The sequence below is a fragment of the Giraffa tippelskirchi genome, chromosome 1, assembly GCF_054371585.1.
Source record: "Giraffa tippelskirchi isolate mGirTip1 chromosome 1, T2T-mGirTip1v1.2.pri, whole genome shotgun sequence".
Lineage (NCBI taxonomy): Eukaryota > Metazoa > Chordata > Mammalia > Artiodactyla > Giraffidae > Giraffa > Giraffa tippelskirchi.
Window position 1 is genome coordinate 103,434,788 of NC_137275.1, and position 105,672 is coordinate 103,540,459.

The following is a 105,672-nucleotide window of genomic DNA, read 5'->3' on the forward strand; positions in this document are numbered from 1 at the left end:
GGCTCCTCCGTCCATGAGATTTTCCAGGCAAGAGTACTGGAGTGGGGTGCCATTGCCTTCTCCGCCCTGGTGGCTTAGCGGTAAAGAAACTGCCTGCCAAGGAAGACACGCTGGCTTGATCCCTGGGCGGGGAGGATCCCTTGGAGAAGAAAATAGCAACCCATTCCAGTATTCTTGCCTGGGAAATCACATGGGCAGAGGAGCTTGGAGGCTACAGTCCATGGGGTCACAAAGAATCGGACATGAGTTAGCGACTAAAACAAACCACAGTGCTGATTTGTGAATACGATGGCCATGAGCCAGGTTCCCTAATTGTCTTCCTTTCCCTTTTCGTGTTGTTTCCAGATGGGGGAAATCAGGTCATTGGCAGGCATCCCCCTGGAGTGATTGCAGCGTCTCTGCTGGTGTTTCATTCAGCATTTGGAAAGATCTGGAAAGTCATCTGTCCCCCTTCCCTAGCCAACAAACCTCTGACAAATCTGTAGTCAGTTTCTTTCATGACTTGCCTGTAAGAAAGAATTGTTCTGATCCTTTAGAAGCAAGATTTTGCTACATTTGAGCAGTAGTTTTGGTAAAGGACTAATTTAGGGTTGCAAAAATATAGATGTCATCTATGTTTTGTCTCTGCCTCAGCATTACTGACTCATTCCTTTATGAGCCCAATTGATACAATAGTTTACAGAGATTCACAAGAATGCTAACATTTCCACTTAACAGAGGAAGACAAAGGGGCTGATGCTGCTGTTTAGTCACCGAGTTGTGTCCTACTTTTTGTGACCCCAGGTACTGTAGCCCGCCAGGCTCCTCTGTCTATGGGATTCTCCAGGCAAGAATACTGGAGTGGATTGCCATGCCCTCCTCCAGGAGTTCTTCCTGATCCAGAAATCGAACATGCGCCTGCCTCATTGGCAGGTGAATTCTTTACCACTGAGCCATCAGGGAAGCCGAAAGCCATACTGGGACAGAGACAAATGCAAACAGCCCCCAAAGCAGCTCATTTCCTCTTTCGTCTTGGCAGCTCTGCACAGGGCCGGGTCGTGGATCTGAGTTTGCTCAAAAGAAGAGTCAAGTGACCCTGCCGCTGGGCTACGGAGGCCCCCCTTTCATGACAACCCCCTCACCCCAAGCATTTCTCTCATTTCTTCTTTGCTGACATGTCCCCCTCCGCCGCCGATCACACGTGGCAGTATATCACTGGGTGACCCGCTCTACCTTCATGGCGTGCCACAGCTCGTGGGCATCATATGAGGGTGGGGGGTACATGAGGCCGACCATGACGTCCTTGAAGTGATTGGAAAGCTTCTCCTTCAAGTCCCCAGCCAGGTCCTGTGCAGGGAAAGCAAGTACTTGCATTACACCACTTCCCAAGTTTGCGGGGAAAATGGGATAATTGCAGAAAGTCTTCTAGCAGGATTCCCTTCTCCTTGCCCCTTCACATAATAGCTAGTTTGGTTTGGATTCACACGTGTGTACATGGGTTACATGAAAGGATGGACTTGAGGGTTTGAAAATGAGTGATGTGGTCATACCTCCACGCCAGACGTCATCTGTATGGATATTCTAGTTACACAATCACAGAACCATGATCCTTCTTTAATCCCAACACAACCCCTCTTCTGAGCCTATAAATGAAAGTTAAAATCTGAAAAGCTTACAATAAATAAAAGTTGAAACTGAAAGCATTTCAGTAGGGAGTATAATAGTTTTGTGTGGAATTAATGAAATATTAGTCCTTAAAGAAAATATGCATTTTATCATTATAGCAGTGTCTTTTAGTAAAGAGTTCCGGTTATACTGTTGCCAAAAAGCTTGTGTAAATGAGTTAAGTAAGCAGTCTTGGAACTTTCTTCAAATAGTCACCTGAAAAAGAAAAACAAGCATGCTAGATTTTAGCCCTTGAAATACAGGTATAAAGGCGTGAAACTGATGGTTTTCCTTTAGTTTTCATTTCACTCATATAGAGTAGATGTTTAAAAACAAAAAATATGCACAATTTATGTTTTCTAGGGTTATAAAGACATCTGAAAGATTTTTTAAATGTACCATTTCTTGTTAAAATGTACAGTATATATTCAGTTATATGTTAAAATATGCAACAGTTTAGTTATGAGATGATTCACTAAGATAATTCAATAAGGCACAATAAGCTTTGTTACAGTACAAAACAAAATTGTCATAATTTTCATTTTATTTGCTATAATCTGGCAGTATATTTCCTGTGTTTCTTTTTTAGCAAAAAAGGCATCAGCCACAAGGTGTTAATTGGCAACACAGAGAATGTTTGCTCAGGTCAAGGCAGTTTGTCTAATGTCTGGAGTTGTGGCTGGTCTTGGAGTATATATAAGACTTATAAGATCGCCTCCTCATGGAGCTGGTATTCCAGTCAATTCCCTCATCTTTTGCCATCAACTGTTTCTAATTTCTGTAACAGACTGTCCTGGTGTGCTGTCAGGAGGCAGGCAAAAGCAATGATAAAGCCGTTGTGAACACATGAGCTTGTGAAGACTTTGTTCTCCTGCCCACATGAGCTCAGCACATCGTTTTGAAGGAAAGGCAGCAGTGGAGTCAGTGGGTTTTTATTTCTACTTTTTCTCAGACAAGATGGTAGGAGCTGGAGAAAAACAACACACAATCTCTGTTTTCAAGAGGATCCACATCCATAAACATCCCAGACATAATGCGAGTGAAAATGCGAGCTAATGCTTTGGAAGGCTCTGGTCATCATTTTTCACATCATAAGATCCTAAACAGTAGTTCAAGAGGGTTCTAAAAATTCAGGTAAGAGATGAGAATGGCCTTACAGGCCTAGGGACACAAGACAGTCAGACAAGAGAGAAGTTGCTTTGGGATGGGTGTTCAGAAGTCACTTCTGATAGTTAACTTTATTCACTTTTGCTGGGCCATTAACATTGTTCTAGATGTTTCTGTGAAGGTGTTTTTAGATGATTTATGTTTTTAGATGATTTACGTTTAAATCAGTGGACTTCAAGTCAAGCGAATTGCCCTTCACAGTGTGGGTGAGGCTCCTTCAGTCAGCTGAAGACTTTCCCTCAAGAGTTCTGCCAGCAGCTGGTCCTTGACACTGGGCTCCTACCCCCTCTGAGCCTCCAGTTGGCCTGCGTCTCGGCTGGCCTGCCCTGTGGATTGTGGCCTGTCCACCTCACAGTCATGTAGCTAATCCCTCACATCGCCCTCCTTCTCGGTGGCAGTGGGCATCCTTCTGACAGCGAGGACTTTGCATAGTCAGAACAGCATGAGGGTGACACGTTTCCTGCGGCACGGTTCATGACTTGTCTCTCGGGTGAGTTTACTCTCCCACTGCAGCAAAATCAACTGCGAACTAATAATAAAGATGGATCTGGGCAATCCCAGATACTTTATTTAGTGAACCTGAAAATGTAACACGTCACAATATGTGACATGCAGCTGAGACAGTGATTGAACATCCATTTTAGCTTTAAATATTTATATTAGAAGAGAAACAGGCAGTCAATGACCTAATCTTCCACCTCAAAACTAGAAAGAGAAGAATACATTAAATCCAGTATAAGAAGGGAGGAAATGACAGGGTGGAGTGCAGACTGTGATGGATTAATGTAACTGTATTACACATGTATGAAACATATATTCATATATTTTAAATTTTAAAAAAGGGAGGAAATGAGAATAAGATCATATTTCAATGAAATAGAAAATAAATACTTAAACTGTCAATGAAATCAAAACCTAATTTCTGAATGTTAATAAAATTCTAATTAGACTGAAAAGAAAAAAGAAAATGCAAAAATATTGGCAATGTAAGAGTAGCATATACATATAAAACAGAAAAAAAAAGTCGCATACACAAATACTACAGATATTGAAGGAAAAAAGAATATTATGAACACATTTATACCACTATATATATTTTTAGTTGAAATATAATTTATTTACAATGTTGTGTTAGTTTCAGGTGATTCAGATATATATATATATATATATATATATATATATGTTTATATGTTCTTTCTCATAATCTATCTCTTAGGTTATTACAAAATATTGACTAAATTTCCCTGTGCTATACAGTAGGTCCTTGTTGTTTACCTATTTTATATATAGTGATGTGTTTATGTTAATCCCATCCTGCTAATTTATCCCCCCCTGTTCTCTGTGCGTGTGAGTCTGTTCTCCATGCGTGTGAGTCTGTTCTCCGTGTGTGAGTCTATTTCTGGTTTGTAGATAAGTTCATTTGTGTCATATTTCAGATTGTACATATAAGTGATATCATACAGTGTCTGTCTTTCTCTATCTGACTGGTTTCACTAAGCGTAATGTTCTCTGGGTCTCTCTATGTTGCTGCAAGTGGCATGATGTCATTGCTGTTTATGGCTGAGCAATGTTCCATACGCATACCACAGACACATTCCACATCTTTATCCACTCCTCTGTCTATGGACACCTAGGTTGCTTCCACATCCTGGCTATTGTGAACACTGGGGTGCGCGTGTCTTTTTGAATTATGCCATCATCATAAAGCCTGAAATACTCAGCACCTGTAGGTCATTCCTGTCACCTGGCTGCTGCATCCCTAGGGACCGCCTGTGGCTGTGTCACAGACAGGAGAGCAGAGCTGAGGCTCAGTTCCCTTCTGCACTCCTGATGGGAATAGGAATGGTGCAGCGTCTACGGAGAACAGCATGGAAGCTCCTCAGAAAACTAAACATACAACTACCATATGACCCTGCGATCCCACTCCTGGGCATATATCTGGAGAAAAAGATAAAGATACACCACTATAGTTGAAAATTTAGTTGAAAAGTATAAATTTGTTGACAGCCACATATTACAAAAATAGGACAAGGAGAATTTCCAACTCAATCTAAATTTCCTTATATTAACGAAAAACAAAACCAAACCAGATTCGCAAGTAATCCACCCTCTTTAATCTCTAGACCCAAGTGGAGTCACTTCATAACATCTATGACACATTTTAATGTAGAAGTAAAATCATCTCTACACAGTATTGTGTAGAAAGCAGAGGGTGAAAGAAGACTTCTCAATTTATGCAACTATTATTGTCCTAATACCCCAATAAAAAAAAAAAAATTAAATCCAGTGCTGTGCCTCGGTTTAAAGGGCGGCAGATGGAAACGGTAGAATCAGCAACTCTTTGCGAGCCTTCCTCCGGCCCTCAGGGCAGCTGATTGTTTCTTTGACACTGCAGCTCCACCCCTGAGTTTATTGCACTGGATGAATGACCATATTACAGGAATGTTTGCCCCCCTCCCCAAGTCTGTCTCAGGCTTCTCAGGTGGCTCAGCGGTACAGAATCTTCCTGGCAATGCAGGAGAGGTGGGGTTGATGCCTGGGTCGAGAAAATGCCCCCGGAGAAGGAAGTGGCAACCCACTCCAGTCTTCTTGCCTGGGAAAGCCTAAGGACAGAGGAGCCTGGCGGGCTACAGTCCATGGGGTAGCAAAGAGTTGGACATGACTGAGCGACTAAACAACAAGAAACGGCTTTATCACAAATGTTGCCAAATTTGGCCGAGTGCTGAGTGGTCAGAGGTGCAGAGTTTATGGTGTATACCCGGTATAAATGAACCTGTAACAAGTTGAAGAATGAAGGAATGAACGTGGGAGGAGAAAGCCCTGAAGTTACTGATTAAACGTAAAACATACAGGCAATGGCTTGGGCATGGCAAAATCCTCCATTTGATCTTCAGTCACTTCTGGGGTCCCTATCCCTCCCGAATATTCGTAACAGCATCTTCCCCTTACTTCACCTGTGATCGCTGTGGGCTCTGACCCGGAACACCTGCGCCGGTTCCACTGCCCGGTGAGGTTCGGTGCGGCCGCTAGATGGCGCTGGGGAGCTGCGCGCCGGAGCGCGGGGGTGCGCGGGTGCGTGTGTGCGCGTGGCTATAGCACACGGATTTGATAAGGGACCTAGAGGAAGCTGGAGCACTGCGGTGAAAAAGACTGCCGGTGGCGCCCGGGCAGGAGGTGGCCTGCGTTCAGCCCGGGCCGAGCGTCAGCTGCGAAGTGGGCGACTCACCTGTGTGCCCCGTCTGGTCTGTACAGTGAGGACGGCTCCCACCTCAGCGTTGAGCTTTCTAGACAATGTTTGCTCAGGTGAAGTCCTTAACATGTTTTCTGGCTGCTATGAGGCACTGAAAATGTCTTTTTTCCCAAAATATATTAGGTAATTTGCTGTAGGTTTAAAATGGTGGGTACTAGCTGTGTCCTCTCTCCCCTCTTTTTTCTCTCTCTCCACCTCATTAGTTGTCTGTTCCCTTATATATCTCACAGCCTTTCCAGTATCCAGTTGTCAGTGATTCCATGGTCTCTAACTTACGAATGCATCCCCAAATTGACGATTTCATGCCCAGTTACCGCTGCAGCCTCGGCCTTTCGTGGTCATCGCTCCTGCGGTCAGTGCCCAGGCCTCCAGAGCGCCCCGTTCTGCCCTCCCAGCGCACCTGGCAGGTGACCCTGGAACATGCACATCAGCTAGTCACTTCTCTGCAGAAAGGCCCTTCCCCACTCCAAACGCCAGGACGAATTACAGCTACGTTTGTGCAGCTCAGCTCAGAATACAGCAAAGATGCAGGTGTTCTGTGTGACGGTCTCCAGGGCGCTGGATGGGCCCGCGGTGGACACATCCCTGCCCTCACCTCCGGCCGCTGCCATCCCTGCTCCCTATCCGCTCCACCCCGCCGCTGGCTTCCTGCAGCTCCTGGGTCTGCAGGCCCCTCCCTCAGGGCCCCAGCTTCCCATTCCTGTCACCTGCATGTTCTTTTGTTGTCTGTGCTGGCTGCCTACTTCATAGAGAGCTGCCTGCTCTCATCACCGTTGACAGTATGCCCCAGCCGCAGCACTGTTTCTCGCCCGGCTTGATCTTTTCTCCAGAGCACTAGTTCATTCTAACATGATACGCGTGCGTGTGTGTGTGTTGCTTCAGTCCTGTCTGACTCTTTGTGACCTACGGACTGTAGCCCGCCAGGCTTCCCTGTCCTTGGCATTTCCCAGGCAAGAATACTGGAGGGGGTTGCCCTTTCCTTCTCCAGGGGATCTTCCTGACCCAGGGATTGAACCCGCATCTCTGAAGTCTCCTGCATTGGCAGGCGGGTTCTTTGCCACTAGCACCACCTGGGAAGCTCGCTGTAGTGGTGGCTTGTTTTTCAGGACATCAGAAGACAGTACTTTCATTAGGGAAAACAGATATTGAGTAACATGTTGAAGTAGCCAAACTTCTCAAGTTCAGAGCGGAGCCTTCACCTGCGTTGTCTAGTCAGTGTTTTAAATGCTCTCCGGAGGGACAGACACAGCGTTGCAGATGCAGTCTTCGCAGGGTGCCTTTCCGCAGCCTGCCTGCTGCTCTTTCCTGTTTGCCAAAGACTCGCCCCAAAGGGACTCCTTGGGCCTCACAGCCTGGGCCTAAACTAGGCTGATGAGTGGATGCCCTTCAAGTGGATCTATTGGAGCTGCAGGTGGGCCGTGTCGCAGCAGCTCCGACAGCTCCACTTCAGCTAAGAGTGACATGGTGGTTCCCTTTTCTTTCTTCCTTTCACCTTTACCTAACTGTGTGCGCTCAGGGCAAGACACAGGATGGCCAGCACTCTGCTTGTTGGAATATGTTTATAACTTCTATCACTTTTCCTGCTGTTGTAAAAAAATACTTGCTCTTGAAGCCATGTTGTAGACCTGTACCAAGTGTGACTTAGAAGTTGTCTTAATTCTGCCCACCCCAATAGTCATCGTGTAAACCCTCGGGAAATTTTATGTTACATTAGAAAAACACTTGTGCAAACTGCTTTGTCACTGTGCAGTGGTAAGTAAATGTTTAAAAAACGTATTTACTTATATTGACATGTAGTTGATTTACAATGTTGTATTAGTTTCAAGTATAAAGCAGGGTGATCCGTTATAGGTTGCTGCAAGATATTCAATAGAGTTCCCTGTGCTATACAGTAAAAGTGATATCATACAGTGTCTGTCTTTCTCTATCTGACTGGTTTCACTAAGCGTAATGTTCTCTGGGTCTCTCTATGTTGCTGCAAGTGGCATGATGTCATTGCTGTTGTTGTTTATTTGTTGCCGGTGTTGTTTATCGGTTTTATTTACAGTGGGATCTATCTGTTAATCCCAGACTCCTAATTTATCCCCCGCACCTTTCCCCTTTGATACCATATGTTTGTTTTCTATGTCTGTGAGTCTGTTTCTGTTTTCTATGTAGATTCATCTGTATTACTTTTAAGGATTCTATGTTTAAGTGATATCATATGGTATTTCTCTTTCTCTATTACTTCTTTTGGTATGATAATATCTCTGAGTCCATCCATGTTGCTCCAAATGGCATTATTTCATTTTTTTTATGGCTGAGCAATATTCCATTGTACATATGTACATATCACATCTTCTTTATCCATCCTTCTGCCATTGGACATTTAGGTTGTCTTAGATGTAAAACTCACGTCTATTGTATGCTGCTATGGACACTGGGATGCATGTAGCTTTTCAAATTAGAGTTTTCTCCAGATGTATGCCCAGGAGGGGGATTACTGGATCATATGATAACTGTTTTTTTAAGGAATCTCCATACTGCTCTGCATAGTGGCTGTGCCAGTTTGTATTCCAGAATATTACTTCAGGTGAATTTGCCTCCTCTAGGAACCACTGTCAGATTGCCCAGCCCTTCAGCTGGGACAGACCTCCTCAGCCCAGGGGCATCTTGGGTCCCAGGTTCCACTGTACTGGGGAGAACTGCTCTGGGTCAAGGTCTGGAGTGACCGCATCCCTTACGCTGACCAGTGTGTCAGCGGTGTTCCAAGGCTCCTCTCGTGTGTCTCGGGACTAGTGTCAGCAGCTCGTCTAACGTAAAGTATCAAATAGTAAGAAGTATTTGTGAAATGTGCCCAGAACTGTACCTTATTCAGCAGCTAAGAGAGTAATTTCCTCTCATCTTTCTTACTCATGTTCATAAAAATCAATGGTTGGCATACAGGAAATCTATCAGCTCTCCCACAGGAAGGGAAAGCTGGCCTTGTCCAGGTAGAAGAAGTCATTCTGAACGTGAGCAGTGGGGGTCAGGAAGCCATCCCCAAGGTCCAGCAAGCTGACTGGGGGGCAGCCAGAGGAAGAAATGAAGGAAAAGGGAAATTTAGGCAGTTTGTCGGTGGTTTTTTTTTCCCTGTTAAGTGTACCCTAATGGGATTTTTTTCCCTCCTTTTTATTTACAGGCAGAGTGGACTTCTGTGAATGCAGTTCCTGTTCTGTATCAGACCCTGGCTGGACCCGGTCCCTGACTCCAGGAGGTGAAGGCTGAGGGGCGGGAGGTAAGGTCAGTCCGCACACCTGGCGTGGAGGGAGGGGCAGAGAGCCAGGCCTGTGCGCCGGCAGCAGAGGATGTGGTGTAGCAGTCTCGGGGGTGTGTGTCTGGGGTGGCCTGAGTGTGTAGGTCCCGGGGAGAGTGCACGGAGCCCTGGCCGCTCAGTTTGCAGGCCTGCAGGGCCTCCTCTTGATGCAGTGGGCAGAGCAGGAGGTGGCCAGCCCAGCTTGAGGGTCAGAGTGCAGATGCTGCGGATTTGGTGAGAGGGGTGGGAGGATGGATTGAATTCGGTGCACAGATGGGTATTTTGCGGGGGGATCGAGATTAATGCTCTGGTATTAAAGCGGGACAGTAGAGTTTTAGGTTTGGACTCCTCCTGCCTTCAGTTTAGGGATAGCCAGGGTAAGGTCCTGGGGCAGCAGCTTGGGGCGGGGCACCATTTCCACATCCATCTGGATACCACGTGGCGATGCCCAAATCAGAACCGTGTGAGCCAGGGACCCGTGGCAGTAAAAGTGACTAGGAGACTGACTAACTGACCTGATGGGATCTGAGAGCCGAGGGGCCCCACTAGGCTCCTCTGAGGGTCCTCAAGCTCTCTGGATGCCTGGGGCGCTAGCACAGGGGGTCTGACCACTCTGAGACCTTGGGCGTGTGGTAAGGCCTCTTCCCTGGAGGATCCGGTGTCTGAGAAGGTGCAAACACCTCGTTTCTTAGTTTTTTTCTCGGTCTGTTTTAGGGCCATTTTGTAGAAAGTGATAAAGTATTGCTTTTACCCAAGTTAACCTCATCTATGAAAGGCACAGATGTACGTAAACTTTTGGGATATGAACTTACTGAAAATGACCTCTCTTACGGCAGTATGCATATTGCAGCAATATTCGTGACTGATGCTGCAACTTGTATAGCTTTTTTTTTTTTAATAAATTTATTTATTTTAGTTGGGGGCTAATTACTTTACAATATTGTAGTGGTTTTTGCCATACATTGACATGAATCAGCCATGGGTTTACATGTGTTCCCCATCCTGAACCCCCCTCCCACCTCCCTCCCCATCCCATCCCTCTGGGTCATCCCATTGCCCCAGCCCTGAGCATTTGTCTCATGCATTGAACCTGGAATGGTGTTCTGTTTCACATATGATAATATACATGTTTCAATGCTATTCTCTCAGAACGTCCCACTCTCACCTTCTCCCTCAGAGTCCATAAGACTGTTCTATGCATCTGTGTCTCTTATTCTGTCTTGCATATAGGGTTATCGTTACCATCTTCCAAATTCCATATATATGCATTAGTATACTGTGTTGGTGTTTTTCTTCGTGGCTCACTTCACTCTGTATAATGGGCTCCAGTTTCATCCATCTCAATAGAACTGATTCAAAGGTATTCTTTTTAATGGCTAAGTAATATTCCATTGTGTATATGTAGCACAGCTTCCTTATCTATTCGTCTGCTGATGGACATCTAGGTTGCTTCCATGTCCTGGCTATTGTACACAGTGCTGCTTGTGTAGCTTTTACGTTCTCTTTCAAAGGAAAACTACTCCGGGTGTCACAGGAACATAAGAAAAGGAGCAGTTTTACCTGGAAGAAAAACAACAACTGGTTTCCTACTACGGTTTAATTCAGCTAATTTCATGAGCAGTGGTGGCCTTTTAGATGTCATTCATTCCAAAGCAGAGCACACCTTTGTTTTGTGTACTGTGGTTGTTCAGAGCCTGAGGTTTGGAGATGGAGTAAATCTTTAAGAACTAGTCTTACAGAGAAAGAGTTATGGTGGTATTTCATCGATAATGGTCAGGTGACAAAAAGTAATTGCTATTCCAGGTCCTTTTGGACTGAAGAGTTTTCATTCTTAATCTGTGGTTTAAGTGCACAAAAGAGGAGAGAAATCCTTAATGGCACCTGCTTTGAAACCAGTGCATGATTCCGTAAAGTACTCTGGACGGTTCTATTGCCTGAAATTATTTTTGAGCACCATTCTTTTCTAATGGTCTCTAACTGCAGCTTTGGGAGGAAAAGCTAGTGGGGAAGCCACTTGGATAGAGATGCGGGTGAGGACCTCAGGAGAACTGCAGGAAAAGATCTTATTTCTGGGCCTGGATCATTAGCTCTATGTGCCTTCCCTGGAGCTGAACACGGGGTGTTCCCAGGCAGTGCCTAATTGGACCAGCTGGTAGTGTTGGGCTGTGAGAGCTTGTACTTTATGAAGCTGAATGATTTCTAAGAAAGGGCTGGTGGGGTCACACATCACGTGCCGGCACTTCTGATGTGTCTCTTTCCCACATCCTGTGCAACACGTTTGAGGTAGAGGAACTGTCTCGAATGTTCAGTGAAGTCAGACACCTTTGTGATCAGAGACTGGAGAGCCCAGACCCTGTGCGGAGGTGTCTCAGAAGTTTGCCTGGAAACAGGAGGGGTTGGGGGGACTCACCCGGCCGAAGGCACCCAGGTAAGCCTCAGCGATGAGCTAGTGCTACAAGGGTAGTGTTGAGTCATTGTGACAGGGACTATTCAGCTTCAAAGTCATACAGCCCTTTCAGTTCAGTTGAGTTCAGTCGCTCTGTCATGTCAGACTCTTTGCGACCCCATGAATCGCAGCACGCCAGACCTCCCTGTCCATCACCAACCCCCGGAGTCCACTCAAACTCATATCCATCGAGTCAGTGATTCCATCCAGCCATCTCATCCTCTGTCGTCCACTTCTCCTCCTGCCCTCAATCCTTCCCAGCATCAGGGTCTCTTCCAATGAGTCAACTCTTCGCATCAGGTGGCCAAATTATTGGAGTTTCAGCTTCAACATCAGTCCTTCCAATGAACACCCAGGACTGATCTCCTTTAGGATGGACTAGTTGGATCTTCTTGCAGTCCAAGGGACTCTCAAGAGTCTCCTCCAACACCACAGTTCAAAAGCATCAATTCTTCGGCGCTCAGCTTTCTTCACAGTCCAACTCTCACATCCATACGTGACTACTGGAAAAACCATAGCCTTGACTAGACGGACCTTTGTTGGCAAAGTAATGTCTCTGCTTTTCAATATGCTATCTAGGTTGATCATAACTTTCCTTCCAAGGAGTAAGTGTCTTTTAATTTCACGGCTGCAGTCACCATCTGCAGTGATTTTGGAGCCCAGAAAAATAAAGTATGACCCTGTTTCCACCGTTTCCCCATCTATTTCCCATTAAGTGATGGGACCAGATGCTATGATCGTAGTTTTCTGAATGTTGAGCTTTAAGCCAACTTTTTCACTCTCCTCTCTCACTTTCCTCAAGAGGCTTTTTAGGTTCTCTTCACATTCTGCCATAAGGGTGGTGTCATCTAAATATCTGAGCTTATGGATATTTCTCCCAGCAATCTTGATTCCAGCTTGTGCTTCCTCCAGTGCAGCGTTTCTCATGATGTACTCTGCATATGAGTTAAATAAGCAGAGTGACAATATACAGCCTTGACGTCCTCCTTTTCCTATTTGGAACCAGTCTGTTGTTCCATGTCCAGTTCTAACTGTTGCATCCTGACCTGCATACAGGTTTCTCAAGAGGCAGGTTAGGTGGTCTGGTATTCCCATCTCTTTCAGAATTTTCCACAGTTGATTCTGATCCACACAGTCAAAGGCTTTGGCATAGTCAATAAAGCAGAAGTAGATGTTTTTCTGAAACTCTCTTGCTTTTTCAATGATCCAGCAGATGTTGGCAATTTGATCTCTGGTTCCTCTGCCTTTTCTAAAACCAGCTTGAACATCTGGAAGTTCATGGTTCACGAATTGCTGAAGCCTGCCTTGGAGAATTTTGAGCATTATTTTGCTAGCGTGTGAGATGAGTGCAATTGTGCAGTAGTTTGAGCACTCTTTGGCATTGCCTTTCTTTGGGATTGAAATGAAAACTGATCTTTTCCGTTCTTTTCCAGCCCTTTACTGTACTTACTGTAACCTTAATCTAGGGCATGTAAAGAAAAGGATTATTAAAAATAAAATTATAAAATAATGATTTTAAAATTAATCTGTGATATGTCAGTTGTTTTTAACATGTTCTAACATGCATAGAAAACCATGTAATGTTATGCTATTTTGTTAGCATCCTCGCATACTAAAACATTGAATGAAAAGCATAATGAAAAAAATAGATACGTTTCTCACATACAGGTGAAATATTGAAAGTAAATATTATTAAATCTAATTCAGCAGATGTTTAACTATTAATTACCTGCAGCCAAGTGAAAATTTATTCCAGGGTGTATAAATTATTTACTATACGGAAATATGTTAATATACCTAATCACATCACATAGCCCAAAGCCGAGAAATCATGCATTAATCTTAATAGAGACAGAGAAACAGTTGGTCTCTTTTTATGATAGAAAAATATTAATCTAGAAATGGAAAAGTATATTCTCAGTATGCCACAAACAGCATACATACTCTGATGTTTTTCACAGTTAAACATCAGAGATGGTCTTTTAAAGTCATAAATGGTACAAGAATATCTTCTATTTCATGAATATTTAAGGGAAAAAAGTTAATGAAAGTTCCAACTAGTGAATAAGACATGAAAGATTTGATAAGAGGAAAACATTATTATTTTCAGATTATATTATGACTATATTTCCTGAAAACAAAGTCTGGAAATTAGCAGATCGGATAGTTGTCCTCATTCAAGCTTCTTCAGTTGGCCAAGGGATTCCAGTGAGTTTGACATGTAACATTTATTAGTTGTGTCTTTGCATTTTCCTTCAATTCGGAACAGTTCCTCATTTTTTCTTTGTATTTCATACCTTGACAGTTACAGAACTATAAATCAGTTATTTCATAGAACATCTGTTAATTTGGGGTGTTCCTGTTAGTTTAAAGTTAATGCATCATTGGCTGAAGTATTTCAGAAATAGTGTTGTGTTCTCATTATATGCCCATCCTATCAGATGCACATGTTTTCCTTTGTTCTATTACTGATAGTGTTTACCTTTGATAAGTTGATTAAAATGCTACTGACCATTCTAAACTTACTATTTTTCCATTTTTGTAATAGGTGTTATATCAGGAGATAATTTGTAACCATAAGAGTACCTATCCTATTCTGCATTATTTTATCCATCTGTTTATTTATATTGGCATGTATTCATGGCTTTCTGTTTTATTCAATGATTATAATTTGTTTCTATATATATTTAACTGCTCAAATTGTCCAGGGTGGCCAAATACTGAAAATTATCATACGGCCAGGATCTGCACTGATTACATTCCAAAGCTAGGATTTTTAAGAAGAATTTTTAGATATACTTTAGGATGCATGAGTAACTTGAATGATGGAAGAGAAGAAAAAAAAAAAAAAAACGCAAGCAACTAATAAGGACAATTTCCATCTCAGGCTTCCTATTTATTCTTGATTCCCAAGGAAGGGCTTAAGTCATAAAAATCATTAAAGATGTAAAAGTTGAGATACTGATCTCTAGCAAACTGGGGGTTTATCTGAATTATGCAAAAGAAATGATGTGTAGAGTTTTTCACACATCTCTATTGACACCAATAAATATGGTTTCGTTTAATTAAAAGCCCTCATTATGGCTTGCATACTGCCTGGGGCTGAGTTGTGAAGCCATTAGAATGGGTTCTAATCCAATCTGTACACAGAGACTCACAGAAGGAAGATGTTGTGAAGAGACAGAGGGAGAAAACAGCCACCTACAAGCTGAAGAGAGAGGCCTGGAACAGATCTTTCTCTCCCAGTCCTCAGAAGTACCCAACCAGAGTGCACACCTTGATTTTGGACTTCCAGATTCCAGAAGTGTGAGACAATAAATACCTGTTGTTTAAGCCACCCAGTGTGTGATTTGTTACAGTAGTCCATGCAAACTAATACACCTTCTTTACATTATCTAGTTACTAGAAGGGTCTCCAGCTTGCGCCTCTAAGATTGATAAGGACTCAAAGAATACCATCCAACATGGTGAAATGATCAGAACCTAAGGAGGTGAAGTAAGCAGCTAACAAACCAAGTATCACTCAATATGTGTTCAACCCCATGTATGTAATCACTAGATGACATTTTTTAACTGAAAGAAAACACAGTTGGCAAGATAGACACATCCAACTTTGATTCCTCGAATTCTTCTTTGTTGCCCCAGAGTTGCTGGCTCTCTAATCTCTGATCATACCCACTTCATGTAACAGGCATCATAGTGGAATCAATACAGCAAAGTCAAAATTAACAACCTTCTCTATGTGTTGTTTACATTAGCTAAAAATTTTTGTAATAGGCATGTTACAAAATGCAATATATTTAAAACTTTACATTTTTTATTATTATATCTGAAATTTAGGGATTCTTTGCAAGAGGAGCAAGGGGAAAAGTGATTTTCAATGAAAAAATTTAAAGAGATGAAATTCTTCAAGTTTTTGATTTTTACACTTTTTAGTGTAAAATTAAGAAATTAAGAAAATTAAGAAATCATATACACATGGAATTCGATCTCCACATTTCATCCTAGTTGTTTTATAGGCAGTTTTTCACATTCCATAAAAATAAAAATGATAAAGTAGTTTTAAAGCCTAAGTTGCATATTTTGTAAAAATAATATATACAATATTTCTGAACCTAATTTTAGCCATTCATTTTATTAAATCATTGGATTTTCGATGCTTGAAGAGAAACTGAATGACAGAAGCCATTCTATTAATACCACCTCACTAAGTTCTTTTTGTTATAGCAATAATAACATACATGATTTATTTCTAAAATCTTAAAATGCTTGGGAAAACTAAACAGAGTATATAGTACCTTTCATTATATATCTCAAACTCTGATTACAACAGAGTTTTCTTTATTTCAATTTTCCTCTAAAACTGATTTAATACATTATTTTTAAGAAATAATATTTTTCCTAAAAGAACGATAAAATCTAGCATAAAAGTAAAAGTTGAACTTTATACCGTAAAATTGAGAGACAATGAAGGTGTGAAAGATATCTCTGTTAAGATTTAATACTCTGAACTTTAGAATTAATGCAGTATTGGTGGAGAGTAGTCTTAGGGCAATCAGGGCAAGTAAGTTTGAGATAGGATGTGGAAAATTCAGTAATTAATAAATTTATTTAAATTTTTAAAAAAGAATGCAGTATTAAAATAAGAAATCTACATATTTACCATCCTACAAATTTCCCCCAACTAACATAGGCATTAACTACACTTGTACTAAATCACCTTTACTGACCTAGAATATTGTTTTTGAGCATTCCATCTACCACACACCTAAAATTAGGAAGTGTCTACTGAACTACTACTAATTTTGAGAAAAGTTTCATTCACAATTAAAGTTAAGGTCAATGAGTTGCCTTCAAATAGTTGAATACTCTTAGTAGTCTAACAGCTCTTATCATAGCGCCAAAGAAGTGAAAAAACTCAATTGTTTTTAAACTGCACCATTACATGGTCTCTTTCCCTAAACTTCTCTTTTAATTATGCAGTCCTTTTTGATAAGTGGATAAGTAATGATCTCTTTGGATGAATAAATGGTAATCTGATTCTACTGCAAAAGAATAATTTGGCTCAGATATAATGTTCTTTGGACAAATAAGTAGTTAATATATTACCAAAATTAGTACCAAAGAATTCATAATAATAATCTCATATTTTATTAATAATTATCACCCTCAACTTTTAAATTTTTTAAAAATATATCTATCAATATAATCCTAGAAAATTAAAAATTTTTAGGAAATTGAAAGGATTAGTTTTCCTAACTGTATGTGTATATTTAACCACACAGGTCTTCAGAGAACTGAGATTGTGGTATTTGGTATGCTTCCCAGGTGGCACTAGTAATAAAGAACCCACCTGCCAATGCAGGAGAGAAAAGAGACAGGGCGGGGGGTTGGGGGGTGATCCATCCCTGGGTTGGGAAGATCCCCTGGAGGAGGACATGGCAACCCACTCCAGTATTCTTGCTTGGAGAGTCCCATGGACAGAGAAGCCTGTCGGGCTATAGTCCAAAGGGTTGCAAAAAGTCAGACACAACTTAAGTGGCTGAGAACACATGCATAGTATTTATAACACTTCATCACATGGAGTACTGATGGAATATGCCTGAATAGATCACTCCATGATCCAAATACCTGCTATCTGGGGCTAAGAGGTTCCATTTCTAGCAAACAGGCTCTATCTCTCCCAACCACATGCAATCATTCATCACATAATCCTAGGAGGATCATAAATCCTTTATAGGAAGAAAGTAGCAAGGAAGGAGACCAAACAGAAACAATTTAAACTATGACCTATGAGGGACAGGGTAAAATGCTGTATTTCTACCTGGTATCATCAGTGCTAGATTAGTGGAGTACGTCACTATGATCTCACAGGTCAGAGTACAATGAGGAATCAACATACACTTTGACAAATTAAAGTATGTGTGCTTAACTGCATGCTCAGTCATGTCCCACTTTTTGTGACCCCGTGGATTGTAGTCCACCAGGCTCCTCTATCTGTGGACTTTTCCAGGCAAGAATACTGGAGTGGGTTGCCATTTCCTTCTCCAGGGGATCTTCCCAACCCAGGGATCAAGCCCACGTCTCCTGCATTGGCAGGCAGATTCTTTAACCACTGTGCCACCAGAGAATAGTTAATACTGTGGGATTCAACACATCCCATTATTTTATAATATGAAGATTCCAGCTTCAGAGTCTCAAAACAGGAGGATATAAAAGGGGCTGACTCAAGCCTGAGGTGAGACTTAAGGACCACCAGTTGTTATTTCAACATTTATGTACCAAAAAATACATGTATAGATACAAACAGAGCTATGGTAGAGTCCTGGCAAGTCTTCTGAATATCTCCCTCTACACTTTTCATTCATATTTATTCTGGCCTCCTCATCAGATGTTAAGTCTGTCAAGGATATATAGTAGTTCCTCTCTGCTCACAAAAGGACCTTTATCTAACAATATTTAAGGTCTTCCTTGTAGCTCAAATGGTAAAGAATCTGCCTGCAATGCAGGAGACCCAGGTTGGACCACTGGGTCGGGAAGATCCCCTGGAAAAGGAAATGGAAACCCACTCCAGTATTCTTGCCTGGGAAATCCCAGAGACAGAGGAGCCTGGCAGGCTACAGTCCATGCCATCAAACAAGTTGGACACGACTGAGTGATTAAGACTACACACGAATATTTTAGACTGTTAGATGAGCTAAGTACCTTTTATCTGACTATAAGTCTGAAGAAATTTGGAATGAGGGGATAATAAGTGATGCTAATGGGTTTTTAGTAACAAGATATCTTAGAAAGATAAGTGGGCTGTTTACTCCAATGAATCCACCTTGGAATCCAGTGAGAAACTTGAAAGATCTAGGTTAGGACACAGCAATGGCTGGCTGGCAAGCAATGATTGACAAGGCCTCAGGACTAAAGACAAATGAATCATGGAGGGTGGGAAAGAGACCTATTGTTTTGTTCTGGTTTATTTTCAACCCTTTCTCAAATAGTTCATTAGAAGTCTAGGTAAATGAGAGGCAGAATAGGTGACAAAATCAGTTGGGGAATGGACACTGCAGTTTCTTTCTTCCATCTTTCAGATACATGAGAAACGTGGGCTCATAGGTAGAGAAAAACTAGGAGTAAAATTTTGTGACATTGGTGGAAAGACTCAAAAGACTATTTTTATATGAAATCAAATTATTAAAAATTAGAGCATTTGGGGAAATAGACTTTTTGAAAAGCCAGAGATTAGAAGCCTCTCACATTCCGGACCAGTGGCTAGATGTGCAGTGGCTACTGGATTATGAATACTCAAGAGCTGTGGCAGGACCTCACCCAGGGAGAATCTGAATCCATTCCCGCCAGGGTAGCAGGAGATGCCAACATCTTCCCAATGGCTGCAGTCATGACCTCCCCAGGGTCTCCGCGAACACTGAAGGAAACTGGCTTCCTTTCCTGAGCAACTGACACCTTCCAACCATATGGGTCCCGTGCTCTCTTCAAAGTGGTTTGCAGAGGCTTGTTTGCCATATCTGTGGCAATAAAATAAACATCATGCACAGAACTGCTGTCTCTTGTTTCAAGGAACCACAAAACATAAAACAAGCAACTTCATTAAGCATCATGACTTCAGAGGGTAAGTACTTGTTCTTTCTCCTATCCTGAGAACTCACTTCTAACAGTAGTGTTCACTACATCACATATTTTGATGATCTTAACAATGTTTGATTGACTGAATGGGTAACGAGTGGATAATTAATCCTATTCCCCCAACCATTCTTGTGTTTTGTCTACAATTTAAGCCACCATCCAGAGAGAATGCAGACAGATAAATGTCAAATTCCTGACCGTGGAAATAACACAGTGCACCAGGAAGTGAAAACACTTGCGTCAGCCTCTGAAAGCCTTCTGAGTGCATGTGATTTCATTAGTTCTCTAAGACCCTTTCCTATCCTGTCTTCCAAAATAAACCATGTGAGGAATTTCCTGGAGGTGCAGTGGTTAGGATTCCACACTCACTGCCAAGGGTTGCAGGTTCAATTCCTGGTAGTGGAACTAAGATATTGAAAGCTACATGGCACAGTCAAAGAAAACAAGTAAACAAAAAATAAAAACAAAATGTATGTATTGGTTCAATGATTTCTCAAGCATCATTCCCATCCATGATGAAACGTGGATTTTAACCCATCAAAATCAGAGTAATAACAGTGTTTCTACCTTTTTATAAGGTTACATAATCTGATTTTTTAAACTTTCATGAATTATATTTGTGTTTCAATTGACTTTATTTGTAACACTGCCTTACTGAAAAACCCGAAGTATATTATAATATATATATATATATATATATATACACACACTGTAGAAATAGGAAAGATCCACAAAGTCAAAAATTAGCAAATAAGTCAATCTCTACCTTCGTTCATCTTCTCCCCAGTTTAGTTCTTTTGTTCTGTAAAATCCAAACAAGCCTCCAGAAATCCCTGGGCTAAAAGATATCTGAAGTGTCTTTCAATTGGTCTATATAAATAATTAAACTCTAACTCATAAATTTTATGTTAGTCACTTCCATCCCAATTTATTATTTCTGTACTAAGAGTATGAAGAGATCTTTCTCTCTGAAAAATGAATTTTCCTAATCTTTTCCTATGCACTTACTTATTAAATTTATTTAACATGATAAACATTTCAATTAATTAAAACAATGCAACTTTCAATGTCATTCTAAGACTTCTATTTTGCTGACTTATCGATTCTTAGCTAAAAAAGTAATTATCCTAAATTCCATACTGCTATCACGCTCAACTTACACCAGGTTTCCACAAAATGCAGCAATCGGATTACATCCATTCATATCGATTATGTAAGAGACAGCAAGAGGTCATTTTACTTTGGGATTTCGTTTGTATGAAGAAACCCAGAGTTCACCGTCTTTTTCATTCCAAAAGTGCATTCTCTTTCAGAAATTCCTCTGTAAACTAAAATGTAAATGTAGCAGGTGCCTATTCTACCTTCTAACGTAATCATTTAGAATTTTAACAAATATTGAGAACACTTTCAGAACCATTAAGTTCTGATACTCTGTATATGCAAGAAAAACTGAATGTATCTGTGAAACAATAAAATAAAATAAAAAATGGAGAAAAAATCAGCATTTATTCAGTTGTTTTCACTAATAAGGAAAAATACGAGAACAGTAAACAATAATATTTTTGAATTTTTCTAAACTTGTGAAAATGGGATACAGTTCTCAGACTAACAGAGATTTACTTGGATGAAACGGCATTTTAAAGTAATTCTTATTAATTAAATATCAATATTTATTTGGCTAGCATGTCATAGCCCTTGACCTCATAATTATAATTAACTGCACTGCCCATGAAAATTCAAAATATTTGTCAATCGCATACATCTATACCTTTGTGATGTCATTATTTACAACAGGAAAATTTAAACTAATTGATATATTCAGTAAATTATAGTATGAACATCATCAGTTATGTTATTAAAATTATGACTACAGTAATATAAAGTAAAAAAGTGAATAGTAAAATTATATATCTACTACTAGAGCTGCTACAAAGTTATACACAAGTTTTAATAATGGAAAAATTAGGAGTAGTTTTTTATTTTCTCTTTTTTCCAAATCGCTAAAATTTTATATTACTTTTACAACTTTAAAAATATATGTTTAAACATAGCTTGAATGAAAGCATATTTTAAGTTTTAATAAATATTTGCAATTAATTCTATCTCAAGCTGAAATAATATAATTTTGCTTATTTCTTTTAAACAAGAGACAATTACTTCAAGTATGACATAGCAATATGGAAAATAAGAAAGAATGGGCATCCATGGGCTTCATTCAGATATTAGCTCAAAGGCATCATTTGCAATTACTTCAAGCAACTTAGGTCTTTACTCTGGAATGCATTATGTGTGTGACATGAAATATATTGCTCAAAGTGTGATACTCAGTTTTTAAGAGAATGAGGTCAAGGGTGAGTTCAAAAGGTCATCTCATGACAAGAAAGCTGTTTTTCTCAAATAAAAGTGGTAATTATCATCACATTATGAGAAAGGAAATAATGTAATACCAAAGAATTTGACATTGGACTTCTCTGAAATTTTAAATACAGTGATGTTATTACTAACAACATCCAATAGTAGCAATGCATCAGAATAAAACTGATCATTCACAGCATACAGTCTTACTTAAATAGACAAAACGGGACTTAGAAGTCATCCATGGCTCCAACCAGTTATTCAAGAAGAGGGGTCATGGCAGGAAAGGCAAATGAGATAAATAGCAAGATATGGTTATTTATCATCAAAGAAATGTTATTGTTTTTTAATTGCTGAACTTCCATATATAGATAGGTAGATAAGAGGGGTAGGAAGGTAGGTAGAATAGACAGGTAGATAATAATTGAGAATATATACTGTTAGTATTATAGACATTACAAGCAAGGGTGACAAAATAAGACTTTTAAAAATATAGCTTGGCATTTAGCTATCTCATATCAATAGATCTTACTTAAATCCCAGCTGTCAGCAAACCACATAGGTATTAAGATCAGTCCAGCCATCATTACAGACAGTCCCCCACTGTCCCCTGTAATACACTTCCAGGCGACGCTCATGGCTGCCTTTACCACCTGCAAGTCTGATGACGCCATCTGCGACAAGAAGAAGACACGGAGACTGAGCAAATAATGATCAGAAAAAGGCAGAGCAACATTGTAATTTCATGAGAAATATCATCCTACCCAGATCTCTCTCGAGGCCTTTTTTTAAACTCCTATTAGAATTGTCCTTGGTAGCTCGGACAGTAAAGAGCCTGTCTGCAATGCTGGAGACCTGAGTTCAATCCCTGGATCGGGAAGATACCCTGGAGAAGAAAATGGCACCCCACTCCAGGATTCTTCCCATGAACCGAAGAGCCTGGAGGACTACGGTCCATGGGGTGGCAAAGAGTCATTCACAGCTGAAGCAACTAAGCACACAAGCATAGAACTGTGCTCAGTGATCTGAGATCATTAACGGGATTGTTCTTGAACAAAGTCATAACACATATCGGTCCTAACAAACTACTTCCCTTTTATTTCTACTCTTGTGTCTAACTAGAAAAATATACTCTGATATAATTCCAAAGTAACTATTTAGATTTCTTCAGATTAAATAATACTTGGGAAATTTCTTATGGTTTTAATCTCCTTAAAAGTATGAGCAATATTTGTCACTTTAATTTAAAAAGTATAAAAACACAGTAACTTGGAAATAGCTGAAAAATTTAACTGTGAATGAAAAAATACTGAAATATGAAGACAGAAAAAGCTACTCTGGTTAAAGAGTGATCTATCATGTCAAAATATTTATTACTATTCCTTAGGCATTCATAAAGGATTTCCTGGTGGCTCAGATGGTAAAGAATCCACCTGCAATGCAGGAGACCCAGGTTCAATTCCTGAGTTGGGAAGATCCCCTGGAGAAGGGAATAAAAACTAGGGTGCATGTTTTGCCTGTGTTCTTTTATCGATAATACAAATCTAAATTTCAGTCTTCTGAAATTAAATGAATACTTAATTCCCAGAAAATCCTGTAAAAAGCTTCTAAGCAGATACACAATATAATAAATTCATTCCCCAAAAAGTATAAGAGGCCATTTCCATCCAAAATAATCCAAACACTGTCCCTCTTCCCAAATGAAATATATAAATAATCTTGGGAAAAAGTCATACTTTTCATGAATCTCTGGGATCATTCAAAGTAAATTAAGGTCTCCTAGCAACAGAATCATTATTAATGTAAAATTTCACTGTTTGCAAAGCATTGTTACACCTGTTACCTCATTTGACCATCCCAGCAACAGTACAAGACTATCCTCATTTGAAAGAGGAGGAAATGGAGGCTCAAGAAGATGAAGTGCTCTGGCTTACAATCTGGTATAAATTTTCTATTTGTTTTGTGTATAAATGGGTTATTCTAATAAAACAACAGTGTATACAGAGCTATGTAAATAAAAAAGTAGACCTTCAGCATTTCACAGTCTGTCAGAAGTATTTCATTTGACTTTTTTAAAGAAATATTAAAGCCTTAATTTTTTTCTTCAAGCTCTTTTTGCTATAGAAACAACAGATTTGTGTTGACCCAACTTCTCTTGCCCATCCATTTCTCTCTTCTTCCCCTCAAACATTTAAGTACATACACATACACTCATTTGCACTCAGACATGTCCTTCTTGCAACACAAGACATAGCTTGACAAGCATGCTGTGATTTGGAACAGTCTGAATATTCAGCACAGCAAAGGTTAACCTGGTTCTTTAATAGTGTGCTTTAATCAACAATCCCATCAAAATAGTTTTACCAGCTATAAACACATTCTGAGAGTCAAGACAGGCTAATAAATGAATGGACTAAATGTATAATTATAAAATCTAACATCCTAAATGTAGCATTGTACACTGATTCTGACTACTAGGTACTATATATTGCAACAAGATCATATATTCTTAATTACTTTATAGGATTGTGTAGCTTTCAACTGAAAAATTCAGAAATATCTATAAATAAAGAGATAGCATTATAATATACAGTGTATATTCTTTTTATGTCTTATTTGGGGGATTTATTTGTAAGTTCATTTAGTAATATCAGCTAAATTGAGAAGGGAAGTTAAGCCCAAATACGGGCGAAGGCAAGAGTGGCTAGGTTGACAGGGTGAAGTTCCTACCTGTTAGAGGGGTACAGGACACTCCAGCATCTTCTTCATGGTCACAGTTATGCTCTCCCCAGGAACTCTTTGGACACTGCTCAATAGAAAGCTCATTCCCAGTGCAGCGTACTTCATCCAACATTACTGGGCCAGACCCTTCCCCAAAATACGCCTGTTTCCACGCTTTGGCAATGCCACTGAACAAACATAAGAACATAAGTCAGATTGAAGGTTAGTCTGACCTGTTTCTTCTTTTGCCTCTGGCAAAGGTAAACTTATGATTAATTTATAATTTTCCGTATCAATTCACTCCACTGTATCTATCTTGGTCCATAAAGTACCAAACTAAGAATGAAAGAGCTACAAGCTAGAGTCTGGGGCCCTGATGACTGTGGAACCACCGTACCAACCTTGAATTAACTCTCTCCGGTCTCCAGAGAGAGAAATAGACTCTTGTCTTTGTTGTTGTTGTTCAGCCACGCGGTCACATCTGACCCTTTGCAACCCCATGGACTGCAGCACACCAGGCCTTCTTGTCCCTCACCATCTCCCAAAGTGTGCCCAAGTTCATGTCCATTGCATCAATGATTCTGGACAGCCATCTCATCCTCTGATGACCTCTTCTCCTTCTGCCCTCAATCTTTACCAGCATCAGGGATTTTTCCAGTGAGTCAGCTGTTCACATCAGATGACCAAAAGACTGGAGTTTCAGCTGCAGCATCAGTCCTGCCAACAAATATTCAGTGTCGATTTCCCTTAAGATTGACTGGTTTGATCTCCTTGCTGTCCAAGTGACTTTTAGGAGTCTTCTCCAGCACCACAGTTTGAAGGCATCGATTCTTCGGTGCTCCGCCTTCTTTACAGTCCAGTTCTCACAACCGGACATGACCACTGGCAAGACCATATCCTTGACGATACGGACCTTTGTCGGCAGAGTAATGTCTCTGCTTTTTAACACATGGTCTAGGTTTGTCACAGCTTCCCTGCCAAGAAGCAAATATCTACTGATTTCATGGCTGCAGTCACCGTCCACAGTGATTTTGGAGCCCATGAAGAAGAGATCTGCCACTGCTTCCACCTTTTCCCCCTCTCTTTGCCATGAAGGAATGGGGCTGGATGCCATCATCTTAGCTTTTTTAATATTTAGTTTTAAGCCAGCTCTTTCACTCTCCTCCTTTGCCCTCATCAAGAGGCTCTTTAATTCCTCTTTGCTTTCTGCCATTAGAGTGGTATTATCAGCATATCTGAGGTTGTTGATGTTTCTCCTGACTGTTTTGATTCCAGCTTGTAACTCATCCAGCCTGGCATTTCTCATGTCTTGTTTAAGCCATGGTTATTTTCAGTTCTCTGTTACTCATGGTCAAACATCTCTTCACTCAAATTTATTTGACTAAATTTACTTCTCTCACAATTCAAAGTGACACCATATTCTCTAGAACCCCAGATTTCAGTGAAGAAGATCATGATTGCCTGTCAAAATGATAAATGACTTCAGAAATTGTATCTTCAGCCTTTTTCAGCCATTTAATTCTTAGACTAGAGAATTTATATTTTTAGTTTGCTTTTCAACGATACTGCATCTATTCCCCATTATTTAAGTTGCCTTTTTCTCCTTACATTATAACTATCTTGAGAATTTAAAACCAAAACAGGAATGCAATTTTGATATATGTAATTCAAATTTTACTATCCAGAAATAAGGTTTTATCAGAACAAAGCCACACTCATTCCCAAATTATTGTCTGTGGCTGCTTTTGCACTACACAAAAGCTCAGTGGAGTAATTGGAAAGTCTAAAATATTCACTATCTGCCCCTTTACGGAAAATGTTTGCTGACCCTTGCTCTAGAGGAAAGAGATTAATGAAAGCAAATATGGAAACTGATTTAGAGAACACTGAAAGCTGGAGAGTAGAAGCAGAAGAGACAGGATGACTAATGCAGGCCATGGGGAAGCCAGATAGGAGCAGAGTTTTAGAGAAAGGCAGATTGACCGTCTCTTGGGTCTCTGCCCGGTGACAATTGCTAGAAAAGAAAAAGACCTGTCAAAGAAAATTTCAGTGAGTATAATTCCTTGAGGCAAGACTAGGTGCTAAAATAAAACCAGGGACCAATATGAGAGAAAATAAAATTTGATCCCAAACTCAGAAACAAAAAATAAACTCCAGATGGTTTCAAAATTTAAATAGAAAGAAGGAAAGAAAGGGAGGAAGGAGGGAAAGAGGAAGACAAGATGACTAAAAAGTTAATACAATGCAATGAAATAATAATAACATAGTTCTTATAACCTTGGTAATAAGGGAATTTCCTGAGCAAGATGAAAAACCAAGAAATCAGAAAACAAAGACTAAAAAAAGTTAAACTTATAAATTTGAACTATGTAATAAATAAACCAAACACATAAATTTGAACTATTGTATGGCAAAATACACCACAACCAGATCAAAAGGCAAAGAAGGTGAAAGATATATTTGTAAAATATAACAGCAATCAAATAAAAAAAAATTCCTAGAAGTAAATAATCATAATTTATTATTATCATAATAAAAGAAAAAACGACCAACATCAAAAATAGGGTAATGGAGACAAACAAGCTATTTACAGAAGAAGAAATACCCATGGCCACTGAGCATATTGTAAGATGCTCAACTTACAGTGATCAAATTAAAACAGTTAGAATGCATTTTTACATATCCTTAAAATCCTTTGCACTAAAAATCTAGGCTAAAAGATTAAAAACTAAAGGCTTTCTATTCCCAAGAAAAAAATAACAAACCTAAAATACTCATTACTTGGGAGTGACTTGAGACAGGCTGGACAGAGTAACTGAAATACATTGCATTTCAAATATGTCAAAGATGTGGTAGAGGTTCTAGGAAAAAGCAAAAGCCCTGATTAACAGCCTCTAAACTGTGTTCCTTCCTTAAGGGAGAACACTAGATGGGAGATCAGAAGCCCCGGATAGTGACTCTGGGGAAAATCACCTATGTTATAATGCAGCCTTAAAACATCATTTGGGTGTTTTATTTTCTTCCTTATGCATCTCCATATTTTCCATTGTTTACAACCATTATTTTAATGATCACAAAAATGTTTAATTAAAATAAACTAATCAGAAAAATTAATGCAATAAATTCAAGAACCAAACAAAACAAAAAAAACACGAAGAAATCATGATGTAAAACAAACTAGGTTTCCCAGCTAATTTTGGAGTTCATTAAAAATTAAGATGATATTTATAAATTCACACAGTCCTTCAGCCTATTTCCTGGTGTCCTGGACTGTATTAGCTTTCAGGGGAATACCAAAGAAATGGATGACTCTGCCGTTTAAGACATTGTCTAATACCAGGGAAAGCAACATGAGACTCATGGTTTGTTAAAGGCTAATAAGTACTATGTAAATTTGATAAAGTTGTGTGTTCTCTTCCCTTCCATTATGAAAAGTATGTCCACATCAGCCCTGGCAGTTCATTTGTAGTAACAGTCCCAGTTTTACTACTTTCTCACCATCTGACCACAGAATAAATTTGTGGAATAGGGGTTTTCTGATATAATGCATCGATTTATTAGGTTATTTTATGCAAAGCTGTTTGACCTACACAGCAGCAATCCCCAATAGACACCGAACTGATCCTATGTCTGATCCGTATCCAAAACATTCCTAAACCTATTTAGCTAATCTGATTGTATTCATATAAAATTTGTCTGTTTTTCATAGAAAAAGAGCAAATAAAAAATACCACCTGACTAACTCAATCCCTGGATTTAGCTACTACTTTGACTAGACACAGAATGGAGTTAGGCAATTCTATTGTGTAAAAAGAATTACTTGCTAGGTTATAAAAGATTGGTTCTTTGACAGCAAATATCATTTTGTGACACATAACATTTGGATGAAAAACTCATTTTTACTGGTCAATAGTCCATATTTCTTTCTGGAAAACAATCCCCTCTATCTCCAATAATGATATTTTGAAGTATACTGAATGATTACTGTATCCCAGACACTGGTCTAACAGCTTCAAATGTATTAACTTTTTCAATCCTCCCTACAACCCCATGATGTTATTACCCACTGTTTACAGATGAGGAAACTGAGTTGCAGAAGTTAAACAATTTGCCCAGCATTAGATAGTAAAATTTGTCTGGCTTTAGAGCAGACTCTGAAACACTTTACTTTCTTTCAGTCTCTTGGGGCATTTTCAGTGATGTGTCTGTGGCACATTAATATATAGTCTGTCTAAAACATGCTCATCATCAATTTCCTCCTACAATAAACTTTTCTCCCTTGACTTCCCTATTTCTTTCAGCTTGTATTCATATTTATTCTTATTAATACCTGCCTATTTTGCAAACAGTGTAACATGAAATGAAAAATCCTACCTTGGGAGCCACAAATCTCAAGATTCCAGTCTTCATTCACAGTATAATTTGGGGACTTTGAGTAATCTCAGAGAGCCTAACTTTCTCATCTGTTAAATAAGGCCTCCTTTCTGCTCAATAATTGGACATACTAATAATGTTTATAAAGTATTTTAAAAATTAATAAACAATAAAATAAGAGAACAAATAAATATTTAAAAAGAGCATGAGAAGAATTTTTATTTTGACCACGGAATAATATGGTTCTTTCTTTAAGATAATTTTATAGCCAAAAAAAAAACCTAAGAAGAAAACAGCGCTCAAAAATTTAAAATTCTTATGTAAATTATGGCATATCCACAAAATAAAATATGATGTCACAGTTCCATGAGCAGCTATGCTTTTAAGAGTTCTGAAAGACATAGGAAATGCTTTAATGTTAAGTGCACAAAAGGAACTCCAATTAAAATGTCTCTATCTGAAACTTCACTGCATATGTATGCATTCTCAAGTTCAATTTTCTAACACTTGGCTTCTTCCTTTCCTAATCCTCATGTTTCTCTGAGTTCTGGATTAATCAAATTTAAATATCTTAAGTACAGTTATTCCTTTTGTGTTTTAGGACGCTTGCCAGCTACCAAAATCTACAGCCACCATTAAAAGATGAGGGTCAACAAAGACAGCATCTCACAAAGAAATTGTAACCAGCACTCCAGGGAGGCATGATATAGTTTCCCTTTGGGAATTCAACAAAGCAAGTACCACTGAGATGAAACATGCAACATTAAAAATTATTGCATCTGAAAGTACTGTGCCTTTAAGTGAGCAAAACAAATTCTAGGGGAAGAGCACTTGCAGAATACTGCTGTACTGCAAGGTTATGAGAGAAGTAGAAAATCAAAGTAAAGAAAAACAAAGCAAAAGAACAGCATCAGCTCAGATCCTAGGGTACTTAATAATAAAAAAAAAATCTCCACCAAGCTAGATTGTTGGTTATTACACAGGCTTGTGGAAGATCTTTGCTGTCTTGAATATTTGAAGATATTTTTCCTTTTCATCACTTCTCCAAACACAAATCTCCTCATACAAAAGATGGCAGCGAGCAAATGCTTGAGAAAGATGTAAACACTTTACTCAACCCATACATATGTTCAACATTAATACAGTCTTCCTTGTGATTCTATCTCTACATTCTTTCCATGCAGTAGACTATTGTTTGTCAACACAGTCTTTGTTTGAGAACTGTTTATGTAAGTGAAAAAAAAAAATCTTGGCTCTCAAGAAAGAACTCTACATTACAACATGAATTTTTAGACTCACTTTTAAAACTATGAAAGTGAAAGTGTTAGTTGCTCAGTGGTATTCAACTCTTTGAGACCCCACAGACTATAGCCCGCCAGGCTCCACTGTCTATGGAATTCTCCAGGCAAGAATACTGGAGTGGGTTATCATTTCCTCCTCCAGGGGATCTTCCCAACCCAGGGATCGAACCCAGGTCTCTTGAGTATCCTGCATTAGCAAGTGGGTTCTTTACCAGTAGCGCCACCTGGGAAGCAAATACTTGAGTGATGTTTATCTAATCAAACTTTTGGATCTAGCCTCCCATTTCAGAAGTTACAAGAACCAGAATGAGACAAATTCAGAAGGGAGGATATTCTACAAACCAACTGGTGTGGTCTTTGGTCTCTGCAACAAGTCAGTGTTAGGAAAAACAAGAAACTGTTCTGGATTAAAAGACTTTGGGGGTATAACGTCCAGATGCACCACAAGGCCCTGGCCTAAATTCTGCTACAGAGAAACCATCCGTCAAGGACATGGTGGGAACACCTATGGAAATCTGAATATTACAGGATATTAAACAATGTAAGAATGATTACCACTGACATTAGTTGTGATGATAATTTGGCTATGTAGGACAATGTTCTTATTTTTAAAAGGTGAAGTATACACTGAAGTATTTAGAGGTAAAATGTTGAAACACCTTTATTTTGTTTTAAAATACTTTAATATTAACCTACAGTTTTGAAAAAGTGGGAGGGGAGGGGTCAGTTGCAAAAACAATTGCAAAAAAATTACGGTTCAAGGTTCAAAAATCATGCTCCAGTGTCAAAGACTATGCTTAACTGGACAAAGTGAAACAAGAACTGAGAAGACTTAATTTTGAGAGGTCTCCACATCAACCCACCCCTACCTGCCACAACATGCTAAATAATTTTTTTCCAATTTAAAGTAAAATATCAACTTCAGAAGATCTGCCAGTATAATTTCAGAGAAACTTTTAGGCCTGCTATACCAATGTTCAAAATCACTAAAGACAAGGATCAGAGGATACACAATTATACCATACTATTCCAAAGTAACCATAACTAAAGCAACATATAATATTGGTTTTCTGTCTTTATTCCACAAGCTTCATTGCCATATCCTGCATAGGAATTATTTCCTTTGAACATTAATAAACATTCTTTGTTCTAAGCACATACCTAACAAATAAGGAGCAAAGGGCAAAAGTTTAGACGATATTTGGGGGAAAGAAGTTGAACTTCAGTTAAAGCCTCACAACTAGTTTCATCATATGACTTTGGTAAGTTACTGCAGTTGACCGTGCTAGTTACTACCTGGGAGTCCTATAAAGGCTCCTGATAAAAAGTGGTAAAAGGCTTAAGGTTCTTAAGGATACAAAATCAGTTGAATTCAGATACAAACAGGTTAGATCTATAGGTACATAGACATTCTCTTCAAGGAGACTACCGCCAAATACAATGATCAAAAAGGTGGCTTTTTCTACTTGTTCAAAGAAATGTGCAATTTAAACACACCTATCTTTGGGTATGGAAGTAATAAACTTGAAATGTAAGCAAAACAAAAGAAGAAGAACCAACCTCAGACCCAGCTGCCTGCAGACCACTTCTGCATCTGCATCATCCCACTGGTCGTCACAGACTGTCCCCCACTGACCGGCATGGTAGACCTCCACTCGGCCCTCACGCACACTGCTCCCCCCAGCAAGGCGCAGGATGGGGAACGCAGGGCCTGCAATATGAAATTAACAACAAATTAAACCTACACATTCATACTGAGCTATAGAAGATCAGGTATATTCTATTTCTTTGCCATTCTCAATCATAAAGTTATATTTAATAAGCCACTTCAGCAATATGGACATACCCACGCATGTCTAATATATTTTATGATAATCTCAACTGATTAAAATCCTCCAACTTGAATTACATTCATACAAATAGCTGTCAAGAGGAAGCAGTCTAAATTCACTTTTTCCCGAGGACCTCAGAAACCAGAAAAGACACACTCAAAACTGCAGTTATTGGAAATCCATTTGATTTTTATGGTATTGTGGGGGATAGCATTGATTTTTTATTTACAGTAACTTGAGAATTACCAACATGTAATTATTAAGAATGGCACTTATATCTATGACATACTTGCTTTCAGCATAGAAATATTTTTACATTTGTAGAGATCAAGTCAAAGTTAACATTATCACATTATAAGAAGCTGGTGGACATCACAGCCAGTACCTTCAAAAAACAATATTGAAGATTCATTTGTGTATGAATCAGTTCATCATTTGTGTATGAATCAATTCATTCTCTGTGAAGAATACCAGAGGCTTCCCCATGCAAATTCCTTATTATAGTCTACAATGCCCTTATCTAGCTTCATCAGTTTTTTAATTTTTCTCTCTTTTTCTTAGTCTAGAATTGAGGACACAGGGAACGCCTTTCCCTTTCACTCAAGTACTTCAGATACCCAGCTATGTAGAAGGCATGTAATAAATATTTGTTGACTGACTGGATTGGCAAACGATGACTAAAAGCCTAGAAAGAATATCCCAAACAACGAAAAATAACTATTGATATCCACTCCTTCAATTCTGTTTCTTAAACAGCTGTTAGGCAGAGAGGCACTGCACAAATGCTACCCTTAAGAAGTATATTGCCTCGGGATATGGACAACATGAGTACAGATGGGAGACCATTGAGAAGGCCCTGCAGGGGTTCAGATGCAAAAGGTGCTCGCCCACCCCCGGAGGAAATTAGGGAATCTCTTCTAAAGGAGCTGTAGCTGAGAGGGCCAAGATGATGGATGGGACTTCATAAGTTCTACATGGGGGATGTGCACTTCAGACAAAATGAACCGAATGAACACAAGCATAGAAACACAAAGCTGTATGTGTTTGGGAAACAGAACGGCCCTCTAATTTTTCTGGAATAAAGAATGTGAGATGGTCAAAGGTTCAGAACAGGCTGGGTCCCTATTAGGAAATTTAGTGTTATCTTTTGCCAAATACTCATCATTTATCCACATGAAATATGCTTCTAATTCCTCCACAGTATAAGCAGCTATCAATAAATGGTACTTGGACATTCATATTTATATTCAAATATCACACCAGAGAAGGGATTTAGATTAGCAAACATGTACATATACTCATACTCTGATATTTGTAACACAGTTTTCTTACATAAGTCAACTAGCACTTGTAATTTGGAAAAGGATAAAGGTAGGTTTAATAAACATAACTGTTCTCAACAGTATATAGCAGCTTCTTATAATTAATGACTGCTGAATTATGACAAGAAACCTAAATTTACATGTTACTATGTTTTTCTTTTAAGAAGCTTGGAAAATATAGAAACAAACCAATAGAAACAGCATAAATTTCTTAAACTATTATATCCTTCTCTGCTTCTCCTCTCCCCACCTCCATAGTAAGCTTGGAGAAAACAGAAAAAAAAAAAAAAAATTAAAAGGAAATTTAAAATTATCTACAACCTAGAAACATTATGGCATAATTACCTTACATTTTTTTAAACGTTGTGCTTTATTTTTAAATGTAGTTTTTACACTGGTTGTGTAAGTATTTGTGAAAATATAGAGAAGCTCAAAGACAAAATTTAGTCACCATCTCACATCTTCCCAATAAATACATGCACAAAAAAAAAATCACTTGAAAGAAATTTCAGTGAAGTAGTTGACTGGTATTTAACTTATGGATAAATAAAACTCCCAGACATTTTCATTTATACTGATATTTCCTATGTCCAATACAAAGATACGATCTTCTACTTTGTAAGTGTTGGAAAAGTACTAAATGCCAAGATGCTAAATGTAAATTCCAAACTAAAAGAAAGTATTAATGTTAAAGGTCTGCTGCTGTGCCTTAAGATAGACTCAGTGTTTGCTGATTTGAGCTATTTGTTTTCATATTCTCATTTAATTTACCATAAAAGCATATTTTTTCATTCTCACTTCTAATTTATCTCAACCTTCGATATGTTATATATGCTTACATCAACCTTAAATTTATCTTTGCAGCCAGAGCATAAACAAGTGGATAGATTATAGAGAATGGAGAGCTTTTTTAAAAAAAGAGTAGACAGAGAGCCTGAAAAAAATATACTGACTTCCCATTGTTGTTAGAATTAAATGCAGGCTTTTAGAGTACTACAAACTGTATGTGTGTATAACTGAGTCATTTTGCTGTACACCAGAGACTGGCACAACACTGTAAATCAAATTAAAAATAAAATAAAGTACTATGAAACCCTGAAAAAAAAAAGGATTGTTTTCAAAAATTTACTTACTTCACTACTTGAAAAATGTTAACATACTTTATCAGTTCAGTTGAACACAGAATACAAGCAATGTCTACAAAAAGCAGTGCACTGTTGAGCCCGATGCACAGCATCCCTGATGTAGCAATGTGTAAACATGTGTTTGCCACAAGTAGGATTACCAAGAGGTGGAGAGGCAAAGGAAGAAAAGGAAAAACTTACAAGACATAAAGACTTAGAATGCACCTTGCATCCACAAAAGGACTGTAGCTCTCCAAGCACACACTTGTGTGATATCTTGCACCATTTCCATTGGTTCTTCCAGTCAGTTCACAGGAATGACCCTAGCTTGGATCTTCCTATGTTTTGCAGAGGGAGTGTGTCAATTCCTTCCCTGATACTTGTACTCAATCAGAAACCATTGCCCTCGGCTGTCTGCTGGCATTCTAAGACCTGGGACATCTGATCACGCTACTATCGCCAAGAAAATCCAAAAAGGTGTGATAGCCACAGGTTGTGGTCACACGTTAAAACAATCACAGACCCCAGAAAACCCACCCACAATTGTGAAACTAAAAGCCTAGAAAGAATATCCCAAACAAGGAAAAATAACTAGCAAAGGGAGCTTCTCCCGCTGCTTCCGTTCACATGATCATACACACATCTGTATACCAAAACCACATACTAATCACCAATGCTGCAGATGGTGACTGCAGTCATAAAATTAAAAGATGCTTCCTCCTTGGAAGGAAAGTTATGACCAACCCAGGCAGCATATTAAAAAATAGCGACATTACTTTGCCAACAAAGGTCCATCTCGTCAAGGCTAAGGTTTATCCAGTAGTCATGTATGGATATGAGAGTTGGACTATAAAGAAAGCTGAGCGCCGAAGAATTGATGCTTTTGAACTGTGGTGTTGGAGAAGACTCTTGAGAGTCCCTTGGGCTGCAAGGAGATCCAACCAGTCCTTCCTAAAGGAGATCAGTCCTGGGTGTTCATTGGAAGGACTGATGTTGAAGCTGAAGGTCCAATCCTTTGGCCACCTGATGAGAAGAGCTGACTCATTTGAAAAGACCCTGATGCTGGGAAAGACTGAAGGCAGGACGAGAAGGGGACAACAGAGGATGAGATGGTTGGATGGCATCACTGAGTCAGTGGAGATGAGTTTGAGTAAACTCCGGGAGTTGGTGATGGACAGGGAAACCTGGCATGCTGCGGTCCATTGGATCGCGAACAGTCAGACACGACTGAGCGACTGAACTGAACTGAATGCCTAGGACATCATGCATAGGAGCCCTTATCCAAGGTAGCGATTTGTTTTATGGAATGTGCTATCTTCAAAGAATAACGCTAATAACTATGATTCTATTCTATTTTATAAAGTGAAAACATTTTATTATAGTTTCTGTATTTTATATTTGGTTTCAAGATGACTTTTAACTTGATTCCATCACAATTTTTCATTACCCAAATAAGTGTTTCATATACAGTATATAATAATCCTATAAACAAATTATATTAAAACAGAAAATATGTGAAGTGAGGTCAGGGCTTCTCAGGCGGTCCAGTGGTTAAGAGTTTGCCTTGCAATGCAGGGGACACCAGTTCAAACCCTGGTCTAGGAAGATCCCACATGCTAGGGGGCAGTTAGGTGCAAGCATCACATCTACTAAAGCCTGCATGATCTAGAGCCTGTGCTCCACAGCAAGAAAAGCCACCTCAATCAATGAGAAGCCCGTGCACTGCAACTAGAGAGTAGCCCCCACTTACTGCAACTAGAGAGAGCCCGTGCACAGCAGTCAAGACTCGGTGCAATCAAAAAATTTTTTAATTAAAAAAAAAAAACAACTGAGTTCAAATGGAAATCCGACTGTTACATGAATTCCTTTGAAGACTAATTAGATTGTTGATAGACTATGATGATTCAGACTCAGGTCTGTATTTCAACGCTTAGGAAAACATTCAACTAAGACATGTTTTTCATCTGGAATGCTGAAAACAGAATAAAAGTAAAGCGAGGGAATAAAAATTTTTTTTTTTCACCATGGGAAAAGCTACACAGGTCAGCAGCTGCCATCTTCTCAGAACATGCCCTGCCCTGCCAGATGTCTTTTTCACAAAGCAGTATATTTTCTTCATCTCCTCTGCAACGGACATTGCTCCAATAAACGGGAATAAGGCCCAGTTCAGAAAACGGGGTTTGTTTTGCGACTCCTTTTCCTCTGGAAGTACAATGCTCAAGGTTAGGTTTATCAAATGTAGGCTAACTTTTATCAAAGCACAAGGGTTTTAAAAAAATTGAAAAAGTCAAAAAAGGTGGATGTGGAAGAAAAAGACAAACATAATGGATTATGTAAATTTCAAGGAAATCAAAATATTAGATCAGAACAGGGTGATTATCTATGGCAATCTTTCTAATTAACCTTGAATAATGCTAGGCATGTGCCTTTATCTACAGCTGATTTTAGAAGAAAATGGGCAAATACTACAGACATAAAACAGGAGTCTGGATGGTTATATGGAAGAAGTGTGTCTGTCATGTGATCTAGTGGGACTTGGATTCTAGTCTGCACTCAGCTGCAAATTACTCTAACACGTCTCTAAGTCCTTCCTTCTGATACATGAAAGAAGTCTGGATGCTTGAAGATTCTTTCCTATTCCAATATTTTAGGCTGTCATTTTCAAAACAATTATTATTGCCACATCTAAGCAAGGTAATATCAAGAGAGGCAATCCATTCCCATTTTTAAAAAATTTATATATATATAATAGTATTTGCTAATGAACTTTTGAAATCAATTGAGAAAACTCATCTAGTCTACATACTTTTAACCTCTAATATGTACAAAGCTTAAATTAAATTTTTAAAAGATTAAATGCTTATCTGAATAACATGATGATCTCTAGAACTGTCTCCATGCTACAGCTTCCATTAACCCAACAATAAATATTTGGGGTGTATCTAAAATATGAATCTGTCTTGACAGCAATAAAGCCAGGTTGCTCTGCTCTTATTTGAAATTCTTTTTTATTAATGGACTACTAAGAGATGACAGAAGGAATCAGATCAGCTTATCTGAAGTTTATGTTTGCATAAAGATAGTTTACATTCTTTTATCAATCAAGGGAGGGAAGTCGCTCAGTCGTGTCCGACTCTTTGCGACCCCGTGGACTCTAGCCTACCAGGCTCCTTCGTCCATGGGATTCTCCAGGCAAGAATACTGGAGTGGTTTGCCATTTCCTTCTCCAGGGGATCTTCCCGACCCAGGGATCGAACCCAGGTCTCCCGCATTGGAGGCAGACGCTTTAACCTCTGAGCCACCAGGGAAGTCCCTTATCAATCAAGAGGATCTCTGTAATTCACATCTCCGCTACAGAGCTTGTTTTGTTTTAAAATTTTTTAGAAAATTTTATTGGCATATAGTTGATTTACAGTGTTGTATCTGCTGTACAAAAAAGTGAATCAGTTATGCATATACACATATCCATTCTTTCTGCTGTACAAAAAAGTGAATCAGCTATGCATATACATATATCCATTCTTTTTTAGATTATTTTCCCATATAGGTCATCACAGAGCACTGAGTAGAGTTCCCTGTGCTATAAAATAGGTACTTATTAATTATTTATTTTATATATAGTAGTGTGTATATATCAATCCCAATCTCCCAATTTATCCCTCCCTACTGTCCCCCCTTAGTAATCATAAGATTGTTTTCTACATCTGTAATTCTATTTCTATTTTGTAAATAAGTTCATTTGTACCATTTTTGTTTTCTTATGTCAGTCTCATAGAAAATTTCATTCTTCCCTGCTTTTCAGGGATAATAAAAGCACAGGTAGAAAGGTCCATGAAGGAAGACACTGACATCAACCTACAAATTGTTACACCTTCAGGCTGTCAAAGAAAAAGCATCAAGCCAACATTCTTTGTGACTTGCCCAACCAGCCAAGGACTGTTTGCCAAACAAACCACTGGGGATAAAATCAGTAATTAACATGCTAACACCATAACTCTTTGTAGGCTCTCTCCTCTTGCTTTTATCCTGATTTATTTCAACCCTCATTGTAAAAAATTAGTGAGTTGTAGCTGAACTTAACTAATTGTTTAGTTAACTAACTTAACTAATCGTTGTTTAGTTGCTAAGTTGTGTCTGACTCTTTGCAATCCCATTTACTGTAGCCCGCCAGGTTCCTCTGTCCATGGGATTTCCCAGCAAGACAACCGGAGCAGGTTGCCACTTCCTTCTCTAGGGGCTCTTCCTGACCTAGAGATAGAACTTGCATCTCTTGCACTGGCAGGTGGATTCTTTACCGATAAGCCACCAAGGAAGCCTAATTAAGTATTGTTGTTGTTGTTCAGTCGCTCAGTCGTGTCCAATTCTTTGAGACCTTAAGGACTGCAGCACACCAGGCTTCCCTTTCCTTCACCATCTCCAGTAGCTTGCTCAAATTCATGTCCATTGAGTCGGTGATGCCATCCAACCATCTCATTATCCCCTTCTCCTTCTGCCTTCCATCTTTCCCAGAATCAGGGTCTTTTCCAATCAGTCAGCTCTTCACATCAGGTAGCCAAAGTACTGGAGCTTCAGCTTCAGCATCAGTCCTTCCAATGAATATTCAGGGTTGATTTCCTTTAGGATTGCCTGGTTTGATCTCCTTGAGTATAAGGGACTCTCAAGAGTATTCTCCAACACCACAGTTGGAAAGCATCAATTAAGTATTACATTAACCCTATTTGCTACTCTAATAGAATCAAAAGTCTGAATAAAACTTAAGCCTGCAAGGTTCGCCTGTACTAAATACTAATTTCCCACCTTCCGAGTGAGAAGACAGGAAACGGGCAAATTAAAATTCTTACTGATTTGACTGCACTTGACTAACCTTTTCATTTGTGTCATCACATTAGATATTACCACTCATTGATTATTAATCTAAAATATTTGCAAATAGAAAGCTTTTCTTTCAGGCCTTTTAACCTTTATTTTTTTCATAACAAGATATTTTCCAAGCTTTTTAAAGATCCTTGGTCATAAAGGTCAAGAAAAATATAGGGCATGTATACTTGGAAAAAATAAATGATACAGAAAAGCAGAACAATAACAACAACAAAAAAAACCCATTAATTCCAAAATGGAAACTTCTGCTCCTGGGAAACCCCTTGAGACAAAGCATAAAGGTACTGGGCATGGTGGGAGTCAGTGTACACCAGTCCATTTTAAGGAGAGTGCCTAGGGTCAGGCTGAAAGCATGAGGAGAAGAGGGTGAGAGAGGATGAGATGGTTGGATGGCATCACTGACTCAATGGACATGAGTTTGAGTAACTCCGGGATTTGGGGATGGATAGGGAGGCCTAGTGTGCTGCAGTCCATGGAGTAGCAAAGAGTCGGACACGACTGAGTGACTGAACTGAACGGAACTGAGGGTGGTAGGAACGGCCAGCAACTTCTCAGGATGACAGGTGCTGCTGGGCTGAGGGAAATTGCCATCTCTTACAGAATCTCCTCAGTGCAGAAACCTATGTCCCAGGATATCACACCTTACTCAGCATGGGATGAAACTACAAATGAACTTCACCTCCTACACACACACATACAACAGGGGAATCTGTGGCTGGCTCAAGGTAAAAGCGAATGACAGCAACCACAGGCTGTAGAGGCTACTGGGAAAATAAAACTCTTAGGACCCAATTCTTTGTTTCCTGGCACTGAAGAATCCATTTGTTAGATCAAAGACCAAAAGATGCTTTTATTTTTGGACCATTCAGCTTCTGCCCATTTCCTAGTCAATTCAGTTCAGTTCAGTTGCTCAGTTCTGTCAAACTCTTTGCGAACCCACGAACCACAGCACGCCAGGCCTCCCTGTGCATCGCCAACTCCCAGAGTTTACTCAAACTCATGTCCATTGAGTCGGTGATGCCATCCAACCAACCTTCTCATCCTCTGTTGTCCCCTTCTCCTCCTGCCTTCAATCTTTCCCAGCATCAGAGTCTTTTCAAATGAGTCAGTTCTTCACATCAGGTGGCCAAAGTACTGGAGTTTCAGCTTCAGCATCAGTCCTTCCAATGAATATTCAGGACTGATTTTCTTTAGGTAGGACTGGTTGGATCTCCTTGCAGTCCAAGGGACTCCCAAGAGTCTTCTCCAACACCATAGTTCAAAAGCATCAATTCTTTGGCATTCAGCTTTCTTTAGAATCCAACTCTACATCCATACATGACTACTGGAAAAACCACAGCTTTGATGAGACAGACCTTTGTTGGCAAAGTAATGTCTCTGCTTTTTAACATGCTGTCTATATTGGTCATAAGTTTTCTTCCAAAGAGGAAGCATCTTTTAATTTCATGGCTGCAGTCGCCATCTGCAGTGATTTTGGAGACCGAAAAAATGAAGTCAGCCACTGTTTCCACTGTTTCCCCATCTATTTGCCATGAAGTGATGGGACCAGATGCCATGATCTTAGTTTTCTGAATGTTGAGTTTTAAAACAGCTTTTTCGCTTTCCTCTTTCACTTTCATTAAGAGGCTCTTTAGTTCTTCACTTTCTGCCATAAGGGTCGTGTCATCTGCGTATCTGAGGTTACTGATATTTCTCCCGGCAATCTTGATTCCAGCTTGTGCGTGATCCAGCCTAGCATTTCTCATGATGTACTCTGCATATAAGCAGAGGTGACAATATACAGCCTTGATGTACGCCTTTCCATATTTGGAACCAGTCTGTTGTTCCAGGTCCAGTTCTAACTGTTGCTTCCTGATCTGCATACAGGTTTCTCAAGAGGCAGGTCAGGTGGTCTGGTATTTCCATCTCTTTCAGAGTTTTCCACAGTTGATTGTGATCCTCACAGTCAATGGCTTTGGCATAATCAATAAAGCAGATGTTTTTCCGGAACTCTCTTGCTTTTTCGATGATCCAATGGATGTTGGCAATTTGATCTCTGGTTCTGCTGCCTTTGTTAAATCCAGCCTGAACATCTGGAAGTTCACGGTTGAAGCGCGGCTTGGAGAATTTTGAGCATTACTTTACTAGCATGTGAGATGAGTGCAACTGTGCGGTACTTTGAGCATTCGTTGGCATTGCCTTTCTTTGGGAGTGGAATAAAAACTAACCTTTTCCAGTCTTGTGGCCACTGCTGAGATTTTCAAATTTGCTGGCATATTGAATGCAGCAATTTCACAGCATCATCTTTCAGGATTTGAAATAGCTCAACTGGAATTCCATCACCTCCACTAACTTTGTTCGTAGTGATGCTTCCTAAGGCCCACTTGACTTTGCATTCCAGGATGTCTGGCTCTAGGTGAGTGATCACACCATCGTGATTATCTGGGTCATGAAGATCTTTTTTGTATAGTTCTTCAGTGTATTCTTGCCATGTCTTCTTAACATCTTCTGCTTCTGTTAGATCCATACCATTTATGTCCTTTATTGAGCCCATCTTTGCATGAAATGTTCCCTTGGTATCTCTAATTTTTTTGAAGAGATCTCTAGGCTTTCCCATTCTATTGTTCTCCTTATTTCTTTGCACTGTTCACTGAGAAAGGCTTTCTTGTCGCTCTTGCTATTCTTTGAAACTCTGCATTCAAATGGGTATATCTTTCCTTTTCTCCTTTGCCTTTTGCTTCTCTTCTATTCACAGCTACTTGTAAGGCCTCCTCAGATAACCATTTTGCCTTTTTACATTTCTTTTCCTTGTGGATGGTCTTGATCACTGCCTCCTGTACAATGTCACGAACCTCCATCCACAGTTCTTCAGGCACTCTGTCTACAGATCTAATCCCTTCAATCTATTTCTCACTTCCAGTGTATAATCGTACAGGATTTGATTTAGGTCATACCTGAATGGTCTAGTGGTTTTCCCTACTTTCTTCAATTTAAGTCTGACTCTGAATAAGGAGTTCATGGTCTGAGCCATAGTCAGCTGCCGGTTTTGTTTTTGCTGACTGTATAGAGCTTCTCCATCTTTGGCTGCAGAGAATATAATCAATCTGATTTCAGTGTTGACCATCTGGTGATGTCCATGTGTAGTCTTCTCTCATGTTGTTGGAAGAGGGTGTTTGCTATGACCAGTGCATTCTCTTGGCACAAGTCTATTAGCCTTTGGCCTGCTTCATTCTGTACTCCAAGGTCAAATTTGCCTGTTACTCCAGGTATTTCTCGACTCCCTACTTTTGCATTCCAGTCCCCTATAATGAAAAGGACATCTTCTTTGGGTGTTAGGTCTAAAAGGTCTTGTAGGGCTTCACAGAATCATTCAACTTCAGCTTCTTCAGCATTACTGGTCAGGGCATAGACTTGGATTACTGTGATATTGAATGGTTTGCCTTGGAAATGAACAGAGATCATTCTGTCGTTTTTGAGATTGCATCCAAGTACTGCATTTTGGACTCTTTTGTTGACTATGAGGGCTACTCCGTTTCTTCTAAGGGATTCTTGTCCACAGTAGTAGATATAATGGTCATCTGAGTTAAATTCACCCATTCCAGTCCATTTTAGTTCGCTGATTCCTAGAATGTCGACGTTCACTCTTGCCATCTCCTGTTTGAACACTTAAAATTTGCCTTGATTCATGGACCTAACATTCCAGGTTCCTTTGCAATATTGCTCTTTACAGCATCAGACTTTACTTCCATCACCAGTCACATCCACAACTGGGTGGTGTTGTTGCTTTGGCTCCATCTCTTCATTCTCTCTGGAGTTATTTCCCCACTGATCTCCAGTAGTATATTGAGCACCTGGGGAGTTCATCTTTCAGTGTCATATTTTTGGCCTTTTCATATTGTTCATGGGGTTCTCAAGGCAAAAATACTGAAGTGGTTTGCCACTCCCTTCTCCAGTGGACCACGTTTTGTCAGAACTCTCCACCATGACCTATCTGTCTTGAGTGGCCCTACACGGCATGACTCATAGTTTCAATGAATTAGACAAGACTGTGGTCCATGTGATCAGATTGGTTAGTTTTCTGTGATTGTGGTTTTCAGTCTGTCTGCCCTCTGATGGAGAAGGACAAGAGGTTATGGAAGCTTCCTGATGGGAGAGACTGACTGAGGGGGAAACTGGGTCTTGTTCTGATGGGCGGGGCCATGCTCAGTAAATCTTTAATCCAATTTTCTGTTGATGGGCGGGGCTGTGTTCCCTCCTTGCTGTTTACCTGAGGCCAAACTATCGTGGAGGTAATGAAGATAATGGTGACCTTCAAAAGGTCCCGTGCATGCACTGCTACACTCAGTGCCCCCAGCCCTGCAGCAGGCCACCACCGACCCATGCCTCCGCTGGAGACTCCTGGACACTCCCCGGCAAGTCTGGGTCAGTCTCTTGTGAGGTCACTGCTCCTTTCTCCTGGGTCCTGGTGCACACAAGGTTCTGTTTGTGCCCTCCCAGAGTCTATTTCCCAGTCCTGTGTAAGTTCTGGCAGCTCTATGGTGGGGTTAATGCCGACCTCCTCCAAAAGGGCTTATGCCATAGCCAGGTCTGCTACACCCAGAGCCCCTGCCCCAGCGGCAGGCCACTGCTGACCCTCACCTCCACAAGTGAGGCTCAAACATAGTTCTGCCTCAGTCTCTGTGGGGTCCCTGGGTCCTGGTGTGCACTTGGTTTGTTTGAGCCCTCTGAGCGTCTCTGGCAGGCATTTCCTAGTCAGCAGGGGTAGTAACAAGTGAAATGCATTTGTATGTAAAGGAACTCACTCCTTCCATTGGGGACCCTTTCTTTAAAAGTCTCCTGAGAGAAGTGAGTGAGGAACGTGAGAGAAGGAGAAGGAGGAGGTAACCTCTCCAAGGTAACAGCGGGAGGCCAGCACTCCCTTCAGGTATCAGCAGACAGATTCGGTCAAGGATGAACAAACTCACCCCAGCTGCAGCTGGTGACAAACAGCTGAAGCATCAGCGTCGTCCCAGTGGCTGCTACAAACGACGCCCCAGGCTCCATTCTCATACACTCCTACTGTGCCTTCAAAGGCGCTTTTGCCACCACGAAGCCGGACTGACCCTAAATGGAAAAGAATCCCCAGATCCTTGAATAGAACATAACCGTTTGAACACACTGAACATACTGAACGAGTCCTCGGGTAACATGCTGAGAGAGCCAGGCTTTCACTGTTCACAGCAAGTCCTTCTTTCTTTAAATGAGGATTTAGCAGGCTCTTTTTTTTAAATTAACATCCTGATGTCAATGCTAAGGATACTTTCTTTCTTTATCCAGGCAAACAGAAGTCCAAAGGGAAAAAGTGGAAGACTGTGACTAATGGCAGATATTGCATCCCACATGTTTGATTACATCACATAGGAAGTTCTTATCACTTATGTATCACTTTCCATCTTCACGAGACATCACAGATTTTAAAAAAAGAAAAACAGAAACAAATACAATGCTGTTTATAAGTTACCTGTTATTGGCTGTTGTATCTTCCTTCTATCTGTTCTTCCACTAAAGAAGAATAAAATGTTTTTCCCCTTTTAGCCTCTCCAGTAGTTGTGAGAAGTCTAAAGACAATGTCTAAAATTTCAGAAAGGTGTTAAGTGTCAGAAATACTGTCTAATGTTAGTCTTAGGGAAACTGCCCCTAGGGAGACTGGTGTGGTGTAACTGAATGGCCCTTGAACTTCACTTCTCTTTACATATCATCCCCACTGAGCTGCTCCACAGTCCATAATTTGAGTCATTCTTCTCAGTCTTAAAAGAGTCAAAATTTAAATTAGAGCATCCCTGGGAAGATACTATTTTAAGTCTTACCCCTTAACTGTGGATCAAAGTGGTTACTAGGCTTACTGTGGTGATTATTTCATAACATATGCAAATTGCAATCACTATGCAGTACATCTGAAACCAACATAATAGCGTATATCAAATATATTTCAAGTTTTTTTTAAGTGTGCATCAAAGGACTACATTTCTCTTCTCACGGGCATTTATTCTTAGAGTCGGTCCTGAGGCTGCAGTTGAGACATGTGCAGAGGTAGAATCAAACTCAGACAACTTAAAAATTTCATAAAAGTCTGTGAAAAGTCACTTAAGATGACCTTTGTTTCATAGGTAAAAGAAGTTAAGAAATTAAATTTTATTAAAAATTTCTGGCACATTTTACATATTTCAAAGTAATCTATGGCTTTATAATTATTTTTCAAAAATAATAGATTCTAAATCATCCATTCATTTCATTTGCATTAGCCTAGTCATCTATCACTATTATTTTCCACCCAATCATCCTTTAAAAATATAACTATTTAAGAAACACATATCCTATCTCTCATGATAAATACAAAGTGTCATTTAATTTAAACAAGAGGCAAGAACAAATGGAGACAAAGTTGCACTGCCAAATCCTGATTACTCAGGAGAGAAGGTGAGCGTGCATCATTCATATGGCAGATAATCTAAAACTGATTCATATATATTCTAACTTTCTTTAATTCAGACCAAGCAAGAGGAAGCCCTGTCTAGCTCAGTGAAAATGTTAGGGGGAAACACCAACTGAAACCGCTCACCCTGGCCAGGCACCACAGTAACCATCTCATGATTTATTTTATGACAGGAGGTCCTGGTAAAGAACATGAAACTAACAAGCCACCACCAACCAGAAGAATTTGGGAAAGCTCCAAAGGAGACACCAATCCCTATGTCCTACCAACTTCCCAGAATCCTCCTCGCTGGAATCCATCTTGACTGAGCAATGCCTGGACCAACAGGAAGGACCTGAGTCAGAATGACTGGCCAGAGACAACCCGGAAACTAATCTCATCACCATAGGTCCCAAGACTGTGAGCCATGGGGCAGAGCAGTTCTCCTGGGTTTCCTTACAGTACTGCTCTCCACCCAGGCGCCCCTTTACCAATAAAATCTCTTGCTTTGTCAGCACATGTGCCTCCTCAGATAATTCCTTTCTCACTGTCAGACAAGAGCCTACTCTTGGGCCTTAGAAGAGGTCCCCCTTTCTACAACAAAAAGTGTGAGCTGTAGAATATTTTTAAAGAAATATGTCCAAAGAGTTTAACTGAACTTTAATGATTTCTTATAATCACAAAATGTCTTCTATAGAGACCCACATAATACTAATATCATGCACAGTAAAAATGTCTTTTGATTTTTTTCAAATCAAAGAATTCATTTGTTCACCTCAAACACATGTTATTTGAAATGATGTTTAATCCGAAAGTGAAAGTCACTCAGTCGTGTCCAACTCTTTGTGGCCCCATGACTATACAGTCCATGGAATTATCCAGGCCAGAATACTGGAGTGGGTAGCCGTCTCCTTCTCCAGGGGGATCATCTCAACCCAGGGAGCGAACTCAGGTCTCCCACATTGCAGGCGGATTCTTTACCAGCTGAGCCACCAGAGAAACCGTTTAATCTATTATCTGTTTATTAATTCACCACCACCACAAATACCACCGCCATCAAATTCTTCATGTCAAAGGGTTGGACAGAAGTTCTAGTAATGAAAACAAACTGGAACTCTACTCATGCATGTTAAATAATCACAATAAAATGTAAAATATTGCCCAAATCACTAAAAAGCTTTCAAAGAAGAAATGATGCAGGCATATTATCTAAATGATTAAGGCACCTATCTACAAATGAGGAGGAGAAAACTCTGCATAATGTGTAACTGTTACCATAACATCATTATAACAAAAATGATAGCACTGGGAATAATTTCCAGGTCAATTATCAGTTCTACCATCATTTCTCACATGCACCAAACATGCTGTGAAAACCTGGATTTGTTTATCTGTATTTGTTATATGGCAAGAAATGTGGAGTGCTCATCCAATTTTCCTTTAACAAATGGATACAAATATTTGCAATTCTGGAAAGGCAGTTTGCATGTCAATGACTAGCGAATTCTCTGGAAGAATCCATTCTCAACACCAACATCCCCAAAACACACACCTGCCTAGCAGTGCCCCTCCACATAGTTTATCCTTTCCTTACGCCATAAAAATTTCCAAAATATCTGAGTAATCATCTACCTTGAACTCAGTGAGTATTTCTTACTGGTATGTAATTCTATGAGGTTTACACTTCTAATAATTTTTTGAAAGAACTTTAAAAAAAAAATATCAGCACGATAATATGCCTAAGATAAGAAAAGCATGAACACACAATTCATACTACATACATTTGAGACAGGAGGTAGTTTTTGTTTGGTTTTGGTTTTACTTCGTTCTTGCTTCACTTAGCTCTCTTAGAATGCTTAAGACGGTAGAACTGTAATTGGTTTCCCTTAATTTATGGATGAGGAAGCTATGGAGCCAACCAACTGAGCAGTTGCAGAGCCATGACAAACTGCCTCCCAGATTCCCTCCCTTGCTACCAGTCCCTTGCCTCCAAACCTGAGCAAAGACTTGGGATGCAATAAGCACTTTTCAATAGTTCAGGTACCACTTTATGCATTCTGCCATGTTGGCATTCACCAGGATGGTGAAATACTACAACAAATCTACCAAACATTACATGGGGATACACTAGGCAGGCAGATCCATAAGACAGTCTTAAGAGTTTCTCTATACTACAGAACACAAGAGAAGTGGCTTTCTGGTGATCTATATTTGAGGCTAATCCTCCAGTGGAGGCTGATTTGTCCCATGGGCTGTACAAATTTCTAGGACTGTACAAATTTCTAGGACTATACATTTGCACAAATTTATAGATACGCAATTACAAGAGGAAATAAAAAAAAAAAAACCAGAGAGAGAGAGGATAAAACAATAAAGCAATCCACAAAGGCCAGAGCCTGGTAAACTCATTTTTATTACTATCTTACTAACAATAAAATTCTTCAGACAAATTCTAGACCAGATTCTTTGGTAAATATTGCTCTGTTGTCACAGCCTCTTATTACCAAAAATTGATCTGTCTTCCTTGGTTCATACTTTCCTGCTTCTGCCCAGCACTTTGCGATGTTCCTCGTAGTCTCAGCTCATGTCTCTCAGCAACACCTCAGTGAATCCAGGGTTGCATGGTCTTAAAGTCTCTCATGTGCCAATTTGATGGAAAAATATTCTATTCTAAATATTCCTATTTTTTAAAAAGTGTTAATAACAATAATCTAAAATTTGAAGTCTCAGACAGAGGTTTTAGATCAACTATAGTAGTCATTACTAATTTACAGACTAAACCAGTAATAGAAAAAAGTCTGGAACTATAAAGCTATGCATGATGGCATGTCATGGAGAGGAGCCCCTAGAGTTCATGAAAAGAATTATTGCAAAAAAACAAAGAAAACTGTCAGTCGTACCAGCCTGTTGGTATAAACAACTACTTAAAGGCAAAATGTGCCAATACACAACAATGGTCAGAATTCTACTACCTTAATTCTCTGCCAAAAATGTTGAACTTGGGGTAGGATGGAGTGGGAGGTGGGAAGGAGGTTCAAAAAGAAGGGGACATACATATACCTCTGGCTGATTCATGTTGACATATGGCAGAAACCAACACAATATTGTAAAGCAATTATCCTCCAATTAAAAATGAGTACATTTTTAAAAGATGTTGAAATCACTGTCATTTTAGTTTACTACTATTTTTTATTATGTAAACACATCTCCAGTTTTTATAAAGGAAAAGGAACATAAAAGATTTTTGTTACAGAAATTTGCTTTATGGATAACTTAGCTACAAAAAAAAAAAAAAATAGGGATTCCTAAAACAAAGAGACATTCCAGAGGGGTTCTCTTCTGCCATGTTATCAGTCTCACTCAATACAAGGTAATCTAGAGAAAGAGAGTTAACTAGATTAAAATTCTCTTCACAAGTTTCATCGGTTCTCAAGGCTATTGCAGTGGGCTGAATTCTTTTTTTTTTTTTTTTAATAAATTTATTTATTTTAGTTGGGGGCCAATTACTTTACAATATTGTAATAGTCCTTGCCATACATTGACATGAATCAGCCATGGGTTCACATGTGTTCCCCCTCCTGGACCCCCCACCCACCTCCCTCCCCATCCCATCCCTCCGGGTCATCCCATTGCCCCGGCCCCGAGCCCTTGTCTCATGCATCGAACATGGAATGGTGTTCTGTTTCACATATGATAATATACATGTTTCAATGCTATTCTCCCAGAACGTCCCACCCTCACCTTCTCCCTCAGAGTCCATAAAATTGTTCTATGCATCTGTGTCTCTTATTCTGTCTCGCATACAGGGTTATCGTTGAAAGATGGTGATGGGCTGAATTCTTTTCCCCCCAAAATATGCTTAAGCATTGACCTCCGGTGCCTATGAATGTGTGAATTTATTTGGAAATAGGGTCTTTGCAGAGGATCAAGATCAATGAGATCATTAGGGTGGGCTCCAATCCAGTATGACTATGATCTCATAAAAAGGAGAGATTTGGACAGACACCCATAGGGAGAATGCCATCCGGAGGTTGCAGTTACATTTCCACAAGCCAAGGAACTATCAGAAGCTAGGAGAGAGCCCTGGACCAGATCCTTTCCTACTGTCTTGAGAGGAAGTATGGCTCTGCTGACACTGATCTTGGACTTCCAGTCCCCAGAACTGTGAAATAGCAAGTTTCTTTATTTAAGCCACTCAGTCTGTGTACTCATTACAGCAGCTCTAGCAAACTAATAGACCCATTCTGGTATTATCTCTCCATGGACAGCTGGCAAAACCATCCATACTTCAAGAAGACCTAAAAGAAATATCAGGAAAGGAACCAAACATGTCAGTTATCTTTGTTCTCTAAATCCAGCTCATTTCAAAATTAGTGAAATGAAAAGGTATGCCTATTTAGTTAACTCCTTAAAATATACTTATACAATAGCACTCACTCATGTGACAGAAAAAACAGCAAAAACAAAGATCCATCCCAGTATTCTGAACAGAATTAAAAATAAATATTTCTGAAATCTTGTAAAAATCACAGTTTGATAAATGAGGAATAGAAAATTAATGTTATCGCCCAAATCCTTTCTCATCCATTACTGAACTTCACAGAGGCACAAAATACTTAATTTTAGTCAGCTCTATTGTTCTGGTGGAACCAGAAATTCATGCTGGTGACATCAAGCTATTATTCAGATCTTTGACAAAAAGTATACTTAAAGCTGAAAGTGATGTAGAAATTTCAGTTTATGAACTATTAAAAAAACAGAACAAAAGTCCATTACATATTGGACAATTTAGTACACATATTTGACAATGAATTAAATATAATCTTATGCCTTCTACTAAAGGCAAAATTGGAAAAATATATTAAGTGATCATTTTCTGTCTTAATTATAAAACATACACCAAATAATCACATTGCCTAAAAACAACTGAATAGAGAATTAGTTAGTTGAATTTTTCAAGTACAGTTGGGGAGGCTACATTAATTTTTATGTTTTGTTTTTTTTCCTACAGCTTATTTGATAGTATTCAGGTATTCTATTTTGCCGGGAGAATATCAATAACCTCAGATATGTAGATGACACCACCCTTATGGCAGAAAGGGAAGAAGAACTAAAGAGCCTCTTGATGAAAGTGAAAGAGGAGAGTGAAAAAGTTGGCTTAAAGCTCAATGTTCAGAAAACTAAGATCATGGCATCTGGTTCCATCACTTCATGGCAAATAGATTGGGGAAACAGTGGAAACAGTGTCAGACTTTATTTTTTTGGGCTCCAAAATCACTGCTGATGGTGATTGCAGCCATGAAATTAAAAGACGCTTACTCCTTGGAAGGAAGGTTATGGCCAACCTTGATAGCATATTTAAGAGCAGAGACATTACTTTGCCAACAAAGGTCCGTCTAGTCAAGGCTATGGTTTTTCCAGTGGTCATGTATGGATGTGAGAGTTGGATGGTGAAGAAAGCTGAGCGCCAAAGAACTGATGCTTTTGAACTGTGGTGTTGGAGAAGACTCTTGAGAGTCCCTTGGACTGCAAGGAGATCTAATCACTCCATCCTAAAGGAGATCAATCCTGGGTGTTCATTGGAAGGACTGATGTTGAAGCTGAAACTCCAATACTTTGGCCACCTCATGCGAAGAGTTGACTCACTGGAAAAGACCCTAATGCTGGGAAGGATTGGGGGCGGGAGGAGAAGGGGACAACAGAGGATGAGATGGTTGGATGGCATCACTGACTCGATGGACATGGGTTTGGGTAAACTCCAGGAGTTGGTGATGGACAGAGAGGCCTGGCATGCTGCGATTCATGGGGTCGCAAAGAGTCGGACACGACTGAGCGACTGAACTGAACTGAATTCTATTTTGTCAATGATTACACTTACCCATAACTGAAATCACTTTAGCATTGTGAAATAATAGATTTTACTCAAATCATGCCATGTCAAAATGAAATCATCTTTTAACATAGGAAGCATCCCCTTAAATATCCAACTGAACTATACTCACCCCCATTAGTCCTCATCTATAATTCATATTAATTGTTCATTTATTATTTATGTAGATACCTTTCATACTGAGAAAAATATGAACTTGTCAGGTTCAAAATGAAAGCATATCTTTTGAATAAGCAATTCTACCCATTTACATTGGGCTTACATAAATCTATAAGCCCATCCGGGAGATGGTGAGGGACAGGGAAGCCTGGAGTGCTGCAGTCCAGGGGGTCGCAAAGAGCCGGATACGACTGAGTGACTGAACACCACCACCACCAATTATTCATGCATTTAAAACATTATACAATATAATGCAAAAGAATAAGACAATATATGCATTTAAATAACTTTAGCAGAAAATTTTACAAATTGTGTTTATACTGTTCAGTAGCTAAGTCCACACATAAACACATAGTGTGGGTATTAACATTTTATTGTACAACTCTAAGTGATGAAATTAAACTACACTTAATAGTAAGTTTATCTGTCTCCCAGCGTACATATCACAGGAAAGGTAATAAAAAATGCCTAGTATTATTTTGACATTTCAACCAGAGAGTGGGCATCCTTAACCAGAGGACTTAGGTGATTTCTTATTCATCTTTGTAAGTTCTGTTCCTGGGCTTCTCTGGTGGCTAAGCAGTGAAGAATTCGCCTGCCAATGCAGGAGGCACGGGTTCGATCCCTGGGTCGGGATGAGCCCCTGGAGAAGGAAATGGCAACCTACTTCAGTATTCTTGCCTGGAAAATTCCATGGACAGAGGAGCCTAGCGGGCTACAGTCCATGGGGCTGCAAGAGTCAGACACAACTTGTCAAAAAACAACACCTACACCTTACAACAACAACAAACAAAAAAGAAGCAACTAATCTTAGGAAACATCTTGCTAAGAAATGCACAAAATAAACAGGAAAAGTGCAGATGCTCCCAGACACAGCTCAAAGACTGGCGGCAGCCGGATGCTGATATACTGAGTGCAGTTCCTGGAGAAGGCGCTTGGGGGCAGCACTCTCGCTGCTGAGGGGGGTGTGCGCCGCCGCTATAATGTTCAGTTGCTAAGTCGTGTTCAGCTCTGCTACAACAGGGACTGCAGCAGGCCAGGCTCCTCTGTCCTCCGCTATCGCCCTGAGTTTATAACGGCCCCCAGCAAAACAAACACTGAGAGCACTTGTAAATTCTCACCATTTTTCATAAAAGTGAAAATTGGATTTCCTTTGGTTAGCGAAAACAAGTACTGATGTAGGTCTTTCTTAAAAGTGAAGCGGCATAAAGCAAACTTTCAAAAAGTGGGGGATACCTGTATAAGGATTGTATGGTCAGGCCATCCCAGATGGCCGTCCCCTTGCTCTCAGTACATCCCTCTGTTCCATCAGTCCCTGCGTTACACCCTACTCATGTGACTGACCTTCCCTCTTAATCATAGAGCCTAATCAGTCAACTCCTACATACCTGCACCAACTCCAGCTAGGGACTGTGTGAATTCTTAGAACAGAGCATCTCCACTATGACAGCTTATCAAAGGGGTGGTGAGAGGTGTGCTCCTCTGCTGGTTTCCCTGGTAACCAGTGAGCCAACCTGACAAGTCAATTTCCTCTATAACTGGTAACCTCCCTCTCCACCTCCCAGCCCCAGCTCTCACCTCTATTCCTCCTACCTCACACCCCCTACACACACACACACACACACACACACACACACACACACACACACACACACACAGCAAAGACTACTGCCATGTCCTGCTCACCGCCTGCCACACCTGGTGAGATGCTGCTTCAGGAGCTGGCTGCAGACATGTAAGGCCCCCGCATCCATTAAACCATGGACGTAGGAGGCTGGGCAGGCACCAGGGCTTGCAAGTTTGTGGTGTGCAGCCCAAGAGGACAAACCTCAGTCACATTTTTTGACAGACTCTGTTGGTTCTCTTGAATAACTACCTGCTTCTCCCTGCCAGGCGAGGCCCCACGTGTTCAGAGGTCAATCCTGACTAATACAGGCAAAGCATGGTAACTGCATTTTCCTTCCCAGAGAGTGCCAGGAAGGTCTGAGCAATGAAACACAGGAGGGAATCTGTGCAGAAGTTCTGGGAAGGTCTCCTTGCTCTTTCAATGGGACATACATAAAGAGGATACCCTATCTTGCTTCTTCAAGTTATTCTATCTCAATATGAAATCTGGAATAACCATTAGTCTAAGGATAAAACCACACTTTGAAAATAATAGAATCAAGAGAGTAGCAGAGAGATAGAGATGTACTATGTTGGAGCCCGACTTCTTGTAATATGAACAACAAACCTCCTTATTTATTCAGTCATTTTGAATTAGGTTTTCTATTCTTTGCCATCAAAATTGCATGAACTGATCCAAGCCACATTCATATCCAAGTTCATAATCATCACCTGTTTTCCTTCCCAAACTTCACAGCCATCTTTATTTTCAGTTAGTAAAAACATATATACATTTTGTTCCAATCTTTTCCCTTCAACCTTATCATGAGCATTTTTCCATCTTCTATAGACAATCTTCACAATTATCACTTAGGAGCTGCACCACACACTGACTCTTTGAGACCCTATGGACTGTAGCCTGCCATGTTCCTCTATCCATGGGATTCTCCAGGCAAGAATACTGGAGTGGGTTGCCATGCCCTCCTCAGAGGATCTTCCCGACCCAGGGATTGAACCCACGTCTCTTATGTCTCCTGCACTGGCAGGTGGGTTCTTTACCATTAGTGCCACCTGGGAAGCCCTTAGGACCTGCACAGTATACATCAAATAAAGGGATCTCTGAATAATACATTATTGCTGCGCACTTAGGTTTGCCTTCACAGTTAAAAAACCAATTACTTTTACAAAGGTTACCTTCACACACACACACACACACACACTGCATAAATATAAATATATGAGTATATATGCTTCATAAATATATCCATATTTATATATGAATAAATATATATATTTAATAAATATATATGCAGTAAGAGAGTGTGTGTATGTGTGTCTGTGTACAGTGTGTGTCCAGGATAATCACTCATAAAAGGCAATAGTAACTGAACATCTAATTTTCTTCTTAAAATTTTTTTCACATTACTGAAGAGTCTGATAATGCCTCCAAATCAAAAGTATTTTATATCTGCCTTAGCCTGAAAAGGAGATTGAGCTCAATATCTAAAATCCAGCCAGGAAATGTATCAAATCTGTTGTTGCTAATAAATGATTTTAGCATCTGCTACATAGAATCAAGATGCAGCATTAAAAAAATTTAAAAAGGGACAGCTTTCAGCCAACTTTTTAATTAACCTTCACTTCAAACACCAGATGGACTTCAAAGAATACTGCCTGTAAACAGCAGCATTTATCCCACAAGACCACTATCTCTATTTGAATCAGATTTGGGTGAACAGATTAGCAGGACATGACAAAAAGTCAGATCTATGAATCATTCTTTCTGGTAAAATCTCAGTTATTAGAGCACTATTGATTCTTCTATCTATTTTACCTATCAGTCACTTAAGGTTGAGTTCCACTCAGCTGCTTGTAACAAAGAGGAGTTCCCAGCACAGTGCAAGCAAGTTGCCCCACCTGAGGGGCCAACCTGAGACTAGAGAAGGGATTTCCCTTTCCAGTCAGGAAGTCGTAAATTACTGGGGCTCCCCAGGTAGCACAGTGGTAAAGACTCTGACTTTCAAGCACTGCAGAAGGAAATGGCAACCCACTCCAGTGTTCTTGCCCGGAGAGTCCCAGGGATGGGGGAGCCTGGTGGGCTGCCGTCTATGGGATCGCACAGAGTCGGACACAATTGAAGCGACTCGGCAGCAGCAGCGGCCAATGCAGAAGACACAAGAGATGGGGGTTCGATCTAGACGATTCCTTGGAGGCGGAAATGGCAACCCGCTCCAAGTATTCGGGCCTGAAAAATTCCATGGACAGAGGAGCCTGGTGGGCTACAGTCCACGGGGTCACCGAGAGACAGATCCAACTGAGCGACTGAGCACATTCCTGGAGGTCATCAGTCACCTGTTAATTCTTCCTGTAGAAATGTCAAAACTAACCTGGCTCACATTCAGTTAATAAATCATATTCTGGTGAGCTAAGTTGGTATTACCCCACACTGGTCAAATAACAAGTGTGGTACCATTTTCTAAAACCACACAAAAAGTTACCATAGGCCTGCCGTATGTGCATGCATGCTAAGTTGTTTCTCCTTGCGATCCTACTGCCTGTAGCCCGCCAGGCTCCGCTGTCCATGGGATTCTCCAGGCAAGGATACTGGAGTGGGTTGCCATGCCCTCCTCCAAGGGCATCCTGACCCAGGGATCCAACCCAGGGATTGAACCTGCATCTCTTATGTCTCCTGCATTGGCAGGAGGGTTCTTTACCACTAGTGTCACCTAAATCTAGTAGGATTAAGTCACAGAATGGCAGATTCAGCTGACGTGACCACCCACCGCTACACAGCTTAGGTGGGTTCTGATGCCCTCCCCTGGTTTTCCCTGACTGTGGCAATGAGTTTTCAGTTTCCAAATGACCTTGACTGCTCATTAGAAATGCACATTCCTCAGCCAGATTCCGGAGATTACTTAAACAGGGTCTCAAGGCTAGAGCCCAGGTATCTGTATTTTAATAAGCCCCCCCAACCACCACCCCCGTGCCATGATTCTAATGCTTATTGTAAGAACTAACTCTCCAGGCTGATTCAGGGTATTCCAATCCCCCAACGATTCTTTTATCACTGATTTGCAAGTTTCACACACCCAGGGCCCAGGCATAATCTTCCTTGTTCTGAGACATTTGAGCCATTGGAGTGTCCACGCCCTGCCCCACTCACCTGAGATCCCCCTGCCACCCCTTCAACTAGGTTTCAATCAACTTTCCACCTTGGAGACACCAGCTTCCTCATTTGTCTCCACGCAGCCAGGTACATGAAAATCTAGCCTCCAGTACATTTTTCAAAGGAGGGATTCCGTTACAATTAATCTTCTTTCCTTTTGTTCAAGCTATTTTTTGTTTAAAAAAGAAAGAGAATGAAAACCCTGGATATTTTCAAGCCATAAGAGACTGGAAATCACATGCATTGGGCCAAACATAGCTTCCTTTCTCTTTCCTTTTAAACTAGTCTTTAAGCTACAAAAATAGAATCATTAGGCTTTTCTACAGGCTTCCCAGGTGGCTCAGTGGTAAAGAATCCACCAGCAATGCAGGGGACACAGGAAATTCGAGTTCGTTCCCTGGGTGGGGAAGATCCCCTGGAGGAGGAAATGGCAACCACCTCCAGTCAGTATTCTTGCCTGGAGAATCCCACTGACTGAGGAGCCTGGCAGGCTACAGTCCATGAGGTCAAAAAGAGTTGGACACAATTGAGCAATTGAGCACACAGACTTTCTACACGTTTATATAATTAAAGAGGAAAATGAGCTATGGAGTGAAATGTGCACTATCTTATAATGTTCCTATAAGAATTAAATGAGACACTGGAGAAGGAAATGGCAACCCACTCCAGTATTCTTGCCTGGAGAATCCCAAGGACGGCAGAGCCTGGTGGGCTGCAGTCTATGGGGTCGCACAGAGTCGGACACGACTGAAGAGACTTAGCAGCAGCAGCAGCAGCAGAGGATGATGGAATCACTAAATGGGAGCATCTCCCATTGATATCTCCAGTTCTAGGTTACTTCTAGAGTCAAATGTAAACCTAGGGCCTCAAGGAAGACCACACTTCCTCTTGGTAGGAACCAACAGAATCAATTCCATGAAGACTTCGCATTTTTAAATTAAATATTCTGTGAGGAAAAGAAACATGGTATAGACACAAAGTGGGTTTTCTCACTGTGCCAGATGGGGAGACCACCTAGAACATGTAAGACAATCCTTATCAGTTCCTGGGTTACAGTAAAACTGATATTTCAGAAAAAAAAAAAAAAAAAAAGAATTAAATGAGAAAACTAATATATAAAATGCTTAGCTCAGCATCCAACACAGAATGAATCCTCAATAAATCCTACCTGTTAACTATCAGGCTGGGCTGTTCTGGTACGTGCTCAGTGCTAGGAAAGTCCTTTGAATACATCTATCCCCAAACTGCCTTCTTCCAGATAAGGAAATCAAAGCTTGGGGGTTAAGAGTCCTACTCAACACTGTATAGCTACTGGCTGAGCCAAAGTGGACACCAGTGCTCTCCAGAGCACAATTCCATATTCTTTTCACCACACCATGATAGCTTTGTTTACACTCCTAACCGAATGTAGAACCAGGACAGCCATAGTTTCAGAACATGTCAGTCATTTTAAGGCATGACTATGCCCCGTCAGAAAGTGAGGAGTGAATGACAGACAGCCTGGAAAGTAATTAAATCATTACAGAGCCAGCAGACTGTTTTCCTGTTTCTTTTTTTGGGGGTGGGGTGGGGAGGGAGTGTATTTATCTCCCATCTTGGGGGGTTTCTTTTGCTTCTCTTGTGTTCAGTCAGGCACTTTATTTCAGGAAGTACACACTATTATGCAGTGCTTAGAGTTTTGTCTAGTGAGAATTAGCTATCAGCATAAAGGTATCTATCCCAAAGAGTCTGTACTGATGTTAGGTTTAATTTTCTTTTCAACACAAGAGGGTGGGGAGAATGAACCGCCAAGCTATTCTCCTCATTCCGAATGTAAAATTTAAAAAATTATGTGTTAAACAGAGAACAATAGATCACTACAGTGTTTTAACTTTGAATTCCACTTATTTATATATATATGTATACACAATAGGAAATATGAAATATAATAATAGAAAAATGAAAAAAGTGTCAGTGTTTGCTAACCATGAGCTTTTACTACAAATAAAGAGTGAAACAGCACTAGGGCTGTCTGCCTGATATCACCTCAAATTTTTTATAGCCACATTGGCATTCTGTCTGTGTAACAAGTGTAGCGATGACTTCATTCTCTAGGATGAAGGATAATGGATCTTAACCTTCCTATCACTTCCCTTTAACTCAAAGCACTAATGCAACTGAAGGTACATATAAATAAAATTTTATGAAGGGAAAGAATGGCCCTGTGAAAGTTTAACCTCCAAATCACCAAAAGGTACAAAGTACAATATATCTCAGAATCACAATTAACAAAGCCCCTGCCACAAAGCTTGGATGGAGAGCTCCCAAAAATTTTTTTTAAGGAAAATCTAAACTTTGAAGAACTTTAGGGTTTTTTTCCACAACTATTAAAGAAAAAAAAAAAAGCCCTAATGGTAAACAAAACGCCACCAACTCAAAACAAAGCACTGTTCAAAGGCAGATGATTCACTTACATTAAATCTACTAATGTGATCTTTCACATTAATTAATGTGAAACATCTTACCAACTTTATCTCTTTACCAACTAATTCCGGTTTTCCACAAATAACATATACAGTTGAATACTGGCATTCTTGAAAACAGCACTTGACTATATCAAGTTGCTTCTTCCCTAGAATAGTTACTGTTCCTATCTTTTGCCTTTCTTCTCCACTCACTGATATTTACCACGCTGTGCCCCAGAACATGAACATCATTTGACAAGTCACATTTGGGCCCAGAAAGTTTGCAAAAACCTTTTCAAATACATGTCAACTGCGGGCAGAAATTGAGCGGGGGTGTGTGGTAATTGATTGTCATATTAGATTTAATATTTCCCTTTCCAAAACAGGTAATTAGAAACTATCTTCTCTTTTACTTTGCCACTTCTACGTAAATACGGCACCATTCTCAAGGCAAAGCTGATGCAGAAAACACACATCCACGCCAAGCGCGCGCGCACACATCTCCTTCCCCTCCCCCCACACACATCACAGTGGCTGGAGACAAGCCCGCAGCCCGGAGACAAGCCGTCACCCAGGAGCCCGAGAGTGCACCACCCTCCATTGAGACTGTCACCCCAGGTAACCGCACACAAAGCGCGCCTCGCTAGTTCACAGTCACGGTGCCAAGGTACTTGGACGGTAAGTCCGTGGCCGTCCACCTTCACACAGAGCGAGGCAAACCCGCAACCCCACCCGCTCTCACTTTCTCCTCCAGGAGCACCTAACGCGCTCGCCCACCCAGGCGGGCTCCCCGCCGGGCCCCGGTCGCCGCCGCTCCGCGGCCACTCACCCCGTCTGCAGTCGCAGTAGCCCCAGTCCACCTTGCCGCGGGCGTCCCCGTAGAAGCACCAGGGTCTGCCCGCGCCGTCCGGACTCCGGCAAAAGTTGTGGCGCTGCCCTCGCAGTTGCGCCCAGCCCGCCGGGGGCGACAGCGCGAGGAACGGCGGCACGTCTGCCCAGCGCAGACAAGGAGCGCCGGAGTCTGTCACGTTGGCCCCGGGCGCCCCGGCGGGGCAGTCCCCGGGAGGCGGCCGGGTCATGCGGAAGCCGTGCGCGCGCGAAGCGCGGAGCGCCGGAGGGGGGTGCAGGACGCGCGGGAGAGGGGGCGGCGGGGGCGTCTTCTGTGGCCGCCGCTGAGTGGCAAGGTAATAAGGGTCCTGGGGACCCCGAGAGGGCGCATGGTGATAGCGGTGGTGGAGCGGATAACCGAGGACCGAATCAAAGCTGACCACGCCGGGGAGCGCCCCGAGAATCAGAGCCACCGCGAAGTGGGGGAGCTTCATGGTGCCGGAGCCGCGGCGTCTGGTCCATGCTCCCCGGCTCCGCCGCTTCTGAAGGGGAGGCGGGGGAGGCGCTGCGCGTCCCCGGAACCCCCGCTCCAGCCCCCTCCCGCCCTCCCGCGCGCGGACCGCCTCCCGCCGCGGGGCCCGCTGCCGCGCCCCTGCTCGCTGCGCTCGGGAGCGGTCCCGGGCGGGGAAGGCGTGCGCTCCGCGGAGCCCTGGCTCGTAGAGAGGACCGGCCAAGAGAAGGCGCCGACCCGGGGACTCTGCCCTCTGGCGGCGGGCACAGGCGCGCGGTCTCGCCCCGGAGCCGGGCTCCGCCCTGTCCTTGCCGGGCTCCCGCTGTCAGCGCGCCGGGCCGGGCCAGACCAGCTCGCTGGCACCCCGGCGGCCTCGGGGTGCCTGAGCCAAGTCCGAGGGTGCCCACGCGGGGGACGGTCTTGGCTGCTCTTTGCCAGCAGCCGACACCACCACAGCCTTTCCGTCTGGCGGCTGCCAAACCTGCCACCAGCCCCTGCAGCCCACCTCTCCTCCACCCCTTTGCCGCGCTTCATTTCCTATGTTTTGAAATATTTATAAGTGTGGATGGGTTTAGTCCCTTGAAGTCCCGGGGTAAAAGCTATCAAAGCCCACTTGGAATGCCGAAGCCATTTTCCTGAGCTGTGAGCTCCTCAAGGACAAGACCACATTTCGTTTCCTTTATCTCCCAGTGCTTAAAACTTAAAACCGCGGGCCACACTTATTAGGCTCCAATAAACATTTGCTGAAATTAAATTCCTGAACCGACCCAGGGAAAGCAGGTCGAGCCTTTCTACTTCCTGCCACCCACTCTCCACCCGGTGCCCTGAACAACACCAGTTGTTTGGTTATTATTGGGATTCAGTGAAGCCCTCTTAATACCAAATTTCCTTTCTAGCCAGAGAAGATTTCATCCGTCCGGGTCTCCATCCTATCCAAAAAGCCCATCCCTCTAACACCTGCCTCGTTTTGGCCGAGCATGGGACTTGAGTTAAGCCTACTCATTTGCCTCTCCACAGTGGACTCTGTCCACCGGCAACTCTATAGCTGTTGGCTCGACCTTAGGAAAGCCTTTTCAACAGCTCCCCCGATTTGCACTGCCCCACTTCCCCGGCCAGAAAAAAAAAAAGTTGGTTTAGAATCTTTTTAAAAATCCCTGAAGCTGGATGTTTTAGGGATTTCCCCCTTCAGTTGTTCCTGACTATGCCACGGAAGTTAAACAAGAAACAAGGAAGGCCAATAAAAAAGGTAATGTTTTACATCCTGGCATAATCGTGTTGAAGTGTAGGGGAGACCGGCTGCCCCACAGTATACTGTTGTTTAGTCGCTACTCTTTTATGACCCCATGACTCTTTTGTAGCCCACCAGGCTCCTCTGCCCATGGGTTTTCTCAGGCTAGAACCCTGGAGTGGGTTGCCGTTTTCTTCTGCAGGGGATCTTCCTGACCCAGGGATCCAACCGGAGTCTCGTGCATCGCAGGCAGATTCTTTAGTGCGGAGCCACCTGGGAATCCCATCGTACACTCCTCTGAAGAAAACTTGAACATTAAATGTTTATTGTTAAAACCTAGTTTCAGTTAGAAACTGAATTAATTTCCTACCCCCAACTCAAATAATCTTAGTTTAACCATTCTGAATCATATTACTGTTTTCTTAATTTTTCACCCCTGTTAATGAAATATCTGATTTTTACTTAGAGAAGTGGACAAATGAACAATATTAGGCATCCAGGAATGTGTTTATTAAATCTTTATTCAAGATGTTTTTGCTCCAGATGCTTTTACCCACTGTTTCATTTTTTTTAAACTTACACTTTTCTGATTCCAAAAGCATAGTTAAAACTGTACTTGGCGAAGAAGAGTAAAGTTAAAATACATATTTGGGGGAAGTTGATTTACTTATTTTAGTAGAGGTCAGCAGAATTCACCAATCACAGATTTTTTCTTTTTTTTTTTACTTAACCATTGATTTGTACACTTTATTTTTTTAATTACTTCTTTATTTTTATTTATTTGTCTGTGCTGGGTCTTGGTTGTAGCACATGGGCTCTAGTTCCCTGACCAGGGATTGAACCCAGGCCCCTACAGTGGGAGCACGGAGTCTGAGCCACTGGACCATCAGGGAAGAATCACAGTTTAGTCAGTTCAGTCGCTCAGTCGTGTCCGACTCTTTGCAACCCCATGAACCGCAGCACGCCAGGTCTCCCTGTCCATCACCAACTCCCAGAGTTTACCCAAACTCATGTCCATCGAGTCAGTGATGCCATCCAGCCATCTCATCCTCTGTCGTCCCCTTCTCCTCCTGCCCCCAATCCTTCCCAGCATCAGGGTCTTTTCCAATGAGTCAACACTTCGCATGAGGTGGCCAAAGTAGATTCCGACAAATCATAGATTCTTTGTCTATTATAGGTGACAGTTCTAAAAGGAATCACCCCTTTTCTTCAAAACTGAGTCTCCACCTTCTGCCACTCACATGATGGTCCAAGAAAGGCTCGCCCTGGGATTCTGATCGGCCCGCTTAGCCCTGCTTCTCTCCTTTCTCTGCATGGCTCCTACACCCAGGGCTTTCACACTTGCTGAGAGTCTGGAGGCAGACCTGGTCCCAGTGTACCTATGCACCTTGGAGAGAGGAAAATAACAAGAAAGAAGTGAGTAGAAGAGAAGATGGTTGGAACTGAGCTCCCAAGAATAGGGACCCTGGTGTGGCCTCTTCTCCAGCCCGTTTTACACCTAAGAGGAACTGACAATTTTCCAAGGTCTACTTAACAGTTAACAAGTTATGAAGCTGATTCATACGAAGTGGAGTTATCCACAGAAAATTCCACATCTGGATGTAATCGCCTCCATTTTAAAGCGTACCCTTTCCGAGATGATAAAACAGCATGTCTGTAATTGGACTGTGAAGTCAAGGGCCTCAATTTGGGTTTTGTCCTCTATTTTACAGGGAAAGTATGACTTAAACAGACCTGCTCTTTATGTATTACTCCGCCCTCCTGCTAATCTCTTCCTTCCCTCTCTTCCTTCATTCCTCCTGGCTGCTACCAACATGCAGATGTTTAGGATTTCCAATTCCCCATCCGATGGAATGGATTCCCCTTCCCTGATTTGCGTTTCTCCCTCCTGCCTCTGTCACATTACACTGCCTGTGTTGGGGGCTGGGGGAGAAGCCTCCCTCCACCCCGGAGAACCACCACCTAGCCACCGCTCCTCAGCCGCTCCTCACCCTGTCACACACAGCAAAGCCAAAGGAAAGGGGGCGGCAGCTCCATCGTGTTACAGCTGCAAGAAGCCCACTGTGGATGCTTTCTCTGCTTTCCAATCCCTTCAGCAGCGCTAAAGGAGCCAGGAGAAGGAACAGAATGAAACAGATGACACTTGGCAGGCATTTCCCAGCACAACCCTTCAAAAGCCCCATGAGGTCCCCCAGTCTCTCTTGTCACCTCTGTAACCTCCAGTTCCATCAAGCAACCTGGGTGACAAAGGCTCAAGAGCTCAACTATCCCCAGCCTCCCAGCCAAAAACCTAAAAAGGGAAGTGAAGAGGGGTGTCTCCCTGCCCACCTCACAGCAGGGAGGAGGTGCAGCCTTGGGGGTGGAGCCGGGCGCGAGTATTGAATACATGTGCATACCTGCACTTTACTGTGGCAACTGTGTTATATAGGGACATTTGGTTTTATGGTCGTTTAGGGGATCATTATGCTTTACCTACATAATGGACTGAATATACAGAGTTCTAAAACCAATACACCAAATAACTTGGATAAGTTCCATGTACAGTTTGGGTACTGCCTGTATTTGGAAAAGCAAAATGCAGTATTTACTTGAACAATTCCAAGTGCAAAAATATTGTTAAAAAAGAAACACTGGGCATTGTTCTTTCACATAAAAGCAAAAATATATTAAATAATATCAATAACATAAGTCCATGTCTAGGGACTGTGGAAGATTTAAAATTATAAGACATTATCAGGCCTTTGGTCAAGGGGGGGTGGATACAACAAAAGAACATATAGTATTTAGTTAAAAGTTCTGGAAAATAAAAGAAAGGTCCAGAAAACAAGTAATGAATTGCTAAATGAATGGCACAGTGGTTTGGCCAAAGGGGCTCTGCTTGACTCATTGTATTCATAATGCTTTTAAGAGGCATTTGATCTCTATTTTCCTTATTGTTTTAAATAGAATTTTATAAAACAGAATACTTTTTTGTTTCCATTTATTTTAGAAAGTTCATCTAACCTTGGTGTAATCCCTACCTGGAAATTAATTCTGTAGGTTCATTTTCAGGCTTACTCAAATTATACATAGGGTATATGAAGAATATAGATGTAAATATATAGATTTTCATTGTTGTTTTGTTGCTAAGTCATGTCTGACTCTTTTGTGACCCTATGGACTGTAGCCTGCCAGGCTCCTCTGTCCATAGGATTTCCCAGGCAAGAATACTGGAGTGGGTTGCCATTTCTCTCTCCAGGAGATCTTCCCGAACCAGGGGTCAAACCAGCATCTCCTACATTGGCAGGAGGTTTCTTTACCCCTGCGCCCCCCCAAAAGAAAAAATGTTATTTTGGCCTTGAAATATCTTAAGCAAGTTCCCTTAGTTTCCTAAGTCAAAGGCTCAGCATCTTCAAAAAAGGGATAGTAATCATGTTTCCAAGATAGATCTGATGGGGGGAGGTAACTGAGATAATGCCTATAAACTGATGAGCAGAGCACTCAGAAAGTGCCAACTATAATGCGGTAGATTAGCCTCAGTAACTGCCTTTGAGTTTTAACTCCTCAGAGTAAGTCACTCTGTGAAAACCTGCCTCCACAAAGCAGAAAATCCCCTCCCTACCACGCCCCTGTCCCTTGCTGCCCCCCAGCATCTCCCCTCTAAGATGGAAGACAAATATGCAGCCACCCTAGCTTCACTCCCCTGAACACTAGTCCTGTCTGATGGGTTTTCTCTCTCCTCATCCCCACAGGTTTGGTCCCTGAAAGCCAAGGCACTACGGACAAACCCGAATGAACTTTCTGGTCAACCCATCACTAGATATTTTGAGTTAAAACTCTTTTCCTGAGCCGTCTGCCTGAGGATAATGAGTAGTTTTCAAATCTCTCAGTTGCAAGTGAGCTGTGGTCACTTGTAAAAGGAGTAAACAGATAGAAAGAAAAACCTGGCTAGAACTGTTTGCCGGTGATCTGGGAAGCACAGAATCTCCGTGTTGAAAAGGACTTAGAGCCCCAACTCTGTCAAATGCAGGAAACCTTTCTAGAATTTCCTAACAAGTAGACTTCCAGGTATTTTTTAAAAACTATGGGTGGGGGAAATTTCTACTTGGAAGCTAGCTCACTCTGTCTCTAGAAAATCCAAATTGTTAGGAAAATCTTCCCATCTACTAAGCCACAAGTTGCCTCCAGGTGGAAACCTACTTTATCCAGCTATGATGCTGGTTATACTCCTACTGATTTAGAGTCCAGCAGACCTGGGTTCAAATCCCTATTAAATTTATTAGTTTCCTGGCCTCCGGGGGGGGCAGTGGTATTAAAGAATCTTTTCTCCCCAACTTCTTTCACGTTCAAGAAAGAGATCTCCCCATTTGGAGTGTGCAGATCCAAGAACGGCAATTGATTCGCATTACTGGACTCCCTTAATAGTATTATTGTGGGAGGTATGAGTCTGTATAAGAATAAATGTTCAATGTCCTATTTTCCCTCCTTTTGCTTACTGTTTTCCCTACTTCATCACTGGAATCTTAGGGACCATAAAGTTGAGATTTGGACCTGGGTTGAGGTTGAAAGAGAGGGAGAGAAGCAGTTTAGCTGTTTAGTTGTTTGCCTACCTGGTGGCTCAGATGGTAAACAATCTGCCTGCAATGCAGGGTACCTGGGTTCTATCTCTGGGTCAGGAAGATCTCCTGGAGAAGAGAATGGCAACCCACTCCAGTATTCCTGCCTGGATAATTCCATGGACAGAGGAGCCACAAAGAGTTGAAGTCATGAAGAGTTGGATACGACTAAGTGACCAACACTTCCACTACTACTAGGAAACTACTTTGGGGTTTGGGATCAAAGCCTCAGCTAATTGTAAAAGTCTGCATTTGCCCGGCTTGTATCCTATGCATCAACGTCCTCCGGGGAACTCATTGCCTGAGGATGGGAGAGGGTGGGAGTGGAGATAGGATTTAAGGGTCCTGGCTCCCCACTCATCCATCAATCACTGCTAACCTCTTCGAAAATAGAGTTTCCCTGTTTGTAATATGGAGATAACTCTATTTTACGAAGCTGCAAGAATTAGAAACAGTATATTAAGGTCTGGACAGTGAGCACATGACTATCATTTAAGTATGTAAAGACAATTATCAGGACAAATATGGCAGTAAATGGCAACTCATAGAATTAAAAACAATACCTCAGATATTATTTACCCATTGCAGATTTCAATGGAAAAAAGTCACTCTTATTCCACATACCACACTATGATTACATTAACTTTTCCATAGCTGCATAATATGTGGTTGTTACACAATAAACACAGTCACTCTTGTATTTGAGTTTACTCTTTTTTGTTTGTTTGTTTGTTTGTTTTGAGTTTACTCTTAAACTTTTGTCTGTCTGACAGAATTCCCCATAGCCATTAAAACCCTGTTCAAACTATGAAATCTTCCCTAATCAAATTCTGCTGTTGAAATATGGGTTAGCCTGGCATGCCGTACACACAGAATTTCTACAGTCACAATCACATTGTTCCAGACTTGTTTTCATTGTAAAATCCCCAATGCAAAGAATTATGCATTCTATAGTGATTGGTCCTTACATGAAGCCAATAGGCGATGGAGTATTATTTGGCACTGAAAAGAATTACTCAGCATGAAAGATGTGGAAGGATCTTAAAAGCATATTACTAAGTGAAAGAAGCCAATCTGAAAAGACTATATACTATACGAGTTCAACTATTTGACATTCTGGAAAAGACAAAACTGTTGAGACAGTAAAAAGATTAGTGGCTGCTAGTGGTTGAGGTGTTGGGGCAGCAATGAACAGGCAGAGCATGGAGAATTTTTAGAGCAGTAAAAATACTTCATACGGTACTATAATAATGCATCCACGTCATTATACATTTGTCCAAACACATGGAATGTATACCACCAAGAGTAAACTGTAATATAAACCATGGACTTCGGACGATTATCATGTATCAGTGTAGGTTCATCAGTTGTAGCAAATATGTCACTCTGGTGGGGGATGTTGATAATGGAGGAAGCTATGCATGAGTGATGAAGAGGATATATGAAAATCTGTGTACCTTCCCCCTCAGTTTTGCTGTAAACCTAAAACTGCTCTAAAAATTTTAAGTCAAGTTTTTAAAAATGTCACCCAATGAACAGTGAGCAAATGAGATCCTCAAATAAAATGCAAATGAGCTTTTAATGCTTTTTTATAATATGATAGTGTAGTGTCTACAACAGAGACCACAAACTAGCCACCACCAAAATGGACATGCCATCTAGATATATTTTGTTTAGTGAAATGTTATTTTAATAATTGAACTTTATGTATTATTTAAAATCAGTAGCTCATCCATGAAATTATGGATTACCAGCCTTGTATGTGTGCATGTTAGAAAGCTTTTGACTGCAAGTAAAAGACACTTCAACTCAAATTGGCTTAAAGTCAGGTATTTTCAAGGATTATATGATCCCATTCAGTAGGAAGTACCAAGCAATCCAGGTTGATTGTTTCGGTGCCTAACCACACCTTTGAGGTGGCAGGCTCTTTATCTCTCTGTTTGGCTATCTGAGTGTTGGCTTCATCTTCAGACTGCCAACAAGGAACAAAACATTACATCTAGATAGAGGTCATGTCCAGAAGAAGAAAAGAGATTTGTTCTTTCTGTGCCCCTTTTCAGGAGCAAAATAATCTTTCCCCAGAGGCTTCCAAGGATTTCCCCTGACACTTTGTAGGCCATTCCTGGGCCACATGCCTGCACCTGTGGCTTCCCTGGTGGCTCAGTGGTAAAGAATCCACCTGCCAGTGCAAGAGATGCAGGAGGCACGAGTTTGATCCCTGGGTCAGGAAGATCCCCTGGAGAAGGAAATGGCAACCCACTCCAGTATTCTTGCCTGGAGAATCCCATGGACAGAGGTGGCAGGAAGGCTGCAGTCCATGTGGTCACATAGAGTCAGACACAACTGAGCATGCATGCACACCTGTTGCTGCAACAATCATTGACTGAAAGGATAGACTGAGCTGTGATTAGCTTGGACTAATTATGTGGGAACTTGGGAAGAGATCAGCTAATGTATACTACAAGTTGAAAAAATCAAGAGCTCTGGCACTATCACAACCCTAGTTCCCACACAGTGACAAATGTCTATGGCTATTTCCATCCTTAGACTTAGGGAACGGTCCTCAATTCACCATGGGTCCTACCTGCCTGGACTTTGTAAGCATTTGAGTTTACTATACCTGGTTTATACTTTTTTATCTGGCAGCAGCTTCATGCTAAATTATGATATTTCACAGATATTTTAGCCTATGGATTCTGGAGACACATGATAAATGTCTACAGTGACATGATAGTGTTTTGTCCCACAATTTAGTGGTTTAAAACAATAAGCATTTATTATCTCACAGAGTTTCTGGGAGTCACGAACTTGCGAGTGGCCGAACTGGGTGTTTCCGGCTTAAGACGTCTTACGAAGCTGCAGTCCAATTGGTGATGGGACTGCAGTTATCTGAAGGCCTGGCTGCACTAGAGAAATTGCTTCCCAGATCACTCACAGGCTGTTGGCTGAAGGGCTTAGTTCCTCAGCACATGGAATTCTCATCAGGCCATTCACAATAAGGCATTGGCTTCCACCGGGGCCAGTGATCCAAAAGAGCAAGAGCGTGACCAAGACAGAAATCACGAAGATTCTTATGACCTAATCTTACAACTGATACACTGTCAATTCTGCCATATCCTATTGCTCACAGAGTAAACTAACTGTGCTACGGTGCAGGAGGGGTGTGAGTTCCAGGGGGTGGGGACTGCAGGGGGGCACTCTTTGAGACTGGCTACTATAGTTGCATTCTGCAAAACTGTTCTATGCAGGAAATTTATATATATATTTTGGAATTTATAAAGTACTTATTTATTTGGCTGCATCACATCCTAGGTGTGGCACACGGACGGGATCTTTGTTACATTGTGCCAGATTGTTGCAGAGCCTGGACTGTCTAGTTGTGCCCACAGGCCGGGTTGTCCTGCAGCATGTAAGATCTTCATTACCCAACCAGGGTTCGAACCCGTGTACCCTGCATTGCAAGGCAGATTCCTAACCACTGGACCACCAGAGAAGTCCCAGACAGGGAATTTAGACAGATACTTACTTGCTGTGTGACTACATGAATTTTCCCAATGCTAAATATCTTGGAAGTGCATTGTCAATTAAACAATCACTTCAGTGAAACATAGGGTCAGCTGTAAGCAAAGGTGTCTTAATATCCCTAGAATTACATCTTCCACTCTACATTATAAGCTAACTCAGTCTTGTTTTTTATCTGTCTGCAAGGGGAAAAAAACCAAAAGATTTTATCAATGAATTCAGGGCTCCAAACTCCTAGTAAAAGACTCCCAAAGTGTACCAGCTGCCTGATAAGACTTAATGTATCAACCAGTGTGGAGATATTAACATTGTAACAGGGACAAAAGAATGCATGGAATGGACAAAGGATTATGGGCTTTCAGGCATCCCCTGAACTGAGTCCCAGGAGAGCAGGAATTTGGATAAGGAGGAAGCCTCCTGCAATTGTACCACATGTAAGGCTGTCCCTAAGATACTGATAAAGAAAAAGAAACATGAAACGAAAAAAACCCTGGTTTAATTTGATGAGAGCACTTCTCAGTTGCCTCAGTGGTGAAGACTATGCCTGCCAAGCAGGAGACCACAACAGATTTGATCCCTGGGTTGGGAAGCTCCCCTGGAGAAGAAAATAACAATCCACTCCAGTATTCTTGCCTGGGAAATCCATGGACAGAGGGGCCTGGTGGGCTACAGTCCATGGAGTTGCAAAGAGGCAAACACAACTTAGTGACTGATCAACAACAGCAATAACAATTTGATGAGGAGATCACAAAACTTCTCAGTTAAATTGTATTCGCCACAACTCCCAGAATTTTGTAATACAGTGAAGTTTCTTGTCCAAGAAATTTAAGCTTCACACATTGCTGTTGCCTTCCTACACACCCTCAAACCAAAAACCCCAAAGCATTAAAAAGGCTCACACTCTTGCATAACACTGCTATAAGAACTAGAGACAAAATATGCTCGTGGAGCTGAAATCAGAAAGAATTTCTTTTCTCCCCCTTCCATAAAACAGTTACATTGTGAAGTACAGTTTGCCCTCATTTGGAGACTGAAAGATAACAGTTTTGAAACAGAGATTCATTGGCAGTATTTATAACTGAGTTGTGTAATAAACTCGGGGCATTAAAAATATGACGCTACTCTAGACTAGTCTTTATTTTTAGAAGGCTTAGAAAACCTCTATCCAGTGTTAAAAGTCTCTACATATGACGAAATGTTCTTTGCTATCCCATGGTCATTAGGAAAATGAAATACAGTCAGTCAGTCAACAAGAAAAACAATACTAGGCACACAGTATCAGTTGTGTTGGAGCTGACTCCTGGGCCCGAGCAAAGGCAACTTCATGGATGTTTCTGGGTTCCATCTAGGAACCTGAAATAAGAAATGTTAACTAACAAGGTTTTGTTCTGTAAAAGAACAGCTATTAATGTAATGCTTATGTCTTGTGGACTGTTTGTCTTCAGAAATGTTTTAGGTAAATTATTTCAGAGACTCAACAATAACTTTGAATAATATTAACCTTTGGAACTTAACTAGCTCAACAGGGCATAAAATAATGAAGGCAGAAAGAAGAAATCTGTTAAGAAATCAATCTCTTGAAGAGTTTTAAAATGCTCCAACGCTGGAAATCAACACAAAAATCTGAGCAATAGCATTAGTTTTAAGAATATAAATAATGACATAATTTTGGTTCTTGATTGTGATACATAATAGTGTTTGAAAGTTCTGATTTTATACTTCATAATTTTCTATATTCTTTTATTTTCAAAATATTTTTGATAAAGATTTACAAAGAAAGCACAGAGGGCACATTTAGTGGAATCCAAGTGAGCACTTAAAAATACATTATTTTTCATAATGAATTTTTCTCAAGTTGTTGGATGGATTTGTGCTGGGCTTATATAAGCTATTGAGTGAGGTACTGGATCTTATTCATTTCTGGATCCTCGTTACTTAGTATAAGCTTCTCAATAAATATTTTCACTGACCCTAGTCTCTTATCTAGTTCTCTTGATGGTTAGTTGTTTACCTTTGTGAGATGGTTGCCTAGAGTTAAATGCACAGAAGGCAGTGAAATGCAGAGTTTTTTCCCTGCAAGTTAAAAGAGTTTTTATGGAAAATGTTAATAAAAACAAAGAAACTGACTTTATTTAGAACATTTTATTTTGCTACAAATATGTATCTTCCCATTATATTTTCTTTTTCATGCCCTTAGATGATAGATTGGATTAGCAATTCTAGAGGGACTGTGACCAAATAATTTTTAAGCATCTGGAGATGAATTTGAAGCAATGACAATTTTTTTAAATGTTTTTGGTGATCAGAGTAAATCATATGCTTTGTTGCTCAGTTGTGTCCGACTCTTTGCAACTCCATGGACTGTAGCCCGCCAGGCTCCTCTGTCCATGGGGATTCTCCAGGAAGAATACTGGAGTCAGTTGCCATGCCCTCCTCCAGGGGATCTTTCCAACCCAGGGATCGAACCTAGGTCTCCCACATTGTAGGCAGATTCTTTACCATCTGAGCCACCAGGGAAGCCCATCATACAAGTGCAAAATCAATCATGGAACTCACACAACCACACTGTATCCCTCCTCCTATTTTGCAAATACTGGAGAATGCTGCGATTTCAGTTTTTATAAACTTCACTCTAGTCCACAGGTCTCATGAAGTTGCAGGATATTAAACAATCTTAAGAATGATACTGAATGAAAAAGAAGTTGTTCTATATAAATCAGCAAAAATGAACATATACAATGTTCAGGAAAAACAAGTAAATGGATCCAATATTTCAGGAAGTTATAAAGTTAAAAAAGAAATGTTATTAATAACATTGCTGTATTTAAAGAAGAAAGATATGGTATTAACGATGCTGCTGTAGATGGTCCCTGACTTATAGTGATTCAACTTAATGATTTTTTAACTTAATGGTAGTGCGATATGCATTCAGTAGAAATCATACTTCAGATTTTGAAGCTTGATCTTTTTTTCAGGCTAGCGTTACATGGTATAATCTCATGATACTTAGTAGGAGCAGCTGCCTTCACGATCACGACAGTAAACAACCAACATACGTTAATAACCATTCTGTCTCCACATAGCCATTCTGTTTTTGACTTTCAGTACAATATTCATATACATGAGCTAGTCAACACTTTATTATAAATTAAACTTTGTGTAGATGGTTTTGCCCAACTGTGGGCTAATGTAACTGTTCTGACCATGTTTAAGGTGAATGAGGCGAAGCTCTGATGTTCAGTAGGTTAGGTGTATTCAATGTATTTTCAACACACAATATATTCAACTTACATTTATCGGGATATAACCCCATGGTAAGTCGAGGAATCTCTGTTGGCAGTCGAGGAATATCTGTATTTCAAAGATAAACTCTTATTCTATAAACTTGACTATTCCTAAATCTAAGTGATTCCGTAGGAGTTGAGAATTTTTACGGTTGCTTACTTTAAAAACAGGGCTTCCCTGGTGGCTCAGTGGTAAAGAATCCGCCTACCTATGCAGGAGACTCAGGTTCGATCACTGGGTTGGGAAGATCCCCTGGAGAAGAAAATGGCAACGCACTCCAGTATTCTTGCCTGGAAAATTCCATGGACGGAGGAGCCTGGTGGGTTATGGTCCATGGGGTCACAAAGAGTTGGACATGACTGAGTGACTGACAACACTAATACTTACTTCAAGGACACTCCTTGGTGATGATTAAATTAATGCAATAACAACATAATACCTGGCATACAGTAGGTTCTGGATAAATGATGGCTATTAATATTATGGCCAAAATTATTGGTATTAAAAAATAAGTACAGAATAGGACATCTTAGGATCAGGGGAGGTGCAATGAAAAAGAACAGGGCTTTTCTGTACTACTTTGTTGACTTTGGCCCCAGATCAGGCCATCAGACTGTCTTCTGAGATCGAGGTAAGAAGGAAGTTTGGACGTGGTTTACAGAAGTCACGGGTTCACTAACAGTTAGACTCAGCCTGCCCAGGAGCCAGGTTAACATTAGGCACTCTGGTTTCAAGTGGTCAATGCTTAAGAGCAAGCACAGTAGTCTTCTTCCAAGCAAAAATACTGATCCATAAACCTAAATGTTACCTGAAAGAACTCCTACACTTCTCTATTTATTTTGCTGTAAAGAAAGACAAAACAGATTGCTGGTTTCTGGAAATTTTAAGGAGCTCACCCTAGGCTTCTGCGTGATTTCTTGACTAGTATAATAACAGGCCAAAGGAATTGGTTTCTGAAAGGTGGCGGAGTAGAAGAACGTGCGCTCATCTTCTCCTGTGAGAACTCCAAACTTACACCTCGCTGCTGAACAACTGTCGACAGGAGAATGTTGGATCCCGCCAAAAAAAGATACCCCACATCCAAGGGCAAAGGAGAAGCACCAACAAGACAATAGGAAAGGCGAAATTGCATTTAGAATCAAATGCCATACCTACCAGAGACGCCCGGAGGGCTCAAACAAAACCTTGTGTGCACCAGGAGACCCCACAGAGACTGAGTCAGACCTGCCTATGAGTGTTTGAGTGTCTCCTGCAAAGGTACAGGTCAGCAGTGGCCTGCCGCAGGGGCAGGGGCTCTGGATGCAGCAGACCTGGGTATGGCATAAGCCCTCATGAAGGAGGTCACCATTAATCCCACCATAGAACTACTAGAACTTACACAGGACTGGGGACACAGGCTCTTGGAGGGCACAAACAGAAACTTGTATGCACCAAGACCCAGAAGAAAGGAGCAGTGACCCCACAGGAGACTGACCCAGACTTGCCTGTGAGTGTCCAGGAGTCTCTGGCAGAGATATGGGTCAGCAGTGGCCTGCTGCAGGGTCAGGGGCACTGACTGAAGCAGTGCTTGCAGGGGACTTTTTGCAGGAGGTCACCAATATCTTCATTACCTCCACCATAGTTTGGCCTCAAGTCAAACAAGAGGGAGGGAACACAGCCCCACCCATCAACAGAATATTGGATTAAAGATTTACTGAACATGGTCCCGCCCATCAAAACAAGACCCAGTTTCTGCCTCAGTCAGTCTCTCCCATCAGGAAGCTTCTATAAGCCTCTTATCCTTAACCATCAGAGGGCAGACAGAATGAAAACCACAATCAAAGAAAACTAACCAATCTGATCTCACGGACCACAGCCTTGTCTAATTCAATGAAACTATGAGCCTTGCCGGGTAGGGCCATTCAAGATGGATGGGTCATGGTGGAGAGTTCTGACAAAATCTGGTCCTTTGGAGAAGGGAATGGCAAACCACTTCAGTATTCTTGCCTTGGGAACCCCATGAACAGTATGAAAAGGCAAAAAGATAGGACACTGAAAGATGAACTCCCCAGGTTGGTAGGTGCCCAATATGCTACTGGAGATCAGTGGAGAAATAACTCCAGAAAGAATGAAGAGATGGAGCCAAAACAACACCACCACCCAGTTGTGGATGTGACTGGTGATGGAAGCAAGGTCCGATGCTGTAAAGAACAATATTGCGTAAGAACCTGGAATGTTAGGTTCATGAATCAAGGTAAATTGGAGGTGGTCAAACAGGAGATGGCAAGAGTGAACATCAGCATTTTAGGAATCAGCAAACTAAAATGGACTGGAATGGGTGAATTTAACTCAGATAACCGTTATATCTACTACTGTGGACAAGAATCCCTTAGAAGAAATGGAGTAGCCCTCATAGTCAACAAAAGAGTCCGAAATGCAGTACTTGGATGCAATCTCAAAAATGACAGAATGATTTCTGTTCGTTTCCAAGGCAAACCATTCAATATCACAGTAATCTAAGTCTATGCCCCGACCAGTAACGCTGAAGAAGCTGAAGTTGAACGGTTCTATGAAGACTTACAAGACCTTCTAGAGCTAACACCCAAAAGAGATGTCCTTATCATTATAGGGGACTGGAATACAAAAGTAGGAAGTCAAGAGATACCTGGAGTAACAGGCAAATTTGGCCTTGGAGTACAAATTGAAGAAGGGCAAAGGCTAATAGACTTTTGCCAAGAGAATGCACTGGTCACAGCAAGCACCCTCTTCCAACAACACAAGAGAAGACTCTACACGTGGACATCACCACATGGTCAAGACCGAAATCAGATGGATTATATTCTTTGCAGCCAAAGAAGGAGAAGCTCTATACAGTCAGCAAAAACAAGACTGGAAGCTGACTGTGGCTCAGATCATGAACCCCTTATTGCAAAATTCAGACGTAAAATGAAGAAAGTAGGGAAAACCACTGGGCCATTCAGGTATGACCTAAATCAAATGCCTTATGATTATACAGTGGAAGTGAGAAACAGATTCAAGAGATTAGATCTGGTCGAGTGCCTAAAGAACTATGGACAGAGGTTCATAACATTGTACAGGAGGCAGGGATCAAGACCATCCCCAAGGAAAAGAAATGCAAAAAGGCAAAATGGTTGTCTGAGGAGGCCTTACAAATAGCTGTGAAGAGAAGAGAAGCTAAAGGCAAAGGAGAAAAGGGAAATATATACTCATTTGAATGCAGAGTTCCAAAGAGTAGTAAGAAGAGATAAGAAAGCCTTCCTCAGTGATCAATGCAAAGAAATAGAGGAAAACAATAGATGGGAAAGACTAGAGATCTCTTCAAGAAAATTAGGGATACCAAGGGAAAATTTCATGCAAAGATGGGCACAATAAAGGACAGAAATGGTATGGACCTAACAGAAGCAGAAAATATTAAGAAGAGGTGGCAACAATACACAGAAGAATTACACATAAAATTATACACATGACCCAGATAACCACTATGGTGTGATCACTCACCTAGAGCCAGACATCCTGGAATGCGAAGTCAAGTGGGCCTTAGGAAGCATCACTACGAACAAAGCTGGTGGAGGTGATAGAATTCCAGTTGAGCTATTTCAAATCCTAAAAGATGATGCTGTGAAAGTGCTGCACTCAATATGCCAACAAACTTGGAAAACTCAGCAGTGGCCACAGGACTGGAAAATGTCAGTTTTTTTTCCAATCCCAAAGAAAGACAATGCCAAAGAATGTTCAAACTACCACATAATTGCACTCATCTCACATGCTAGCAAAGTAATGCTCAAAATTCTCCAAGCCAGGCTTCAACAGTACACGAACCATGAACTTCCAGATGTTCAAACTGGATTTAGAAAAGGCAGAGGAACCAGAGATCAAATTGCCAACATCCACTGGATACGGAAAAAGCAAGAGAGTTCCAGAAAAACATCTACTTCTGCTTTATTGACTACATCAAAGCCTTTGGTTGTGTGGAACACAGCAAACTGTGGAAAATTCTACAAGAGATGGGAATACCAGAACATCTTACCTGCCTCCTGAGAAATCTGTATGCAGGTCAGGAAGCAACAGTTAGAATTGACGTGGGACAACAGACTGGTTCCAAATTGGGAAAGGAGTATGTCAAGGCTGTATTTCGTCACCCTGCTTATTTAACTTATATGCAGAGTACATCATGAGAAATGCTGGGCTGGATGAAGCACAAGCTGGAATCAAGATTGCCAGGATAAGTATCAACAACCTCAGATACACAGACGATACCACCCTTGTGGCAGAAAGTGAAGAACTAAAGAACCTCTTGATGAAAGTGAAAAGGAGAGTGAAAACTTTGGCTTAAAACTCAACATTCAGAAAACTAAGTTCATGGCATCCAGGCCCATCACTTCATGGCACATAGATGGGGAAACAATGGAAACAGTGAGAGATTTTATTTTGGGGGGCTCCAAAATCACTGCAGATGGTGACTGCAGCCATGAAATAAAAAGACGCTTTCTTCTTGGAAGAAAAGCTTTGTCCAACCTAGAGAGCGTATTAAAAAGCAGAGACATTACTTTACCAACAAATGTCCTTCTCATCAAAGCTATGGTTTTTCCAGTAGTCATGTATGGATGTGAGAGTTGGACTCTAAAGAAAGCTGAGCACCAAAGAATTGATGCCTTTGAACTATGGTGTTGGAGAAGACTCTTGAGAGTCCCCTGGACTGTAAGGAGATCCAACCAGTCCATCCTAAAGGAAATCAGTCCTTAGTATTCATTGGAAGGACTGATGCTGAAGCTGAAACTCCAATATTTTGGTCACCTGATGTGAAGAACGGACTCATTTGAAAAGACTCTGTTGCTGGGAAAGATTGAAGGCAGGAGGAGACAGGGACGACAGAGGATGAGATGGTTGGATGGGATCACTGACTCAGTGGACATAAGTTTGAGCAAGCTCCAGGTGTTGGTGATGGACAGAGAGGCCTGGCATGTTGCATGCCGTGGTGTCCATGGGGTGCGTCCATGGGGTGGCAAAGAGTCAGACACAGCTGAGTGACTGAACTAACTGACTGAAAGAAATTGAAAGAATTCCCTTTCCTCAAACTCTGGTGGATAATCTTCCTAGGCTCCCATGCAGGCTGTTCTTACCTTCTCCCTCCTTTCTCCAGGCCTTCTGCATCATAGCGACTCCATGAGAGGTATCTGTTGTTGTTATTTAGTCGCTAAGTTGTGCCTGACTCTTTTGTGAGCCCCATGGACTCCTCCGTCATGGGCTTGTCTAGGCAAGAATACTGGAGTGGGTTGCCATTTTCTCCTTTCCGGGTCTTTCCTACCAAGGGATCAAACCTCCATCTCCTGCACTGGCAAGCAGATTCTTTTCCACTTAGCCATCAGGGAAGCCCAAAGGTACCTGTGTTGTTGTTCAGTTGCTAAGTTGTGTCTGACTTTTTGACCCCCATGGACTGCAGCATACCAGGCTCCCCTGTCCTCCACTGTCCCCCAGCATTTGTTCAAGTTCATGTTCATTGAGTCAGTGATGCTATCTAACCATCTCATGCTCTGCTGCCCTGTTTTCCTTTTGCCAAGGTACCTGTATCCTTAGCCAATTTTTAATAGGTGACTTTTCCATCAGAAAAGGGTGGTATTACAATTAACGTGATCATTCAGTTGCATTTATTAATTTTTCTTAATGTCAGTAAACAAATTTTTATCATCTCTGTTACAAATCTCTAAATAAGGGGATGCTGTGTAGCCTGGTGGATAGCACACAGACTGTCAACCATAGGGCGTTATATCAAATTCTCCCCAGCCGTTTAACAACTCAGATCTTTGCTAGTTTCTCTTCGAGTTGCATCTGGAGGTGTCAGCACCACCTCAGAGTGATGTTGTGCAGGAATAAGAAAAATGCTGTGCTGGCTACTTCATGACCACTGAACAGATGGTACGTTTTCTGTTTTGTTTTTTCCCCCTTTTTCTAACCTCATCCTTTGTTCAATATTATTGAAGAACTAACAGTTTTTTCCTACCAAAGCATGTTGAGTCAAGATGCAGTTTTACAATCCAGACTAAAACAGAACAGTCAGGGAAGGCTGCTACACATCCTTGAGAACATGCTAACCTTTCAAAAAAAAACCAAAACCCTTACCCAGTGTGCATTTGTGGCTCTGAAATCTGGTAAATAATGTGTCGTTAATTAAAACCTCAGCTTCTTTGGGAAAGAACTGAACTTCCTTTGCCTTTTAAATTGGTAGACAAAGGAGTTCAGACCAAATTAAAGTGTTGGTAAGCCTTTGAAACATAAAACAAGTAAGATATTACCTCTAAGGACTAAATTATGCACTGATACTCTTTTGGGTTCTCACACAGGAATTTTAACTTTTTTTACTTTATTAAAAATCTAAGATATTTAGGCCATTAAATTTTATCTATGTAAGTTTGTTGTTCTTGTTTAATGAAGGTATCAGTGGTAGTCATTTCCCTCTTCCTCTTGAATTAGAATACCAGCTGTGGTGACTGTAACACTGTAGTCTGGGTTGATCCCTGGGGTTCCTTACCTACTGCTGTAGCCACAGCAAGGGTTTTTTTTTACCTTTCTTTCTGGAGCACATGTTTGTAAACCAAAGCTTGCTGACATTGAGTATCACCCAGGTTTTAGCTCTTGTCTTCACTATTATAGGGGCGCTACACCCAGGGTTGCCCTCTTTTCTCTACATCCTCAAAAATGCTGTTTTAATGGATTCTGTCTGATCTTCCTGAATCTTCTCTGGATCAGAATTAGCTTCTACTTTAATCTTCCCTTTAAATTCTCTTTACAGTTAAAGAAACTCCATGTGGCCTAGCCTGCGAACTTTGTCTTGGACTTTTTGTCCTTTGTTTACTTTCTTTGGCCACATTCCTTTTCATTGCTTTTGTTGTTGCTGATTTCTTCCCCCACTGTATCAAGTTCACTGATATTTCAGGCCTCTCATACTTGCTACTCCCTCTTCAAAGAATGCCCTTCTCTGGGTCTTCACAGAGCCACACTTCAACTCTTGGGTCTCAATCAGATACCACCTTTCCAGGTAGTCTCCAAATCTGCACCCTCTAGCTAAAAACTCATCATCACCCTTCCCCCAGGTCACTCGCCATCCCATTGAACTGTTCTCCTTCCTTCACAGCACCTACTGCTGTCTGAAGTGATCTTTGTCTTTAACTGTGTTTGTTGTCTGACTCCACACTCAGGAAGGTAAGCGCCATTAGGGCAGGAACCTGTCACTTCTGCTCTCCACAAAATCCCTGGTGTGTAGCACAGTTCCCATAGAGGCTTCATGAATAATTTCTTGAAGAAATAAGTGAATGAATCAATGACTGTCTTCATCCTCTTCTCCATCTACTTCAGTTCAGTTCAGTTCAGTCGCTCAGTCGTGTCTGACTCTTTGCGACCCCATGAAGTGCAGCACACCAGGCCTCTCTGTCCATCACCAACTCCCAGAGTCTACCCAAACCTATGTCCATCGAGTCGGTGATGCCATCCAACCATCTCATCCTCTGTCGTCCCCTTCTCCTCCTGCCCCCAATCCTACCCAGCATTAGGGTCTTTTCCAATGAGTCAACTCTTCGCATGAGGTGGCCAAAGTATTGGAGTTTCAGCTTCAACATCAGTCCTTCCAATGAACACCCAGGACTGATCTCCTTTAGGATGGATTGATTGGATCTCCTTGCAGTCCAAGGGACTCTCAAGAGTCTTCTCTAACACCACAGTTCAAAAGCATCAATTCTGCGGTGCTCAGCTTTCTTCACCGTCCAACTCTCACATCCATACATGACCACTGGAAAAACCGTAGCCTTGACTAGACAGACTTTTGTTGGCAAAGTAATGTCTCTGCTTTTAAATATGCTATCAAGGTTGGCCATAACCTTCCTTCCAAGGAGTAAGCGTCTTTTAATTTCATGGCTGCAATCACCATCAGCAGTGATTTTGGAGCCCCCCCAAAAAAGTCTGCCACTGTTTCCACTGTTTCCCCATCTATTTCCCATGAAGTGATGGGACCAGATGCCATGATCTTAGTTTTCTGAACGTTGAGCTTTAAGCCAACTTTTTCACTCTCCTCTTTCACTTTCATCAAGAGGCTCTTTAGTTCTTCTTCCCTTTCTGCCATAAGGGTGGTGTCATCCGTATATCTGAGGTTAATTGATATTTCTCCCGGCAATCTTGATTCCAGCTTGTGTTTCTTCCAGCCCAGTGTTTCTCATGATGTACTCTGCATATAAGTTAAATAAGCAGGGTGACAATATACAGCCTTGACGTACTCCTTTTCCTATTTGGAGCCACCTATTTAATCTCACCAATTAATCAAGGTCCGTTTTTTTCTCCTATAAATATCCTTCGAGACAACTCTAGCCCACAATGTCGTTTAAAACAGCAGTCCTCATTTTAAAAGTACGAGGCTACCTGTTATTAATAGAATTCCTCACGACTCTGCCCTAAGTTTCAGTGGCTAGTCCACTCCTCTGAATGATTAACCTGGATTTAGGTTAGAATCAATCAGTTTTGACCTCATTCAGTTCTGAGAGACATTTTGGTGAATAAGTGAGTGAGTGTGTGTGTGTGTGTGTGTGTGTGTGTGTGTGTTCGTGCGCATGCTTAGTCCCTTAGCCATGTTCGACTCTTTGCAATGCCATGGATGTAGCCACCCAGGCTCCTATGTCCATGGGATTTTCCAAGCAAGAATACTGGAGTGGGTTGCCATTTCCACCCCAGGGCATCTCCCCAACCCAGGGATTGAATCTGTATATCTTGCGTCTCCTGCATCGGCAGATGATTCTTTATCACTGGGCCATCTGGAGCTCAGGCATTAGCCCCAAAATATTGCTCAGTATTCTCAAGAGTGCCACCAGCCTCTTCGAGACAATACATTCTAGTGTAATCCCCCCCTTTTCATACCAGCCTGCTCCAGACAGTGAGGAGTCCAACCCAGACCCATTCCAGAATGGTTGTTAACTGATATCAAACCAAGTTAAACCCTATATGCAATAGATAAAAAGAAATAAATAAATTTGGTACTTCTTGCTTTCCCATATTCTTCATTTTGAGCACCGTCTGTAGCAGTGTACCTCCTGAGTGGGATTCCAGGACCTGCTTTCCTAGATCTGGCACTTTCCAGCTGTTCATACCTTCATACCCAGAAGGTGGCTTCGGGAATACAGCCTTAAGACTGCAGGCTCTCCTCTCTCTGCAAGTCTCCTATCACAAACACTGCCTTATGGACGGTGTGCGCCCCCTAAATCACTTCAGTAGTGTCTGACTCTTTGTGACCCCATGGACTGTAGCCCACCAGGCACCTCTGTCCATGGGATTCTCCAGGCAAGAATACTGAGTAGGTTGCCATGCCTTTCTCCAGGGTTATGGACAGTATCAGATCCTGAGTGTTTGCCAGCCATTGATTTGATACATTCCTTTGTGCTGGACTAAAAGAACCCTCAGGGCCTCTTCTCCACCTCCAGGAGTCTTAATTATAATAGCTTTTTAAGATAACCGTCCACTTCGGTGTGTCACCCACAGGAATGAGAGGAGAGGTTAAAATTCTAGACCAGGTAAGAGGTGAAGGAGAGTCAACAGGTTGAGACTGGTGCTTCTGATGAGGAGCTTGTTGAGCAGCTCACATTCTGCTGGGTCTGTGGCCAAGGACTTCTCCCAGCTCTCGAGAACTGAATGAAAAAGCGACTTGAGCACCGTTTTGGGGGCAAAAAAGTAAAATGATCCACTTGAGGCGTTAGATTTCCTATGGTGATTTCTAAACGTCTACATTCCCGATTGTTCTCTCAGCTTTTCAGCCATTTCCCCCCCGGAAGGCTCTCTTTGTCTCTTCCCACACCCGTTTCAGTGATAGTTTCTCTCCACGGCTTACTCAATCTGCATGCAGTTGCTCTCTCCCTGCCCCGTTTGTGTTTTCCTCATTCCCTTACCTGCTCTACCATTTAAAAAAAAAAAAAAAAAGATCCCTCTTTTGGAATCTGTTATGTGTATAATGGACATACCACCTCAAAAATATTCCCTTCAGGAATAGAATAGAGGGAAAAACAGGAGGAAAAATGCTCAAAGAAGCTTGGATCTGTTTCTCATCTTCGCTTGTGTGGCAAAGAGAAGGACAGAGTCCAGGCTCTCCCTCTCTACAAAAAACCTACTCACCCTGGAGGTCTGCTCATCTTCCTTGATGGATTGGAGCCTAATTGTCTGTCTCAAGTCATTAGGCTACTAGATTGTTAGTGTACCTTTTATTTATGCTCTTCTCTATTAATATTATCATTATTAATATCAACCATAAGAAAAACAATGAAATTACCTATATTCTTTGTTATTATAACCTCCTCTAATCTTTAATTAGGTCATTAACTTTTTGCTATCATGAAAAAGGGTAGTGTAAAATATCAATATATTAAAAGATGAAGAAAGCTATTGCATCTTTTAATTAGGCATTCAGTGGGTATTTTGACAAAGAGAAATAGAAGATTTTGTATAAAATTAATTGATTCAAGTATAACTTTTCACACAAATGAAATGAAATGTGTAATTTCAGCTTTTTGAATGAAAAAATTGAAGATTGAAAATGAAAAATTCAAACCTCTTTGAGGTTTGAATAATAAACTATGTGTGGTGTGATTGTAAGATTGCATCTCAACTTTTCTAGAAAGCATGAAAAAATGCAGCTGCATTTTTTACCACAGTAACATTACAATCACTTGGTCTGTTGAAATTACAAGTCAAGAAGAAGCCTCTTGTCTCTGCATATAGATGTGAACTCTGTGGAATGGCACTATATTTTTTCAAGCTATTGAAGATGGGCTCGTTGCTAAACAGATACAGGTTACTATTTAGTGAGGTTTAGTTAGTGTGATAATGAGGATCCAAGGGGGAATTTTCCAAGACAGTTGAGTTTTAAATACACAACGTGAACTTAGCTGGAAAGAAGCATAGACATAAAAAAACAGGAGCTAGTACAGTGTTCTAACAGCACAGTGGTGAAAGGTAGCAAGAAATGAATAGTGAATGCAAATGTGAACCAATTCAGCCCAGAGCACCAAAGCAGTACTCAGATTTCTCTAATTAAGGTTCAAATAAAAAGGTGGGGAATCACTTACTTTTTGGAAACATAATGACTATGAAAACATAAATAATTTCTGGTGGAGAAAAACCCATGAGCTCTCTTCTGACTTGTAGCTTAAAAGGCTGCTTTTTGTTTCGTGCCATTCGGATAATAACAGCTCCCATTACTTCATTCCTAGCAATGATAGTGAATTTAATATGCTATCTTATTTGATCTTGTTGAATGACAGACATTTTACATGAGGATACAGAAGTTTAGTGAAGTTAAGTAAGCTGTGCTGCAGCTTAGGAGGTGAAACCAGGACTCAAACCTAGGTCTTACCAGATGCCAGAGCACTTGCCCATCACTACTGCCCTGTGCTGCCCCTTGTATTGGCAGTTTGCAGGCAGTGAGAAGGACACAAGATTTTTTTCAACCTGCAAACAGATGTGTACAACACTTTTGTGAGCTCACTTGTGAAAAACTAAACCAAAGCAAAAATACGAGAGCATTAAGGTTTAAGAAAACCTAAACAAAGCCAGTGGAATTCACAGTCTGAGTTTTTGTCTCATTTTTTTGATAGGTAATGAAATATGGTTGAACTTGGGAGCGTCTCAGAAAAGTGGAGACATTCTTGGGAAGAAATATGCAAAACACGATAATCCTTTGGACTGTCGTTCTTATAAAATATAGCAGTCTCTTTCAGACAGCAACAACAATTAGTCATGACTTACACATTCTTCTTAAGATATATCAGAGTCCTTTTAAAGTTCCAAAATGTAATACTCAGCACAGAAATAGAGTAACAGATGTTATAACCAAATTAAGGGTTCTTCCCAGACATCTTTTATTGACATTAGAGTGGTACAGAGGCACACTAAAGCCTTTGAATAAAGTGCTACACTCTCAACCTGAGGATTTGGTAGAAAATAACTTCTGAAATTGATGTTTCAATTTCAACTGCTTGTGTAGGGGCTGAATTGCTTCAGCTGTGTCCGACTCTTTGCAACCCCATGGACTGAGGCCATCAGGCTCCCCTATACGTGGGATCCTCCAGGCAAGAATATTGGAGTGGGTTGCCATGACCCTCTCCAGGGGATCTTCCCAACCCAGGGATGGAACCCAGGTCTCTTAAATCTCCTGCATTGGCAGGCAGGATCTTGACTACTAGCACCACCTGGGAAGCCCTCAATTTCAATTATTCTATTCAAATTGATGCTTCTAACAAGTGGCTTTCTAGTTAATGAATATGTTTACAGATATTTTAATTCTTTCTTAATACCTTCTTTCTACTCTGTTCTCAAATTTATCACATTTCTGCAATAATTTGCCTATTGTCTCCCTCCCTCACTAGACTGTGAGCCATTGAAGTGCAGGCGCTGTGTGTAAACCTTCTTTGTATATCCAGGTCTTGATAATGCCTGGTAACAAGTAGACACTGAAATTTTTACTTTTTGAAGCACATAACATAGAAGAGTTTTTCAACCTCAGCACTGTTGATACTTTGGGTCATATAATTCTTATTGGGGGGGTGGGTGCTGTAACATACATTGTAGGATCTATAACTGCACTCCTCACATCTACTCACTGGATGCCAGTGGTCCCCACCCACCTACCCAAAATATCTCCAAAAGTTTCCATATGTCTCCTGAGGGGGACGAGGAATCACCCGCAATTGAAAACCACTGACAGACAAGAATGCACACACATGCACAGATAGAAACATGATGCTTTTAATGTATTAATATATTTTTTCAAATTTCTTTGATTAGGCAACAAGTACACAGCATACAAGAATCTAAAGTATGAAAGGATATATAATAAAAGGTAAATTCCTCTCCCTCTTCCATCTCCCAGTCAGTTTTTTGTATATCATTCTAGACCTGAAATATCCAACAGATGCCACTAACTCGTGATTGTTGTGAACTTAAGCTGTGACTTGTTCTAACTGAGATGTGCTAAGTATAAAATTTGTGATGGATTTTGAAGACTAAAAAAGTGTAAAATATATCATTAATAATTGTTTTACATTTACATGTTAGAATGACAATATCTTGGATATACTATGTAAAATAAAATATATAATTAAAATTTATTTCACCTTTAATAAAGCCATTTTACTACAGCTACTAGGAAATTTTAAATTACATATGTGACTTACATTATATTTTTGTTGTATGGTACTTTCAAATAAACTTTCTATGGAGCTATAAACATGCAGATATGCATATATAACGATAAACTTTAACATGTATACATTGTTTTATTTTATACTTAGCATAAAAATTGCATATGGTACTTAGTAAATACTTAATAGATACTCACTGATTGAATCAATAAATAATTGAGTGATTATATGTATACATATACAATTGACCCTTGAACAACTAGGAGGTTAAGTCCAAAATCTGTGTGTATTTTATACTTGACCCTCCAAATATGCTTGCTATTCCGCTGAATCTGAGGTCCCACATCCCCTCATTCAACCAGCCTTAGATAGTGTAATACTGTAGTATTAACTGTTGAAAAAAATTCACATGTAAGTGGACTCAAACAATTTGAATCCATATCACATCCACATACTTCATTTTATTCGAATGATACAAATATTTTATTATGATCTTCATTTATTTCATCTGTAAAATGGGCATAACAACAATATTGTTGTGAAAATTAAGTATTTATATAAGAACTTAGAATAATACCCATCAGATTACTATAATCACATATCATTACCCTTCCCTTCTTTGTTATCATTATTGTTTTTGTTGTTACCATTTTTTTAAGTAACTTTTTTAAAGATGAGGAAACCAAATATCAGGGAGGATAATGCCCCTAGGTTACAAAGCTGGCAGCTTGGCTGGTCAAAGCAGGAACCTTGCGCTTTGACTTACAAATTCATGCACTCATCTCCATCTCATGATGCCTCATTATAGTCATTTAAAAACACACAAAAAGAAAGCATGTACTGCACAGATCCTGTTTTTAAATTCCATTACCTTGTATCCAGTATCCTTGCCTGGAGAATCCCATGGACAGAGTAGGCTGGTGGGCTATAGTCCACATGACTGAGGTGACTGATCTCCCAAACACGCACCTTATAAAAGGTACCAGCGCTTCCCAGATGGCACTAATGATAAACAATCTGCCTGCCAATGCAGGAGATGTAGGAGACATGGGTTCAATCCCTGTGTTGGCGAGATCCCCTGGAGAAGAAAATGACAACCCACTCCAGTATTCTTGGCTGGAAAATTCCATGGACAAAGGAGCCCCATGGGCTACAGTCCATTGGGCCACAAAGAGTCGGACACAACTAACTGACTGACACACACACATAAAAGGGACCAAGAATCTTAGAATATTGTCTACCTCCACTTCAGGATTAGGAAAGTACAAATCTGAAATATTTTGATATACCAGTAAGGATGTGCTCAAAAACTGGATATGCAGGAGCTTTGTGTACATTTCTGAAACTTTCAGGTAAATTTCCAGTAATTTCAATTATTTCAAAATATGAAGTCTAAAAAAATAGTAAAAACAATGAGGAAATTTTGTTTGGAATGTCAAAACACATATCTATGTAATTTATGGGTTAAAGAATTTATAGTGGAAGTTGATATTTAGAATTGAATGAAAGGAATTTACTTATCTAAATCTGTGGGATACAGCCATGATGGCAGTTGGAAGGAATTACAAAACTTTTAAAACTTATGTTAAAAATAGCATAAATATAATGGGACAAGTGGATATTATGTACCTCCAAATGTGATGCATTTAAGAAAGACATTATATCATCTTTTTAGTATTTTTGTCAAAAATATTTCAACTGCTTCTAATTGTGAGGAAGCAGTCAGACAAACTGAAATTGTGGACATTCTACAAAACACCTGGGCTAGATGCTTAAAAATGGTGGTCATGAAAGTCAAAGAAAAAAACCCAGAACCCACTTTTAGGTTAAAAAAAAGAAACAACACCTTTTTTTACCTAGAGTAAAAGAGGCTAGGGTAACCTATCACCTAAATGCAATGCTTGATCCTTGTTTGGGTCTTGAATTAAACAAACAAAAAGCTATAAACGTTATTCAGACAACTGGGGAAATTTGAATATAATATTACTACATAGTATTAAATTTCTTGATTGTGATAATGGTATTATGTTTGTGTGGAAGAGTATTTTTATTCTGTAAGGGTGACATATGACATGAGCAATGATATAGATAGAAAGATGATAGAACAGTGTGACAGATGTTAGCACTTGGACTAGAGGAGGAGTACTCTGATTTTTTTGTTTCTTTAGTGGCTTAGTCATGCCTGACTCTTGCGACCCCATAGATTATAGCCCACAAGGCTCCTCTGTCCATGGGATTTTCCAGGCAAGAATACTGAAGTTGGTTGCCATTTCCTTCTCCAGGGGATCTTCCAGGCTCAGGAATCGAACCTTCATCTCCTGCACCGCAGGTGAATTCGTTACCACTGAACCACCTGGGAAGCCCTGATGTGCTGTGCTGTGCTTAGTTGTTCAGTCATGTCTGACTCTTTGCAACCCCATAGACTAGCCCACCAGGCTCCTCTGTCCATGGGATTCTACAGGCAAGAATACTGGAGTGGGTGGCCACGCCCTCCTCCAGGGGATCTTCCCAACCCAGGGATCAAACCCAGGTCTCGTTGCAGGCAGATTCTTTACCGTCTGAGCCACAAGGGATGGTCCAAAGCCCTAAGAGTTGAGTGTTAGTTATATTGTGAGGTTTTTATTGTTTTTATTGTTTTTTATTTTCTCATTATCTCAAGCTTTAAAATTTAACAAACATTTGTTAAGCTCTATGTGCTGAGAGCATAAAGATAAATAAACAAGGCTCTCTTCCCCAAGAAATCCTAGTTTTGTGGAAGAGTTAACATGATCATTGCTGCAGTACCTGCTGATAGTATAGATGCTAAAAAAAAAATACACAAAATAAGGAGGAAATTTTGTTAACAAAAGTTATTATTGCTATAAAAGCTCAAAAATAAAGAAAGACTTAGAAAATTAAATTCTTCTATGGCATCACCCAGAGATAATTTTGTCAACATTTTGCTGATTGATTTCCTTTCAATGCTCTTACTGTGCATTTCCCGTTCTTCTTTCTCACTGTCACTCTCACGCTCTCTCTTTCCAGTGGAGAATGGAAATACTAAATTGAAGTCACATTGTATTTTCAGTTTTGTTCTCTGACTCCTCCACTCACTATATCATTGTAGAATCTTTTCCATGACATTATATTTTTTTGAAATGTCCATTTTAATGGCTTCACAGTATTCAATTACATTGTTGAAGATTTTGACCATTTCCAAATATTGTCTATTGTAAATAGTTATAATTAGGAAATGATTCAGAGAAAAAGTGTCTAAATGTCAAAGGAAAATGCTACTGTTAGTTTGAAAATGGGTAATTTTTAAAAAAAATAAATTTATTTATTTTAGTTGGGGGCTAATTACTTTACATTATTGTAGTGGTTTTTGCTCTACATTGACATGAATCAGCCATGGGTTTACATGTGTTCCCCATCCTGAACCCCCCTCCCACCTCCCTCCCCATCCCATCCCTCTGGGTCATCCCATTGCCCCAGCCCTGGGCATTTGTCTCATGCATCGAACCTGGAATGGTGTTCTGTTTCACATATGATAATATACATGTTTCAATGCTATTCTCCCAGAACATCCCACCCTCACCTTCTCCCTCAGAGTCCATAAGACTGTTCTATGCATCTGTGTCTCTTATTCTGTCTCGAATATAGGGTTATCATTACCATCTTTCAAATTCCGTATATATGCATTAGTATACTGTATTGGTGGTTTTTTTTCTGGCTTACTTCACTCTGTATAATGGGCTCCAGTTTTATCCATCTCAGTAGAACTGATTCAAATGTATTCTTTTTAATAGCTGAGTAATACTCCATTGTGTATATGTACCACAGCTTCCTTATCCATTCGTCTGCTGATGGACATCTAGGTTGCTTCCATGTCCTGGCTATTGTAAACAGTGCTGCGATGAACATTGGGGTACACGCGTCCCTTTCAATTCTGGTTTCCTCAGTGTGTATGCCCAGCGGTGGGATTGCTGGGTCACATGGCAGTTCTATTCCCAGTTTTTTAAGGAATCTCCACACTGTTCTCCATAGTGGCTGTACTAGTTTGCATTCCCACCAACAGTGTAAGGGGGTTCCCGAAAATGGGTAAATTTTTATATACTCCTTTCATTTATAATGTAGCATGTAACCCTTATCTAATTTTCCAGTTTATAATCCTTATCTAATTTTCTAGTTTATAATACTGCTATATTCATTTCAGTTCAGTCGCTCAGTTGTGTCCGACTCTTTGCAACCCCACGGACTGCAGCACGCCAGACCTCCCTGTCCATCACCAAATCCTGGAGCTTGCTCAAACTCATGTCCATTGAGTTGGTGACGCCACCCAACCATCTTATCCTCTGTCATCCCCTTCTCCTCCTGCCTTCAATCTTTCCCAGCATCAGGGTCTTTTCCAATGAGTCAGTTCTTTGCATCAGGTGGCCAAAGTATTGGACCTTCAGCTTCAGCACCAGTCCTTCCAATGAATATTCAGGACTGATTTCCTTTAGGATGGACTGGTTGGATCTCCTTGCAGTGCAAGGGACTCTCAAGCACCTTCTCCAACACCACAGTTCAAAAGCATCAATTCTTCAGCACTCAGCTTTCTTTATAGTCCAACTCTCACATCCATACATGACTACTGGAAAAACCAAAGCTTTTGACTAGATGGACTTTTGCTGGCAAAGTAATGTCTCTGCTTTTTAATATGCTGTCTAGGTTGGTCATAACTTTTCTTCCAAGGAGCAAGCATCTTTTAATTTCATGGCTGCAGTCACCGTATGCAGTGATTTTGAAGCCCCCAAAATTAAAGTCACTGTTTCCATTGTTTCCCCTATATTATCTACTAGTGGCATTTTATACTGAAATAACAATGTAACTTATGTAAGCTTATATATTAATATTGGGGTTTCCCTGGTGGCTTAAACAGTGAGGAATCTGCCTGTAATGTGGGAGGCTCTCTGGATCAGGAAGATCCCCTGAAGAAGGAAATGGCAACCCACTGCACTACTCGTGCCTGAAGAATTCCATGGACAGGAGCCTGGCAGGCCACAGTCCATGGGGTCACAAAGAGGGAACACAAGTGAGCGACTAACATTTTTATCTTTTTACATATTAACATGAAATATTTGTTAAAAAATATAGTTCTCCACTTGATTTTTCAACTCCCAAAAGGAAATTTTAATGTAACAATGCATTTCAAGGGAAACATTTTGTATTATTAAAAATAATTTGCTGCATTTAAAAATTTTCTCCCTCTAACCTTTACCCCTCAAACTTCTCTACTATGGGTTTTATCCATTTAAATGAAAATGTCTTGTGGATTTATGTAAGCTTATTTGAAAAATAAACTACCTGAAAGATTTAACAGTTAAAGGTAAATTCACCCATCCTTTTGGGAAAAAGATGTAGTGTTGTTTGGAAAAGTTTAGAGAGGGAAGCCACGCTTATGCACCATTCACGGGGAGTAACAACAGATGAAACTTTCTTATAGGATGATATAGCAATACCCATTAAAAATTTAAATATGTATAATCATGTTGCTGGAGCTTCCCCGGTGGCTCATGGGTAAAGAATCCACCTGTCAATGCAGATGTGGCAAGAGTCACAGGTTTGGTCTCTGGGTCAGGAAGATCCCCTGGAGAAGGGATTGGCAGTCCACTCCAGTATTCTTGCCTGGAAAATCCCATTGACAGAGGAGCCTGGCGGTCTACAGTCTGTGGGGTCACAGATATTCAGACAGGACTTGGCAACTGAACAACAACAACAATAGCCTTGTTGCTGTGGGCTGAAAGTTTATCTTCAATCATTTATATACTGAAACCCTAACCCTCAAAGGTGATGTTATTAGTAGGGGGGGGTCTTTCGGGGTTGGTGAGGTTGTGAAAATGGAGCCCTCCTGGACAGAATAAGTGTGTTTATATCGAGTTGGCCAAGAAATTCGTTCGAGTTTTTTCCATAAAAAAGAAATCTCACTGAGCTCCCAGCCCCTTGTGCTACAGCAGGATACAGTGAGTTCTGCAGTCAGAGTTGTCACGCTGATCTTGGACTTCTAGCCTCCAGAACTGTAATAAATTTCTGCTGTTTATAAGCCACCCAGTCTGTAGTATTTTATTATAGCATCCTGAACAAAGTAAGATACATGTTCTTATTCTTAAGATTTTCAAAATGCATACAGCCAACTTTTAATTGTCCTCAGGAGGCAAAGAATAAATGGATAATGAAAACATTAAATTCCACTGATTTACACACAAGCTTCGGTTCCCCACATCATTAAAGATTTTACTAAATCTTCTAAGAAATGGCAAAATGATGGATCACAGTGTGATCTTCTGCTTTACTCTAGCCCCAAACTGCTCTTAATAGACATGCTGATTAGTGAAATGGCTAAATAGTTAGCAGCAGTGAGACATAGTAGAAACAAAATGCTTGCATAATCCCCTAAAAGGACAATCAGTCACTAAATAATTAAGGTTGACTATGCAGTAGATGTAAATTATGCTTAACAAATCCCTTCTGCTCAGCCCTTTCATTATATCGTGCAAAATGGATTGTATGGAGGAAGTCTTTCCATAAATGGTTCATGGTGGAGGAGGTGCTAGAGTTTCAATGGGGATTCTAAATTAATTAAATGATCTAAATACAGAGAAGAGAAAAAAGATAATTAACAAGATACCAAGTGGCTGGCCAGTACTGAAGTCTCTAATCCTCTTGAGAGACTCCCTTTATGTTATCTTGAGTCCTGTAGAGAAATGGTAACAAATCAAATTGACTAGCTACATTCACAGAACACATTTATAATCATGTAAGTGTCCTTAGGTGAAGTAAATCAAAGCTTTTTACCTCACAGAGTCACAACTCACTATTTTCTTAATGAGCAGGACTTTCTATTGGATATTTTCAGCTAGTCCTCCCATTTTGAATCTCTGAAGACATGAAATGTGTATTTTAGCCTGCTAACAATTTCCTGGGCTTCCCTGGTGGCTCAGTGGTAAACTATCCACCTGCCAGTGCAGGAGACACAGGTTTGATCCCTAGGTCGGGAAGATCCCCTGGAGAAGGGAATGGCAACCCACTCCAGTATTCTTGCCTGGAAAATCTCATGGGCAGAAGAACCAGGCAAGCTATATAGCCCATGGGATCACAAAGAGTCAGACATAACCAGCGATTAAACAACAACAGTTACCTGCTACACTTCCTAAAATTTTTACCTTAAATATATCCAAAATATTACATATGTGTGTGTGTGTGTGTGTGTGTGTGTGAGAGAGAGAGAGAGAGAAAGAGGAAAATTGTGACAGTCCAGGAGTGGGCCAGGAAATTGGAAAAGTAAACTTACCTCAACTTCTAAGGTCTGTTTCCTCTAACATATGATGGTTGTTTATGTTCAAAATCCTAAAGTTTACGAGAAGAAATCAACATTGTCCTTTTGATGTTACTTTTTATATCAAGATTCATGTCTCTTATGTTTAAATCCAATTGCCAAGTTAGATGAAATTTATTTTATAGATACCATAGTGTCTGAAAGCATTTCATCTTCTCATTAAATTATTATGTATTTTAATTTATAATTGTAGTTGTTATTTTTAAATCAAATTCCTTGATGTAAAGTGTTACATACTTTTGGAGTATAATATTTTTCTTAGAAGTCAATCATTGCTATATTATCTTTCCTTTTCCTTTAGCAGACTCAACTTAAAAATTCAACAAAATTTATTGACAGCCAGCTACTCATCTTGCCTAGAGTAGGGACAGCTTCACGTAGTTCAGTTCTAGAAACCCCTCTATAAAGTGGAAATTCCTCTGTGATGACCTGGAGGGGTGGGATGAAGTGGGATGAAAGGCAGGCTCATGAGGGAGAAGATACGTGTATACTTACAGCTGATTCACTTTGTTGTATGGCAGAAACCAACACAACATTGTAAAGCAATTATCCTCCAATTAAAAATAACTTAGGGACTTCCCTGGTGGTCCAGTGGTTAGACATTCAGCTTCCAACGCACGGGACACAGTTCCATCCCTGGTCAGGGAACTAGGATCCCACACGTCATTGGGCAACTGAGCCCAAGAGCTGCAGCTAGAGAAAGCCCTAGAGCTTTTTCTGCAACAAAGTCCCAGCACAGCCAAAATTTTTAAATTAATTAAAATAAATAAAAATATACTGTAGAAACAAAAAAAAGATATATCTTTTCCTAAGAAAAATAAAGTGGAAATCTGTAAAGGAATCTCCATGCTCAAACAGAGGGTTACAATTTTATAACTTAAGTAATATTAAAGAACTTAACATTTTAAAAAGTAAAGAAAAATATGTTATGAACATCCAACAATTATAAACATGTTAAACTAGTAAAATTGAACTCTAAATTATGGAATTATAGATTTGATTGTTGGAAGGGACTTTATCAGTTTATCTAATTTAATCCCCTTATTTTGAAAATGAAAAAACTGAGGTACAAACAAGTGAAACAATTCTTTACAAAGTGAAAGTTGCTCAGGTGTGTCCGACTCTTTGTGGCCCCATGGGCTATACAGCCCATGCAATTCTCCAGGCCCGAATACTGGAGAGGGTAGCCCTTCCCTTCTCCAGAGGATCTTCCCAACCCAGGGATCGAACCCAGGTCTCCCACATTGCAGGTGGATTCTTTACCACCAGCTGAGCCAGCAGGGAAGCCCTTCTTCCCAAAGCTATACATATTATATAGTAGCAAAGATGAAGCTAGAAACTAAGACTTCCAGTTTAGTGCCACGTCCAATCCCAAAGAAAGGCAACGCCAAAGAATGCTCAAACTGCCGCACAATTGCACTCATCTCACACACTAGTAAAGTAATGCTTAAAATTATCCAAGCCAGGCCTCAGCAATACGTGAACCGTGAACTTCCAGATAGTCAAGGTTCTCTTAGAAAAGGCAGAGGAACCAGAGATCAAATTGCCAATATCCGCTGGATCATTAAAAAAGCAAGAGAGTTCCAGAAAAACATCTGTTTCTGCTTTTTGACTATGCCAAAGCCTTTGACTGTGTGCATCACAATCAACTGTGGAAAATTCTTAAAGAGATGGGAATACCAGACCACCTGACCTGCCTCTTGAGAAACCTGTATGCAGGTCAGGAAGCGACAGTTAGAACTGGACATGGAACAACATACTGGTTCCAAATAGGAAAAGGAGTATGTCAAGGCTGTATATTGTCACCCTGCTTATTTAACTTATCTGCAGAGTACATCATGAGAAATGCTGGGCTGGAGGAAGCACAAGCTGGAATCAAGATTGCCGGGAGAAATATCAATAACCTCAGATATGTAGATGACACCACCCTGATGGCAGAAAGTGAAGAAGAACTAAAGAGCCTCTTGATGAAAGTGAAAGAGGAGAGTGAAAAAGTTGGCTTAAAGCTCAACATTCAGAAAACTAAGATCATGGCATCCAGTCCCATCACTTTGTGGCAAATAGATGGGGAAACAGTGGAAACAGTATCAGACTTTATTTTTCTGGGCTCCAAAATCACTGCAGATGGTGATTGCAGCCATGAAATTAAAAGATGCTTACTCCTTGGAAAGAAAGTTATGACCAACCTAGATAGCATATTAAAAAACAGAGACATTACTTTGCCAACAAAGGTCTGTCTAGTCAAGGCCATGGTTTTTCCAGTGGTCATGTATGGATGTGAGAGTTGGACTCTAAAGAAAGCTGAGTGCCGAAAAATTGATGCTTTTGAACTGTGGTGTTGGAGAAGACTCTTGAGAATCCCTTGGACTGCAAGGAGATCCAACCAGTCCATCCTGGGGGAGATCAGTCCTGGGTGTTCATTGGAAGGACTGATGTTGAAGCTGAAACTCCAATCCTTTGGCCACCTGATGTGAAGAGTTGACTCATTGGAAAAGACCCTGATGCTGGGAAGGATTGAGGGCAGGAGAAGAAGGGGATGACAGAGGATGAGATGGTTGGATGGCATCACCAACTCAATGGACATGGGTTTGGGTAGACTCTGGGAGTTGGTGATGGACAGGGAGGCCTGGCGTGCTGTGGCTCATGGGGTGGCAAAGAGTCGGACTCGACTGAACTGAACTGAACTGACCACCTGATATGAGTAGTGTACAATTTATATCCCCCCAAAAACTTTAACCTCAAAAAACAAATAGAGTAAGAAATAATACATAAGTAAGTAGATGCTGATATATTATAAAAATAGCATGTAAAACATGGTTATTTACCTAATAACTATGTTAAACCAACTGTGTTAATAAAGTATATTAGACAGCAATGATTTAGGTTATGGCCATCTTAAAATTTAAAACTACTTTATAAATTTCTTGTCTTTCAGTAATCTTCTAGGAGCAAGAGGTAAGAAGTTTTTTAACCAATCACTTGATAGCCTTCGCAAGACATTAGAGCAGTCAATAATACTTACTGAACATTTTTTACTGTTGGGCCAGAGACTATTCTAGGCCACGTGGATGCAGTGGTTAAACAAGACAATGAAAATGTCTGTTCTTATAGAGTTTATATTCTAAGGAATGTGCATGCACATGCATGCACATATGCATACACGCATGTGCAAGCATGTGTGGTGGGGGGCAGACAAAAAAACAAAAACGAAAATATCATAGAGTGATAAGGGCTGTGAAGAACACATGATGCTGTGATAGAAAATAGCTATAGGCTGCTTTAGATTGGAAGGTCAGTGAAGGTGTCCAGAGGAACTGAGTCCTAAAGAAAATAAAGGGGGAGTCGGGAAATACTGGTGAAGAGTATCCCAAGCCACAAAACCAGAAACTATTGTAAAGGATTTAAATTGGAGATAAGGTTGGCACACTAAAGAAACCGTAAAAGAAGGAAAATAATAAATATAAGAGCAGAGATAAAATAGAGGCCAGAAAAACAATAGAGAAAATAAACAAAGCCAAAAGGTGGATCTTCAAAAAGAACAAATTGACAAATCTTAAGCTAGGTTGACAAAGGAAAAGAAGACACAGAAAATTCATAACCAATATAAATAAAAATGGGATCATTATTACCAATTATATAGAAATAAAAAGCATTATGAGAGTACTATGAACAATTATATACCAACAAATTAGATGACTTAGATGAAATGGATAAACTCCTAGAAACACAAAAGCTACCAAGGTTGAAACCTAAGAACTAACTAGTAATGAGATTGAATCAGTAATAAAAAATCTGACAAGGCAAGCCCTGGACCATGGCTTCACTGCCAAACATTTAAAGATGAACTAACACCACTCCTTCCCAAACTCTTCCAAAAAACTGAAGGGGATGGAACACTTTCTGACTCAATCTGTGAGGTCAGAATTACCAAAGCCAAAGACCAGCAAGACAGGAAACTACAGATCAATATCCTTTATGAGCATTGATGCAGAAATCCTCAACAAGATACGAGCAAATAGAATTCAGCAGCATATGATAAATATTAAACACGATGACCAAGTGGGATTTATTCCTAGAATGTAAGAATAGTTCAACATACGAAAATCAATTAATAATCAATCAATGTAATGCACCACATTGGGCTTCCCAGGTGGCGCTAGTGGTAAAGAACCCACCTGCCAACACAGGAGACATAAGACGCAGGTTTCATTCTTGGGTCAGGAAGATCCTCTGGAGGAGGACATAGTAAACCCACTCCAGCATTCTTGCCTGGAGAATCCAATGGACAGAAGAGCCTGGCGGGCTACGGTCTATAGGGTTGTAAAGAGTCAGACACGACTGAAGTAGCGTATCACAGACACATGCCCATATACCTCTTTAACAGAGTGAAGGGGGGAAAAAAAACCCACACGTGATTAATTTCCTTCAAGAACTTTTCCTTTGCATTCACAGCTTGGCTAAGTGGTCATTGCAAGAGGCCTCACTTTTGGCCTATCTTGGCTTTCTACGTGCCTTCATACTACACTTAATCATTTCTAGCTTTTATTTTATTTTTAACATTTATTTATTTATCTGCATCAGGTCTTAGTTGTGGCATGCAGGACTTTTCATTGGGGTGCAAGCTTCTCTCTAGTTCCAGCAGTCAGACTTAGTTGCCTTGAAGTATGTGGGCTCTTAATTCTCGGACCAGGGATCAAACCTGTGTCTCCTGCATTGGAAGGCAGATTCTTAATCACTGGATCATTAGGGAAATCCTTTGATTTATTTTTAGTGTTCTATTTGTGTTTAAAGATGATATATATTTTATTATACACACATATATACACATATATTATTCATTCCTTCTACATTTAGTACCATTTTTTTTGCTATTACAGAAAATAATCTTGTATACATCCTGAACATGTCTCCTTGTACACATTGGTGATAATTTCTTCAGAGTATATATCTAGAAGTGAAATTTCTGGGAAGTAGTATATGTGCATCTTTAATTATACTAAACATTGCCAGATGCTCTCCAAAATGATTATACAAAGTTATACTACCACCAGCTATACTTGAGAGTTTGTTTTCCTATGTGCTTGACATTCTTGGTATTGCCAGACTTTTCTTCTCTGTTAATCTTACAGGTTCACAGTGGAACCACCTTATCTTTTCCCCCCTTTTTTATTGACACATAGTTGATTTGCAACATTGTACAAAATTCAGCAGAGTGACTCAGTTTTACACATACATACATTCTCTCTTTTTCTTTTTTTTTGTAACCAAAACTTTAATCCCAAGGATTCTTACAAAACATATTACAAATGACAGCATGAAAAAAGAATCTTACACAGTAACTCAGTTCAGCTGTACAATGTACCCTTAAACTGGCAGGATATTTGGTATCTTGAGTAGTCTCAAATTTCCAAATAAAGAATGTTACAAAGAGCTGTGTATTCTTATAAAGCAATCACAGAAGGAACTTACAACCTAAAGAAAAGGTAAACTAACTTCCTTGAAACTTCTTAGATTCTACACCAACTGGACAACCTTTTGTCCAATGTGAAGACTAGTGGAATTTTTAAACCTCTAATCTAGTTTAAGGGTGCAGCTTTAATTTTTCCAGCTGGCTTTTGAGTTCACAGCAGCTTTTAAAAACTGCTTAACTACAGCTACATATCATATCCCAGCTATGTTGAAAAAAATCTTCCAATTTTTGCCAGTTTTTGTTTCCATAATGTTAAACATTGACTTTACCTGGGCAGGAGTTAGAGGTTTATTATCAGCCTATGCAAGACTAAAATTCAAAGCAAATTAAATTTTGTTTAAGGGAACATTGTAAAGTAACAATTCTTGATATTACATGCCTCATATGATCCATTTCAAACCACAGAGAATTACACCTTTGTGTGTCACTGTTCCAACAGACAAACAAATGTGAACAGCTAAAACATTTTAAAAATGCACCAAGCTTATGAAGTCTCAAACAGAACTTGAATTTTCTGTACATACTCCTGTCAAACGAAGTTATTTCCTGTACACCACTCCTCTTGCAAACTGATCTTCCATTTCCTTTCATTCGACCTAGATCTGCTATGAGACCTAGAGAAAGATCAGGACGGCTTGTGATTTGTCTCCCGGGGACAGTGATCTCTCTCTTCTCCAATCTCTAGAAAGGGACCTGCTCCGGCGGCGGGAGAAGCTTCTCCGTCTTGGAGATCTGCGTGGAAGTGGAGGACTCCTCCTCCGATAACCATCTCAAGGGCGACGACCCCAAGAAGGAGGTGGGCGGCGATTTCGACTTCCCTTTTCATCATTGGATAGTCCCCTCTTACTCGGCAGCCACACGATGTTCTCTCCCGTCTAGCTCTCGGACAGCATCAGCTGCATCTCGGGGATCTTTGGACTGAACAAAAGCAAAGCCAGGACGGTTTCTAGCAACCTACACACTTCGGAGTGGTCCCTAATAGCCAAAAGCTCCTTCCAATTCAGTCTCGTTGCCATTGTTTCCAAGATTATCGACATAAAATTTACAGTCCAGTGGACAGGAATCACGATGCTTTCCGAGATCTTAGGTTAGAGATGCGGAGGTTCAAATCCACAGAGGTCTTCCCGGTCCCCTCCCGCCCGGCGTTCCCAGATGCGCTCGCACACCGGACGTCCACGAAATGGCCTACGTTCTCTTTCTAAAACATTCTTTTCCATTATGGATTATCCCAGGAGATTAGATATAGTTCCCTGTGCTATACCGTAGGACCTTGTTGTTTAGCCATTCTAAATGTAATAGTTTGCATCTGTCAACCCCAAATTCCCAGACCATCTTTCTCCTCTCCCTTGACAACCACAAGTCTGATCTCTATGCTTGTGAGTCTGTTTCTGTTTTGTAGCCAGGTTAATTTGTGCCATATTTTAGGTTCCACTTATAAGTGATATCATATGGTATTCGTCTTTCTCTTTCTGGCTTACTTCACTTAGTATGATAATCTCTAGTTGAATCCATGTTGTTGCAAATAGCATTATTTTCTTCCTTTTTATGGCTGAGTAGTTGTATGTATGTACCACATCTTCTTTATCCATTCATCTGTCATTGGGCATTTTGGTTGCTTTCATGTTTTGGCTACTATGAATAACCCTGCTATCTTTTTGAATTATAGTTTTGTCTGACTATGCCACAGTATCTTTGAAACAATAAAGCAAAGTGCAATGAAACAAGGTATGTGTGTACCAAGAATAACCTCATTCACACTTTTGAGAACATAGTGAGATTTTACTAATTTAGACAACAGTAACATCATAATTCATACACTGAAATTAAATTTACATTGATATTACACACTTTTTGGCATTCTTTGGCATTGCCTTTCTTTGGGTAATGAGTTTGAGTACACTCCAGGAGTTGGTGATGGACAGGGATGCCTGGCATGCTGCCGTCCATGCCAGGTCGCGAATGAGCAACTGAACTGAACTGAACATATTTTTTACAAAAGAAAATACTTTAGAAACTAAACATATAAACCTGGCTCCAAAGAGCATTATAAAATATTTATCTTTACAACCACCTCTATGTTGTTCAGCACTCAGTCGTGTCCAACTCTTTGCAACCCCATGGACTGCAGCATGCCAGGCTTCCCTGTCCTTCACCATCTCCTGGAGCCTGCTCAAACTCATGTCCATTGAGTCAGTGATGCCATCCAACCATCTCATCCTCTGTCGACCCCTTCTCCTCCTGCCTTCAGTCTTACCCAGCATCAGGGTCTTTTCTAATAAGTCAGCTCTTCACATCAGGTGGCCAAAGTATTGGACTTTCAACTTAAGCATCAGTCCTTCCAATGAATATTCAGGATTGATTTCCTTTAGGATTGACTGGTTTGATCTCCTTGAAGTCCAAGGGACTCTCAAGAGTCTTCTCCAGCACCACATTTCAAAGCATCAATTGTTTGTTTGGCGCTCAGCCTTCTTTATGGTCAAACTCACATCCATACATGACTACTGGAAAAACCATAGCTTTGACTAGACAGACCTTGGTCAGTAAAGTAATGTCTCTGCTTTTTAATATGCTGTCTAAGTTTGACATAGCTTTTCTTCCAAGGATCAAGAGTCTTTTATTTCATGACTGCAGTCACCATCTGCAGTGATTTTGGAGCCCAAGAAAATGAAGTCGGTCACTGTTTCCATTGTTTCCCATCTATTTGCCATGAAGTGATGAGACCGGATGCCATGATCTTCGTTTTTTGAATGTTGAGTTTTAAGCCACCTTTTCACTCTCCTTCATCAAGAGGCTCTTTAGTTCCTCTTCTCTTTCTGCCATAAGGGTGGTAGCATCTGCCTATCTGAGGTTATTGGTATTTCTCCCAGCAATCTTGATTCTAACTTGTACTTCATTCAGCTGGCATTTTGCATGATGTACTCTGCATATAAGTATAATAAGCAGGGTGACAATATACGACCTTGATGTACTCCTTTTCCAATTTGGAACCAGTCCGTTGTTCCATATCCGGTTCTAACTGTTGCTTCTTGACCTGCATGCAGATTTCTAAGGAGATAGGTGAGGTGGTCTAGTATTCCCATCTCTCTAAGAATTTTCCACAGTTTGTTGTGATCCATACAGTCAAAGGTTAGCATAGTCAATGAAGCAGAAGTAGATGTTTTTTCTGGAATTCTCTTGCTTTTTTGATGATCCAGCGGATGTTGGCAATTTGATCTCTGGTTCCTCTGCCTTTTCTAAATCCAGCTTGAACATCTGGAAATTCTCAGTTCACGTACTATTGATGGCTAGCTTGGAGAATTTTGAGCATTATTTTGCTAGCATGTGAGATGAGTGCAACTGTGCAGTAACCACCTCTGTACAAACAGTTATATGTTGGCAGTTACCTCTGAAGCTGGCCACAGTAAGTATTCAATAATCGTTTGCTGAAAGAATAAACATTTTATCTTGTAGTCACAGAGCAGCTTAATCTATTAATGAAGCAGTGGATCTTCTATAATCCTCTACCCAATCTTGTACTTTAGTTATAAAAGTATGTTGTGGAGAATTAGACTGTAAATCAGATGTTTTCACTATGTCTAAATGCCTCCAGCAGGTTTGAATTAATGATGCTTCTGTTGATAGAAATAGGAAATTTTAAGAATAAGATAATAAGAATCTATTGGCTATTTCACAAGTCATTCTTTTTTATTTTTTTTTTACCTTTTGACCTCTAATACCTATTCTTTCCGCACCCACCCCCACTTCTGACAATCACCAATTTGTTCTCTATATCTATGAACTGTTACGTTTATTTTTTAGATTCCACATATAAAAGAGATCGTAGAATATTTGTCTCTGACTTATTTCACTTAGCATAATGCCCTAAAGGTCCATCCATGTTTTGAAAATGGCAAGTTTTTTTTTTCATTTTTAAATTTGTTAAGCAATCTCAACATACTTGACACACATATTTGTTTGTATATATACACTGCATCTTCTTTACCCATTCATCCATCAGTGTACAGTTAGGTTGTTCCCATATCTTGGTGCTGTAAATAATGTGACATTGAACATGGAGTTGTGTATCTTTCTGAATTAGTACTTTCATTTTCTTCTGATAATACCTAGAGGTGGAACTGCTGAACGGTATGGTAGTTATATTTTTAGTTTTTGAGAAAACTCCATACTGTTTTTCAAAACGACTGCACCAATTGGCATTCCCACTGACAGTTCAGAAGGGTTCCCTTTGCTCCACATCCTTGCCAACACTTGTTATTTCTTGTCTTTTGATAACAGTCATTCTAGGAGATGTGAGGAGATATCCTACTGTGGTTTTGATTTGCACTTCCCTGATGATTGAGGATGTTGAATATCTTTTCTTGCACCTGTTAGCCATCTGTATGTCTTCTTTGGCAAAATCTCTCTTTAGATATTCTGTCCATTATTTAATCACGTTGTTTTTGTTTTTGTTTTGGCTATTGAGTTGTGTGAGCTCTTTACATTTCCTGAATATTAATTCTTTATCAGGTGATTTGGAAATATTTTCTCTCAGTCCATAGGTTGCCTATTCATTTTGTTTATGGTTTCATTTACTGTGTAGAAGCTTTTTAGTACCATGTTGTTCTATTTATTTATTTTTGCTTTTGTCACTTTTGCTTTAGGTGTCATTAAAAAAATTGTAGCCAAGACCTATATCAAGGAGCTTAGCACTTATATTTTCTTCTAGAAATGTTATGGCTTCAGGTCTTATGTTCAAATCCTCAATCCATTTTGAGTTAATTTTTGTGTGTAGTATAAGATAGTAATCCAGTTTCATTCTTTAGTATTTGGCTGTCCAATTTTCCCAACAACATTTGTTGTAGAGACTGCCCTTTCTTCATTATATATTCTTGGTCCTTTATCATAAATCAATGGCCCCTGTGTGTTGGTCTGTTTCTGCGACCTCTGTCTTGTCCCACTGATCTATGTATCTGTTTTTTTCCCAGTACCATGTTTTGTTTTATAATGCTTTATATTGCAGTTTGAAATCAGGGAGCACGATGCCTTCAGCTTTTTTTTTTTAATTAATTTATTTTTTAATTGAAGGATAATTGCTTTACAGAATTTTGTTGTTTTCTGTCAAACCTCAACATGGATCAGCCATAGGTATACATATATCCCCTCCCTTTTGAACCTCCCTACCATCTTCCTCCCAATCCCATCCCTCTGGGTTGATACAGGGCTGCTGTTGGGGTTTTCTGAGGCAAACAGCAAATTCCCGTTGGCTATCTATTTTACATATGGTAATGTAAGTTTCCATGTTACTCTCTCCATTCATCTCACCCTCTCCTCCCCTCTCCCCATGTCTATAAGTCTATTCTCTGTGTCTGTTTCTCCATTGCTGCCCTGCAAATAAATTCTTCAGTACCATTTTTCTAGATTCCATATATATGTGCTAGTATACGATATCTATCTTTCTCTTTCTGACTTACTTTACTCTGTATAATAGGCTCTAGGTTCATCCACCTCATTAGAACTGACTCAAATGTGTTCCTTTTTATGGCTGAGTAGTATTTCATTGTATATATATACCACAATTTCTTTCTCCATTCATCTGTTGATGGATACCTAAGTTGCTTCCATGTTCTAGCTATTGTAAATAGTGCTGCAATGAACAGTGGGATACCTGTGTCTTTTCAATTTTAGTTTCCTTAGGTTATATGCCTAGGAGTGGGATTGCTGGGTCATATGTTGCTTATAGGGCTTCCCTGGTAGCTCAGACGGTAAAGCATCTGCCTGCAATGTGGGAGACCTGGGTTCAATCCCCAGGTTGGGAAGATCCCCTGGAGAAGGAAATGGCAACCCACGCCAGTACTCTTGCCTGGAAAATTCCATAGATGGAGGAGCCTGGTAGGCTACAGTCCATGGAATTGCAAAGAGTCAGACACGACTGAGCAACTGCACTGCACTGGCTATGTTGCTTTTATTCCTAGATTTTATGGAATCACCATACTGTCTTCCACAGAGGCTATATCAATTTACATTCCCACCAACAGTGTAAGAGTGTTCCCTTTTCTCCACACCTTCTCCAGCATTTATTGTTTGTAGACTTTTTGATGATGGTCATTCTGACCAGTGTGAGGTGATATCTCACTGTAGTTTTGATTTTCATTTTTCTAATAATGAGTGATGTTGAGCATCTTTTCATGTGTTTGTTAGCCATCTGTCTTCTTTGAAGAAAAGTCTGTCAAGGTCTTTTTCCCACTTTGGATTGGGTTGGTTGTTTTTCTGGTATTGAGTTATATGAGCTGCTTGTATATTTCGGAAATTAATCCTTTTCAGGTTGTTTCATTTGCTATTATTTTCTCCCGTTCTGAGAGTTGTCTTTTCACCTTGTTTTTAGTTTCCTTTGCTGTGCAAAAGCTTTTAAGTTTAATCAGGTCCCATTTGTTTACTTTTGTTTTTATTTCCGTTACTGTAGGAGGTGGGTCATAGAGCGTCTTGCTTTGATTTGTGTCATTGAGTGTTCTGCCTGTTTTCCTCTAAGAGTTTTATAGTTTCTGGTCTTACATTTAGGTCTTGAATCCATTTTGAGTTTAGCTTTGTGTGTGGTGTTAGGAAGTGTTCTAATTTCATTCTTTTATATGTAACTGTCCAGTTTTCCCAGCACCATTTATTGAATAGGCTGTCTTTGCCCCATTGTATATTCTTGCCTCCTTTGTCAAAAATAAGGTACCCA

The 105,672-nt window shown here is 40.5% G+C and overlaps 1 protein-coding gene and 5 long non-coding RNA genes across 7 annotated transcripts; 4 read left to right on the forward strand and 2 right to left on the reverse strand.

The window, feature by feature from the left end:
- Positions 1-2,170: 2,170 nt before the first annotated feature.
- LOC145505691 (uncharacterized) lies at positions 2,171-6,757 on the reverse strand. The gene is made up of 2 exons (XR_014053212.1): positions 5,766-6,757; positions 2,171-3,516 (listed from the first exon to the last, which is right to left on the reverse strand). It is a non-coding gene; the product is annotated as an uncharacterized LOC145505691 (long non-coding RNA).
- A 242-nt stretch (positions 6,758-6,999) lies between these two features.
- Positions 7,000-15,118, forward strand: LOC145505724 (uncharacterized). Of its 2 annotated transcripts, XR_014053237.1 has the most exons (4): positions 7,000-7,813; positions 9,222-9,317; positions 13,892-13,989; positions 14,932-15,118. It is a non-coding gene; the product is annotated as an uncharacterized LOC145505724 (long non-coding RNA). The 2 variants fall into 2 exon arrangements; XR_014053243.1 differs by lacking the exon at positions 13,892-13,989 and having other exon boundaries at positions 7,023-7,813.
- Positions 15,119-18,922: 3,804 nt separating this feature from the next.
- Positions 18,923-60,388, reverse strand: LOC145504842 (neurotrypsin-like). Its single transcript, XM_081486171.1, is given in 7 exon segments — positions 18,923-19,297; positions 22,303-22,444; positions 24,501-24,679; positions 31,727-31,877; positions 36,468-36,646; positions 44,266-44,404; positions 59,846-60,388. Coding segments are annotated over 7 exon segments (1,608 nt in total). The 5' UTR covers positions 60,339-60,388; the 3' UTR covers positions 18,923-18,972.
- On the forward strand, positions 32,336-46,269 carry LOC145505665 (uncharacterized). The gene is made up of 2 exons (XR_014053190.1): positions 32,336-32,877; positions 45,947-46,269. It is a non-coding gene; the product is annotated as an uncharacterized LOC145505665 (long non-coding RNA).
- On the forward strand, positions 49,843-51,681 carry LOC145505771 (uncharacterized). Its single transcript, XR_014053286.1, has 2 exons — positions 49,843-50,138; positions 50,764-51,681. It is a non-coding gene; the product is annotated as an uncharacterized LOC145505771 (long non-coding RNA).
- Positions 59,643-63,255, forward strand: LOC145505670 (uncharacterized). Its single transcript, XR_014053196.1, has 2 exons — positions 59,643-59,694; positions 62,761-63,255. It is a non-coding gene; the product is annotated as an uncharacterized LOC145505670 (long non-coding RNA).
- The last annotated feature ends 42,417 nt before the right edge of the window (positions 63,256-105,672 follow it).